A 142,703-nucleotide genomic window follows, 5' to 3' on the forward strand; every position below is an offset into this window, starting at 1 on the left:
GCTCACTTCGATAACCTCCCTATTTAAGGCCAGCTGGTTAGCAAACTTAATTTCATCTATAAAGAAGTCCCTTTTTTCCAAGTCACATAACATATTTACAGGTATTAAAACCAGGACACGAAGATCACGGAGGCCAAAGTTCTGCTTACCATAGAAGACCTCAGGTTTACAACAAAATTTTACACTGAAGGCTGCTGAGAATAGAGAACAAGCAATGTAGATGTGGTCCTATGTGCTTATGATGGTCACCTCCCATATTTATATATCTAAAAGCAACTTTTTGAAAAATATTATATGCTAGCTCTCATTAAAAACACATCAAAGTCAAGCTATATAAGATTTCAATTTGCTTTATCCAAAAACTTTTAGAAGAACAGATTTGTTTTTATTAGCGAATACTTTTTTCCTTTAGTTCCTAAATTGTATGGGTAATAGATGCTTATTGTAGCAAATCTGAGTACAGGAAGTTTGAAGCAGCTGAAAAAAATTATCCGAACCCTGTTACCCAGAAACAACCACTTCTTAGGAATTTGTCATTATATATTGACTTTTTGCTCTTCCTCTTCTTCCCCTCAGAATCTATGTTTTAAAAGTTCTGAACATGTGCGGGAGAGGCCCTGCTCAAGAGAATGCTATGTCGACTTGGAAGACCAAGTGTGTCAGAGGTACTCAAAAGGAGGAAGGGACAGCTTTGGTGGTGCATGTTAACAGGTTGCTGGTGGCCCGGCCTATAAATGAATGAGAGGCCCAGTGGTAGCCTCTGTTAGGGTCAAGTCCCTTTGTAAGCTGTCTTTTATCCAACAGACTGTTGTCATCTTTAATGATTTATTTTTATGCAAAATTAAACAGTAAAATAGAAACTGTTTTTCCATTGAAATGTTCTGCTAGATTAGGGTTTCTAGGAGACAGATGACATTTGCTTGAGACATTACTGAAACTTTAGTTATGATGTTTACATTAAAGGACCTTGTAGATTAATAGTGTATGAAGTTGTTTAGTTTCAGTGCCGTGATTTAAAGAATGGAAGAAATGTGGCTGATTGATTGATTGATAGCGAAATAGAAACAACTACTTTGATGTGGATGGAATGTTCTTCCTAAAAATGTATTCCATATCAATAAATAGTAATTAGGTACTAGTTTATATTAGACCAAATGGTTTATACTTCAAAAAGCATAGAAAAGTGTTCAGTTTCAAAAGCCTGTTAGGTATATCTATGTAAAATTATTACATCCTAGCCATTCTTTCAAGTCTTAACCTTTGAATTTCAAAAACCTGTTTTTGTGTTCAGCATCTTCCAACTTCAGAAAAGGCCAGGTACTAAAAATAACGACACTTAGACAGTATTTTGTATTAAGGATTTTAGGACACTTTTATTTATATTATTACATTACAGCCTGACAACAACCCTGAGAAGGAGACAAGGTGAGTGTTATTAGCCCTGCTTTACTGATGAGGAAATGGAGACTCAGAGCTGAGTCATGGAATTAATTAGAATAAGAGGCCATGCGATGAGATGGAATGTGCGTGGGACAAACCTGTGTCAGGTAAAATGTAGTCCCACGGCCATCTCAGGATTTAAGATACTTCATGTTTTGGTGCAGTGGCAAGTGTGATATGTGGGTTTTGATCCTCTTTTGTACAGGATTATTGCAGGAATGGTGTCTGCTCAACATAGCCCTGCACTCCCTCTGGCTTACCACCTTGCCCATGGGCCATACCTGTCCCATGTCCTCCCTTCTACCGTGCCCATTGTGGGAGAGGGCTGCTGTTGCCTGGTCGCCCTGCCTCTCACTGAGAAGTAAGTTCAATCCAGGGGGGTCCAAGCAGAAATAATATATTCCCAGTCTTTCTTTGGTGCCAGCCTTAATCTCATCTCCCAGAAAAGAAATCTCAGTGTCACTTCCTAATTAATTCCTTTTCTCTCTCACTTCTACCTCTAATGGGGCTCCTGAAACTATATATTTCTATTGCTGCCGTCTTAAGGTCTAGTGGTCTGTCTTTCTTACGCCTCGAATATTGCAAAAATAACTAGTCTCTCCTCGTTCTAATCTGCCATCCATAATCTGTCAGTCACCCATATTGCCATGATTTTTTTTTTCCTTTTTTCTCCAGACACCTGGCATTGTCTTCCTGCTTAAGACCTTTGAATGGTTCCTACTCTCTAAAGGAAAAAAAGTCCATGTGAACTCTGTCACATTCTAGCCCTGACTTACCCCATTCCAGCACTTGTCATTTCCTACCAGATACACTATACTCCTTTTACCTTGAATTTCTTCCTGGTCACCAGGCAGAGCATGAATTTTTCCATCTCTGTGTCTTGTCTAGCAAATACATGTGTTTAGAGACCAAGCTTCAGTGTCACCTATATGTTGTGTGTTATAATTGTTATTTGTAATAATCTCTGTACCTATCTTCCTCTCTAAACTTTATGAATATTTTTGATCCTTGTCTTCTAGAATAAGCTTGGCCTTTATTGGCACATGCCATTTGGAACAAGAAAAAGAAGATAAAAGAACATAGAAGCTTAAAAAATAGTCTCACAGTATAAAGGATGAGGCCATGGATCACACCCTTGAAGGGCAGAATCACCCTAACAGGCAGTGTACATCATCTGAAAAATAGAATGTTATTTACAGCTCAGCTTATTTATGTTTCTTTACTTTCTGTAAGTAAAAATACCTATGAATTATTTTAATAGATATTTGGGCATAAACAAAATAATATCCTGCTGTTTAAAATAAGTAAAATGGTTATTTTAAACTGATACAGCATATATATTATTTAAATTTTATTAAATATATTTAGGCAATTCTCAAAATGTTGGGCAAATTTAGGAAAAAAACTACTTTCCAGCATACTATTCCCAAAGAAACCAATTTTGGGCAGCATTTGTCTGATTTTAGTTTTGTGATAAAATTGGTATATAAATGTCCTTCTGCTTTGAGATTATACCTTAAATTGGAGTATTTAAAAGATGTTAGTTATACTATTTACTTTTCAGAATTCAATTACACCCAATTTAAATGCACAACATCTTCTAGAAATTATAAACACTCGTGTACTAATATTAGAAGCATTAGAAGCAAACTAACCATCTGCACAACTGACTAGGTGCCATAAGGCGTGATTTCTAACTTTGGACATGGCTCATTAAACAAGTGCTGGAATGCCAACACACACTGTTTCACAGTCTCTTGAGCCAGCACTGAAATAGATACTGAAATAGACATTGAAAGATAACTGCTTAGGAGCAAAATCAACATCTAAATGTGGAGGATTTGTTTTTCTCCTCTAAATTCCTCATGAAAGTTTCCACAGATTCCACCATCTCATGCTGACACGTAAACTGATTGATGTAGGGCAGGACTGAGACGTTAGAACTAGTTCTCACTTGTGCAGACTGTACCATTTGATCTTGATCTTCCTAAGGTGACCAAACTTCATGCCTGAGAAAAAAGAAAAATAGACAAACATTTTGAAATACAGGCCCATGGAATAGTGAGTAGGAGACTTCAGGGGAATTTTTTATCCAGTTTAATATTTTTATGCTCCTTTAAAATGTTTATAAATATGCTCTGTAGAGAAGTTTGATAACCTCAGGAGCGGCAGACACAAAAATAGTCTCTTCCAAGTAATCCTTATAGAATAGGGCATTGCATATTGAAAAACTTTTCCTGAATTTAAATATATGAAATAGTCTTTCCTTGAGACTTATAGACATAATAATGTATTATGTATTTAGAATTTATTATTTAAAGTATAAAATCAAACCACTTACTTGAAATCTAGATGTTCAATTAGCACATATCCATCTATAGAAATAAAAATCACTATTACTAATCTGAAAGTTATAATGCTTTGAGATTTTTTTAAAAAACAGTGATTGAAATCTTATGGGCAATAAGCCAGTAACTTACATTTGCCTTTAGAATTGCGACATATCAGTAGATTTTCTTCAGTGATATCAATGACTTCCAGTTCTTCTCCAGGGGTTATTGGCAAGTCGAATATTCCATTTCTTGAATTATTGGAACATGCCACTGCTGTGTTCATGACAGTAATTTCTTTGTCATACTGAAAGGAGAAATTACTAATCGGAATGTGCTTGCACAGTTTTCATTTTTCATTGTAACAAAATTAATGGAGGACATACTATAGTAACCTCAAAATAAACTCAAGATGCTAGATATTAATTAGTTAACTAATGACTAAGGGAAAAGAAAATAATAGCAAGATAGTCAGGGAAAGAAAAGTTATTTAAGGAAATAATAGTACATTTATTATTATCACAATCTTACATTTGTTTGTTACGATCATATTTTCAAAGTGTTTTCACACCCATTATCTAATTGTACTAGAATGAATTCTGGTGGGTGAGAAGGCATTAACATTGGTATAAATTAAGTACCGTGAATGGTATGTTTGTTAACTGTTGCAGTAATAAAGTCACCACCAAACCTGGGAAAGGACAAGTTAAAAAAGAAAAAAAAAAGAGGGAAAGAGAAAAACCTCTTTCTTTGTGTAGTGCTTTAGAGTTTATAATTCTTTCTTACACACAGCATTTCTAGCTGTTCTTTCTACCCTTCCTCTCTGGTGGGCTCATGTATTCTTACATACATACAGCTGTAGCACACACATTTTAAAGAGGTAGGAATGATGTGTGGGGCAATTCCCACTCTCCCTTGGTGGCTAACGACGAGCATTTGTGAAAAAAACTGAGGAATTTGATTTCTGACCTCAGGGGAGTTTTTTTCTATGTGGTAAACTAGCCAACCCATACAGCAACAGGTACACCACCTTCTAATGTACTGAAATCCATTGACTGGAAAAAAATAGTTCCAGAATATGTAGCTTATATTTACAGATGTCCGCTTCACCAAATTAGGGTGGCCAAACATCTTCCTTTGCTTGGGATAGTCTCTACTTATAGTTAATGTCTCTATTTATAAGTACTTACTGTGATTAAGTGTGCCTCCTTCCACTCTCAGAAATGTCCTGAATTTGGATGATAAGTTATGATTAACCTATACCAAATGGGATCTAATCCACAAGATTTTTCTTTTGCCCAACAGAGTGATCTTACCCTTTCCAGGCCATTGTTCACTGTGAATGCACAGTGATTTCTTAAAATGTAAATCTGATTAGGTGGTCACCTTCTTTTTTTATAAAGTCCTAAAAACTCTTCATTCAGGGTAAGATCCACATTTCTTAGTTTGACATTCGGAGTCCTTTGCCTACCATCATTCCCCGTCCCCCCATTTCTGTCCCCTTTATTGAAGCCACATCAAGCTATATGATAATCCTGAATGTGCTGTGTACCTTACATATTTCCATGCCATTGCTCCTACTGTTTTCTCTGCCTGAAATACTCTTTTTTCTTAAGTACCTTTTGTGAAGACTTTCATGACTGCCATGTATAATTTACTGTTTTAACTGCACTTTGTATATACCCCTATTATGGTATCTGATTAACATACCATCTCACAAAAGGAAAATGGAAAACAGTTTTATCCATCCTTGTACCCTCAATGCCTGGTACAAATGGGGCACCCAATATTTTGTGATTTGAGCTGAATAAAAATTATTGAAACGGTATAGCTTTTCTAAAGATATATCAAGGAAACTCACCATAGGTGATTAGGAAGAATAGACTCATGTACATATGAGAATGGGGATTTCTGTCCCATATGAGAGTGTCACAGCTACAGTGGGGGGCACTAGATGGAACGTAGGGTCCTTTCAACAGGTAATTGTTACACACTTGTTTTTCAGCTAATCAAATAACGTCACAGATTGCAGTAAATAATTTCATATCACAATTCCTAGATATAGTAACCCTAAATCAGCTTTGGTCCAAGCAGAATTTATTAATGATTATGAGGGATTTGTGTATGTTCCTATGTTAGTTCAGTCCAAAAACGTTTTTGGATATTTACACAGTGTTAGGTACTCCTATTCTGCTCTGTGTATGGATATAAAGATAGATCATATACCCTTGTCCTCCAGGAGCTCATAGTTTAATTGATGTACATGTAATTGCAATAATGCTAACATTTTGTGATAAGCTAGAGGTTTGCTCAGGTATATACGTATGTATAGGTATGTAATTTCTTTAATCAAGAAGTGTGGGTTCCTAGAGGAGATGCCTCGATTAGGTCATCATAAATGAATAGGCGCTAGTCAGATGGAGAAAAGTAGCACGGGTACACCAGACAGTTGGAAAAGACCAGATAAATGCCTAGAGGAAGGAAATAGCAGGACAAGGATAAAGGTAGACGTTCATTCAAGAAACAGAACTATTGGGCTTCCCTGGTGGCGCCGTGGTTGAGAATCTGCCTGCCAATGCAGGGGACACAGGTTCGAGCCCTGGTCTGGGAAGATCCCACATGCCGCAGAGCAACTAGGCCCGTGAGCCACAACTACTGAGCCTGCGCGTCTGGAGCCTGTGCTCCGCAACGAGAGGCCGTCATAGTGAGAGGCCCGCGCACCGCGATGAAGAGTGGCCCCCGCTTGCCACAACTAGAGAAAGCCCTCGCACAGAAACGAAGACCCAACACAGCCAAATCAATCAATCAATCAATCAATCAATCAATCAATCAAACATACTCATCTGATTCAAGATCCTCATGTTAAAAAGAAAAAAAAAAAAAGAAACAGAACTATGAACAATTTGTGGCCAAGGCACAAAGTGCAAGGTGAAGAATGGCAGGAAATAAAACCAGAAAGACAAGCAAAGGTCATGACATGAAGAGCTTTATATCTCATGTTAAGAAACCTAATCTTTATCTATTTGGCCATGGGGAACTTTTGAAAGATTTTAGGCAAAGTAGTAATTTGGACAGATTCCATGAGCAGGGTGCATACTTGCTCTCAATCCAATGTCTGGTACATGGAAGGTGTTCAATGTATGTTTCTTAAAATTAATAAATTCTTACTGTGACAGTATATGAAATCAAAAGGGAGGAGTGTTTGAACCTTGCAATTATAGAAAAATGCTCTATGGACTCTAAATGAAAGAAGTTTTTAATCATTTAGTGTGACCATTTTTATGTTGGGAGCTGGAGGGAAAACTTGAACAAGACAAAAATCTCTTCTTCAGAAGGGACTCAAGACTTTAGTTCAGAATACACACACACACACAGTAATATACCTGATCAGTGTTATAACGGATACTGTGTAATAGATGTATGAAATGTGCTGAGGGAGTAACTTTGCCTGGTTGAGTTAGGGAAGCGTGGGTGACATTTGAACAGAGCCTTAAAGAATGACTTAGCAGTTTTTCCAGGCAGAGGAAATAGCATGTACAAAGGCATGATAATACAGAAATGTATCAGGAAAAAATTAACATATCAGATGTTTAATCAAAGATCATGTCAAGGGGCTTCCCTGGTGGTGCAGTGGTTGAGAATCTGCCTGCCAATGCAGGGGACACGGGTTCGAGCCCTGGTCTGGGAGGATCCCACATGCCGCGGAGCAACTAGGCCCGTGAGCCACAACTACTGAGCCTGCGTGTCTGGAGCCTGTGCTCCGCAACAAGAGAGGCCGTCATAGTGAGAGGCCCGCGCGCCGCGATGAAGAGTGGCCCCCTCTTGCCACAACTAGAGGAAGCCCTCGCATAGAAACGAAGACCCAACACAGCCAAATAAATAAATAAATAAATAAGTCAGGAGCTCTTTAAAAAAAAAAAAAAAAAAGATCATGTCAATCCCAGTGAGGCAGACGTGCAACACACTTATAGAATCTTTAAAAAAAGAAATTCCTCTTATTGTTAATTTTTACTTTCAGAGGAGAACGTACCTTGAATCTTTCTCTAAAAAGTTTTTCTTCTCTTTCCATTCTGTTCTTTTCCAAGTTTTGCTTCTTGGTTTTGAAGAAATTCCTGGGAGATAAGCAGGCAGAAATATGCAGGTAGAGTGACGTGTATTATAATAAAACTCTAAGCTTCCAAAGCCATAAACTCATTCTATTTCAGGATAAATTCAGATATAATTTTATGTGTTTAATTTTATACCATCTTCCTGTTGCCTCTCCTTCCTCAAATCTATCTGCATACCTTCCTCCAGAGTCATCTTTCTAAAATTTAATTGATCATGTCACTCTCTTGCTTAAAACCTTTCAATCTGTCTCTACTGCCTATAAGATAAAGTCAAATTCCTTAGTGTGGTACACAGGGCATTTTATAATCTGGCCCCAACCTACCTTTCCAGCTGCCCTTTTCCATATACATTCAAAGTCTACATGGAACATCTTAGAAGGTGGGCTATCATTTCTCTGCCTTTATACCAGGGATACCCTCCCCCAGACTTCTCTGAAAACTGGTCATCATCTTTGATAAAGGGATAATAAAAGGGTTGCACTAATATAGAAAGTAATTCTTATTGGTAGAGTAAGTTGGTAGAAACCATTTAAAAAGGAACAAAGAACACATAGAAAATTGATACATCAATTTACAGGAATAATAATAGACTCAATATTGCATTTTCAAATTTACACAGTTGAGAAAAAAAGTAAACCATTATATCAGTTTGTTGTAAGAAATAAAAAAGCACAAGATTGTTTCCTAAAAAGACTTATGTATAGACATTAAAATACTAGAAAGCTTTCTTTGGGGTGGGGAAGGTAAACAATTTCACTGTTATTTCATCTCTTGGAATTCTGTTTTGTTATGCTACGCAAAAGTAAAAGTGTGAAGTTTAAGGTAGAAAGATGCTCTTCTCATCTAATGAATACATCTTTCCAACTTGGGAAAAATAAATTACATCAAGTCTAAACTTAAAACAAACTTAAGGAAAGGGCCATCCTATGCCATCCTCTGAGTTTAAATTTGGTATAGACTGATGTCTGATTTCTTTTGGGGTGCCCGTGTAGGACTTTTCTAGACAGATTTCCCAAAGCAGACAGACCATGCAGTGTTCTCAGCTCAGTGACCGTTTAGACAAGGATTTCCCCAAGACACTTATTAAACAAAGTGCCTCAGCTCCTGCCCCATATCCCAGCAACTGAGAAGACTGAAGCACAGAGAGCACTAAGTGACCATCAGAGATAGTAAAAAGCATCACCACCCCACCAAGCCAACTGGGAATTTGAATCACATGAATAAAGGTGAGATCTTGAGTCAATAAAACATTTTTTTAAATTTCTAACTCTAATGTAGTGATAACTAGAATTATATTGTATTTTAGGGAAATCAGTCTTACTATATGACACCTAGTTTCTCTTCTCAAAGCAGCATTTAAGTTCCAATTGGTGTATTATTTAAGTTCTGTCTTACTGGGGAAAAGTTCCTACAGCGCAAAGGAAGACTGGAAATTTTTCATCGTTTGATAAGGACTGGCTAGAATTCTTCTCTTGCTCCCTATCCACCAAAAGCAGCAATGATAAAGATAAATGTGTGTGACACTTTACATTTTCATATTCTTTTTCTCTTTTAATCCTCTCAGTTGTACTATAATGTAGGTGTTAATATTCTCATTCTGTAGATGAGGAACCTGAAAATCAAATTTAATGACCTGCCCAAGGTCACACAGCTAGTAAGAGGTATAAATCGCAGCAGATAAGCTGTAATTTAAGTGTACTTTTGTGCTTACCTTTCTGATTCTTTAGCACCATTTTTGTCTTTTTTTTCCTTTGATATCAAAAACTTGGGCTTCCAAGTTTTTAGTTTATCTTCATCACTGAGAAGAAAAATATTTTGAGCAAGTAAATTAAGATTGAACTAAAACCCTTACAGAACAATCAGTACTTTCTGGGCAACTTTCTGGGCAATTTTTTTACCAAAACATTAAAAATTAAAAAGTCATCTAGAAGTATATTTTGATAATCTATGGCAAGGCCAGAGCGTAAATATTTTAGGCTTTGCAAGCCCTGCCATCTCTATGGTAACTACTCAACTCTGCTATTGCGACTGCATTTACAATAACAAGTGGCCGGCCATATTTGGCCCCCAGGCCATAGCTTGCCAACGCCTGATCTGTGGCAATCCAAATTTGAAGCTAGAATCTGAAAAAGAATGGATATATGTATATGTATAACTGAATCACTTTGCTGTACACCTGAAACTAATACAACATTGTAAATCAACTATACTCCAATATAAGATAAAACTTAAAAAAAAAATTGAAGCCAGAAGCAAGAGATCAACCTGCTTATAATCACACTTCCTCTCCTTTCTGAGCCTCAGTTTCTTCACCTCTAAAACGTGAATGATAAAATGGACCTTCACTGTGGGACAAGACTAATCCAACTAGTATTTAGCATTAGCAGAAAAGGATGCAGAGAGGAGAGAGGGTATTATAGAAGGAACTAATATTTTTGAGCACCTATGTGTCAAGTCTTATGCATTTTACATATGTTAACTAATGTGGTTTTTACAGGAAGTATTACAACAGTCCTTTAAAGTAGTCTTTCATAAAGTTTTACAAAGGGGGAAAGAGATGATCTAGGTAACTTATTATGGTCACAGAAATAGTGGCTTTGAACCCAGTGGCTTTGAATCCAAGTGTGTTTGACTCCAAAGTCTATGGTCTTTCATCATGCCTGCTGCTTTAAAACGTTACCTTGCTGGTATGACAAAGTAACCAATATGTTCATCATTGATGTGAGCAAAACTGGCCCCTCCTCTATCAACCATCTGTATGTCTATGGTGTCTGCACATCAGAACACAGCTTTTCACTGGGTAAGTTATAACCACAAGAATATTACATCAGAGGAATTTAAAATTTTTTCAGTGACATTGTGTCACAATTCCCTTCAGAGTATGGTCACAAGGTCCAACAGAATATCAGGGACTCAGCATCTGACCAGCATTAAAGATGAAGCCTAGGAATATGGGTTTAACAGATACAAACTACTATACATAAAATAGATAAGCAGCAAGGATTTACTGTATAGCACAAGAAATTATATTCAATATCGTAATAACCTATAATGGAAAATAATCAGAAAAAATAACTGGATCAGTGTGCTGTATACCTGAAACTAACACAATATTGTAAATCAACTGTACTTCAATAAAAAGGAAAGATGCAGCTTAGGGAAAGCTTTTAAGAAGACTTCCAGGACTCATCTAGGGATCGCCGATCACTCTCTTTTCTCAATGTCTGTTGCCTTTGGAGTCTATAACAAGGAGCTCAGCAGTTACTTCTTTTCTAATTGTCCGATGTTCACTCATTTTATCTCTTCACTTTAGGTTCCCAAAAGATGGGATCCAGACACACATTCCAGATATATCTACCACAAGCTCAGCACAGTGCTAGGCACAGAGCAAGTGTTTAATGAGAACTTGTGCATGGACTTGTTAGGCAGGAGCTATAGCTGTGAGGGGAGGGAATAGGCAAAGCAAATGCCTGCTTAACAGTTTATTTTCTTTAATGATTATAAAACAATATATTATTTTCAGAAAAGTCATACCAATTTTTACCCATGCCAGCCATGTGACCATTATGGTCAACTCTTTGTCAACTTATTTTAGCTTTTATAGGGATCTAGTTAGAGAGCTTAATTAATTTGGCAGGATGAGGATTGTTTTTTTGCCGTATCACAGGTTAAGAAACTAAGATTCAGAGAAGTAACGTGACATGCCATAGGGCCCACTGGGACCAGGTTGTAGAAGCTGTTCCAGTGTCTTTTTCAAGATCCCCCTCTTCTTCCTTCCCTTGCTGACTCTCTAGGGGAAATTCTAATGAACAAAAGGAAATGAAAATCAGAGGTCCGGAATGTCTAGCAGCAATTTAATCCAGAGTTGTTTAGGCATCTCTTCAACCTAATACGTACCAGGACATGACATGCAAACTAGCCAAGCTGACAAGAACTCAGATATCATCTTCCATCTCCCTTCCTATCCCAAATTCTGCTATTTTCCATCAGTGTTCCATCTGCTACAAATGTCTTTAATAATTGATTTCTCTGAGGCCAAACTACAGAAGATTTACTCTATCACATGAAAAAGAAATTGGTCAGATTTTGATAGGGTTAAGTGACTTGGTAAATATCATTTAATCTTAAAATATCTTCTTCATTTTTTTCACCACCCCAAAACACATTTTGATCATCTTTCACCTGAGCACCTTTAACAGTATTCTAACAAATGTTCTACTTCTGACCTTCCCTCCAAAGCATTCTGCAGAAGGGTCTAGGTCTAGTTACTCTTCCTGAAGCGTGGCTCTGATTATATTGTCCTCTTGCCCATAGTTCTGGACTTCCTTATTTGGCAGTAGCGCAAAAGAATTTTCTGATAGGGCCCTCCCAGTACAAAACTGCTAGATCCTGGATAAAGGTTTTTTTGTTTTGTTTTAACAAATTGCCACACTTTACACTTAGATTAAGTCCTGTACGTTATACCTTAATAGCCCCCAGCAAGTAAACTGAAACCAGACAGAGAGCAGTAAGCAGTATGAGAGCACAGAAGACAAGTCTGTCCTGAGGAAAATGCTATCAGCACCACAATATTTCAGAAGATTAAACTTTACATTAGGGCAAGGTAGGAGTTAAGACGTATTGTCATGTTAGATATTTTTAAAAGCCAGTTCAGCTGTATGCTATTTATATAAGACACATTCAACAAGAATATGGAAATCAGAAAAAGGATCAAAAATGTATCCTAGGGAAATACTAACTAAAAGAAAGGTCAGGTAGGTATAAGATTGGGCAAATTAGACTTTAAGACAAAGCATCACTAGGAAATTAGCTTAGTGTTGTAGTAAAGAGAATGGATTGGGAGTCTAGTTGCTGGGTTTTAATCCTGGTTCTACCACTTACTGGCGCTATGAGCTTGGGCAAATAACTTCACCTCTGTGTCTCAACCTCTCTTCTACAAAATTGGTATAATAATAGTATCTACTTCACAATTGTTGTGAAGATTGAATGAGTTAATACATGTTAAATCTAAAAACAGTGACTGACTCACAGTAAGACCTACATAAGTATTATTTTTGTTATTAATAGTATTGATATTAGGGGGGATGGAGATGGCTACGACCTAAAAAGAAACATTTAATTCAGCAGAAGATATTTAAAATTTTGTATGCAACTAATAAAAGAGCCTTAGAATATATAAAGAAAAAAATGATAGAACTTTTGGAAGAAACTGACATATCTACCATCTTTCTGTGAGATTTCAAGCCACTTCTTTCATATATTAATGAATCAAGCATCTAAAAATCCATAAATCTATAAACGATTTTATTAAGAGAATTAACACATATTGTGTTGGCAAAAAAATTCGTTTGGGTTTTTCCGTAACAGTAGAAAAACCTGAACGAACTTTTTGACCAAGCCAAATATTTGATTTAAAGGACATAAGTTGATCCTTGTATCAAACAGAGAAGTCATATTTTTCTAAAGTACACATGGAACATTTATAAAAATTGACCATACTAGGCATGAATCATGTCACAGAATATGTCAAAGTACTGATATCAGCTACTTCCTCAGTGTACTAATACTGTATCAACTACTTTTCCAGATCACAATTCAATTAAGATAGAAATGACACATGGGGAGGGGGAAGGGTAAGCTGGGATGAAGTGAGAGAGTGGCATTGACATATATACACTACCAAATGTAAAATAGTTAGCTAGTGGGAAGCAGCTGCACTGCACAGGGAGATCAGCTGGGTGTTTGTGACCACCTAGAGGGGTGGGATAGGGAGGGTGGGAGGGAGACGCAAGAGGGAGGGGATATGGGGATATATGTATACGTATAGCTGACTCACTTTGTTATACAGCAGAAACTAACAACATTGTAAAGCAATTATACTCCAATTACGATGTTAAAAAAAAATGACAAATAGAATACAGGGCATGGAAACAGATCTTCAGATTTTTGGAAACTTAGTATGACAAAGATGGCATTGTAGAAATGGGGAAAATAGGGGCTATGCAATTAATCATGCTAGAACATTTACCCACATGGAAGAAAATTTAATTGGATCTCTACTTCACTAAAAATGCCAAAATCAGTTCCAGGTAGATCTAAGGCTTATGTGTAAAAGCCAAAAAGTTAACAGTTTTAGAAGAAAATATGGGAGAATATCATATGATCTTGGGATAAAGATTTCTTTAAAGATATAGAAAGCAACAATCATAAATCACATGTATACTTAGAAGGGAAAATACAATAAATGCAAATTTTATAGGGAATGCAAATTCATAAGAAAATGCCAGCTTATTTTCCAAAGTGGTTGTACCAATTTACACTCTTCCCAGCAGTATTTAAAGGGAATACTGATCCACATTCTCACCAACAACACAGAAAGAATTCTTAATTTTTACCAATTTATTGGGTATAAGATACTATCTCATTGTGGTATTAATTTGCATTACCTTCATTACTAACAATGTTGAACCTCTTTTAATATGTTTATTCACCCCTCATGTCTTTCTTTCTATAGAAGACCTGTTCATATCTTTTGCCTATTTTTCTGTGGAAAACAAGTTGGCATTTTCTTATGAATTTTCATTCCCTGTAAAATTTGCATTATTTTCCCTTCTAAGTATACATATAAATAAGAATATTTGTAGCAGTATTGTTCAAAAGTGCAAAAAATATGGAACTACCCCAATACTCACAAGAAAATGGATAAATTGTGATATGTACATAAAATAGAATATTGTAGAACAGTAAAAATGAATAAATTAATAGTGGCTTAAAAAGGATGGATTTTGAGTAAAAAAAAAGTTGCAGAATTCTATCTACAACATACCATTTTTACAATGTTAAAATCCCTAATGAAACAATATATTTTTATCACCTGTGTTTGATAACAGTATTTTGGTTTTCAACAGGAAGTGAAAGATGTGAAATGTAGGAGAGTGTTTACCTTGGGGGAAGGCAATGGGATAGACCAAGGGATGTGCACAAGGTAGAGAAACCAAGGCACTGGATATGTTCTGGTTCTGAAGTTGAGTTATGGGTTGAGGGAAATTTGTTTTATCTTGCTTTAAACTTACATGTTTCTTATTTTCATTTTTACAAATATCATATAATTTATTTTTAAGAAAGAATTCATTCTTAACTCTAATTTTATATTCCAGGGCTCTCCTCTCCATCTCCTGCCAAATTGCATTTCCTGCTCGTAACACCCACTTTCTTGATCACATGTCTTATGGTCCAGTGAAACTTCCCAAACACACTTGTTTTCCATTTACACAGCTGTCCACCCCTCTCCCCCCAGCAAACCTTCCCCGCTTCTCTCTCTCTCTCTCTCTCTCTCTCAACCCCAATCTCCAGCTGTCAAAATGTTTCCTATCCTTGCTTCTTTAACTTGGCACAGAGACTTTTCTGATCCCCTAAATAATGGAAATGTCTACCAATTCTGAGCTTCCAAATTATTTTGCACATTTTTTGGAGGCGGGTCCTTCTTTGTCATCTGATTTAACAAACTATGCTTTGGTATGAGGCCACATGATAGAGATCAGAAAGCCACAGCCCCTACCTCAGGGAGTTCCCATCTAGAGGAGGAGACAGGCAAGAAATAAGATGAATACAACTATGAAAAGAATATTCTGATAAAAAGGGGGACCTAACCCAAATAGATAAGCTCAGAGAGGACTTCCTGGGGAAAGCAAAATCTGAATTCAGTTTTAAATAATGAAGGATAAAATAGTCAACCAAGCAAAAAGCATGGCAAAGTGTGTTACAGACAGAACAATTCTTTTGCTCTTAAATTCTCACCTCCTTGGAAAGGCCTTCCCCAGATACCTACTTTAAAATGACTATCAATCTCCTTCCAACACACACACCATATGTCCACTCTCTTTCAAAATATCCAAAGCAATCAAATTCCTATGTTTAATTATAGATTTTTAAATTAATTTATTTATCTGTCTCTCCAATCAGATAGGAATAGGAATTACATCTGTTTCATTCACTGCTTTATACCAACACTTAGCATAGTGTCTGGCATATAGTACATGCTCAGTAAATATTTGTTGAATGAATTGAAGAAGCTGGAACAAATGTGAAGGTTTAGAAATGCTGGAAAGCTTGAAGAGCTCAAGGAACACCCAAATGTAGAGTATGGATGGAACATAGGAATGGTGAGTGAGTGGGAAGCACAGCTGAGGCTGAGAGTTTGCCAGGAGCTGGATCAATAATGAATTTTATGCCTTCTTAAGCAGTTTGGATTTCATTTTGAGAGCAATGGACAACCACTAACCATTTTTAAGCTGGTGAATGGTGGGTTTTGTGACATGATCCTATTTGTACTTTAGAAAGTTTGGAAAATAAACTGAAGTGGAGGCGAGGTGGCCATTCAGGAGGTCATTGCAACGATCCAGCTGAGAAGCGATGAGTGCCTTCATGTGGCTGTGCAGTGGGGATGGGGAAGCAGGAACATTCTGAGAGTTATTTCAACAGAAGAGGGTGCAGGGCATGAGAGGAGGAGGAGTCAAGGACAGTGAATGCCTAGGGTCTTGGTTTGAGCAACTGTGTGTTTATTGAAACAATCACCAACATAGAGATTAGAAGAAAGGGATCATATTTGGATGGTGACAGTTGAGATTATGAGTTATTATGGAATTCTGAGTTTCAAACAGAGTTATCTAGCAGGCTTATTAAAGTGGAAGAGAGAAATCTGATCTCAAAATTGTAAATTTTGATGTCTTTACTATAGTGATTGTAATTAAAGCCCTAGATGTAGATGAGACCATTCAAGAACATATAAAGGAAAAAGGGAAGAGAACTGATACAGGAAATCTGAGAAACACATAATTTTTAAAGAAATGAATGGCAGAATTAGAACACATACATGCACACAAAACCAAAACTAACCAACCAAACAGGAGGAGCAACAGCCAAAGATGAAGAATAGAAATAATGATAACATAGAAACCTGGGGAAAAGTTAATATTTTTTTCCTTTGAAGGATGGCATGATCAACAATTTAAGATATTACAAAGAAGCCAAGTATAATAAGGACTTACATGTATCCACTGGATTTAACAAAGATGTTATTAGTGACCTTACCAAAAACAAGTCTGCTGTCATGGTGGAACAGAACCCCAGTCGCAGTGAGCTTGGAAAGATGTATCCAAGATGAGCAGAGGAGACCTTTATTTGCAACCATTTAGTTGAGAGGGAAAGGACAGATAATAAGTAGCTAGAGAAAGGGTATAGAGTTTCAGGATGGTTTCTCTTTTTTGATAGATTTTAGTTATTTAGGCCTTGAGAACAGAGGTTCTGTCAGGTGGTGCTTGCCATCTTCCACAGGAGGCATTTAAATAAGTATTTGTTATGTTGAAATGAGTTTCAAGTCTATAGATTCAAAGGTAAGAAACAAAGCTCCAGTGAGTTTTGAATCACCTACCACTGTTAGGTCATCTGCATTACTCATTATTTTCCTTTCCTAGTGGGGGCAATATATCACAACTTGACTTTTCACCCAGTAACCAAGGATCTGAAGGGATGGCCCTCTGACCGTATTTAACAAAGCATCAGGAAATGGGTTAAATATCAGCAGGGATGACCAATGCGGTAAATTGACTTACTTTGACTTTTTTTCATTTATGTCCACATCATCATAGATAATAACTTCCTGAGACCTAAGTTCTAGGGTCAAGATAGGATCAAAATAGTCTATTATTAGGTATGGTTTATACAATCCCCAGCTTTCCAAATTATACACAATTACTTAATTATCTAGGTGCATCCCCATGCCTGTTTTATCAAAATCTGATCATAGGATATAGAAAGGATCAAAGAACAAAACAAGTATCCATTTGGGAAAAAGTTCAACTGAGGATTAAAAAATAGTGAGATGTCCTAGTATCTCAAACACATGCATAAATATTTATATCAATTTGATTTCATGTGGATTTCCAGAAAATATGAGTTGCTGAAAGGATCATGTTTAGACTAGGTTCCCATCATCCTGGAACTGGACAAAGATGTTATAATGCTAGAGCAGTGAGAGGGCTTAATTCCTAGGGCAAAAAAAAACAACTTAATAGAACATTAATGTTGATTTTTCTTCCATGATTTTTATTTCAAAACACTGACAACTGCTTCTTTATAATAATCTTGCATAAAATTGAATCTGACTTAGTACATAATCATAATTAGACGTTTTCAGTTTAGGATATTCACATTCCTTGGTGCTCTACATAGAATTCCATAATATTCAATTGACTCACCACTTGAACTAGTTAGAAACCTTTTGGCATAATTATTCACAATTCATAATTCAGTTATTCATATACTTGGATGGGGGTGCAATGCGTGCCTATTCTAAGTTGACCTTTTTTTTTTTTACAGAGACCGAGGATATTTTGGGAAAGCTGTTATTTTTAAATTTTATTTATTTATTTTTATTTTTGGCTGCGTTGGGACTTCGTTGCTGCACACAGGCTTTCTCTAGTTGAGGCGAGGGGGGGGCTACTCTTCATTGTGGTGTGCAGGTTTCTCATTGCGGTAGCTCCTCTTGTTGCAGAGCACGGGCTCTAGGCGCACGGGCTTCAGTAGTTGTGGCACGCAGGCTCAGTAGTTGTGGCTCACGGGCTTAGTTGCTCCGTGGCATGTGGGATCTTCCCCGACCAGGGCTCGAACCCATGTCCCCTGCATTGGCAGGCGGATTCTTAAGCACTGCGCCACCAGGGAAGCCTGGGAGAGCTGTTATTATACCAGGTTTATGTAACTATTTGTTATTTAGTGCAGCAAACTTATATTTGTGGAATATAATATACATTTGAATTGTCAAGTCAGAGTAAAATCAAAGTAGCCACCATCGCTAGAGCCCATAAACTAAACCTGACAAACAACAAAACACATGGCCCTCTCTCATCGATAGATTCAACTTACTGAACGTGATTGAGAGCGAGCACACTAGATGTCAGGCACTGTACTAATTTGTGCACTGTTGTTTTTATAGCAAAGCAGAAAGTATTCCAATGACGCATCCTTGATTCAGTTAGTATGTGTACTGCAAAGTGGTCATGTTCAAATTACTATGTCTTAATTCGGGTGAGCTGGCTGTTAAATCCTTCAGAAGGTTATGTGGTATAATGTAAAATGCACGAGCTTCGTATTCAGAGACTTGAGTACTAAATCCTAGGTCACTAAAATATGGATGTGAGTCCTAGAGCCTTCCTAAAAAGGGATAATGCATCTATTTCTCAGATTTTAAGAGGCCTGGCGTATAGGAGGCACTTGAGAAATGTTACTCATCTTCCCCAATGTAAGTACTACTATTGTGTAAAATGTCTTTGATTTTGATGTATCAATTTTTCATTAAACGTGAAATGCAGGAAGAATTACTACTTCTCTTTCTCAGACTGTGAATATGTCAGTGCTGAATAATTTTGTTCCAGCAAATAAGCGAACGTCACTTACCTAAATCAGGCAGCGAAATGGAAAGTGCACTGTTAATTAACAAAAGACACAAAGGGTTAAGGGAAAAAGCCATGTTCAGAGATATTAGCTGATACATCTCAAATAACATATTAATGACTAGGTTTCTTGATATAGATGCTTTGGGGGAAAGAAACGAAGCACACCTTTCCTGCAGCTTTGTTCTGATCACCTCCCCTCTCTTGTAAATGAGCTTATTTATCCCCAGTGACCACCCACACGACCTTTCCTAACGAGACAATCTCAGGCTGTCCCTTAGCCCTGCCCTTCTTTGTCCACAGGATTCTGTTTCTGCCTTCTACCTTCCACGATGCCAATTCAATGTGGGGTAAGTATGGTGAGAGAGAACCATCTGGAGACACTGGACCCTGACTATGTATATGTTTAACCAAAGAGGTGACTTGAGGGGAGAATTCCAGGCCAGGTGGAAATGGAAGATGGTAAATGTGCTAAGTAGGAGAGGACATTGGCTAGGTAGATCATCTGGTTTTCTTCAAATCTCACAGTTAAGATTACATGAAAGGAAGCATGATGTGGTAGGAAAATATCCATGTATTTTAAGCAATTAATTTAAGTTCAGTCCTACAGGTATTCTGGGGACACTCATCACGGGCCAGGCCCATGTGCTGGGTATACAAAATGATCAGACACAGTTTCTGTCCTGAAGTAGCTCACGGTTTAGTGAGGGACACCAAAAGTAAGTTAATATAACACTCTGTGATAAGAACATAATAAAGGACTGACCAAAGGAACAGCACTAACCTTTATGGAAGCTTTAGTTCTCCATTTCCAAAATGAATACCAGCACCTATCTTGTAGAGTTCCCTTTGTACGGGATGAGCTTTCCTAAGTGAATGTGCCTGGGACAGGGCTGATACTCAGTGATCCCTTCCGTTGGTGTCTATGAGACCAGAACTGTGATGTGTAGGACACGGTAGGAGAAACACATGGTCACTAGAGTCAGAGCTGATTTGACTCTCAGTTCCGCCACTTAGCCACTTACCCTGGGCAAGTCACATAACTTTTCAAAGCCTTAGTTTTTCATCTGTAAAACGGAGGAACAAGTTTCTAACTCATGGGTTATTGTGAGGATTAGAGAGAACACATGTGAAGCCTTAGTGCACTTCCTGCCCTCAACATCTAGTGAGCACATATCCTTGGGGCCTCGGCTTAAGCAAGCGGTCCCTTGCTTAAGGGAGCCTTTCTTAACACCCATTCCCTTCCTCCATTTTAATTAGGTCAGGGTGCTGGTAGCTCCTATTTAAACATAGAAACCAAGGCCACAAAAAAAAATCTATAATGATATTTCCTTCCTTTAGGTCATCTATTCATTCAACAGATATTTATTGAGAGCCTATTATATCCTAGGCACTGTTCTTTTTTTTTTTTTTTTTCTTCCAGGCACTGTACTTTATGTTGGAGATACTGCAGTGGACAAAACAGTCATAATCCCTGCCCTCATGGAGTCTAGTAGAGTGAGACAGACAGAAAACAAACAAGGAAATTTATGATCTGTCATGTAAGGAAATTTCTGGAGATAAGTGCAATTAAGAAAAATAGAGCAGGGTAAGGGGGGAGGGGGACGAGGTGAGGGCTGGTTTGCCATTTTTCAGAGGACATTCAGGGAAGGCTTCACTGATAAGTTGATTTTGAAGCAGAGGCCTGAAGATAGTGAGAGAATAGGCCAACTAAATATCTGGGGTAAGAGCATTCCTAGGGGAGGAAACAGCAGACACAAAGACCCTCAAGCTGAGGAGTCCTTGGCCTGTTGAAAGAAGAAGTCAGAACATTTGGAACAGAGGGAGTGAGAAGAGGCTTAACGTTTAATTCCCATGTAAAACTCATAGCATAGCTAAGACCCGTGGCATTTAATTCTTGGTTTATTTATGCCTAAATCAAGCCATTTAATAATGACTATCCTAACAGGCAGTGTGTGCGTGTGTGTGTGCGTGTGTTTGTGCGTATGTGTATGTGTGTATGTGTATGTGTGTGTGTGTGTGAGAGAGAGAGAGAAGATTGAGAGTCCCAACTCTTTTTAAAGGTCACATTTTCATGGTTGCAACCTCCTTCTGAAGATAACGCAACAAACTAGGAGTTGATATTCCAGAGAGGAGCCCTCAATCAAAAGGCTCAACAAAAAGTAAACAAAGAAACAAATAAATAAACAAAGTTCTGTTGTTACCTTGGTATGTCTCCATGCTATTAATTGAAAAATTAAGGTAGAGAGGCAGATTTTGGCAAAATTTAAGGGGAAAAAGGCTTTTTAGACCTTCCTACAAATGGCAGATTTCCCCCTGCACATAGTGAATTTCTCTTTATAGAGGTGTGCAGGCACAGAGATTTGGCTTCTTAGGAAATCTGCAGAGAAGCTTGTGTAGTGGGTTGGACTAGGTATATGGATTTCTCTTCTTACCCTGAGATTCTCTGACTCTAAGAAAAAGGGTTTCTCAGTAGTATTAATAGATGTTACAAGATGTGCACAGGATGTTACGGAAACATAGAAGAGAAACCAGTAATACAGGTTTGGGTAGAAAGGTTCATGGAATGCGTCCCAGAAAGGATAATATTTGACCAAACTTTAAAGGAAGGCTAGAACTTTGATAATCAAAGGAAGTTGGAGAAGGGCAGGTACATTCCAGACCAATGGAATGTCATGGTCAAAAGCAAGGAGGCATGAAACACCAGGGTACTCATATACAAAGAGGGAATGTGTTAATGGGCTGGTGATGAGAGTAAATCTGAGCGAGAGATGGAGCTGGACAAGTAGGAAGGGGAGGCCATAAAAGTATTGACTTGCAATGAAAAGGGATTGGCTATTTGTTCTAAAAATCATAAGCAGTCATTTACAGTTCTAAGAATAGCTCTAAGAAAAAGGAAATAACATTTGCATTTTAAAAACATCAGCATTGGGACTTCCCTGGTGGTCCAGTGGGTAAGACTCCACGCTCCCAATGCAGTGGGCCCGGGTTCAATCCCTGGTCGGGGGAACTAGATCCCACATGCCTACTGCAACTAAGATCCTGCATGCTGCAACTAAAACCCTGTGCAGCCAAAATAAATAAATAAATATTATTAAAAAAAAAAACAAACACGTATCAGCATTCTCACCTGGATCAAATTTTTATGGGACTGCAGGTATCACACTAATAATTTTTGTCAGAAACATCTAACCTGCTAAAGTCGGGGTCTGCCTTTAGGTCTCATTGGCCACTGGAGCTAGACTCCCTCTTCTTCCATGGTCAGGACTACAATTTGTAAACCCCATATTCTATATAAATCTCTTGGTAGATCTACATCCAACAGACAATTAGACTTAAAGTCATGTTACTCTGAGGTTTTATAATTGAAAAGAACTTCAAGGTAGAATAACATAATTCCATGTCAATGTATGTAATAACCTGGGTCAAATTATTTTCCCATCCTCTGCCCTCATAAAATACAGATCTATGTCTATGTTTTTGTGTGTGTGTCTCTCTCTCATATACACACACACACACACACACATATATATGAGAGAAGTGCCTCCAGAGACCACCCAGTCTCCCTCCTCCCTCCTATTATACGCAAGAAGAAACTTGATCCCTATGAATGCAAAATGGAAGTGATTTGCCCATGGTTGCACACTGAATAAACAGAAAAGCTGAAACTAGAATCCAGAACCTAGGCCTCTTGTTTCTCTCTCCTACTCATGAATTTCTAACCTTCCCAATTCCCACTGGTAATTAACTAGGGTGACCTTGGAGGGTCCCTTCCAGGTCTAAGACTTTGAGGTACATGGACCATTCAGCTGAAAAATTCATCTTCCCTTTCCACACACTGCCTCTCTCAAGAGAGGCAAATTAGAATATGGAAGTGTAGACAAATAAAACCACTGGAACTTGTAGGGCTGAGAGAGCATAAAAGGATGTAATTAATAACATAATGCTCAGTAACAACAACAGGAATCTATGCCAAGTATGATGAGGAAAGTTTCTTTCCTGGACTTTGTTTGATTAAGACTTTCCCTCTACCCTTGTTCACAACCTTTTCTCATCAATTTTTTCAAAAGGGACATTGTCACTTTCCCATTAGCATCTGTGGGCGTAGTTCACTCAAATATTGGCAAGGAGGAGGTAGGTGATAACCAGGGCCTTTGGTTTTAGTTTCTGGTACCACTTCACTAGAAGAACAGGATAGAGAACATCAGCTGTGTAACTAACCAGGCCAGCACTGCTAATCCTCTCCTGGAAAGAGAAGTAAAAAGGGACCTTTTACCTTATATTTTCTTTTGACTTGGTTTTCTTCATTTTAAATCTATCCTTTTCTTTCTTGAAGAACCTCTGCAGTCTTTTAAGTGCTTCTTTTCCATCTAAACTAAGAGGAATCAGAGGATATAAATAACATGGTGTTTGAGAGAGTACTGGGGATGGAAGCCTGCTGTAGTCAAAAGGATCAGAGATTTCAGTCTCATTTCTTCAACACACCCCACTCAAGGAAGAGCAGGAAAATGCCTTGTCAGCTTCTATGCTCTTCTTCTTTGTTTAGATGCTGATAGGAAGTAGCACACATCAGCTATGGATGGAATTACTATATTTCAATACAAACTTTCATCTACTCCAAATGGTTTCTATTTTAAAGAGTTTGTGGAGCAAAGTCTTCCTTTTAGAGATGATGACTCAGGGACCCATAGTTTACAAACTATACTAGAAATACATTATAGAAATTCCTAGCTTCTGAAAGTCATGTCACTTATCTTTAATTTATGGAATGATAATATAATGATGATGGTACACTGACTGGTTGATGATTAAAATTTTTCCAAATATGCTCTTTATTGGGGGCGGGTGGGAAGGGAGAGGGAATGATACACTCACATCATCCCACCCAGCACGAATGCCCTCTTTTCCCTTCAACCCTCAAACTTCTTGCTTTTGACTACTGCTGTTTTCCCTTCCACAATGTGTGCCTAATAACTGAATTTGATTAATAATGCCCATTTGAACAAATACTGTCCTTGATAACACTGAATTATTAGATAATAAATTAAGCCCCAATCCCAGAGATAGCCTCATTAACTTTCAAAGATACAGGTAAATCATAACCGTTGATTTCTTCCTGGAAAAGCAACTACAGAATTGAAGCATTTTATTGATATTTACTTCTCTTTTCTCACTTATTCCCTAACACAGTATCAAAGTCCTCTACTCTGGGAGATGGACATTTTCTCAAAAGATAAAACAATGTGATCAAAATTATTAGATATGATTGTACACAATTACAAGTACCCTATTGATCACAATGTTTTATTACAATAGCTTATCTCCATTCTCTATGCATGTGTTCCCTAACGATGGGGTGGGTAGGGATGGAGGTCATTTCTTAAACTTTGGTTTTCCTAGACTAACAGGAAATACCCTTAGCTATGAAGCCAAGAAAAAGAGAAACTCACTCTATCTTTGGGTAGTTGCTCTTTGTTTTGTAGACATCTTCATACATTTCTTCACTATTTTCTTTTGAAATTAAAAGAAAGTATTCATTATAATGGCAATAATTCAGATTCATATTTGACACAAAATTATTGGATACCTACCAGGTGCTAGGTACTCTAATCTTTTGTTTGTGAAGTAGTTTTTATTGAAACATATGCACATGTTTTTACAAGCATGTGGTAAAAATAAATAACCTCTATAAAAGTATGTACAAACAAAAATTAATATTTGCTTCTACCCTGTTTTCAAGTCTGTCTGATTTAAGAAAGTTAATTTATTAACAGATTCCCGCCTTCAACCCTTTGCATATTTTACATATAACAATCAGTCTACTAAACACCAGACATTGTGCTGAATGCTGGGGAAATAATGGAGACAACCAGACACATCTTGAACAGTCTTCCCCCATCATAGCATGGCTTTCACCTAGTCCAACACATAAGCTTAAAATACACAGATATACTTTGAATCTACCCTGGCAATGGAGGATTTTCAAGTTCAGAACTTGATTCACAATGAGTTTAGGACAGTCACTTAACTTCTCTGTGCCTCAGTTTCCTTTTTTTAAAATGAGGGTACCGTGTTTAATAATCTCTAAGATTGTTTCTCCATCTAAAATTCTAATATTCTAAGAAGGACAAAACCAACCAGAGTAGCATTTCATTATCCCTCCTCCGTTAACCTTTCATTCATTCAACAAATATTTTTTGAATGTGTAACATGTGCCTGGCATTATGATAGGGGCTAGGGAAAATGGTTAGCATAGAGAAGGAAATCATCTAGGAGGGAAGAGGATTATTAATCAAAGAATCACATAAATATAGAATTACAACTGTTACAAGTGCTATGAAAAAGAGGGTCAAGGTACTATAAGACTGTATACCTAAGAGAATATTCCCTGGGGAATAATGATTGAGCTGAGATCAGAAGAAAGATTAAGAGTCACTTAGACAAAGGGGCACAGAGGAGTAAAGAACATTCCAGGAAGAGGGAGTAGAATATGCAAACACCCTGCAGTGGGAGCTTAGCAAGTCAGAGAAGCTAACAGGTCAAGCATGACTGGATCTCAAAGATGACGCCTGAGTATGTATGAAAAGAGGATGGAGGGGTAGGTAGGGGCATTCAAGTCCTCTATACCATGTTAACGTCAATCTTAAAAGTATTGGGAATATACTACAAAGTTATAGTAGTCAAAACAGTATGGTACTGGCACAAAAACAGACATAGATCAATGGAACAGAATAAAAAGCCTAGAAACAAACACACACACTTATGGTTAATTAATCTATGACAAAGGAGGCAAGAATATACATGGAGAAAAGACAGTCTCTTCAATAAGTTGTGCTGGGAAAACTCCTAGAAGAAAACATAGGCAGAACACGCTTTGACATAAGTCTTAGCAATATTTTTTTTTGGATCTGTCTCCTCAGGCAAGGAAAGAAAAGCAAAAATAAACAAATGGGACCTAATCAAACTTAGAAGCTTTTGCACAGCAAAGGAAAACATTAACAAAACAAAAAGACAACTTACTGAATGGGAGAAGATATTTGCAAATGATATGTCTGAAAAGGGGTTAATATCCAAAATATATAACAAGCTCATACAACTCAATATCAAAAAAACAAGCAACCTGATTTAAAAAATGGGCAAAGGCCTGAATAGACATCTTTTCAAAAAAGACCTGCAGATGGCAAACAGGCACAAGAAAAGATGCTCAGCAACACTAATCATCAGGGAAATGCAAATCAAAAGCGCAATGACATATCAACTCACATCTGTCAGAATGGTTATCATCAAAAAGATCACAAAAGGGGCACCTTCAAGTTGGTGGAGGAGTACGACGTGTAGATCACCTTCCTCCCCACAAATACATCAAAACTACATCTAAATGTGGAACAACTCCTACAGAACATCTACTGAATGTTGGCAGAAGACCTCAGACTTCCCAAAAGGCAAGAAACTTCCCACGTACCGGGCCATGTGGCTGACAGGGTCTTGGTGCTCTAGCCAGGTGTCAGGCTGGAGCCTCTGAGGTGGGAGAGCCAAGTTCAGGTCATTGGTCCACCAGAGACCTCCCAGCCCCATGTAATATCAAACGGTGAAAGCTCTCCCAGAGATCTCCATCTCAATGCTAAGACCCAGTTCCACTCAACGACCAGCAATCTACTGTGCTGGACACCCTATGCCAAACAACTAGCAAGACAGGAATACAACACCACCCATTAGCACAGAGGCTGCCTAAAATAATAATAAATTCACAGACACTCCAAAACACACCACTGGACGTGGTCCTGCCCACCAGAAAGACAAGATCCAGCCTCATCCAGCAGAACACAGGCACCATTCCCCTCCACCAGGAAGCTTACACAACCTACTGAACCAACCTTACCCACTGGGAGTAGACACCAAAAATGAACCTGCAGCCTGTGAACAGGAGACACCAAACACACTAAGTTAAGCAAAATGAGAAGACAGAGAAACAAACAGCAGATGAAGGAGCAAGGTAAAAACCCACTAGACCAAACAAATGAAGAGGAAATAGGCGGCCTACCAGAAAAAGAATTCAGAGTAATGATAGTAAAGATGACCCAAAATATTGGAAATAGAATGGAGAAAATACAAGAAACGTTTAACAAGGACCTAGAAGAACTAAAGAGCAAACAAACAATAATGAACACAATAAATGAAATAAAAACTTCTCTACAAGGAATCAATAGCAGAATAACTGAGGCAGAAGAATGGATAAATGACCTGGAAGATAAAAGAGTGGAAATAACTACCACAGAACAGAATAAACAAACAAAAAAAAAAGAAATAAAAGAATTGAGGACAATCTCAGAGACCTCTGGGACAACATTAAACACATGAACATTCAAAATATAGGGGTCCCAGAAGAAGAAGAGGCAAAAAAGGGGGCTGAGAAAATATTTGAAGAGATCATAGTTGAAAATTTCCCTAACATGAGAATGGAAATAGTCAATCAAGCCCAGGAAGCACAGAGAGCCCTACACAGGATAAATCCAAGGAGAAACATGCCAAGACACAAATTAATCAAACTATCAAAAATTAAATACAAAGAAAAAATATTAAAAGCAGCAAGGGAAGCAAGAATTAACATACAAGGGAATCCCCATAAGGCTAACAGCTGATCTTTCAGCAGAAACTCTGCAAGCCAGAAGGAAGTGGCAGGACATATTTAAGGTGATGAAAGGGAAAAACCTACAACCAAGATTACTCTACCCAGCAAGGATCTCATTCAGATCCGATGGAGAAATTAAAACCTTTACAGACAAGCAAAAGCTAAGAGAATTCAGCACCACAAAACCAGCTCTACAACAAATGCTAAAGGAACTTCTCTAGGCAGGAAACACAAGAGAAGGAAAAGACTTACAATAACAAACCCAAAACAATTAAGAAAATAGTAATAGGAACATACATATTGATAAATACCTTAAATGTAAATGGATTAAATGCTCCAACCAAAAGACATAGACTGGCTGAATGGATAAAAAACAAGACCCATATATATGCTATCGACAAGAGACCCAATTCAGGCCTAGGGACACATACAGACTGAAAGTGAGGGGATGGAAAAAGATATTCCACGCAAATGGAAATCAAGAGAAAGCTGGAGTAGCAATTCTCATATCAGACAAAATAGACTTTAAAATAAAGACTATTACAAGAGACAAAGAAGGACACTACATAATGACCAAGGGATCAATCCAAGAAGAAGATACAATTATAAATATTTATGCACCCAACATAGGAGCACCTCAATACATAAGGCAAATGCTAACAGCCATAAAAGGGGAAATCGACAGTAACACAATCATAGTACGGGATTTTAACACCCCACTTTCACCAATGGACAGATCATCTGAAATGAAAATAAATACGGAAACACAAGCTTTAAATGATACACTGAACAAGATGAACTTAATTGATATTTTTAGGACATTCCATCCAAAAACAGCAGATGACAATTTCTTCTCAAGTGCTCATGGAACATTCTCCAGGATAGATCATATCATGGGACACAAATCAAGCTTTGGTAAATTTAAGAAAATTGAAATTGTATCAAGTATCTTTTCCGACCACAATGCTATGAGACTAGATATCAATTACAGGAAAAAATCTAAAAATACAAACACATGGAGGCTAAAGAATACACTACTAAATAACCAAGAGATCACTGAAGAAATCAGAGAGAAAATCAAAAAATACCTAGAGACAAATGACAATGAAAACACGACGACCCAAAACCTATGGGATGCAGCAAAAGCAGTTCTATGAGGGAAGTTTATAGCAATAAAATCCTCCCTCAAGAAACAAGAAACATCTCAAATAAACAACCTAACCTTACACCTAAAGCAATTAGAGAAAGAAGAAAAAAAAAACCCAAAGTTAGCAGAAGTAAAGAAATCATAAAGATCAGATCAGAAATAAATGAAAAAGAAATGAAGGAAACGATAGCAAAGATCAATAAAACTAAAAGCCGGTTCTTGAGAAAATAAACAAAATTGATAAACCATTAGCCAGACTCATCAAGAAAAAAAGGGAGAAGACTCAAATCAATAGAATTAGAAATGAAAAAGAAGAAGTAACAACTGACACTGCAGAAATACAAAGGATCAGGAGAGATTACTACAGGCAACTATATGCCAATAAAATGGACAACCTGGAAGAAATGGACAAATTCTTAGAAAAGCACAACCTTCCGAGACTGAACCAGGAAGAAATAGAAAATATAAACAGACCAATCACAAGCACTGAAATTGAAACTGTGATTAAAAATATTCTAACAAACAAAAGCCCAGGACCAGATAGCTTCACAGGCGAATTCTAACAAACACTGAGAGAAGAGCTAACACCTACCCTTCTCAAACTCTTCCAAAATATAGCAGAAAGAGGAACACTCCCAAACTCATTCTATGAGGCCACCTTCAGCCTGATACCAAAATCAGACAAAGATGCCACAAAAAAAGAAAACTACAGGCCAATATCACTGATGAATATAGATGCAAAAATCCTCAACAAAATACTAGCAAACAGAATCCAACAGCACATTAAAAGGATCATACAACATGATCAAGTGGGGTTTATTCCAGGAATGCAAGGATATTTCAAATATGCAAATAAATCAATGTGGTAAACCATATTAACAAACTGAAGGAGAAAAACCATATGATCATCTCAATAGATGCAGAAAAAGCTTCTGACAAAATTCAACACCCATTTATGATAAAAACCCTACAGAAACTAGGCATAGAGGGACCCTACCTCAACATAATAAAGGCCATATATGACAAACCCACAGCCAACATCGTCCTCAATGGTGAAAAACTGAAAACATTTCCTCTAAGATCAGGAACAAGACAAGGTTGTCCACTCTCACCACTATAATTCAGCATAGTCTTGGAAGTTTTAGCCACAGCAATCAGAGAAGAAAAAGAAATAAAAGGAATCCAAATCGGAAAAGAAGTAAAACTGTCACTGTTTGCAGATGACATGATACTATACATGGAGAATCCTAAAGACACTACCAGAAAACTACAAGAGCTAATCAATGAATTTGTTAAAGTAGCAGGATACAAAATTAATGCACTTGCATTAATGCTCTTGCATTCCTATACACTAATGATGAAAAATCTGAAAGAGAAATTAAGGAAACACTCCCATTAACCATTGCAACAAAAAGAATAAAATACCTAGGAATAAACCTACCTGAAGTGACAAAAGACCTGTATGCAGAAAACTATAAGACACTGATGAAAGAAATTAAAGATGATACAAACAGATGGAGAGATATACCATGTTCTTGGACTGGAACAATCAACATTGTGAAAATGACTCTACTACTCAAAGCAAACTACAGATTCAATGCAATCCCTATCAAACTACCAATGGCATTTTTCACAGAACCAGAAAAAAAAATTTCACAATTTGTATGGAAACACAGAAGACCCCAAATAGCCAAAGCAATCTTGAGAAAGAAAAACGGAGCTGGAGGAATCAGGCTCCCTGACTTCAGACTATACTACAAAGCTATAGTAATCAAGACAGTATGGTACTTGCACAAAAACAGAAATATAGATCAGTGGAACAGGATAGAAAGCCCAGAGATAAACTCACACACATATGGTCACCTTACCTTCGATAAAGGAGGCAAGAATATACAATGGAGAAAAGACAGCCTCTTCAATAACTGGTGCTGGGAAAACTAGACAGCTACATATAAAAGAATGAAATTAGAACACTCCCTAACACCATACACAAAAATAAACTCAAAATGGATTAAAGACCTAAATGTAAGGCCAGACACTATAAAACTCTTAGAGGAAAACATAGGCAAAACACTCTATGACATAAACCACAGCGAGATCCTTTTTGACACCCCTCCTAGAGAAATGGAAATAAAAACAAAAATAAACAAACAGGACCTAATGAAACTTAAAAGCTTTTGCACAGCAAAGGAAACCATAAACAAGACAAAAAGACAACCCTCACAATGGGAGAAAATATTTGCAAGTGAAGCAACTGACACAGGATTAACCTGCCAAATATACAAGCAGCTCATGCAGCTCAATATCAAAAAAACAAACAACCCAATCCAAAAATGGGTAGAAGACCTAAACAGACATTTCTTCAAAGAAGATATACAGATTGCCAACAAACACATGAAAGGATGCTCAACATCACTAATCATTAGAGAAATGCAAATCAAAACTACAGTGTGGTACCACCTCACACCGGTCAGAATGGCCATCATCAAAAAATCTACAAACAATAAATGCTGGAGAGGGTGTGGAGAAAAGGGAAACTTCCTGCACTGCTGGTGGGAATGTAAATTGATACAACCACTATGGAGAACAGTATGGAGGTTCCTCAAAAGTCTAAAATTAGAACTACCATACGACCCAGCAATCCCACTACTGAGCATATACCCTGAGAAAACCATAATTCAAAAAGAGTCATGTACCAAAATGTTCACTGAAGCTCTATTTACAGTAGGCAGGACATGGAAGCAACCTAAGTGTCCATCGACAGATGAATGGATAAAGAAGATGTGGCGCATATATACAATGGAATATTACTCAGACATAAAAGAAATGAAATTGAGTTATTTGTAGTGAGATGGATAGACCTAGAGACTATCATACAGAGTGAAGTAAGTGAGAAAGAGAAAAACCAATACCGTATGCTAACACATATATATGGAATCTAAAAAAAAAAAAATGGTTCTGAAGAACCTAGGGGCAGGACAGGAATAAAGACACAGACGTAGAGTATGGAGTTGAGGACACAGGAAGTGGGAAGTGTAAGCTGGGACGAAGTGAGAGAATGGCATGGACATATATACACTACCAAATGTAAAATAGATAGCTAGTGGGAAGCAGCTGCATAGCACAGGGAGATCAGCTCAGTTCTTTGTGTCCACCTAGAGGGGTGGGATAGGGAGGGTGGGAGGGAGATGCAAGAGGGAGGAGATATGGGGATATATTTATATGTATAGCTGATTCACTTTGTTATAAAGCAGAAACTAACACACCATTTTAAAGCAATTATACTCCAATAAAGATGGTAAAAAAAAAAAAGATGACAAAAGATGTTGGTGAGGATGTGGAGGAAAGGGAACCCTCCTACACTGTTGGTGGGAATGTAAATTGGTGCAGCCACTATGGGAAACAGTATGGAGGTTCCTCAAATAATTAAAAATAGAACTGCCATATGATCCAGCAATTCCACTCCTGGGTGTCTATCTGAAGAAAATGAAAACATTAATTCAAAAAAGATGCACCCTAATGTTCATATTAGCATGATTTACAATGGCCAAGATATCGTAGCAACCTCAGTGCCCATTAACAGATGAATGGATAAAGAAGATGTAGTGTATCCACACACACACACAGGAATACTACTCAGCCATAAAAAAGAATGAAATTTTGCCATTTGCAACAACATGGATGGACTTGGAGAGTGTTATGCTTAGTAAATAAGCCAGACATAGAAAGACAAAAACTGTACGTTTTCACTTACATGTGGAATCTAAAAGAGAAAAAGAAAAGAAAAATAAATGAATATAACAAAACAGACTCACAGATATAGAGAACCAATTGTTACCAGTGGGAACAAGTGTGGAGGAAGGGGCAAGGTGGGGTATGGGCAAGATGTGGAAGGGGATTAAGAGATACAGACTACTAGCTATAAAATAAATAAGATACAAAGATACGATGTACAGCACAGGGATTATGACCAATATTTTATAATAACTTTAAGTGGACTATAATCTATAAAAATATAAAATCACTATGTTGTACATCTGAAACTAATGTTGTAAATAAACTATACTTCAATGTTTAAAAAAACTATTGAGAATCCATACAAGTGTTTTAAGTAAAACACATTCCTATCTTCAGACTTGGAATGTGAAGAGACCAGGAAGAAAGCAATTTCACATCAAAGATCCTTTCTTGCCACAAAAGACCCATTACCAGCATCTTCACCTTCATGATTCTAAATGCATTTATTCACACATACCTTGAACCACTTCTATTAGCTTATCATCACCCCACCCAAATGGCATTAATAAAAATATGTAAATAAAAGATACCTTACTAGTAATCTGCCACAGAAACTCTTAGCAATTCCTATTGACAGTTTCAAATGTTTTCTTAAACTTACCATTATCTGAAACAAATGAGTTAGAGAAATCTGACTTTGCTCTGTGGGGAGAAAAGATACAAAGACCGTTGACCTGTTGTATTGTACTTTTAAAGTCTCATCACATTCATCTCCCTGAAGGGCTGGCACGTATTTACCTCTCTTTCCGGGGGTACTCAACATCATCATACGTCTCGGAAATGGAATTTGGCTTAAAGGCTCCTTGGCCTGGGGTTTCTTTAGTCATCTCCAAGGCCTTCACATATCCCCCTGTAAGGAAAACAGAGAACACCCTGAGAACATCTCACCAACTGCTCTCATAAATGCATTCACACAGGTCACTGGCCATGGAGACAATAATAGGAAAAGGCAGATTAAATATGGTAACACTGGATTATAACCTGGATATGTATGATCCTTTGGCAAACCACTTCACCCTGCTGAGCCTCAGTTATGATTCTCTCAAGTTGGGATAATGATAGTAAGCCCTACTCTTGGATGATTATGGCAAGGATTAATGCATATTTATGAAGGGTGCTAATTACCCAGTAAACCAGTGATTCCTCTCCCTTCTTGGATGTTTCTTCCTCTAAGCCCTGACCTCAAATGTTGAAGTCTACCAGGGCGCAGCCCTGGGGCATCACTCCCTACATTTAGATGACTTTATCCAATTTGTGGCATTTTTTCTTAAAGTAAAATTTCTTAGACAAGTTGATTAAGCACATGCCAACATTTATTATGCATTAGTGATGGAATCAGCCAAATAGTGTGCCAGGTTAAAAAATGCCTAGGGATTGTTTGCACAAGTAGCTACCCTGTTACATGCAAGAGCTGGTTTATTTCACAGAGCTGTAAACTTGTCATAACCTTAAAACTGTCACCTTTTTATCAGTTGGCATAGGTTAATATTTACAGTATGGGTGATTCAGAACGATTCGCAGACATGAACTATTAATCAGAAATAAGTAATATATCTGAGAAATAACAAGCACATTGACTTTTTTTTATAATAAGCTTTTAATTTATTTATTTATTTATTTATTTATTTATTTATTTATATTTATTTATTTTTGGCTGTGTTGGGTCTTCGTTTCTGTGCGAGGGCTTTCTCTAGTTGCGGCAAGCGGGGGCCACTCTTCATCGCGGTGCGCGGGCCTCTCACTGTCGCGGCCTCTCTTGTTGCGGAGCACAGGCTCCAGATGCGCAGGCTCAGTAGTTGTGGCTCACGGGCCTAGTTGCTCTGTGGCATGTAGGATCTTCCCAGACCAGGGCTCGAACCTGTGTCCCCTGCATTGGCAGGCAGATTCTCAACCGCTGCGCCACCATGGAAGCCCAGCACATTGACTTTTATCTATTTTTTTTTTTACATCTTTATTGGAGTATAATTGTTTTAAAATGGTGTGTTAGTTTCTGCTTGATAACAAAGTGAATCAGCTATACATATGCATATATCCCCATATCTCCTCCCTCTTGCGTCTCCCTCCCACCCTCCCTATCCCACCCCTCTAGGTGGACACAAAGCACCGAGCTGATCTCCCTGTGCTATGCAGCTGCTTCCCACTAGCTATCTATTTTACATTTGGTAGTGTATATATGTCCATGCCACTCTCTCACTTCGTCCCAGCTTACTCTTCCTCCTCCCCATGTCCTCAAGTCCATTCTCTAGGTCTGTGTCTTTATTCCTGTCCTGCCCCTAGGTTCTTCAGAACCTTTTTTTTTTTTTTAAGATTCCATGTATATGTGTTAGCATATGTTACTTGTTTTTATCTTTCTGACTTACTTCACTCTGTATGACAGTCTCTAGGTCCATCCACCTCACTACAAATAACTCCATTTCGTTTCTTTTTATGGCTGAGTAATATTCCATTGTATATATGTGCCACATCTTCTTTATCCATTCATCCGATGATGGACACTTAGGTTGCTTCCATGTCCTGGCTATTGTAAATAGAGCTGCAATGAACACTGTGATACATGACTCTTTTTGAATTATGGTTTTCTCAGGGTATATGCCCAGTAGTGGGATTGCTGGGTCATATGGTAGTTCTAATTTTAGACTTTTGAGGAACCTCCATACTGTTCTCCATAGTGGTTGTATCAATTTACATTCCCACCAGCAGTGCAGGAAGTTTCCCTTTTCTCCACACCCTCTCCAGCATTTATTGTTTGTAGATTTTTTGATGATGGCCATTCTGACCGGTGTGAGGTGGTACCACACTGTAGTTTTGATTTGCATTTCTCTAATGATTAGTGATGTTGAGCATCCTTTCATGTGTTTGTTGGCAATCTGTATATCTTCTTTGGAGAAATGTCTGTTTAGGTCTTCTACCCATTTTTGGATTGGGTTGTTTGTTTTTTTGATATTGAGCTGCATGAGCTGCTTGTATATTTGGCAGGTTAATCCTGTGTCAGTTGCTTCACTTGCAAATATTTTCTCCCATTGTGAGGGTTGTCTTTTTGTCTTGTTTATGGTTTCCTTTGCTGTGCAAAAGCTTTTAAGTTTCATTAGGTCTTGTTTGTTTATTTTTGCTTTTATTTCCATTTCTCTAGGAGGGGTGTCAAAAAGGATCTTGCTGTGATTTACATCACAGAGTGTTCTGCCTATGTTTTCCTCTAAGAGTTTTATAGTGTCTGGCCTTACATTTAGGTCTTTAATCCATTTTGAGTTTATTTTTGTGTATGGTGTTAGGGAGTGTTCTAATTTCATTCTTTTACATGTAGCTCTCCAGTTTTCCCAGCACAACTTATGAAGAGATTGTTTTTTCTCCATTGTATATCCTTGCCTCCTTATTCATAGATTAGTTGACCATAGGTGCATGGGTTTATCTCTGGGCTTTGTATCCTGTTTCATTGATCTATATTTCTGTTTTTGTGCCAGTACCATACTATCTTGTTACTGTAGCTTTGCAGTATAGTCTGAAATCAGGGAGCCTGATTCCTCCAGCTCCGTTTTACTTTTTCAAGATTGCTTTGGCAATCTTTGGGGTCTTTTTTGTTTCCATACAAATTGTGAAATTTTTTGTTCTGGTTCTGTGAAAAATGCCATTGGTAGTTTGATAGGGATTGCATTGAATCTGTAGTTTGCTTTGGGTAGTAGAGTCATTTTTACAATGTTGATTCTTCCAGTCCAAGAACATGGTATATCTCTCTATCTGTTTGTTTGCATCATCTTTAATTTCTTTCATCAGTGTCTTATAGTTTTCTGCATACAGGTCTTTTGTCTCTTCAGGTAGGTTTATTCCTAGGTATTTTATTCTTTTTGTTGCAATGTTAATGGGAGTGTTTCCTTAATTTCTCTTTCAGATTTTTCATCATTAGTGTATAGGAATGCAAGAGCATTAATGCAAGTGCATTAATTTTGTATCCTGCTACTTTAACAAATTCATTGATTAGCTCTTGTAGTTTTCTGGTAGTGTCTTTAGGATTCTCCATGTATAGTATCATGTCATCTGCAAACAGTGACAGTTTTACTTCTTTTCCGATTTGGATTCCTTTTATTTCTTTTTCTTCTCTGATTGCTGTGGCTAAAACTTCCAAGACTATGCTGAATTATAGTGGTGAGAGTGGACAACCTTGTCTTGTTCCTGATCTTAGAGGAAATGTTTTCAGTTTTTCACCATTGAGGACGATGTTGGCTGTGGGTTTGTCATATATGGCCTTTATTATGTTGAGGTAGGGTCCCTCTATGCCTAGTTTCTGTAGGGTTTTTATCATAAATGGGTGTTGAATTTTGTCAGAAGCTTTTTCTGCATCTATTGAAATGATCATACGGTTTTTCTCCTTCAATTTGTTAATATGGCTTATCACATTGATTGATTTGCATATTTTGAGGAATCTTTGCATTCCTGGGATAAACACCACTTGATCATGGTGTATGATCCTTTTAATGTGCTGTTGGATTCTTTTTGCTAGTATTTTGTTGAGAATTTTTGCATATATGTTCATCAGTGATATTGGCCTGTAGTTTTCTTAGTGACATCTTTATCTGGTTTTGGTATCAGGGTGATGGTGGCCTCGTAGAATGAGTTTGGGAGTGTTCCTCCCTGTGCTATATAGTGGAAGAGTTTGAGAAGGATAGGTGTTAGCTCTTCTCTAAATGTTTGATGGAATTCGCCTGTGAAGCCACCTGGTCCTGGGCTTCTGTTTGTTAGAAGATTTTTAATCACAGTTTCAATTTCAGTGCTTGTGATTGGTCTGATTATATTTTCTATTTCTTCCTGGTTCTGTCTCGGAAGGTTGTGCTTTTCTAAGAATTTGTCCATTTCTTCCAGGTTGTCCATTTTATTGGCATAGAGTTGCTTGTAGTAATCTCATGATCCTTTGTATTTCTTCAGTGTCAGTTGTTACTTCTCCTTTTCCATTTCTAATTCTATTGATTTGAGTCTTCTCCTCTTTTTTCTTGATGACTCTGGCTAATGGTTTATCAATATTGTTTATCTTCTCAAAGAACCAGCTTTTAGTTTTATTGATCTTTGCTATTCTTTCTTTTATTTCTTTTTCATTTATTTCTGATCTGATCTTTATGATTTCTTTACTTCTGCTAATTTTGGGGTTTTTTTTTCTTCTTCTTTCTCTAATTGGTTTAGGTGTAAGGTTAGGTTGTTTGAGACGTTTCTTGTTTCTTGAGAGCGGATTGTATTGCTGTAAACTTTCCTCTTAAACTGCTTTTGCTGCATCCCATAGGTTTTGGGTCGTCGTGTTTTCATTGTCATTTGTCGCTAGGTATTTTTTGATTTCCTCTTTGATTTCTTCAGTGATCTTGGTTATTTAGTAGTGTATTGTTTAGCCTCCATGTGTTTGTATTTTTTACAGATTTTTCCCTGTAATTGATTTCTAGTCTCATAGTGTTGTGGTCAGAGAAGTTACTTGATACGATTTCAATTTTCTTAAATTTACCAAGGCTTGATTTGTGACCCAAGATATGATCTATCCTGGAGAATATTCCATGGGCACTTGAGAAGAAAGCATAATCTGCTGTTTGTGGATGGAATGTGCTATAAATATCAATTAAGTCCATCTTGTTTAATGTATCATTTAAAGCTTGTATTTCCTTATTTGTTTTCACTTTGGATGATCTGTCCATTGGTGAAAGTGGGGTGATAAAGTCCCCTACTATGTCTGTGTTTCGTCGATTTCTCCTTTTATGGCTGTTAGCATTTGCCTTATGTATTGAGGTGCCCCTATGTTGGGTGCATAAGTATTTACAATTGTTATATCTTCTTCTTGGATTGATCCCTTGATCATTATGTAGTGTCCTTCTTTGTCTCTTGTAATAGTCTTTATTTTAAAGTCTATTTTGTCTGATATGAGACTTGCTACTCCAGCTTTCTTTTGATTTCCATTTGCATGGAATATCTTTCTCCATCCCCTCACTTTCAGTCTGTATGTGTCCCTAGGCCTGAATTGGGTCTCTTGTAGAGAGCATATATACGGGTCTTGTTTTTGTATCCATTCAGCTAGTCTATGTCTTTTGGTTGGAGCATTTAATCCATTTACATTTAAGATAATTATCAATATGTGTGTTCCTATTACCATTTTCTTAATTGTTTTGCATTTGTTATTGTAGGTCTTTTCCTTCTCTTGTGTTTCCTGCCTAGAGAAGTTCCTTTAGCATTTGTTGTAAAGCTGGTTTGGTAGTGCTGAATTCTCTTAGCTTTTGCTTGTCTGTAAAGATTTTAATTTCTCCGTCAAATCTGAATGAGATCCTTGCTGGTAGAGTAATCTTGGTTGTAGGTTTTTCCCTTTCATCACATTAAATATGTCCTGCCACTTCCTTCTGGCTTGCAGAGTTTCTGCTGAAAGATCAGCTGTTAACCTTATGTTATGTTAATATAACATAAGGTTATATTATTTGTTGTTTTTCCCTTGCTGCTGTTAATATTTTTTCTTTGTATTTGATTTTTGATAGTTTGATTAACATGTGTCTTGGCGTGTTTCTCCTTGGATTTATCCTGTATGGGACTCTGACTTTTGTCTATTAATTAAAGGCACCAAGGAACAAGATTTTATCTTCTGACAAGAAGTCAGTTAGCATGTAGGCCCCAAACCGTCTCAATGAATGTCAGCTCCCAGAGGCATAAAGGACCTACTTTTCCTTACGGAGTTATCGGTATGTTTCTCCAGCACAAAGCAAAGATGCTGAACACACAGTTTCTTAATTCTTACCTCAGGACACTTTTTTTCTTTCTTACTCCTTCCTTTTTGAGGCAGATGTATTGAAAAATGTTTATGGCTTCATTTTAAAAACACAGACAACTGCCAAATTACATCCCTAACTAAGACAGCTCTCATGAGTTCAGCCTTCACACCGTTTCCATTTGGTTGTCTCAACATATTACATTCCAAACCAAACTCTTGCTTTCTCTCTGCGAATGTGCTCTTCCTGAAGTCTGCCCCATCTCAACAAAGAGTAGCAACCCCAACCTTTCAGTTGCTCAGGTCCAAAACCTTGAAGACATCCTTGACTCCTTTCTCTCTCATGTCCCACCTCCAATCCATAGCCATCTGTCAGCTTGATTTTCGATCTATTTCCAGAATCCAAGCATACCTCAACAACTTGACCACGGTACCCTCTTCCAAGCTACCATAATCTCTCAGTTAAATTCTTGCAACAAACTCCTAACAGGTCCCAGGTTCTTCTACATTCTTCTTTCAAGACAGCAGCCAAGATATGATTCTTTAAAATACAAGTCAGATCATTCTGTTCTTGTGCTCAAAACCTTTCAATGTTATTTAAAAAAAATACATCTCTTAGAATAAATGCCAAAGTTCTTGCAATGGTCTACAAAAGCCCCTATATTATCTGGCCCCTTGTTATCTCTCTGACCTTATCTCCTACTACAGTCTCCTTCAGTCACTGCTCCAGCCACACTGGCCTCCTTACTATTCTACCAACACATCTAGTAGACTCCTGCCCTGCGATATTTGCACTCCTTCCCCTCTCTCCCTAGAACATTCTGGATAGCCATGGCTCTACTGCTCACCTACTTTACATCTTTGAGGTCATCTATGTGCACTTTAAAATTGCAACTTCCACTCCCTCCCCCTGCCTCCCTAATTCTCTTTTTCTTTTTTATTTTAAATTTATTTATTTTGTTTTTGGCTGCGTTGGGTCTTCGTTGCTGTGCACAGGCTTTCTCTAGTTGTGGCGAGCAGGGGCTACTCTTTGCTGCGGTGCGTGGGCTTCTCATTGTGGTGGCTTCTCTTGTTGCAGAGTATGGGCTCTAGGCTTCAGTAGTTGTGGCACTCAGGCTCAGTAGTTGTGGCTCACAGGTTCTAGAGCACAGGCTCAGTAGTTGTGGCGCATGGGCTTGGTTTCTCTGCGGCATGTGGGATCTTCCAGTACCAGGGCTCAAACCTGTGTCCCCTGCATTGGCAGGTGGATTCTTAACCACTGCACCACCAGGGAAGCCCCCCCTAATTCTCTTTCTTTGCTTTACTATTTTTTTCTATAATATTTACTACCATTCCACATAGTGAATATTTTATTGTTTATATATTTATCATCTGTCTCCTCAGATCAGAATGTAACCTCCATGAGGACAGGAATTTTTGTCTGGTTTATTTACTGCTATACCCCCAGCACTTAGAACAATGCTGGGGATATAAAAGCTACTCAAATATTTTTTAATATTGAATGATTTGAATGCATATGTCTTCTAAGTAGAGAGTTTCATGTTTATAGGGTTTACTGATATTTTGAAATTTATATCTAGTATTTTATTACATACTTTTTATTTGTTCTGTTTTTCCCTCATTTTCCTTGTGCTTGACTGACTGAGGTTTCCTCTCTTTTCTTCATTCTGTTTTTATTTTTTATTTGTTTGGAGAGTATACATGCTGTGTCTATCTTTTGACAGTTACCTTAGTAAAATTAAAATTAAAATTTTAATTACAGTATAACATACAGGAAAGGGCACAAATCATAAGAGTACAGATCAATGAATTTTCCCAAAGTGTGCATGAGGATCAGCTATGGTAACAGATTTTTTTTCCTTTACCCAGAACCAGGGGCAAAATGGGCAAATTTCCTTCTGCTCCCTGGGGTTTGTCTTATTAATTCTTCTTTTTTTTTAATGGAAAGAAGTAGTTCTTTTTATTTTGTTCATTTTTTTCAAAAGAGGCCCATTTGTGTAGAAGGAGTATAGAAAGACACTCAATTGTATTTTTTTTCCTCAAAACTTTCCTCTCTGTTTTCACGCCCACTTTCCTTGACTAAGCATTTTGTGCTTCTCATCACAAGAGAGTAGGGAACTATTGCAGAGAACTATTAAATGGGTTTAGCACAAATTCCCTTTGTGCTTTAGCAGTATGTGCAGAATACGTAGAAGAATCTTCTTCAGACTGTTTTCAACATAGTGTAATTCCCAAACTTACAGTGACTTTTCATGGACAGTACTTAATTGCTTGAAAATGGCTTTCAGCCCCATATTTAGGCCTCTCCTTTAACTCTTTTATTCACTTCAGCTTGTTTTCCTCCCTTCCATTTTTTTCTACACTACAAATTAGTCTATCCACTTCTCATCTTAAGGCATGGTTTTAGATTCAACAGGACCTCTGTGCTTTTCATGTGTCATTTATCTCATTAGAAATGTCTTTTTTTATTTGTCCCATTTCTTTACTTTTTAAAAATTTTATTGTGTTAAGAACACTTGAGGTCTACTTTTATAATAAATTTATAAGTACACCATATAGTATTGTTAAGAATAGGCACAGTCCTATTCATTCTGTGTGGACATAATTCTTTGAGGTCCCTGTTATAAACTCACTTTGGGCAGGCCCTGGGTTATAGCTCCTGTCCTCTGTACACCATGCAGTCAAAACCAGAGCTCAAGGGGTTCAGAGCTAGTGAAAACCCTCAGGGCCAGAGTAGCTTTGGCACTCACTCATTGCCCAGGGTTCCTGGTTACTGCAGGTATGTGGATGCTTCCTTTTAAATCAGTTCTGTTATACTTTTATGAATTTTCCAAAAAAAAAATATTCTTTACTTGTTTTAGTCAGGAGAATCATTCAGATTGTCAAATCTACCATACTCTCTCACTGAAGTTTGATTTATTCTTTCATTCCTCCCTTTAACGAAGTTTTGTTGGGTATGTCCACTGTGCCAGGTTGCAGAGATACAGAGAAAAATATCAAATGGTCTCTGACCCCATGGTGCTCACTGTGTACCGTGGGAAACAAACATGTACGCCGTGAATTATAATGTAAGGCATGCTGTAATTTTTTTTTTAAAAAGGAAATAAAGAGAACTGACAGTTATGTAGCAATGAACCAGATACTTTATATGCATTGACAAAGAGCCCTGGGAAATAAATAGTACTACCCCCATGTGTACATAAAAGTAAGTAAATTTCCCAAGGTTGTAGGATTAATGCATAGTAATCCTGGGTCCCAGAAATGCTTGACTCTAAAACCTAATATGGAAAAGTGGTTATTTGGTTGCTGTTTAAGTGTCCTGGAAACAGAGAAGAGTGAGCAATTATGGTCTCTGGAGAGTGGGAAAGAGGAGGATGGAGGTAAGGAAGGCCTCAGAAGAAGTGACTTCTGAGATAGATCTTGAAGGATGACTAGGACATCAGCAGGTAAAGAATGGGCATAAGGCCATCTCAGACAGAGGAAAGAAGTCAAGCAAAGTTATAGGGGCACTAAAGCACATGACATAGTCAGTTAACTTAGAATAAAGAGTATATTGGGAAGGAGGTGGGTGGCAGGGATGCAGCCATCTAGCCTGGAGGCAGACTTTATAGGGCCTGAGTCCATCTTATGATTGCAATGTATTCTCATCATTCTGATTATAGCACATTATGAAATGTTTGCCATGGCTTATTGGGCTGGAGTAGACATCTGTTTTGCCTACCCAGTGTCTACTGTTTTTTCATGATAACAGCTTTTTAATTTTCCTTGAGAAATCCTTCAATCTGAAATGATACCGTTTGGGTAGAACTAATTCTACCTTCGGCTCCAGATGTGAATTTATGACACTGGCTGGGTCAATCAGAGCATCCTATCCCACATTCATGATAACTGGATAGGGGTTGGCATGTGACACAGTCAAGCCAACAAGACTCAAATCTGGGCCTTTTCTTGAAACTGTTGAGAGGATAACCACTTCTAGTTTTCTTCTGGGGTTCCTAAGAGAAAAGATAGTGCGTAAGCCTGTCACTGCTAGATGCCATCTTGCCTCCACAAGGGTAGAGTCTGCTTGAAAATGGAGACAAGAAGGAGGGGAGCAAAGCCAGGAGTAGAAAAAGTAATACTGAGTCCTTGTGATACTGTTTGTGTCCCTGGGTGCAGCCATGCCCAAACCTTCTGCTAGGTGAGCCTCCTTTTCCTCTTTTGCTTAACACACTATGATTTGATAACTTGCAATCAAGAGTCTTGACTCACATGAAAGTAAAATGCAACTTGAATAAAGTCAAAGAATAATATCATACTATGTCATCAGTGTGTCAATGTCTTGGGTCTACAAAGAACAATAGGAGCCGGTACATATAAAAAGAAATCAGCAACATTTGCTGAGTACCTATTACATAACATATGTCAGATTTGGTCCTCACCAAACCCCAGTTTGATCTATATTATGATCCCCCCTTTTTCTATGACCCCTTTTTATAAATGAGGAAACTGAGGAATACAAAGGAATATGGAGTTACTATGTTACATAGCTAATAAGTATGAGAGCCTAGATTTGAACTCAGGCCTTCTACTTCTAAATCCAGTGCTTTTTTCACTCTTGCACAGCTGTCTCACTCAGGCAAGTGACTTTGTATATAATAGATGCTCAGTAAATATTTATAAAAGAAATTAAAATCTTGGTCACACACAGCTTTAAAATAATTCGATAACGGTGAAGAGAACCAGGAAGAAACACAACTCACAGTGGCCATCAGAGTGTCTGGCCAGCTTGGGGTCCTCGGGGCAGGCCTCTGTCTGGATGACGTCAATCTCAGCGTCCTGCTTCCCGGCCAGTGTGCTCCTCCTACCCCTGTGGACTTTCACCATCTGGGTTCTTCCAGGCGTCTCTTCATAGGTACCCACCTAAACACATGCAACAGGGACAGTCTGGCGGGGCTTTGGCTTATCTATTTGTTTTTTGCTTACTCGTGCTGTTCTGTATTCATTCATTCCTCCCAGGTAGCCACTGTTTATTCCTTTATTTAACAGAGACTTATCTCTCTAAGGGGCACATATAATGTCTTTTGTTGCCCTCTGAACAGCCAATGAATGCCTGGCACAGAGGCAGGCCCATAGGACACAGTCAGGATATAATGGAGCTCTGACTGCAGGATAGGCTCTTGATATATTTTATCTCACTTACTCTTCATGACACCCTATTCAAAAAATATCATGATTCCTCTTGATAAAGAATTTAGAAAGGTTAAATAACTGACTTCTGGTCTCATAGCTAGTCATCTGCCCAGGCAGGACTGGACCCCAGAGCCCTGTGCTCTTGCCTACCAAAGGATGCTGTGTTCCTTTTGCCTGACATTTCATCTTCCCACCCTCCATTCTTCTGTTTCCCCCCACTTCTTTCCACACTTCCTCTCTCTAGCATCTGTCACGCACTTACTGAAGGAAACAACATGCTAAGCCCTGGAGAAAGAGAGAGATGCGATGGGCATAGTGGCTTCCACGCCGGTCATGGAGCAATACATGCAAACAATTAAGGTATATTGTGGTGAATATCATTTACAGCAGGATTGCTCACTGAGGTGGAAATAGGAGGGGCAGGTCAGTTCTTGTGGCTAGGAGACAGGGTGGGGAAGACTTCAGAAGCACACTTTATGAAACTATTTTAAAATGTAAGTAAGAGATTGGTTGAAGGGATAAGGAATACCTGGTAGATAAATCAACACAGGCAAAGGGACAGAAGTGTTAGTGTCCTCATAAGGGTGGGACAGAGGCTATTGATGAAGGAAGAGTGAAGGGGATAGAGGAGGAAAGTCTGGAGGTGAGGCTAAAAAGATCAGCTAGAATGGAGCTGAGTTATGAAGGGTCTTGCACACGAGGCAAAAAGTGTGGGCTTTAGCTCCTAGTCTTAGGGAGCTAGGCAGGGGAGAAACCTGATCAGATTTGCATTTCAGAAAGATCTGGATAGATTGGCAGGAAGAGACGCTGGAGGCAGAGGCGAATTGGGACACTTCTGGCCATCCAAGTGTTTCATAATTACGAGATGACGATGGGAGAGGAGATTACTGTCCTTTCGACTACAAGTGGACACAGGGTTGACTGTGACAATCATCTGAAAGTACTTGCAAAAAGGAAAAATAATGAATAGATACAAGGCATGGAATTTCCTGAGTTCTTGGTGGGATCTGGGCAAGCGAAGAGGAAAAGAAGAGTAGGGGCATTCTTTTAAGTCACACAGCCAAGAATGAAATTTTTAAATGGGGAAAAAATGACAGGAAAGTAATGATATTATTCCACAAATGACACAAATATAGTGTTTCACGCAAAAATAGTGACCACCGTCCATCAGCAGAGCCCCTGCTGCAGCAGTGTACGGATTCTCTGAGGGCCGTCCTGGGGAATGGTTCCTATAGGGTCAGTTTGAATCACAATGGATTGTATTCCTACTGACGTACCATCTATATTTGACCCCAAAGAGCACTGCCCAGCTAGACCACCCACCACATTTACCTAACACATTCCAAATAACTTAACAATTTCCCAAACTCAAATCCACTCCATGAAAGTAGGACTATGTCCCTTTGGTGGTAACCTGACCCCATCTCTGGCTCTTGGCCAGCACTTGGTCGACACTGAAAAAGGGCACATCCCTGCTTTTGCCCTTTCATGGTCAGTATCCCTTTTTCTTTCTTTTTTTTTTTTTGGATGTGGACCATTTTTAAAGTCTTTATTGAATTTGTTACAATATTGCTTCTGTTATGTTTTATGTTTTGGTTTTTTGGCTGCGAGGCATGTGGAATCTTAGCTCCCCAACCAGGGATCGAACCCGCACCCCCTGCATTGGAAGGTGAAGTCTTAACCACTGGACTGCCAGGGAAGTCCCTCATGGCCAGTATCTTTAATCATGTTCCTCTGCTGCCTTTCTCATACGCTCCTGATGAACCCCTTCCTGATCTCTGGCCTCATCACCCATTATGGCCTTGTTCCTGCCCTCTGTCCTTGACACACCATGCTGCTGCACTGGCTCTGGTCCCTGTCTTTTGTTATTAGTGACTTACTTCTTTGAATTATGCCGTTTTGTGACACTCTGTAAACACCCAACCTGGTCCAGCCCAACCTCTGGGCCTACACCCCAGTTCAGGCCCACACCACCACCAAGATGCTTGATTTACCCAAGCCCTAGGTGGAACTGGAACAATTTGATATGTTGAGATAGGCACATCTCAAACAGGCATCTCAAATGTTTTGAGCCCTGGTAGTAGCCCCAGTGCTATCTATTGTTTAAGCCTCTGACCACACAGTTTTGAAGGGGATAGTGTCCATTGGATATGGATACACACATATACAGTGTTTACTATTAATAAACAATATTAATTAATCAATTAATTAACAATATATTTCATTTTAATGGTAGCTTGTGGCTTACAAAACACCTTCATCTACATTATTTCATTTTCCCATCACAAATGAGATAGAATCAGGATGGGAGTGGGGATGGTAATCAGGTGTGGATGATTTATTCTCACTTTACACATGAGACGCCTGAGCTCAGAGACTAACTTCCTGTTCTCAGCAGGGCCCCAGAGCACAGAACTTAAGGAGCCCTCCTTCCAGGTTCTGCAAGAGCAGAGTGGGCACCTGAGTGACTGTCTCTTTGTATTTTGCCCTCTGGGTACCTTGCTGAACTCATACCCATCTCAGCCCTGCTTATGAGACCTGCTTCCTGCCTAATAAGTGGAAAATCCAAGGCTAGAGTTCAGTGTTATTGTCCTATCGATTTCTTTGATAAAACACCCAACACCCACTGCATCTTCTGACTGTCTCTCTGTCTCTCTGGAGAGCTACATGGCTCAGCCTCTAAAAAGTCACCCCATGAACTGATCTTATTACATGGCTGACCTGGACTGCTTGGTCACAGATACCTTGGAAAGATAGATACCTAGAACACAGATACCTTGGAAAGATAGTCTGAATATAGATCCTTTTCTGTTTTTCGTGGTTCCAATTTGCATGGCTCTTTTTCCTCCATTTTTTTATCTTCGTCTTCATGTTTCAGGCTGAAATGTGAAGAGAAAAAGTGAAGAAAAAGTGAAGGTGAGAGTATTTCGATGATAGTGTGCCCCTAACCCTTTTATTTTTTAAAGATGAGGGGACCAGGATCAAGTCAAACATAGGAAATTTCCCTGAGTTTCTGCCTGCTCCAATCAATGCCAGAGTGAATTCCTGCTTAAAATCTCTTAATAACTTCCATTGCCTGATGGATAAAATATCAGTCCCACTGTGATCTGGCCCCCACCTTTCTTTCCAACCCCGTCTCCCTCTGCTCCTTCTATCCACATTTATTCTAGTCTACACTCTCCTAACTCCCCAATCCTTCCATCCCATTTTGAGCAACTCTCCCTTCGTATTTGCTATTTCCCTTGTCAGTCATGCCTTCCACATCTTACACTGCTGAGAAACACGGTACCCTTTCCAATCTGTCTAAATCAGCTTACCTCTGAGAATCTTTGCTTGATTCTCCCAAGCAGCCATACCCTTTAGTCTGTTCCCCTAACACTCTGTCCCTCTATCTTGTGTTAAACTGTAGTGTCTATGGATCTGTTTCCAGTTCCTCCACTTTCCCTTGTCAACTAACTAAAAATCAGAGCTCTGTTATTTATCTGTATCCCCAGCACTAATGCTGTGTAACCTGTGGTAGCAAAGTGATCCCCAGCCAGTATTCCTTCATAAGAGGCATGCCTGCCATGCACCAGTAATATGGACACCGGCCACAGTGGAAGAGCAGAGGAGGGGGTCAAGGTGGAGAGTTTAGTGAAAAAGCTGAAAGCCGGGACAGAGCACTGAAGAGCATCAGTGTGCGTGTGAGAACTTCTGTTTCTGGCATCATAGTGAAGTGGATAGTTCTACAACCACATTTACATGGAAAGCAGAGACAGAAGAGCCCTCAGAGAAAACCAGAAGAGGTGGCCGTGAAGGAAGGAGAAACACCAGGAGAGAGTGCTGTTCTGAAAGACCACGGGAAGAATTTTAAGGAGTTTCACTCATCCATTCATCCAATAACTGATGACTCTTATCCACCATTAAGGCCACTAGTTCTAGAACATATATTAGAACAGGGGCTGTGAAGGCAAGGCTGGGTTCCAGTCCCCACTCTGTCTCTTTCCAAAAGCCTAAGATGAACTTTTCTAAAAATCAAATTCTTCCAGAATGGAGATATATATATGTACATATAACTGTCAAATTACATTTAATATTGTGACTCCTAGGAATGCTAGGGGAGAGGAGTACATTACTTCTGTTTTAAAACTCTTTTGTGGTTTCCACCGACCTATAGGATAAGGTCTAAATCTGTGCCATCAAGACAGTGGCCACTGTCCACATGTGGCTATTGAACACTTGAAATGTGTCTGGTCCACACTGAGCTGTAAGCGGGACTTCCCTGGTAGTGCAGTGGTTAAGAATCTGCCTGCCAATGCCGGGGACACAGGTTTGAGCCCTGGTCCAGGAAGATCCCACATGCTGTGGAGCAACTCAGCCCATGGGCCACAACTACTGAGCCTGAGCTCTAGAGCCCACGAGCCACAACTACTGAGCCTGTGTGCCACAAATACTGAAGTATGCACGCCTAGAGCCCGTGCTCCGCAACAAGAGAAGCCACCGCAATGAGAAGCCCGCGCACCCCGACAAAGAGTAGTCCCCGCTCGCCGCAACTAGAGAAAGCCCACACGCAGCAACGAAGACCCAACGCAGCCAAAAATAAATAAATAAATTTGTTTTTTAAAATACTGAGCTGTAAGTATAAAACACATCTGGATCCTGAAGACTTGGTATGAAAAAAAGGATCTAAAATATTTCATTAGTAACTTTTGTGTTGATTACATGTTGAAATGATAATGTTTGGGATCTATCAGGATAAATAAAATACATTATTAAAATTCATTTCACTTTTTTTTTTTTGCTTTTTAAAAGATGGCTACTAGGAACAAATTAAGTGACATATGTGGTTTGCATTACGTTTCTATTGGACAGGGTTGCTCTGAATTTAATTAGGGAGCGCAGGCCCTCCTGGATCCAGCTCTGCATACGACCCCGGCCTCGTTCCTGCTGTTCCCACACCACACTTTGTGCTCAAGCATCATCCAGCTCTTTGTGGATCCCTGTACTGGCCTCACGGTTCAACACTATGTCTTTGCTCCCACTTGTCCTTTGCCTGGGACATGCCTTCTGCCATTTTCCCCTGGCCAGTTCCTACATGTTTTCATGATTCAGCTCAGTTGTCACTCTTGAAGGAAGCATGCCTGGTGCCTCACCTCTGTGTTTTCACAACTGCCTTAGCAGTGATGATATGATATTGTAATTTCCTACTTATGTGGTCTTCTTCCCTCCAAGGGACCCCCCTCATCCCAACCACTCTGGTCTCCACTCTCATTTTGCACTACACATTAGAGATATATTCTATTCATTTTCGAACCTCAGAGTCTAGCAGTGTCTGAACAGAGAAAAAGCTCAGTAAATGTTGAACTAAATAGGTAATCATCTGACACGTGCCTCCTATGTGCCCAGCACCGTGCTAGGTGCTAGAAGGTAATTGCAGGGGTCATGAATTTAGGGTCAGGCAAGAACCCAAGGAGAGAGATAAAGCAGGGTTTGCCCCCATGATTCAGCTCGTGTGTTTTTAGCCTCAGCCAGGAAATGTTGATACTTGCTCCTCCAGAGCTCATGGACCATGTTTATTTTAATGCATTAAAAAGATGCAGACATAGAGAATGGACTTGAGGTCACAGGGAGGGGGAAGGGCAGGCTGGGACGAAGTGAGAGAGTGGCATGGACATATATACACTATCAAATGTAAAATAGATAGCTAGTGGGAAGCAGCTGCATCACACAGGGAGATCAGCTCGGTGCTTTGTGACCACCTAGAGGGGTGGGATAGGGAGGGTGGGAGGGAGACGCAAGAGGGAGGGGATATGGGGATATATGTATACGTATAGCTGATTCACTTTGTCATAAAGCAGAAACTAACACAACATTTTAGAGTAATTATACTCCAATAAAGATGCTAAAATAAATTTAAAAAAAAAAAAAACTCCAGGGGGAGAGAGAGAGAGAGAGAGGCGGACTCTGAAGAGTCAGGTAAAAGCACTGTTATGTGCCAAGGCCCTGATCTGGACCAAGAATGAGAAAAATGGGCCCTGCCCACAAGGAGCACACAGACAAGGAGGGGAGGGGAGAGTGAGGATGAACTGGCATCTTAGCAAACGAACGATATACGTGACATTAGTGCAAACGTGTGTGTGCCTTACAGCAGTACTGCAGGGAAGGGACTGGTTACTTCTCTCTGAGGAGGGGAATTAGGAAGGCTTCTTACAGGAGGGGACATTTGATGGTTAGTAGAAGTTTGCCAGATCATTAAGTTGGGGTGAATGAATTAAATGAGCAAAGGCAAAGGGGCCTGAAACAGCATGGTGCATTTTGGAAACTGTAAATTCTTTGGGATCCATGTGATTGTTACATGCCTGTTTGACTGTGTCTCTCCCACTGGGGAACCCCTGAGGGTAGTGGTTAGGTCTCTGTCACTGCTCCAGCCCTAGTGGGTAGCAAATGGCCAGCATACTGGGGACTTGGCAAGCCTCTTCTGAGTGAGTGCAGTGCTCTAGAACGAGATGAACCTGAAAGGCCGGCAGGACCCCTGAGCACCTTTTCTGCACCAGGCACCTTGAAAGGTGCTAGGGGTGTTGAACCAGGTCAGGCACTGGAAACAGTTGGCCCATTAAGGAAAACCAGTGCAGTGCAGAGTGCCAGCAGCTGATGAATGCTTTTCCTTTTGACGATAAAACTCACCGAAGTTCTTGATGGAGAAAACTCTTCCAAGGCTGAAAGTAAAGAGGAAAACGGTCATTTTCAGAAACCTACCCAAGTCAAACCCCAGCCAGGCCTCTGTTGTTTGGTTACAGATCATTAGAGACCTGAGCGGCCAGTGAGGTCTCAGTACAGAGCAAAGGTAGACGCTGACAACAGAACATTCCATGAACTGCTGCCAGTGTAACTGAAGATCAATCGAAAAGAAAACAGGCGTTTCTGAAGTTACGGTGCGTGCCAGCGGGAACGTGTAACTTGACTTAGAAAAATAAATTGTTCTCTGCACACCTTTCCAGGAATGCATCTGTAGAATAAAGAACTTTTAAATCTTATGAGCAAACAGGAATGTGCGATATTTGAGCAATGTTCCAGTGGGCAAAATTAGTGCAGGCAAGTGTGCAAGCCATGCCGGGAATTCCCCGTTCCTGATCACGCACTGCCTGATCAAAACTCAGCTCTCACGTGATCTAGACTTGGTGCCATTAAAATTGTGTCCCAGTGACCATAACATAGCTCCTCATTTAGTCAGTGGTCACATATCTGATGCCATTCCCTATCTGGATTCTAGCCAAGAACCTGAAGAGAACAGAAAATATCTAAGCATCCAAAATGCTGCCACAAAGTCCAGGCCCAAGAGCTCATATACCCTCCTTTGAGGAGAGCCTCACAGCTTTCATTCAGGGATGACTGGCTCTCATTTTCCATATAATCCTAGCAGATTGGATGGCACTGGTAGAAAGACAAGTCAGACAGACCTTGCTTTGTATCTTTGCTGTATTATTTATAGGTTATTTAACCTCTCTGAGCCTTGAGTTCTCATCTGTGAAATGGAGGCAGGAATACCAGCTCACAGGGTGACCGTGAGGGTTATGAGCTGCCTTGTATGCACAAGTGCCTGTCCCCAAACAGGGACTTGGTGTGTGCTCGACTACATGAAAGACTCACTGCTGTATGCAAGAGGCTGACAGGAGAAGGAAATAATAATTGATAGAAATAAGAAAACAACTACAGCAAACAGACCGTGGTGGTTCGGTGTGAGGGCAACTGGCTCTGAACACCTACGAGGGCCCAAGAGCATCTCATAAGAAAATCATGAACAGTGCCCACTCAGCCCCTTATGTTCCACGGGACTCCAAGTCATCAAGAAAGGGTGAAATCAGATTCCAGCCACCGAGCTCAAAAACACTGAGATGAACGTAATGCATATCTGAAGGTTGAAAGATTAAAAAAAAAAAATACTTTCATGCTTTTTTATTTTGAATGGGATAAAATTTGGTCATTTGGAAAGTTCTCTTGTACAGAGAAGTTTATTATTTGCTGATGTTGCCAGCTAAGTGAAGCATCTTAATGAACTGTTTCTGCTTTTGTTAATAGGAATAATAATCATTTATAGTTTTCTATCTATAAAGTGTATCACAAATGAACAATCCTTTCCAGTAAGCATTAGAACCATGAAGCAGAAAGATGAAGGACCTCAACTAAATGTACCCAGTGATAAAGGAGTAGTACCTTAACTGTCCCAGTTAAAACATTAGGTAAGTGCCTACTGTGTGCCGTGTGCTGTATTAGGTGCTCACCTACTTTGTCTGGCTTAGTTCTCTCAGCAATTCAGTGAAACAAGTATTGGCCCCTTATTTATTGAGCCTCTACTACTGCAGATTAGGTAACCACAAGGCATATGCTTCCTGCCCTCATGGGGAACACACTATTTTACAGAAGACACAGCTGTAGCTCAGAGAGGAAAAATGCCTGGGATAGATTCCAGCACTTCCTATTAAACTGTTTACCTGAATTTACCTCTTTTCATTCTCACAATGACTTCTGATGGGGATGCTTCTATGACCACTATTTTACACGTGAGGAAAGGGAGGTTCAGGGTCACACAGACAGGAGCCGGGTTCAAAGCCTGTGATTCTGCTTGGGCCCTAAATCAAGTTGCTAGCACTGTGCCCACCAGAAGCCCAGAAAATATGCCTTCAGGAGTCTGGTCATTCTCGTGAAAGCACAGGAGCTCTTCTCTCTGAAGGGACAGTTATTAAAGGCCAGTTGGTGCTGGCCACCCTAGATAAGGGGCCAGGAATGGATTAGGACCACCTTCTCCCATCCTAACACATTTTCTGTCTCTGATCTTATAGGGCCTCAGGCTTCAGAATCTTAGCAGCTAGAGTCTGGAAAAGCCCCCCAAATCAGGGGAAAACCCAAAACAAAGACCATTCCTCCCTCATGAAAGAAACTACTTCAGAATCAACTCTGCACACTTGCTTTAGTTATGAAGCTGATAAGAAGAGAAGAAACAATACCTTTCGGAGTTCTTCAATTCTGACTTCATAAGTTGCTAAAATAAACATGAAAAAATTATTTCAAGGCAGTTTCTTATAGTACCCATTTCTTATACAGTATGCAGGATTAAAGCAATTATAGAAGGTGGCAGAGTTCAGTTTTCTCAACCTTCAGAACAATCGGTCTATGGGAGACCTGTCCACGTGGTTTGGGAAATTCTCAGGTCATTGATCACGGTATCATTTCTGGGGGGATTTCTAGGATGGAATGTACAGTCAATTTGTTTCAAAAACATTTGAAACAATTTTCAGTTTCCTTTTTGTTAAGTAGATTCATACTCTACGATGAAGAGAAAGTGCTGCAATATAGTGGTAGCAATCAGAAGGCAAACTTGAAAGGAAAGGGAAAGGAAAAAGGCCAACAAAAGTCCAAATCCCACTTCAACAAGTCAAACTCCACAGCACGCCTAAAAGTGTTTGGCTCCAGGAGCGTTTTGTTTCCTTAGTACAGCTTGGAAAGAGGAGACTGACCGCCAACTAAGGCTCGAATATCTTTTGATTTTTTCCAAAAGTTTCGTGGATTTTATTTAATGACGATGCCAAATTTAACCATTAACAAATACAAGTAGTAGCAAGAATTTGGGTTCACAGCCTAGTCCTGCCACTTCCTACCTGTGGAACTGCAGACAAATTACTTCATTTCTTCGAACCTCAGATTGCCCATCTGTGAAATGGGGACAACTGGAACCTGCCTTCCAGAGTTCATGGGGAGACTAAAGGAGATGATGTAAGTCACGTATACCTAGCAGAACACCAGACGTTGTATAGAAAGTGACATGTTTTTTGATAAAATTGCTAATTTAATTTTGCTTTGCTTATAAGTTATCTATAAAAGTTTTCCCCCTACTGTTAATGAATATGTATGCATAATAAACAGGACTTCCCCAGTTCCTTTTCTCTTTCTTTCTGCTAGAGTCCTAAAGCTTTAGTTTATAGAACTGACCAAACAATAACATGCATTGCTTAGCCATTATTAGTCTACACATAAAATCCATTAATAAAGTAAATGAAATCACAGTTTTTCTTTAGGGACTATGTGCATGTGATTGTTGACACAGGGACCTAAAATTCTGTGTGGAGGATTGATAACATGTACTTCAGCTTCGGTAACTGTACACTTATTTTCACCAATTTTTGAATCAACACATTTTATTCTGCTATTACGTGCTTTAAAAACATTTAAGAATACCTGCTTATAATGCAGTCTGCCTCATCCTTTTTAAGCATAAATTATTTTCCAGTTTTAAAAATGATAATCTCCTTCTCTCTCCCTCCCCCTACTTATTTACTGTTCTGTGTTTTTGAAAGAATTAACAAATCATGATCTCTTTGCTTCTACCTGCCACCTGGTGGGGAGGGAGATACTATTCTATCCTAGAAATGGGAAAACCAAGGCTCCGAAGGACTTATTCAATACTTGCTAAGGCTAGTAGACAAAGATAATCCACACACAATTAATAATGCATTCATAATTTGATACTGTTTTTTAGCAAAGTGGAGGTTCTCCCAATAGTAAGTATTGCCATCAAAACCTGCTCCCAACGTAGGAATATAAAGGTCAAATATCACATCCCAGGGGGTCAGGAAAGGACTAGGAATTAAAATATAACAGGAGGATGTAACCCAAAGCGTTAGAGCCCTCACTTACTTTCCACAGGGAGTTATATAACTCTTTCCACTGAATAGCTTTGTCCCAGCTGGGAGAAAAAGGACAAATATCAGAAGATGGTCCTCAGCAACCCTCCAACGGCAGTATCATATCATGGTCATGTCTTCCAGCCCTCAGCTCTTTTTCCATTTACTAACTCCCTGTGTGACTTTGGAAAAGTCCCTTCACCTGTTTTATACCAGGAGGTGAGACAATTATTACTAATATTATAAAGACAATAATAAAAAATAGCTAACTTTTTTTATGATAATCACGACTAAGACTCTGATTTACTGATGAGGAATAGACACCGGAGAAATGAATCAACTTGCCCAGGTTCGCTCAATAGGAAATGGCTTTCAAACTTTCTTCTAGCCATGGAATCATTCATTTAAACGCAATATTACAGGAGCATAAACAGAACTTCTCTGGAAGTTATCCCCGAGGGTCTCCAGGACCCCTTAGGACAGCCCTTGGTCCTAGGAAGCACAGTCTGAAAGGCACTGGTCTAGATGAGCTCTGAGGACAATTCTGCAGAGCTTCCAGAGAAGCCTAAATCCTGCTTACACATCACCAAGTTCTGTACGAAAAGGTGAAGCTTCAGAAAGGCACCTATGCCGAGCTATGCACCCCTGAGGTGATGGCCTTCTGTTTTCTGGGCATTGTTTAAGGGACAGACTCACCCAAAGTGATGGCAAAAGCCTCTTTCTCCTTCCCTTCCTTTCCCCCTCAGTCTCTTCTTCCCAGAAAGGTAGCATTTAGATTCCTCACCATTGGCAGGCAGAGGAAGGAAGAAACCCATTTTAAGCTAATTTTTTAATAAGATGTGAGACTTACATTGAGGTTTATTTATTTTTTTTACCTATGGATATCCAATTGCTCCAACACCGTCTGTTAAAAGGCTATCTTTCCTCCATTGAATTGCTTTACAATTTTGTAAAAAAACAAAATCAGTTGGGCATATTTGTGTAGGTCTTAATTCTGGGTTCTCAATTTTGTTCTATGGTTCTATGTGTTTCTCTCTGCCAATACCACACAGTTTTGGTTACAGAAGCTATAATTCTTAAAATTAGGTAGTCTGATACCTCCCACTTTTTCTTCTCCAAAACTGTTTTAAGCTATTCTAGTTTCTTTGCCTTTCCATGCACATTTTAGGATAATATTGTCTATATCTATAAAAGAATCTTGCTGGGATTTTACTAGAAATTGCATTAGACCTGTATATCAACTTGGGGAGAATTAATATTTTTACTATATTCAGTCTGCCAATCCATAAATGTAGCATGAATGTTTCTCCATTTATTTAGATTTTCTTTGATTTCATCAGCATTTTGTAGTTTTTAACATTTAACTCTTATACACGTTTTGTTAGATTTTAGTCTAAGCAGTTATCTTTTGAGTGATTGTAAATGGTATTATATTTTTTTCATTTTTAGTGTTCAAGTGTTCATTGGTAGTATATAGAAACACAATTTTTTTATGTTTATTTTGTATACTGTGACCTTGCTGAACTCATTTATCAGTTCTAGAAGGTTTTCTTTTTTTTTTTTTGTAAATTCCTTGAGATACCCTACTTAGACAATCATGTCATCTGCAAATAATGACTGTTTCTTTCTTTTTGATCTGTATTCCTTTATTTCCTTTTCTTGCCTTATTGCACCCACTAGAACTTCCAGCACTACATTGAATAGGAGTGGTGAGAGTGGACATCCTTGCCTGGTTCCCAATCTTAGGGGGAAAGTATTCAGAGTTGCATCATTAAGTATCATGCAGACTTTTTGTAAATGTTCTTATCTAGTTTAGGAAGTTCCCCTCTACTCTTATTTTTCTGAGAGTTTTTATCATGAATTGGTGTTGAATTTGTCAAACATTTTTCCTGCATTGATTGATATGGTTGTGTGATTTTTTTCTTCTTTAGCTTGTCAATATGGCGGATTTAATTGATTGATTTTTGAGTATTGAACCAACTTTACAATGAATATATAAATATATAAACCACACTTAGTCGTGGTATATAATTATTTTTCTATCTTGATGAAATCTATTTGCTAATATTTTGTTAAGGATTTTTATGACTATACTCATGAAGGATATTGATCTGCAGTTTTCTTCTTTTGTAATGTCATCTGGGTTTGGTATCAGGTTAATGCTAGCTTCCAGTTCTATTTTTTGGAAGAGATTGTGTAGAATTGGTATTAATTTTTCTTTAAACATTTGGTAGAATTCTCTACCGAAATTACCTAGACTTAGAGATCACTTTTTTATAAGTTTTTAAATTATGCATTCAATTTTCTTAATAATTACAGGGCAATTCAAATGACTTATATTGGGTGAGTTGTGTTTTTTGGGGAATTGTTCAATATTTATCTAAGTTGTCAAAATTTACATGTATACAGTTGTGCATAATATTCACTTAGCCTTTTGACATCTGCAGGGTTTGTAATGATATCTCTGTTTTGCTCTTAATACTGTTAATTTGTGTCTTTGTTTCTTTGTCAGTCTTACTAGAGGTTTGTTAATTGTATTGCTCTTTTCAAAGAACACGCTTTTGATTTCATTGATTTTCTCTATTGTTTTTCTGTTTTCAAGTTTATTTAAGTTTCTTTATTGCTTCTTCCTTTATTCTTGCTTTGGATTTATTTTGCTCTTCTTTTACTATGTTCTTGAAGTAGGATTTTAGATTTGAGGTTTTTCCTATTTTTCATATAAGAATTTAGGGCTACAAATTTCCCTCTCAGCATTGCTTTAGCTGTGTTCCACAATTTTGGGTATGTTGTATTTTCATTTTCATTTAGTTCAAATGTATGCTTTGATTTCCCTTGAGACTTGCTTTTTGATCCACATTTAGAGGTGTTGTTTTGTTTCTGAATGTTTGGAGAATTTACTGTTACCTTTCGGTTCTTGATTTCTAGTTTGATTATATTGTGGTCTGAAAACATAGTCTGCATAATTTCAATTCTTTTAAATCTTTTAAGGTTTGTTTTATGGCCCAGAATATGGTCTATCTTGGAATATGTTTATGGGCTCTTGAAAAGTATGTGTATTCTGCTCTTGTGTGTTCTATTGATGTCAATTAGATCCTACTGGTTGAAAGTGTTGTTGAATTCTACTGTATTCTTACTGATTTTTTGTCTAGGTGTTTTGTCAGTTGTTGAGAGAGGAATATTAAGGTCTCAAACTATAATAGTCTATTTGTCTATTTCTTTTTTCAGTTTTTGCTTCACATAGTTTGCAGCTCTGGAATTTCATGCGTATACATTTAGGATTGCTAAGTCTTGTTATTGCTCCCAATGCAGCCTTTGCTGATACCACAGGGAGAGGGTGGCTGCCTTTACTACTGGGTGTTTGTGAAAGTCCTGACTCTCCACAAAGTCTGCTCTGACACCAACCCAACAGGGAGGGGAAGGGATGCCTTGTTATTTCTGGGTGGAGGGCTGGAGTCCATGCTCCCCATATGGTCTTCACCGGCTGTCACTGTAAGTGGAGTTTTGTTACCCTGGCAGGGATGAAAGTCCCAGCTCTCTACTTGGCCTTCTCTGAAAACACCTCAGCGGAGGGGTTGGGGTGCATCATTGTAGCTTGATGAGGGTGGATGTCCAGGCTCCCCACTCAGCATTGGCTGGTGGTGGTGGGGCCAGTTTTGTTTTGTTTTGTTTTCTGTTACATTTAGCTGGGGGAGAACAGTTGTTGTCTAGAGGCCTTCTGTCTTCCTAGGCTCCCCTTTTCCTGGTCCTTTGGTCAGAAAGAGCAGGCTTCTGTTGGAGCTGTTTTGTCTGTGCCCATTGGTGTTTCTGGGTTGGCAGCTACTTCAGCTCCAAGTCTGGGATATATGAAGCAAGAAGAAAACCCAAGGAACTCATCACTTATCCTTGTTGGGTCCAGAGGTCCCTAGCTGGTCTACCTTCTTCTTTCTACCTTTTCAGAGTGTTCTAGTTTTCTTATGTTTGAATATAAAAAATAATATATATATATATATACACACACACACATACACACATATACATATAGTGTGTATATATAGAGAGTGTAAATATATGTATACACTATACATACATATATATATATATTACTTTTATATAGAATATCCAGGGGTTTTACCTGTACTTAGCAGGGGGACCAGGGAAAAGTACATCTGCTCCATCGTCTCAGAGCAGAGTTCACTTGACGTTAAATGTATTACCTTCTCAAACACACAGAACAATTACACAAAGGAGACATTATACCAATTTTGTAGATGAAGAAGCTGAGGTTCATATATCATTCAACCAGTAAGTGTAAAGAGGATGAAATACATGGGAACAGTCAAACGAACAGGGACAAGTGGGGGTCAAATAGTCCACTTCCTTCTCTTTTTTTCCTGTAGGGTAATTGTATCTTGGCTCTTTAGAGAGGGACAGAGAAAGGAGTGGGGGATATAACAGAATCTTTTTGATCCCAGGCTGCAGTTCCCCAGCTTCTTCAGCCCTGGCAGCCCTCTTCCTAACTCCCACAGGATGCCATTCTGGCCTGGGAAGCTCTCACCACCCTCACCCTTCTCTCACCCTACCACCTTCCTATTGCCCTCTGCTCGGTTACCTCTCAGTTGCATCAGTGGGTTATTTTCTGAGCCCTTTCTCTTTGCAGTCATAAACACTTGCTTCCTTAGCAGCACGGAGGGACACAAAGAATTCCTCAGTGGAAGACTGAAGAGAGGCCTGGGTTAGTGGTTCCTTCTTTGGGTATCTCAAATGATGTCCCCCACAGGCCCACCTTGGACATCTGTAGCCTGGAGAGAACAAATGCAGGCCTCTGGTCCAGCTTCCTTCCTTCTTTCTTTTCAATCCTCAGCTTCACCCTACACATGAGGGGCCTTGCATATGTCAACCCCACCCTCTCCTGCCCCCCATGAACAGATCTCTCTGCAGCCCAATGTGTCCTGAGGAGGAAGGACCTAGGGAAGAGATCCAAGCAGAATCTTAGAAAGCCACTTGTGGGAGGGCATTCTGGGGGTCTCCTGTAGTCCAGAGAGAAGGGGCAGGCTCTGACTGGAGAATTCCCTTGGCCCTGTGAGCTCTTAGCTTTGTAGAAAAACGCAGTTGGAATGTAGTCCAGACAGGGCCCACAGCCCTTCTATTCAAAGTGTGGTCTGTGGACCAGCAGCATCAGGATCCCTAGGGCACTTGTTAGAAATGCAGAATCTCAGGCCCGACCCAGAGCTACGGAACCAGAATCGATGCTTTAACAAGGTCCCCAGGTGATTCATGCAAACATTATACTTTGAGGAGCCGTGCCCTTAACGGAAGGGCCTGGACACCCCAAGTGTGGAGCGGCACTGCCTTCTGGGTTGATGGGGACAGGAGTTCTGCTTCTTATGGCTAGTACTTTACAAGCCAAATGGGAGAATCTAGAGTTTGCCCAGTCTAGGAGAGAATTTTTTCCAGGAGTTCTTCAACCCCTTATTTCCCAGGGGAGGGGAGGGACATTTCAATGGGTTCTAACTGTTACCCGTGAACTTCCTAATCCTGTGATCCCAGGCAAACGACTTCCTCTCCCAGAGCCCTGGGCTTCTTGTCTATGCAATAAAGAGGTTGTAGCAGAGGATCTCTCTCCAACTCTCCTTTCAGGGAAGTCAACATTCTTGACTGAGAAGCAGCATAAATTGTGGAAAGAGCATGGATCTTAGAGGCAGTCTGAACCGTTGCACATTACAGCCCTACCGTGTATTACTTGTGTGACCTTATGCAACTCAATCTCTCTGATCTTCAGGTCTCTGTCTCGAAAAGTGGGTTAATACAACCTCTATCTCAAAAGGGATGTACACGGAGGTCGTAACACAGAACTGTGGCCCATAGTACAGGCTCCATAAATACTAGTGTTTATTCCAGCACTAATATTTATGCCTTCTGTAGAAAATTGGCTGGTCCTATAGGCAGAGCAAAGACATAGAAACCTGTAGAAATGCTGTGAGTCCCTGCTTCTTCATCATCTTGCCTGAGGGGGTCTCTTTTTTCACTGAAAGTTCTGACCTTTGTTGGAAGACTTAACTCTGAACGAGTGGTCAGATCCTTTTAATGAATCCTCTGCTCCTATTCAGGCTAAACACAGGGACCTCATTCCCACAGTCTCTTATCTCCCTCTCCACACACTGAGTTACCAGGGGACTTCAAGACAGACACCACGAGAAAAGAGATGACGTTTCCATGGGAGGAGAAGGAAGAAAAATGAATCGCCATACCTTGATTTTCCCTCCCACGTATCTACAAAAGGCAAAGCATCTAAGCAGATTGGTGAAGGAGAGAATAGAAGAGGGTAGAGAGAAGCCAGCACTAGGGCTGGGAGATAGCGCTGATGCCCAACTGGGTTTATTTATATTTTTAAGAGACTAGACAAGGAAAAAATAAAGGGAAATGTGATAGTAAAGCAACATGGCTGTGAATTTTTAAACTTAGGGTTAGCTGGGGGGAAAAATACCATTTTGGACACATTTTCATTCCATACAGGGTTACAATATTAATTGGCTTAGCAGACTTACAATCAGCAATCTCTTTTGTGGTGCACAGGTTAATGGAGTTGCTGGAGTGTCTCAGACAGGAAATTGTTGCCTCATAATTATGTGGTTCTTCAAATTCAGCACTGAGAAGTGTGGAGGAAAAAAGTTACTTAAAGCAAAACATTTTTTAAACATATTTTCAAATTTTGGGTATTTTTTTCCTCATTAGAGAAGTAATATAAGTAAGTCTGGTCCATATGGTGACCTAAACAGACATGGAAGGCATTCCACCCCCACTTTAAATACAGAGGAATTCTGGATGAAGTGTAACGATGCAAAGAATTATAACAAGAACCCATAACTAACTTAGAAATCAATAAGGTAAAAATCCCCAGGTGCCAGACATAAAGAGGAAACTTACAATTAAAGATATTAGTGAGAATTGCAGCCAAGGTACTCCATAGGAAATTGGGATCAAAGAAAGATCTCACTGATTGAGTGGCTGGGGATTTGATGGCTGGGGATTTAACTTCAGTCTGAGCCACAGGCCTCATCTGAAAGGGAAGCTGGAACTGAGCTAACAGAATAAGGTCCAGGGTCACAAAATGCCATCCCATCTCTAAAATTAATTCTAAAAAATAACTGTGCACTCTCCCAGGGAGAAAACAGGGAAGTTTGCTATCTGACCAGGGCCACTGGAGCTCAAAGAGTCACCCACGAGAAGGCAGAAACTCTACAACCCAGCACCAAGTAGGGGTTCTAGATGCGTATGATCTGTGTATTTCTGAGACACAAAGCCAAAACTGCTACTTGAAATCCACCCCCAACCTGCCTTGTAAAGGAAGTCTGAAATCATTCTGTAAACATGCTCCCACACCCATGGCACCTATGGTTTCCAAAGGAAACAATTCCCACTCAAAACAAGTGTATAATGAAAAACTGCAAATCACACAAGGAGATGAACCACCATAGGTAGTCAGAAGATGTAACAAATGGTAGAATTAAATATTAGAATGATATGAAAGTGACATTAAAATAAGTATGTTTTAAGTGTTCAAAGAAATAACGTGAGGAATAAAAGCCATTAGGAAAAACAATAGAGTGTGAAAAAAATATAGATTTGGGGACAGGATAGGAGTTATGGAAATCACAAATATAGTTTTTTAAAATTAATTTTTAAATTGAGGTATAATTGATGTACAATATTACATAAGTTTCAGGTGTACAGCACAGTGATTCACAATTTTTAAAGGTTATATTCCATTTATAGTTATGATAAAATATTGGCTATATTCCCTGTGTTGTACTATATATCCTCATAGCTTATTTATTTTATACACAGTAGTTTGTATCTCTTAATCCCCTAACCCTATCTTGCCCCTTTCCTCTTCTCTCTCTCCACTGGTGACCACTATTTTGTTCTCTATATCTGTGAATTTACTTCTTTTTTGTTATATTCACTAGTTTTATTTTTTAGATTCCACATTGAAGTGATTACATACAATATTTGTCTTTCTCTGCCTGACTTATTTCACTTAGCATCATACCCTCCAAGTCCATCCATGTTATTGCAAATGGCAATATTTCATTAAATATAGTTTTTGAAATAAAAATGTAGAAGTTGAAAAGTAGACTAGACACAGCAGAAGAGAGAACTGGTGAATTAGTTAGACCTGAGGAAGTCACCTAGCATGTAGCACAGAGAGATTAAGAGATGGAAAGTATTAAAAGAGAGCTCACAGTAGGGAGGATAGAATGAGAAAGTCCGATCTATATATACGAGGGATTCTAAAAGGAAAAAAGAAAGAGGATGATGAAAAGGAGCCAATATTCAAATGATAATAGCTAGGACTTTAATATTGAAAAGGGAAATAAATCTATCTATTGAAGCAGCTTTAATAATAAATCCACAGGTATACAGTTTTTAATAAATCAGAATAAGTGAAAGAAAAAAATGTAAAAGTTGTGTGAGAGAAAAGACAGATTATCTACAAAGGAATAGCAGTCAGACTGGCAATGGTATTCTCATTAGCAACAACAGATGCTGGGGATTGTGGATATCTTAAGGCAATGAGCTAAGATAGCTGTCAATGTAAAATCCTCTCCAGATGTACTATCATTCAAGGGCAAGAGAGAAACAGAGATGTTTTCAGAGTACAGATACGTGTACTTACTGCTCCCACATCCTTGCTGAAAACATCAAATGAAACTGAATTAGTAATGAAATATCATATAAGAAACAATGGTGATCAAAGAAATTAATAAAGCTATTGGTAAATCTAAATAAATACTGACTGTAAAAAATAACTAATTTGTAGAAGTTTAAGAATAAAATAGACTTAAAATACTAAATAATAATATGGAAGGTTGTGAAAGAGGGCTATGGGAGTTATTCTCAGGTATCATTTAGGAGCAGGATAGAGATTTTGATTATCATTAGACTTGGTTAATTGTGGATGCCTTTAATTGCAATCACTAAAAAGAATAGAAATAGAATATTTAACTTCTCAACTGGTAGAAGGAAAATATTCAATGAGAAAGCTTAAATATTAAACAAGAAGGCAGAAAAGGAAAAAAATGCATGTAAGGGAATTGCATAGTAAATTTAAAATATAAAATATAATGGGAAAAAGTCCAAATCGATCAAGAATCACAATAAATGTACATAGATTAGTCTACTCCAATAAAAATGGAGAGATCTGACAGGACGTTGTAAAAATCTCGCTAATGCAGCTCAAAACCACCAGACAAACCAAAGCTCCCATATCAATGTATGGAGAAAGAGATACAAAACAAACTATTCAAAAGAAAGCTTAGGTAGGTATATTAATATTAGACCATACTTTAGCATGACTGATCAAGAAAATGAGAGAAGTTACACACACATGCATGCATACACACACATATACGCAAATCACAGATACGAAAGGGGACAAAACTGAAGTTAGTTTTAGATTTTCAGAAATCTAAGAAATGTTAAGATCAGCTCTCTGCCAATAAATTTGAAAATTTAGGGAAATTCGGCAAATTAATAGGGAAATATAAAATTACCACAGTGACTGAAGAAGAACTAGAAAGACTGATAGGCCAATAAACCATCAAAGGGCTTGAATCAATAGTACACACACCCGCCTCCACACTCAGGTCACCTCTCTCCTTTTCGTCTGCTAAGTAGTTTTATGATCAAGTTTTAGCAAAGTTTCAGGGGATAGAAAAACAGAAAAGCTACCCTACTCATTTTCAGATGATAGTGTAATTTTGATATGAAAACCACAAAATGACCAAACAATAAAATAAAAATAAAGCCCAATTTCACTTAAGAAATTTTAGCCCAAACTCACTAAATACTAAATAAATGAATTAGTCAGTATTAAAATTAACTCAAGAATAACCAAAATTTATTCCAAGACTTCAATGATGGCTCAACATCAGAAAATCTATCTGATGCAAATTATTGCAATTAATCACATTGAAACAGTAAGAGAGGAAAAAAACCCAAATTATTTTAATAGATGCAAAAAAGCATTTCACATAGATAACTCTCTTAACTAGATTAAATACTAACAAATATCACACTTAATGGCGAAGTGTAATAAACTTCAGCCGATATCTAAACTCTGTTGGGAACTCCTGAAATAGGAAAAAAAAAACAAATCCATAGAAAATTGGACAAAAGGATATGATAGACATCACAGAAGAGAAAAACGGAACAGTTTATAGAAGTAAATACGCAACCTTATAGTCAACAGGGAAATGGAGTGAAGACAATGAGGATTTGGTTCATAGCCAACAACTCAGCAAGAATCCCCAAATTGGAAAATAACATCACATTTGACAAGAACATGGAGAAACAGAAACTCTTTACACTGGTTTGAGAGTACGAATTGACACAGCCATTTTGGGAGACAATTTTTCAATATCTAGTAAAACTGAAGTTCCTTATTTACTATGGTTTAGCAATTCTACTTTAAGTAAATAACCTAGTGAAACTTGCTTATATTCACCTGGAAATACATGAGGATTACCACTGCAGTATCATTTGAAAAGGTGAAAATATAAAACAATCTAAATGTCCCTCAGTAAGAAAATACACAAATTGTGATACATTCATATGATGAGAACATATACAATATGCAATTATAATGAATAAACTAGACGTACATGCATCATCATAGATAGAATATGAAAACAGCTCTGAAAAAATTCAAGTTTCGGAAGGATAAAGTGAGATGCTCTTTATACAAAACTATAAAATACCGTATCTTTAACAGATACCTGAGTTTGTAGCTGAAGAATAAGAAATACCCTAAATGGATTCACTCCAACATTCACAGTTGGAGTTGCCTCTGGGAAGAAAGAAGGAGAAATGGGACTAGGGAATGAAACAAAGGGGACTTCAACTGTATCCACAGCAAATGAAAAATCACTTCTTCACCCCAACTGTGGATAGGAGAGAGAGAAAAAAAAATCACCCATAATTCTCCCACCTTCACACTAGTGAGCTCTTTGCATTTTGGTATTCTTCCTGATTTTCCCCATATTCTTATAGTTGTTATAGACAATGAAAAGGTTGGAGTTCTCTCTTTACTTTTTTCCCCTCTTTTTATTTTATAAGCATATTCCACCAATTGTTTTCCCATCTATGTTTGACCACTTTGAATATTTCAGGGTTTTTTTTCACAATCTCTGTAATATTTTAAAAGATGTATATATAGTAGTTCATTTTGCTGAAGAGGAAAAATATGAACTCTGATGCACCAGTAATTTCTCCCCTCATCATTTTGTTCCCCTCCCCCTCCATGAAATAATCCAGAGAAACGTTCTTAAATTATAGACTATGCCATATATCTTATGCTCCAATGGCCTAACAATCTCAATGTGTCTATGGTAAATTAACTTTATTAATAAGAAACAATTTGCAGAAATATTGAAAGAAGATGCGTAATCAATTTCTTGGACTATTTTTGTCAGAAATGGATAAATATCTGACTTCAGATGATCTGAAAGAATTTCAAGAGAATGTAAAAAAAAGAGTCATCTTTCAGATCAATTGTCTTTGTAGAGAGGCAGTCCCAGGATTAATGCTGAAAGGGAAAAAAGATATTGTACATGTATTTAAACTTCCCTTTTTGTTACCTGAGGATGTCTTTTATCTTTTTCCTGGTCCATTAAAACCAGATCTGAGATCTACCTTGATTTAATACAACATGGGTCAATATAATGAACTTGGATTGCTGGGAAGAAATAACTCTATAATTTAAATACACCTATGCTTCAATTTCATTGTTTCCACATTTATTAAAACATTCATGTCTCCAGGACTTCAGACGTTATTGGGAGGCAACACAGAATTACAGACAAACTTGGAGCTTGGGGTCAGACATTTGAATTTGAGTCCTATCTCTTCCATTTTCTAGTTTTAAAGTATTGAATAAATACCTTAAATCCCCAGTTTCCTACTCTATAAAACAGTAATAATAAAATCTACTTTAAAGGTATATTATAGATATTGAATGAAATATTTGCCCTCTGCATATAGGCACCCCACCAAAATTGGGCTAGTAATTTTATTATATTATAAAAATTACAATATTTTCAAAAAGAAGTGTTGAGGTTTGCATTCTGGAAAGTTCCTTTTATTACTGGCATAGCATCAGTTTCTATCTTTTCTGACTTTCTCATAGAAAACCTCTAGTAATTTAAATATTACATAATAAAACACGAATGTTTCTTAATGATATCTTCAACAATATCCATGTTCCTGGAGAAACAAGAGCTCCATAAATGCAATGGAAATGTTAAAGATGATTTACAAAAGCAGGCATTTTCTAATTGTGTTTGGACGCTTGGAAACCTATCTTCGAAATAGATTTTTGAACAACTAGGGGTCTCTCTGGTTAAAACACAGACCTGTGACCTCCCCTTGTGGTTGCTTCCACTTGCCATGTCCACCCCTGGGCTACCGCCTTCCTTTGGAGAGAATAATTCGTCAACCTCTGTATGAGACTGTACATGCTAGGGAAGCAGCTCACGCAGCTCATTCAAACATCTGTTCATTTGGTCAAACAGAGAAATTGTTCATGACAGGATTAGGTGCTATTTGTTGAGGGTTTACCACGTGTTGGGCACTGTACCTAGATTCATCCCATCCACCTCTCACTGGTCGTGTGGTCTCAAAGTTAGCTCCTCAGAGCCTTCATTTCTTCATAGGGTCACTGGCGGTTTGATGGGGGAATAACTGAGTTAACATGTGGGAAATGCCTGACGGGTACGTTTCCTTTCTCATCTTCTCCTGTGCTACACTGCATGAGGGTGAGTTGAAAAGTTTCACTGTGAGACAGTTCTGGAAAATCTAAAGAGCTTGCATTAAAGTAGAACGATTGAGACTTGAACAGCAAAACCAGTGAGGCTTTTGCATCTGTTTTATTAGGGGTGTGGACCTAAGTTGAAAAATCCAGCTTCTTCCACTTATGTCAATGGTCCACATGTTCTGGAAACAGGAAGAACACTTGTAGCTTAGCCAGCAGCTGCTCTCTGTGACATTCCACAGGTTCCTGGTGACAAGGAAGGATGAGACTATCCGATTTCTCAATTACTCAAAGTCCCAAACTGGAAAAGTTCCTGTTTCCAACAAATACTTCTTGTAAGACTACTCTCCCCATAGGCTTTTCACTTAAGAAATTCTTGAATGAAAGAATTAACTCTTGGATCAAATAACTGATAATTAGACTTTAAAAAATGGCATCCATTCTATCTAAAATTGATCTCAAAATGCATTCATGCCAAGTTCACAAAAATGCACGAGAAATTTTAAAGGATTTTTTTTTTCTCATAAGCTATTCCAACCTCTGTCTTCTACATATAAGATAGTGGTTAAAGATGAAGCAGCTGAGCAGAATGCTTATAAGGAGACACAGGCTATGGAAAGAGAGGTGTGGGGTTGAATCTCAGCTTTACCTGGCTGTGATCCTGGGTGGGTAATTGGACCCAAGTCACTTCTTCCTTTAACCCTCTTTTTTATGAGGATGAGGTGATGTATATTATGCTGTGCTTAGTGCAGTGCTTGGCACAAAGAGTTCACTACTTCCACTTCCACTCTTATGTTTACTACCACTTCCACCTCTACACACATCGACCACTTGGACTTCAACTTCTACCACCTCTACCACCAGTTCTCCCACTTCTACCATTTTTACAGAACACACACACACCTCTGCATACACATCTTTGCATATCATTCCTATATTTTATGAATCATATATATGTTTATGCATATACACATGTATACACGTGTTTGTATGCAGGCCTAATTCTACTATTGCATGTTTCATAACCTTACGGATTCTACTATGACGTCTACAACCAACAGCAACAACAAACAACATATACAAGGCCTCCAATGTCATTCAGTCCCGGGCAGTAGGTATTTCTTTGTTTCTAATTCATGAATGGATAGCCCAATTCTTTCTATAAAGGGCCATAAAAGTACGACGACTGGGATGGTTAATTTTACGTGGCCACAGAGTGTCCTGATAAATATTATTTCTGATGTGTCTGGAGGGTGTTTCTGGAGGAAGTTAGCATTTGCATCAGTGGGCTCAGCAGAGCAGGTTGCCCTCCCTAATGTGAGTAGGCATCATGCAGTCCACTGACGGTCTGAATAGAACAAAAGCAGAAGGGAAGAATTCGCTCAATTTTTCCTGCCTCACTTATTGAGCTGGGACATGTCAACTCATCTTCTCCTGCCTTGGACTAGGATTTATACCATTGGCTCCCCTGGTTCTCAGGATGTTGGACTTGGAATTACACCACTGGCTTTCCTGCTTACAAATGGCAGATCATGGGACTTCTTAGCCTCAATAATTGTGTAAGCCATTTCCTCATCCTTTTTTTTTTTTTTTTAATTTATTTATTTATTTATTTATTTTTGGCTGTGTTGGGTCTTCATTGCTGCGCACGGGCTTTCTCTAGTTGTGGCGAGTGGGGGCTACTCTTCGCTTCAGTGCACGGGCTTCTCATTGTGGTGGCTTCTCTTGTTGCGGAGCACAGGCTCTAGGCATGCGGGCTTCAGTAGTTGTGGCGCACGGGCTTAGTTGCTGCACAGCATGTGGGAACTTCCCGGACCAGGGCTCGAACCCATGTCCCCTGCATTGGCAGGCAGATTCTTAACCACTGCGCCACCAGGGAAGTCCCTAATTCCTCATACTTAATGATTAAATAAATATTATATATGTAATATATACAAACTAATATGCAATATATAAAAATATAAAATATGTGCTACTGGTTCTGTTTCTCTGGAGAACCCTGACTAATACAATGACCAAGTAAATGTTATTAAAGTGATCCCAGTTTCGGGAGTATTAGTAACTCTGAAGCTACTTTGTCAAACCATTGATCTCATTCAAAAGGAGGGCATGTCAACAATAATGATAGCTAATAATTATTACACACTTACTAGTGCCAGGCACTGTTTCAAGTATATGCATCAATTTATTTGATTCTCATTTGAATCTATGAAGATACTGTCATTCTTTCCATGTTCAGATGAGAAAACTGAGGCACAATCCATGGTCACAGAGTAGTAAGAGGCAGAGCAGAGATTAGAAGCCAGATATTTGAGTCCAGAATCTGGGGTCCTAACCACTCTGCTGGAGACCGCCTCGGAAAAAGGGAAGTGCCAGCTGAAGTCAAACAGAGCGTGAGCAGCTCCACAGCAGTGGAAGTCATCACAGGAGGAGGTCGTTGGCACACACAGCAGAGAGGCCCCCAGAGGACAAAACAAACTATGAAGCAAAGCCATGATGAGACACAATCACATGTGCTGAAGATGGGAAAGTACAGAAGATCTGAGATTTCGCATTCATTAACTCACACGCCCTCATTCCCTCTTTGACCAAACTCTATTCATGCTAATGTTATGTATGTTCTCTCCTTGAATCCTCTCAGTAGCACTATGAGGCATTTTACACATGTGGAAACTAAGGCTTGGAGACATTCAGTAACTTGCCCAAGATAGCACCATTGTGGGTCCAGAAACCAGGCCTTCTAATTCCTAGTCCGTGCTCTTTTCCTCCAAACTACTAGTCACTCTAGAACCAAGGAGAAACTAAAATGAAAATGATGAAGCCCAGGTTGATGGTGAAAGTCAAGGAGCTAACAAGTGGGTTTTGGATGATATTTTTCAAAACATCATTAGGCTGATCCAATGGTTTCACAGATCAATTCCTCTATACAATAGTCACTTACATTGGGAACATGTGACAGGGAAGTTACTATACTTCTCTATGCCTGACATTATCATCTATAAGAGAACAGTATTACTTAACCTGTATTTTGAGGTTAAGGCAGAATCTATGAAATCACTGTTGAACTTAGGAATGACTCTTTAAAAGCACCCTGACTTCTACTAATGCAACCATGAAAGCAATTTCTCAATAATCCAGCGGCAACTTCCACAGCATGGACAAAAGGTGACCTCAAGCCCTCATTTTCATTATTAAGGTCAAGCTTTAAAATATCTGAATTTCAAATTTCAGGGTGTCTGCTTTGAAGTGCGCCATCATGTCTGAGAGCATTTGTTTTAAGAAGTAGAAGGCAAGGTCACCCTCTGAGCTGCTGTCAGACTTTCCTAGGAGACCGGCCTCCTGACTCCCAGCTGCTTCCTGTAGCCCTAGACCTCGTTACAGACAAACCCTGCTACTCCAAACACACGACAAATTGCTACCATTTATCAAGTGTTTACAACATTGCCGGGTACTTTGTGGAATTATAGATATTTATCTCAATCCTCACAGCAACCCTAAAAGGTAGGATTTATTGATTTCTCCATTTTCCCTTGTGAAGAAATAGGAGGCCCAGAGATATTAAATAACTCTTCTAAGATCACACAGAAAGTGTGGCGCTCAAAATATAAACCCAAGGCTATCTGACCTGACCCCAAAGTCTATGCTCTTAACCCCTTATAACACACTCCCTGCGTCTTCTCGTTTTCAAGTATTGCTATGTCATTCGATTTAAACAAATTTCATTGTAGCTGGTAAGAAAGAAGTATTTGATTCTCCCTCTGCTTGTAAAGAATTTATAATTTAGACAGGGAGGTGAACTACACCCAAAACAGACTGAATATAATAGTGTCGTAAGCTAAGAACCATCTAAGTCCATTCTATTATTCAGCCAGCATTTGTTGAACTGTTATTACATGCTACACTGCCCTGTATACACGCTACCACTATACATTCCAATTATGTCAAATTACCTGTGATTCCTGGACACACCAGGAGTTTTCCTGCCTCTGTGCTTTTGTATGTGTGGTTCCCCTGCTTGTAATGTCCTAACCTCCAGTGTCCTTTTCACAAACTCCCACTTATTCTTTAAAGCACTAAGTGTTATTTTCTCTGGTCCATCTACAGTCTATTCTCCACACAGCAGCCAGGATGATCTTTTAGAAAGATAACTTACATAGACACACGAATGGATAAAGAAGATGTGGCACATATATACAATGGAATATTACACAGCCATAAAAAGGAACGAAATTGAGTTACTTGTAGTGAGGTGGATGGACCTAGAGTCTGTCATACAGAGTGAAGTAAGTCAGAAAGAGAAAAACAAATACCGTATGCTAACACATATATATGGAATCTAAAAAAAATAAAAGGTTCTGATGAACCTAGGGGCAGGACAGGAATAAAGACGCAGACATAGAGAATAGACTTGAGGACATGGGGAGGGGGAAGGGTAAGCTGGGACGAAGTGAGAGAGTGGCATGGACATATATACACTACCAAATGTAAAATAGATAGCTAGTGGGAAGCAGCCGCATAGCACAGGGAGATCAGCTCGGTGCTTTGTGACCACCTAGAGGGGTGGGATAGGGAGGGTGGGAGGGAGACGCAAGAGGGAGGAGATATGGGGATATATGTATACATATAGCTGATTCACTTTGTTATACAACAGAAACTAACACACCATTGTAAAGCAATTATACTCCAATAAAGATGTTAAAAAAAAACTTTTTTTAAAAGATAACTTAGACCTTGTCACAATCCTGCTTACGATTCTTAATTAAAAACAACAACAAAACCATCAAACGCTTCACCTTTACTATCTCATTCCTAGCAACCTCTCCAAACCCCTGTCCTGCCACCCTCTCCCTCCCTCATTACACTCTAACCACACTGGCCTCCTTTCTGTTTTGCAAGGATACTATCCTCTCTCCTACCTCAAGGACTTTGCAAATGCTGTTCCTGCTTCCCGGAATGCTCCTGTACGGCCAGCTACCTCTCAGCCACGAGGTCTCACCTTAGATGTGTGGACGAAGAAAGTCACCTGCCGTATCAGTAAAAAAAGGATGTTGCGGCCATGAGGCCACTGCCCCCCGCCCCCCCCCCCCACTTCCTGACTGTGCACCCTGAGGGGATTAAAGATGGAGAAAACAGGATTTTGGCCTTAGGTAAGTTAAGGTGCATATCAAAGGAATGATTTCAATGAACCCAGGCTCTCTCACCTTCCCATACAGAAAAGCGCTAAATTCATTCACTTGAGATTTTTGTTTTTCCTTTAATTAGCAGAAATCTTTTGATGTTCAACTACCTGATGTTTGCAAAGCTCCTCTATACCCTGGCTCTTCCCTTACCTCTTGGGAACAGTCTCTCAGAGCTATCTGAGAGGCTGTCACCCCGGTTTCAGTCCTCAACAAGTCCGCCAAATAAAACACAATTCTCAACTTCTAGGTTGTGCTTTTTTTTTTCAGTCGACAGACATCACCTTCAAGAAAGTCCTTCTCCTACTACCTTTTCCCGAGAGCCCTCTTCCCCACCTGTTTCTATCTACCATAATTCTTTGCTTTATACCATTCTTAATAGTTGTCATAAATCTTTAAATTATTTCATTACTTTTATTAGTTTAATTCTGTCTCTTTTACTCTGGGGTCTTATATTGCATCACTCACCGCTGGGTCCCCAGTGACTAACACTACAGGCTCCCAGTGATCTGGGTCCTCCTCTGATGCTCACAGAAATACCGAAAACTCCTACTAGATGGACAGGTGGATGATGTCATATCATTAATTTTTTATTGAGCTCCTCCCCTGTCTAGGCACTGTTCTAGAATATAAAGGCAAATGAGAGACAAGGTCCTTGAACTCAAGACTCTCATGGTCTCAAGTAACACAGAAAATAAATAACTAGAATAAACATTATCATTGGAAGCATTAATAAATACTAACAAGAATAAAGCAGCATTATATATGGAATAGATAGTATCGGGAGAGAAAACATGAGCTATAGTCAGGGAGGCTGACATTTCAGCATTTATCATTACCTTACATTATACCATCATTTGCTTATTTATTTTTCTTCCCAGCTAAAATGTATGTGTCATGAGGGCAGAGACTTTTTGTTTTCTGTTGGATTACCAGCATCTAAATGATGTCTGGCACATACTTGGGGTGCAAAAAAGATTCATTGAATGAATGAACAAACGAACAAATCCTGCACGATGAGAAGGAGTCATCAGGTGAAGATCTGGGAAAAGACCACTCTATACAAAGGAAAAAGCAAGTATTTCTGCCTGGTAAGAACATGCTTGTTGTATCTGCAGAGAAGCCAAAAGGCCAGTGGGCTGAAGACAGTGAACAAGGGAAAGAGGGGGTTAGGAGAGGAGCAAAGAGCAGCCAGAATGACAGGACCTTCTTGGTCCTTGTAAAGAGTCTGGGATTTTTAAATTTTATTCTAAATGTAAAATGGAGGTGAAGTTCTCAATGATTAGTTTGATTAAATAAATATCAATATTTAATTCAGAGTGTAATGGGTCCACAGAAGAGGGGGAAGAGAGGAGACTGCCTTGAGGGCTAAAATAATAAGGACAAGCTTGTTGGCAGAGTGTCACTTGCTGGATGCTAGACTAAAAAGGAGAAGAGAAAAGAGAGGATTTCATGTAAATCCACATCTTCATAAGGCAGGAACCCTTACATGATACACAAGGGCAAATGAAGAGGTCAGATCATCCTCATTATTCGGCTTTGTTTAAATTAGAAGGATATGATATTGCATGTACAATCAATGCAAAATATACAGATAGAGTCTTGGAATGTTTAGTTATATCAAAGTCCATAGAGGGAAATTCATTCTATCTGTCCATCCTTCTCCCCATCAGTCTGTTTATCTGTCATTCCATTGGTCCATCACCTACTTAGTTAGTACATAATTATTACTTGCATGTCTACTTCCTAGGGAAACAAAGGTGAAAAAGACAGATGGTCCATTCCCTCACTGAGTTTACAGTCTAACAGAAATGTCCCCAAATCCCTCATGTTGAAAAACTTTTGACACAGGACACTGTGGTTGAAAATATTTATAAACACACAGTTCTGAGTTAACAACCTGGATAAGCCCTGTATTATCTTATACTTTAGGTCAAGTCATGAAATGTCTCTGAGCCCGTGGTTTCTCCTCTACAAAATGGGAATATTAGTTTTGCCCTCTTAAAATGGTTAGGGGGTTCAAATGAGTCTAATAGATATGAAGGGCTGAGCAATGCCCAGGATGTGCCCAGTAACCAAAGATTAGTTTTCACTCAACTTTTCTGAATATACCTATGTACAAAAAAAGGCTCCAAGTCTACAACTTGTGACTGTCTGATTTCTTCCTAAATCATGACCTTTTCCTTATCAACTGAATGCTACCAAAGAGAGAAGGCACTGCTTGACTCTAAACACTTTCCACTGTAGCCAGCCTCTCTCACACAGATCTTTCTGCAAAGAGAAAATGAAATCCTAAGGCCACAAGTCTCTTTCTTTTATATATAATTTTATTTCCATTTTTTTCACAAACTCATTTTTAATTAGAAAGAACTGGACAATAGGCAATGAGGACAGCGTAAGGGGTGAATCCACAGCTATGCCACACATGAGATGCTGTAAATATTTGTCAATTACCAAACAAAAAACAAGGAGGCCAGGAGTCTCTTAAACCTTGCCCTCTTTTGTCACAGGTAAGAGTCCCATGCGTCCACAGTAAGGCGCCTGGGAGACTGTGCTCTGGAGTTGGGCTGACCAGGTCAGACCCCGGCACTGCTGATGCAGTTACATCTTCCTGGATTACTTAACCTGACTCTATGGTTAGAGAGTCCACCAACCACTTACTTCATGGGGTTTTAAAATGAAAGTGGGGACATAAACATAAGGCACAAGGCTTTGACTATAAAAAGTGCTCCATAAGTAGAATCTTTAGGTGATTTTTTTTTAAAAGGAGGAAAACTTAAAAACATGAAAGAAGAGAAAGAGCCTAAATAAATCCACTGTTCCCACCACCCTTGCCCTTGTGAAAGGCAGACGGAACAGCGGCCTTGGTATGTCCCTAAAGTCCAATTAAAAAGGGATAATAAGAAGTTATTGAAGTGGCTTGAGCTGAAGCCACCTGAATGTTCTGGATCTAACAATTAATAAAGGCACAGTCTTAAAAAAAAAAAAAAAGTCCTTCTCTTTATTTTTGCCCCAAAGTGATTCAGTTTAACACACTGGGATCTTGGGGCCAACTTTCACGTTCCAGATATCATTATGAGAAGCCTACTTTGTTGTTGGTCATTGGGAGCAGATCTATACTAGTATTAACTACCTAAAATGCAGCCATTCATGAAACAGCACTGTAGTTGCAAACAATTTAAAAACTAGCCTTTAGAAGTTCTAGCGTTACATGCATACGGCACAACGACATGCTTGTTTTGTTAAATAGAAACCAATCCCCAATAGCTTTTAGGAAAGTTCCATCTTATGCTGAGCACTGATGATGTGCCAGGCACATTGTTAAATATCAACAGTGATGGAAACAGCAAATCACCTACAAGTTCTAGATTCCTCTCTTTCCCTCCCATCTCACTCCCCACAGCTGATCCAGCAACTGCTGGCTTTCCTTTAAAACATAACTTGAATCCATTCATTTCTTTATCTCCATTTCTACCCCCTTGTCCATGTCAAGTTATTTAACCTCTCTGTGACTCAGTTTTCTCATCTATAAAATATATAATAGCTTCATCTACTCCTTAAAGATTGTCACAAATGGAATCATTTATATACTTAGAACAGACACCATATCAGTGTTGATTGCTATTTTTAATGTTATTGTCATTGTTTCATTGTCACAATGGCTTCCTGGGCTGTCTGCCTATTTCCACCTGCTTCTCCACTAAATTTAGTATTTATACAGCATCCAGATAGATCTTTACAAAATACATGTCAGCTCATGTCACTGCCAGGCTTAAAAACTCTCCTCTGGCTTCCCAATGCATTTAGAGCAGAATCCAAACTCATTCCACGGCTCCTAAGAATCACCACCTCCATTCCCCTAGAGCACTGTGCTTTAGCTGTGCTCCCCGCCTTTCCGATTCTTGAAACGTGTAGAGGGTGGTTCTTGAGAATTCGCCCCAGCTGTTCCGTCTCCTGGAACATCTTCTAGACCTTCCATAACTGGGTTCTCATCATTCAGGTCTCAGCCCAAATGTCACCACCTCAGGGAGGCTTTTCTTGATCATCCTACCCCTCCTTTATTTCACTCCCAACCCCCTGTTATTATCCTAATATGCTTTAAATTTTTTTCTTTATACAAGCAGACTCACAGAGATAGAAAACAAACTAGTGGTTACCATTTGGGGGGGGCAATATATGGGTGGGGAAGTGGGAGATACAAACTATCGGGTGTAAGATAAGCTACAAGAATGTACAAAAAAGGGAATATAGTCAATATTTTGTAATAACTGTAAGTGGAGTGTAACCTTTAAAACTTGTATAAAATTTTTTTTTCTTTATAGCACTTACCACTATTCAAATAAGGACTACAGCTTCATCTTATTTGGCCACCATGTCATTTCTCTGTTATCATCATTATTTTACTTGAATGCTTTAGGAAAGGCATTTATTCCCCAGGTTCTATTCTTCCCGGTTGTCTAACACAGGTCCTAGACATAGTCACATAGTCTGCTCAGCCCTAGAAGATGCTTGTGTTTCCCACTCTGCATGGGGAAGAAATAGCAAAAACCAAACACAAAAGTATGTCCCAAAGTATTAGGTTGAAGGAGACCATCCAGAAGATTGAAAATAGGCTTATATTATCTTTTAAAGACGATCATCAAAATGAAAATACAAAGTTAAAAGTCCGGAAGAGAATATGATGGAATCCTGAGATCCACGCACAAACCCTCGCACGAGAAACAGTGTACTGTCTGAATCTTTTCTACTCCTGAAATAAATAGCCTCTCCCTGCCTTAGTGCCTAAGTCAGAGATTCCCTGACTCAGGACTACCCTCTGACTCTTCTTAATAGGAGAAAACCCATATTGATAGCTAATGAATAAAATATTAGCCAACTCTGCTAAGTGCTGACATAGACCCAGGGCTGATTGCTGCCCTGGGACTACCCTGCTTTGCACACAAACACAAATAGGAGCTGCTTATTCAAGAGGCATGCCAACCAGCTTGGTTTGCACGAAAGAGTGATGACAAAGGATAAACTCCAAAGAGTCATTTCATTAATGTGATATTAATATTCCAGAGATAAGAAGAAATGGAGAGGCCAAGGGTTGAAGAAACAAAGACTCATTGATCATCTTCTGTGTACTCCATGCTTTATATACTTTATCTCATTTAGCCTTTGTGACAATCAATGAAGTAAATATTACTATGTTCACTTTACAGACACACATATTAAAACTCTGAGCTGTTGAATGACTTGTGTAAAATAGAGGAGTGGTTGAACCCATGCTAATCTGACTCCAGACCTGTACTTGCTCCATTACACAATGCTGCTTATATTTAATACACAATATAGAGAGGCTCAGAAGTAAAAATGGCTATTCTAAATGCACTGAGTTCCTAACAAGAGGATTACAAAATATATCCACAGAAATACAGTGAAAACACAAAGACTCCCGTTTTATGAATAATGGTTGAAAACAATGACAGTTTGAGATTAGAGAAGAAAGTAGTCCTTAGATGTTTTAAAAACTGTCATGTAAAGAAGGAGTAAAGACAACATCCATTGTACCAATGAATAGATCTTGGAGGGTTGGTTGGGAATCTAGAGTAAGGAAGTCATTTCTTTTTCCAGCCCAACTTGAAGGACTTTTGAATAAACAAACGAACAAATGTGTGTGTGGGTACATGTAAGATATTTTATACACTGCTGTATTCTCAATGTATATAAGAAGGCTTGGCATATAGTAGATGCTCAATAAATATACGTTCAGTGGATAAAATTTGGCCCAACAAAGAAAAACACTGGACTCTCCAGGCAATGAGCTCCCCATCAAAGGATTTTTGAAGAGACTAAGGTTCTGAGCATGAATTCTTGCCTTTGGTGGGAGGTTGTATAACAGCCAAGCAAACGTTATTGAGCACTCTCTAGATGCTAGGTAATGCGCTAAACACTTTACAATCATTACTTCATTTAACCAACACCACAATTGCATGAGTTAGGAACTATCAATATCCCATTTTACATAAGTAAAACTGAGGTTTGCAGAGGTTAAGGCATTTGTCCAGCACTACATAGGTGTTAAATGGTAAGGCTTAGATGAAAAGCCCAGATTTTTGTTAACATTATGCTGTAATGGCCTGGCTGCGTTAGATAATTGCCAGGTCTCCTTCCAGTAATAAGATCCGACATATTCTATTTCTAATCTAATATCTTTATTGAAAATTAATACCATGAACATGGAAGATGTTCTTCCCAAACAAGCACCAGTTTCCACGGAAGTTGTATCTAAGGCTGCTTAGCATCATGGCATTTACTTGTTCAAACTAATTTCTCATCATTGACAAGATAAAATTCAAAATCCTTAGCATGGCATTTAATGTATTTCAGGATCTAATGTCATCTCTTACTTTTCCACATCAGCATACTTCTTTTGTCTGTTTATATCCTTTTTATTACTACCACCTTGCTTTCAATCATGTTCTAGCTCTATACTGAACATCCATTGCTCTGTCCTTTAGTCCATCCATCCGTCCATCCATCCATCCATCTACCAACTACCAGTCAAGAATGTGGTTATTTCTGGGGACAAAACCCTGCCCTCACCTATCTTACAGTCACACAAAAGGGAACAAATAAGTAAGCCTACCTAATCCTGACCTATCATACAGGATACATCTCAAGGTTTTTTCCTTCTATGAAGCCACGCCTAAGTATTCTGGTGCCTCTTCATCTCTTGTCTTTCACTCTTATAGCAGTATGGCTCATATCATAACCGAAGTATAGTGAGTCTCATTTTAGATGAGGTTAGGTTCTAAAGTCAGTGTGAAAGGACAGAATAGTGAAACTGTCCTTGTAAATCCCTTAGGAAGAAGGTGTCACATTAGAGGCTGACTACAGTTTCCCAATACTTGCCTATCACAGCAAGTTTGCCCCCCATGTTGAAATGGATGATTAAAGTGCCAGAGAAGGAGTCAGCTTAGTTTAGAGCCAAGCTGTAGGGAAAATGCATATCTAGCTGAACACTAGATTATGAGTGTGCTGAATCACACTCATAATCATACTGAGATGTTCACAGTATTTGAGGCAAGAGGGAATTAAGACTGACTCAGAGCACAGCAGAATTACATTGTCCCCTCAAACTGTGGTACTGAGGCCCATGTTCACTGAGTAAATAGTACAAATCATCTCCCAAGCCTTCTAAATGTTTTTCTCTCTTTCATATAAGTGCACATAGAAGGCGGCTCCACTGACCTACCTCATGCCATCCCTGAACTCTTTCAAATAGACAACTGAACCAGGAGTTCCTAGAGCACATGAATATTTTCTAGCATCATTCAGTCTGTTCCTTGCTGAACAAGAGCGTCGTATCAAGTCCTTGGCGTACAAGATCCTGTCTCCCTCCCATTTCTTTCCATTCCTTACTATACTTTCTATACTCTAACTCAAGTAGTTCTAGTTTCCAAAAGAAGACTTGTTACTCCACACTTCCTGCCTCTGCCTATAGTGTACCTTCCCGTGTTTTCCAACAGATGTTTATCCTCAATACTTATTTCAAATGTTTCCTCTTCACTGTTAGGTTGATTGAATTAATGCCCCTATTCTTCACCCCTTCATGGATCCCTGCCCAGTGCCATGTAAAACTTCAATGCCCTCTCACTCTGACTCAGTATCAGCAAAACTGTCTAGATAGTCTTCAACACATGAGCCACACCAGCTGAGCCCAGCCCAGATCAGCCGAACCCACAGTTACTTTGTATACTGTTGATGTTCTGTTGGTATTATGCAGTATTACTGCAGCAACAGACAACTCATATGTTTTCTATAAAGACTTGCCTGACCCTCCCAAGGAAAAATGATCCCTCTGCATTTTTGCAACCTCTCAAACTTATACCTTTCTCTATTACAAAATGTAACGCATTCTACTATTATAAACATTTAATGAATGAATAAGTAGTATGATTATTTATTTTTATGTTTAGTTCTCCTTCTAAGACTGACCTTCTTGAGAACAGGAGCATCTTTGTGAAGGAGTTTGTATAGTCAAAATAGTTTGGGCATACCTGTTAGTACAGCCACTATGGAAAACAGTATGGTGCTTCCTTGAAAACTTAAAAATTGAACTGCCATATGATCCAGAAATCCTATACCTTGGTATACACCTGAAGGAAGCAAAAACAGGATCTCAAAGAAATACCTGCGCTCCCATGTTCACTGCAGCATTAGTCACAATAGCCGAGATATGGATGGACACCTAAGTGTCCACAGATGAATGGGTAGAGAAGATATGAGATATATACATATATATATATATAATCCACATATTATATATATATAAATGTGTAAATGTGATAATGTTATAGGTATATGAATGTAATATATTATAAATGTGATATATATATATATGCACACATTTATATACGGAATATTATTAAGCCTTGAAAAAGAAGGCCATCTTGCCATCTGCAAAGACATGGATGAACCCTGAGGGCATTATGCTAAGTAAGATAAATCAGACAGAGAAAGACAAATACTGCATGATATCACTTATATGTGGAATCTTAAAAAAAAAAAACAGAACTTGTAAAAGCAGAAAATAGAATGGTGGTTACCAAGGGCTGGGGAAAGGAGAAATCGGAGATGTTGTTTAAGAGTACAAACTTGCAACCTGTAGATAAATAAGTTCTGGAGATTCAATGCACAACATAGGGATTACAGTAAAAAAATAATGCTATATTATAAACTCAAAGCTGCTGAGAGACTAGATTTTTAACTGTTTGCAGCACAAAAAAAATAATTATGCAAGGTGATAAAGGTGTTAGCTAATACTACTGTAGTAATAATATTGTAATATATAAGTGTCTTGAACCAATACACTGTGCACCTCAAACTTATACAATGTTATATATCAATTATATCTCAGTTAAAAAAATAGTTTGGGCACACCTGGGTTGGAATCATGCCTCTGCAAGTGACAAACTTTCTGAGGCCAACTATCTTTAGCTGTAAAATGAGGACAGGGGCAGCAACTTTGCAGCGTTCTTGAGAAGAGGAAGTGAGAACATCTATATACAGTAGCCAGCTTGATGCATGACACATCAGAGTGATTAATGGACTGACCTTCATGGCCAAAGTCTTACAATGAGCGCACCAAAACCAGAAGGTCCTTTGTCCCATTACCGATTCCTAACATCACACTGGCTGCCCACAGCACTCTGTGGCCTCTCATCTGATTTATTACTACAGAGGCCGATGTTTCAATTTACTGAACCCAACTGTATCATAAGTAAAAGGACCTCAGATGACCATCTTTGCAGCTTAACGCCAGCCTGGTTTTTAAATGCAGTTTATTTAATCTCTCATTTAATCAAAAGTTGCAGTTTGGTGCTTATAAATCTGCTCTTCCTGCAACTCTTCTGAGAAATACAGATACCTGGCGTGTGCTTATTGCCTGCTTTTGGGCAGGCTAAGCAGCCTCCTTGATGGGCTACGCTCCTACACAATTGAAAAACGGGTACTCACCTCTCTGGAGGCAGGTCGCCTTCCTCCCCAGCTGCTGCAAGATCAAGAGACAGGGTGAAAAAGAGGGGTTTCAGTGGCAGCCTGTTTAAGTGAATTGTTTGTGCAATGACCACACCCCCCAACCTCCTCCCCCCACCCCGAGACAAAACATAGAAGGGCAGCTTACCTGTGCCCCAAGCCTCCCCTCCCCCCTGGCATCCGGGGACCTTCGGTCCTGCATGCAGTGTTCACCTACACTTTATGGTGCTTATTTATGAGTGCAATCTCCTGTATTAGACTTTGACCCCCTTGAGCCCTGGAACTCCTGTGGGCTTTACCTCTTAATTTCTTGTTTCTATCACAGAGCCTGGCAAAGAGAGTATAGCTGCTCAGTGTGTGCTTGAGTTAATGATAACAGTGCCTTTATCGAGCATTTACTGGCGTGCCGAGCACTGTTCAAAGTCTTCCCAGGCCTCATCTCATTTCTCCTCACAATCATCGAGTGTTATTATCATCCCCATTTTACAGATAAGGAAAATGAGGCTCAGTGAGTACCATGCCCAGACTTCTATAGCTAGTGAGGGGGGAGCTGGGATTTACAAAGCCCATTTTATTCCCAAAAACTTAGTCCTATGTTCTCTGTTCTCTGACAACCTTCTTCTCTTTCAGAGAGATGGTTTGAGGCCTGAATTATTTAATGTTTATAAAAGCCATACTGAGCCTTCTTTGACATGGAGGTGGCCATATTATCAAAGTATACTCAGAAGAGCTCGATTTCTCGCTATAGGATTTTCTTTGGGGATGAGACTTAAGATGACTTCCAGCAGTGGTTCTCAAAGTGTGGTCCCTGGGCCAGCAACATCAGCATCTCGCCGTGAACTTGCTAAAAAGGTAAACTCTCAGGCCCCAAACCAAGACCAACTGAATCAGAACTCTGGGGTTAAGCTGTGTTTTAACAGGTCCTCTAGCTGACTCTGATGCATGCTGAAGTTTGAGAATCACTGAGTTAAAGAAATTTCACCCTAAGTTTGCCCAAAGCAGTCTAATGAACAGTCAACAAACTAAGAATACATGAACGAAGAATTAGCTCTTTTAGCGTACCATCCACAGGCACTCGTGGCCACAGTAAGACAAAGGCTAGCACAGCACTACGCATCACCCCAAAGTGTATGTTCACCTTGTGTTTCACTAGAGCAAATGTAAGCGAAGGTGTTTACAGTGTCAACAGGATCGGGCTGCAGTGGGGGGAAAAGGTGGGTGAGAAGGTTCCCTTTGCAAAGCAGAGGAAAACACACAAGAGCACAGAAGGATGGCTGCCAAGGATGCTGCAGGTCCCGGAAAGGACTAATGGTGGCAGGGGTGCGGGGCCCTTCAATTCATTCCTGAAGGCAGATCAAGGGACTCCCAGCATGATCCCAGGTCAAGTGCACACTGACTTTCCTCTCTTCACTCCCTCCCCCTCTCCTACTGCCCTTGGTTGTGTTGACAACATGGGCTTTGTAGGAAAACAAAGACTCCCTGCCTCCCTCCTCAGCTACTTTTTGTTTTCTTCCTCTTGGACAGATTCCCAGTGATCAAATGCAGTGCTCTCAGGGGAAGCAGGCTGGCCCAGGAGCGATAAGGGGCCAATTCCCACAGATGTGTCATTTCACAGGCGAGCTGCCACAGCCTCTACGTGAGAATAAGCAGTGATGGATGTCCAGCCCCACAGAGAAGCAGTCCGGCACTGTCCCCTGGGAGCCGATGCAGAGGGGGAGGTGACGGGGATCCGGCCACGGGAGCCATGACTTCTGTTGGCTGCCTGTGCACGGGGCCCTGTGCATTTCCTTACCTTCCCTGTGGGTCTTGGGAAGAGCAGGTGCCTGCCTCTGGAAGGCCTGGAGGTTCACGACCGGGGGCCTCGGTGGCTTTGCGGGAGGAGGACCCAGGGACTTGACGGAAGGCAGTGGCTTGGTATTGGGAAGTTGTGGATGACTGACATCCGGCTGGTTCTCTGAGCATAAATAGTCCAAAATGTAGGTTAGTATTTCCATTTCATGGCTGGCCTCAGCCTCACTCCCCTCCCATCTATTCTCCACCCAGCAGCCAGAGTGTCCTGATCAAAATGCAAACCTGATCTTTTTTTGTTTTTTGTTTTTGTTTTTTAAATTTTTATTGAAGGGACTTCCCTGGTGGTCCAGTGGTGAAGAGTCCGCCTTACAATGCGGGGGACGCAGGTTCAATCCCTGGTCAGGGAACTAAGATCCCACACGCTGTGGGGCAGCTAGGCCCACGCGTCACAACTACTGAGCTTGCGCGCCCCAACGAGAGAGAGAAAAAACCTGCACACCACGACTAGAGAGAAGCCCATGCACTGCAACTAGGGAGAAGCCCTTGCACTGCAATGAAGACCTGATACAGCCCCCAAAATAAAGAAAATAAATAAATATTTTTTTTATTGAAGTATAGTTGATTTACAATCGATGTTGTGTTAGTTTCAAGTGTACAGCAAAGTGAATCAGTTATACATACACATATAGTCACTTTTTTTTTAGATTCTTTTTCCATATAGGCCATTACAGAGCACTGAGTAGGGTTCCCTGTTCAAACCCGATCTTGCCACCATCCAGCTGCCCAGAGGATGAAGCCCTGTTTCCTCAGCTGCCGTCCACTCACTCCATACTCTGGCATTTAAACACCACACAGCCTCAATCTACATTTCTTTTCTTACCACACTTTACCACCCTCCTACCCCAACCTTAAGCCCTAACATCTTTCGCTCACAACCACTGGCTTCTCAGTTTTCCAGATTTGATTTTTTTTGTAGTTTCTATTTTTTTTTAATTTACTTTTTAAATTGAAGTACAGTTGATTTACAAAGTTGTGTTTGTACAGCAAAATGAGCCAGATATATATATATATATATAGCTTAAATAGCTTAAATAGCTTATTTTGAGATAGCTTATGAGAGCCTTAAATAGCTCTCATGTATCCAAGATTTTGTTCATGCCATTCCTCCTGGTTCTGGAATGCTGTTCCCTCACTTCTCCCTTGGCGAACTTTGACTCATTCTTTAAGGCCCTGCTCCAATGACACCTCCTCTAGGAGGCCTTTCTTGATTTCTACCAGAAAACAAGCTCAGAATCAACCACTCTTTGTTCTGTATCCCCTAGCACATTGTTACCACTTCTGCATCAGTGTTGTGGCATATTAAAAGAGCTGGTCTATCTTCCCACTGAATGTAGGCTCCTCGAGGGCAGGGACTAGGCCCTAGTGACCTCCCCGCAGCACCAAGCACAGGGCCTGCATCAGGGGAAAGGAATAATGACTATTCCCTGAAAGGATTCTTCAAGCACTGATGACGGGCAACTAACATGGGAGCCACGAAGAGGAGTAACAATTCATCTCTGATTTCCAGGGCTCAATGCCTAGAACAGGCTTCAAGGCTGGCTTTGTGGTACCTGGGCACCTGTGGATTTTGCGTCCTAGAATTTTCCAGGACAGTCCCAATTTCACGTATTTTGTCTTTCTGCACTGATAAGCCAACCAACAGAAATTTCAACATTATATATAAAAATTGTATCTGCCCCTTACACTGAAAATAGCACAAAATCTTATATTATTCAAGTGCCTTGATTTTTTGGTTTACATAATACAGTGGTTGACCACATGACAAAACTAGAGAAGTTGGCTAGTGTTTCACAAGTACCTCAGTGCAACCTCCTGAAAGCCCTGCTATCTTTTGCAGGCGGGAAGTGGGGCTTCCTTCTAGCCCTACCAGCAGGGGTTACATAGTAAGGGCCAGAGTTCCATTCTTCTAAGGCTTGAATTATAAGCCGCAATGTCAGAGATTTTAGTCTTTATCAACTTAGGGAGAAGACAGTGAAAGTGAATGATCACTTACTAACTGAGCTCCTAATTTTTACCAGGCACTGTGCTAAGCAGTTTATGTAGGTTATCTCACTTAGTCCTCCCAACAGCTCTATCAGGTAGGTTATCTAGCCCTTTCTTGCCTCCCATCTCTCCTTCCTCCCATTCATCCTCTCTTCATTTCCATCCCTTCATCAATAACTATTTACTATATTCCAAGCATTGTTCTAGGGGCTGGGGCTAGAGTTAAGAGCAAGAACATATAGAGTTCTGCCCTCAGGAATTTTCATTCTAATAGGAGGAGGCTGATGAGAAACATGCAAACAAATAAACAGATAAGAAAATCACAGACAGGCGGTGGGAAGCGGGGGACAAATCAGGAGTTTGGGATTCATATATACACACCACTATACATAAAATAGATAACCAACAAGGACCTACTGTATAACACAGGGAACTATACTCAATAGTTTGTAATAACCTATAAGGGAAAAGAATCTAGAAAAGAATAGAAACACGTATATATGTATAACTGAATCACTCTACTGTACACCTGAAACTAATACAACATTGTAAATCAACTATACTTCAATTAAAAAAAAAACCCAAAAAGGAAAATCACAGCAATCTATTAGTTCTATAAAGGAAATAATGGTGATATGAAAGAATGTGAACTCTTGGTGGTGAGGTAGTGGTCTTTAGATGGAGATCTCTGGCTAGAGAAGGCTTATCTGGGAAAGTGTCATTTGAACTTAGATCTAAAGGCAATTATGCAAAGATCAAAGAAAAGAGTTGTCTAGGAAGAGGGAACAGCAATTGCAAAGGTCCTGAGTCATAACAAAGTCTGTTCAAGGAACAGCAAGAAATCCAGGGTGTTATCTATGGGCTAGTGAACCAGGGAAGAGAGCAGGAGGTAAGTCAGAGACATAAGCAGGGACCCAAAGAAGCAGAGCTATGAAGTTAGTAAGTAGTTTAGATGCTATTCTGAGTGCAAAGAGAAACCATATAAGATTATAAGCAGGAGATCCATCCATCCATCCATCCATTCAATCATTCAAAAAATACTTTCTTGAGGACCCACTGAAACTGGCCTTGTTTTTCTAGGTTCTGGGGATACAGTGGTAAAGAAGACAGTTTTTATCCTCATTTAACTTATATTTTACTCAGATAAACAAACAAATACATAATAATATACCAGATAGGGATAAGTGATATGAAGAAAACCAAAGCAGTGTAGGAAGATAAAGAATGCTGGCGGTGGGGTGGCTATTTTAGATAGAGCGATTTACAAGGTCCACTCACAGCAGGTGACACTGAGCTGAGACGCTGATGAAGTGAGGGAGTGAGACATCAAAGTCCTAGGGGAAACATGTTCCAGAAGAGGGATCTGCAGGTGCAAAGGTCCTGGGGTGGAAATAGTTTGGTGTATCTAAGGAATAGCAAGAAGGCCAATGTGGTGAGAGAGGTAGTCAAGGAGCAAATCGTATGAGCCACTGTAATATGGCTGTGGTTGAAATGAGCTGGGGAGTGACATGACTGGATTTATGCTTTAGAGGATCATTGCACCTGCAAGGAGGAGAGTACAATATAAGAGGGCAAGAGTGTGAAAGCAGGTCCAGGCAAGAGATGGTCCATGGTGGTGTGGACATGGGCAGAAGGCAGACATGGAAGCAAGTAGAGGGATTCAGAACATATTCTGATGATAGAACCAAGAGCTTGCTGATGGATTAGTTGCAAAGAATGAGGGGGAGACAGGAATAGATCATGACTCCTAGATTTTTGGCCTGAGCAACCAAGAGGATGGTTGAGCTATTTACCAAGACAAGGAAGATTGGTGATGGATCGATTGACAGGAGAGCAGACCAGGCTTTATGAAGTTAAGCAGATTGTCCAATTTCATGCATCTTGTAAGAAGTAGAGCTAAGATTCAAATCCAAGTTTGCCCCAACTGTGTCTCCGTATAATTCCAGGAGATTAATCACTTTACCCAAACCTGGGTAAATTATAACCTAGCAAATGGGCCTAGAATACCTCTGCTGGAGTTTGAAGCAAACATTGCCCAGCTCACATATGTGACCAATCCCAAGCCAGCAAGCTCTAAATTAGAAACACAGTGCCCCTTCCCCCCAGGCCTGTGGGGATTCGATTTCTCACCTGGGGCCTGGCTGGTGAGCTCACCCTCATAGATAGGGTGGCAGGTGCTCCCTGCCGGGCTCCTCTCAGGACTGGGGTTTGCTCGGCTCCTCCTGCCATGTTGAGAAAGTCGAACAGTGGGATCTTCAGAGGTGGCACACAATCCTCTTTGGGCCATCATGCGCCTCTGGGAAGGAAGGGTCTGGGCTCCTTTTCTTTCCAGCTTTTTCCTGGGCTCCTCTGGAGTAAGCTCCATGCTTTCCTGCTCTTCCAGATGGAAGGCCCTGCTTCCACAACTGGCAGGGATAAAGACTGATGACATCTCACTTTTCTGAGATAAAACCTCCCAGTTCCAGAGCTTGTTTCTGAAGCTGTTGTTCACCATTACTTTCTTCTTATTGGTTATCTCAGCATTTGACTGATTCACATCTAACAGCAGAGAAGCCTTCTGTGAATTTACTGAAGAAGCAGAAGAACTCCCAGGAGGTTCCAGGGAATTAGAACATTTCTGAGTCTCGCTCTTCTGAGCCAACTTCACTTTCTGGGGTTTAAGAGGCTGGGAGTCACCACTGGCACAATCGGGTAGGGGCTCATTGTGGTTGGAAGAGGGGTGTTTCCCACTGGCCAAAGTCTTTGTGGACTGTCTGCTTCCAGGGTCACCCTTTTGAGAAACACCTTCTGGGAATTTAACAGGTCCTGGAAGAGATGGCGCATCAAGCTTTTGAAATTTGGCTCGAAGTTCCTTGAAGTTTCTTAACACTTCCTAGAGCATAAAAGAAAACAGTAATGTCTCGTTATTCTAGGAAGAAAGCAGCATGATTAGCTGACTTCACTGTGCCTGCTAAGAAGCTGTAGGTGCTGATGTAATGCCATCACTTATCTGTTGAGTGAGGCAGAGTGAAAACAATTGTGTGCTCTTTGAAACACTTCGGGTATGTTTAATTTCTTCACAACATATAAAGAACGCTTGTAAAAGAGATAGTACTAACAATTACCGATAAATCCCTTGATATAAACTTTTGGTGGCTCTCTGCTGCCTATGCAAATAAACCCCTTCGCATGACATTCAAGAACATTGGCAGAAGTTGTGGAATTATGATCTGAAAGAGGGCAGAATTATGATCTCCAGCCATAGGTCAACATAACCACACTTAAACCAAACAGGATAACTTACAGTTTTCCTAGAAACTTTATACTCTCCACCACCCTGACTTCGCTCATGTGTTCTTGCTTCCCCCAAGTGCATTCCCCGTATACTTGTCAACTGCTTTCTTCCAACAGTAACGCCCACCTTCTCCATCAACATTCCCCCTGTGGCTGACATGTAGAGCTAACTCCTCCCTGACTCCACATTGCTTCCACAGCTCCTCATAACTTGGCTGTTGAACTTAACACCACAGGGTGGAGAAAAGAGCAATCTTTGGAACCTTTGGACAGGTCTGTGTTCAAATTCAGACTCTGCTCTTTATCATCTAGAAAAATACTTTGGGAAACTTGGTATCATCCGTGCAGTCTCGTCATAGAAATAACTTGCAAGTGGCAGAAGGATGAGGGGTGCCATATGTAAAGTGTCCATCACAGTGCCTGACACATAGTAAATAAAATCTACTCATAAGAGACGAGATGACGCTCTTGTATTTTTGACTCCCCTTGGGAGACTGTGTTCCACTTTCTAAATTCAGCTCAAATTCAGTATATGAAGACGGGGGTAGTAATAGCAGCGCAATGCTTTGGGCAGAGGAAGGGACATGCCTGGGATTATACAGTGAGTTGGTGGTCTACTACATAGGTAGGATTAGGCTTGACTCCTGCTCCGTGCTCTTCCCAGTTTCCCCCTTTCTCTCACGAGATTTAATTTACTTTTGTAAGTGCGTTTTGTCATTTTCTGTCTTCAGAGGAGGTTGGAGGGGGAGGACATAGAGCATGGGAGGACATCTAATAGAGCCATTTCCAAAGTAAGAGCCACCATCTTCTCTTGATCATCTTAAAGGTTTTAATTTCATGTATACAGACAACCTCCATGCTACTGACTTCTGATTTTGCCTGCTGAAGGAATGACTGTTGGGGGACGTTTTCTCACTGTGTTTACAGTTGACTCACACTGTAGATTAGTTGACTCACACTGTCCTCTGAAGATTTAGGAAGGGAGAAAAGTTGAACAGGAAATATGAAGCAGGTGTCTGGGAGTTTGCTTGCATGCTCTTCCCTCTTTCCTCCTCTCTCTCTCACATATACACACACACACACACACACACACACACCCCATACACACATTTATAGCTTTCCTCACAAATTGCCCAGGGTTAATTTCTTACATTTCAACCAGCAGTCAAGTTGATTCCATTGACCTTCCTTTCCCCTGATGTGGTAGAAGCCAGCACTGGGCATGGAACTAGGAGATCTAAGTATGAGGCTCAGCTTTGCCATTTTCTAGTCATGTATCTTCGACAGTTCACTTTGCTTCTCTGAGCCTTATGTTCCTCACTATAAAATGCGATGATTCTACTAACAGTTCAGGGTTATTGCAAGGGTCACATGAGATGACAGATGTACATACCTCAGTGGTTAATATTTTTTAAATTGTGGTAAAATAGACCTAACTTTAAATTTACCACCATAGCCATTTTTAAGTGTACAGTACAGTAGTGCTAAGTACACTCACATTATTGTGAATGTCCAGGACTCTTTCATCTTGCAAAACTGAAGCACTATATTCATTAAACAACAGCTTCCCATTCCCCCTCCCTCCAAACCCTGGCAACCATCATTCTACTTTCTGTATCTACGAACTTGACTACACCAGGTACCTCATATAAATGGAATCATATGTACTTGTCTTGTTGTGACTGATTTATTTCATTTAGCATATTGTCCTTAAGGTTCACCCATACTATAGCATACTGCAACATTTTCTCCAGATGCGCAGGCTCACTAGTTGTGGCTCATGGGACCAGTGGCTCCACGGCATGTGGGATCTTCCCAGACCAGGGCTCGAACTCGTGTCCCCTGCATTGGTAGGCAGATTCTCAACCACTGCGCCACCAGGGAAGCCCCTGATCTTAATTCTTAAAAGCCCATGAGCCTGCCCCTTCTTCATGCCATTGCCACTGCCTTTGAGTCTTCCTTACTTATTGCTTAAAATGACTTCTTTCTGGCCTCCCTGCCTCCACTCTAGGCCCCTCTAATCTACCATTTACCCAGCTGTTAGACAAATCTGACTGAAAACATGAATCTGATCATGTACATCCCAGTTTAAAATCCTTCAATTTGGCTTCTTCAAAGCTTTCCAATACAGCTTAAACTCTTGCTTAGTACCTAAGGCCCCCCCGAATCCCAACTCTGTTAATTCTCTGACATCTTTTGGGCCCCTCCCTGACATGCTTTCTTCCTTCTGACTTCACTGAATTACTTACATTTTCCTAAACTTATTTTGCTCTTTCATGTCTCTATACCTTTGAATATGCTATTTTCTCTGCCTGGAATGCCCACCTTTCACCCAATTTCTTGAATTAGCAAATTCCTACTTGTTCAAAATTCAACTTGTGACACCTCAAAATATTCATTGGTTTCCTATTATGTGCTAGACAATAGGGTTACAAAGATGAATAAGACATTTCCTGAATGCTGATGTCAAATACAGACAAGGATGACACAAGAAAAGAAAATTGTAGGTCAATACTGATGAACATAGATGCAAAAATCCTCAACAAACTATTAGCAAACCAACTTTAACAGTCCATTAAAAGTATCATACACCAGGATCAAAGTGGGATTTATTCCAGAGGTGCAAGGATGGTCAAACATCAGCAAATCCATCAATATGATACACCACATTAACAAAAGGAAGACAACAAAACATATTATCTCAATAGATGCAGGAAAAGCATTTGACAAAATTCATCATCTATTTATGATAAAAAAAAAATTCTCAACGAAGTGGGTATAGAGGTTACATGCCTCAACATAATAAAGGCCATATATGGTAAGCCCACAGTTAACATCAAGCTGAATGATGAAAAGCTAAAAGCTTTTCCTCTAAGATCAGGAATCAGATAAGGATGCTCACTCTCACCACTTTCACACAACATAGAACTAGAAGTCCTAGCCAGAGCAATTAGGCAAGAAAAAGAAATAAAAGTAATCCAAATTGGCAAGGAAGAAGTAAAACTATCACTATTTGCAGATGACATGATACTATATATACAAACCCCTAAAGACTTCACCAAAAACTGATGAAATAAAATTTATATTTTAAGGCAAGACAAGAGAAAAAACCAAACATAAAATTCTCTCTGTGTGTTTGTTTGGGCCTTCTCCCTCCCTAATATGCAGTGTGCATCTGCATTACACATTAACCAAAGCTCCTCAGAGATGGGAGTGCCTGCTCAACCATAAAGATCATTTCTTCTTTCTCCTGATGCAAGCAGTGTAACTTCTTAAAAGAACAGTGTTCTTAGCCAGCTCTGTAGGGGGTCATGGTGACTTGCTGCTTACTTTGTACATGCTTACCTGGACTATGTATCCTTGGTGACCTTTCTGTAAAATATCAGTATGTCATTTTGATGTATGATCCTTTATCTCAAAAATGTATATGACTAAGCCTTTGACTTCTAAAAGGTGGAACAGTTTTCAGAGCTTTCTGAGAATCTGCTTTCTGGGTTATAATCTGCAGTTTGGCCCAAATAAAATTCCCTTCTTTCTTCTTAACTTGATAGTAATTAAATTTTTGTCAACAGAACTAATAAATTCAGTAAAGTTGCAGGATACAAAATAAATATACAAAATTCTGTCACATATCTATGCACTAATAAGGAACTATCAGAAAGGGAAATTAAGAAACCATCCCCATTTCCAATTATATCAAAAAGAATAAAATACCGAGAAATAAATTTAACCAAGGAGGTGAAAGACTTGTACACTGAAACTATAAAACATTAATGAGATGAGGAGTCAAGATGGAGGAATAGAAAGACGTGGAGTTTGCCTCTTCCCACAAGTACATCAAGAATACATTTAAAAATGGAACAATTCTCACAAAGCACCTGCTGAACACTAGCAGAGGACCTTGGACACTAAAAGGACAAGAAAAATCCCTGCCAAACCAGGTAGGACAAAAGAAAGAAAAAAAGAGAAAAGAGGAAACGGGATGGAACCTGCACCTCTGCAGGGGCAGCTGAAGGAGAGGAGAGGTTCCTGCACTCAGAGAAGCCCCCTAACAGGTGGGGAGATCAGCTGGGACAGAGAGGGAGCTTCGGAAGCTTGGAGGAGAGCACAGTAGCCAGTCTGTGGCAGGCAGGACAGAGTAAGACCTACATGGATGGTCCATGCTGCAGCCATGCATGGCCCAGCCTGAGTCACGTCTGCTGGCACGGAGTGGGGTTGGGTGCTGCAACATGGGGTTTGGGGAGCAGACCCAGGGAGAGGACAGCTGTTGGCTGCGAAAAGACAGCCTAAGGGGCAGGTGTAAGGAGCTCCACAACCGGGAATGTTTGTGGAAGAAGCCTGGGCCACCATAGAAGCCGGGCGCCACTGTTGAGTGGTGCACAAGGAGCTGGGCTGCCATTGCAGCCCCCTTTCCCTTGTGCCAGCCCCTGCCTCCATGGGCACTAGGAGGGGCGCCTGCCTGAGCAGGCTTGCTCACCCTCCCACCAATGCCTCCTCCAGCTCTGCTGGCCCCAGTGGGCTCACGTGCCCCGCCTGCCTCTGTCTCCACCCCTGCCTGCCTGGGCAGGTGCATGTGCTCTGGGGCAGCCTGGGGAGCAGACACTGGTGGGAGGAACACATGCAGAGGTCGGGCTGAAACCACAGCTGAGCCCCAGGGGCCACGCAGCTAAGAAAGAAGAGCTGAATTCTCACCTCACGGCTGCAGGAACCATGGATTTACACTGCCGCTGCTGGCTTTGTAAACCCAGCACCTGAGGAACATCTGAATGGATGAGTGATCACACAGCTGAGGTTGGTCTAGCTTTAGTAGGCACGTACATGCAGGGATTGGACCAGGCCAGAATCTGAGCTGCCTCCATAGCTCCCACAGGGGGTCCATGTACATGATTACTACAGTCTTGGGACCTGACTTTGGTGGATCCGTGTTGGTGGCCTGGTGAAAACAACTCCTGAGAGACACTAGGGCCAATTGCTGGCATACCCACAGTTAAGGTGGGGCTGAGAGTAGTTCCAACAATAGTGTAATTTGTGAGCCAGCACAATGGGTGAAAAGTGACACAACAGAGTACACTCACAGGTGAACAGCTCCAGAGAAGGAAAACTCAGTGGCTTCTCTCCCAGTGGGAGTGCTCCAATCCCACCTACCTCACACTGCAGATCAGAAACACAGCCCAGAAACAGATCTGGGGGCCTCTACTTCAGCAACCAGGGAGCAGACCCTGCCTCTGATAGGGCAGTAACAACCACAGAGCAGAGGGGAGGCCCTGCTGAATATCCGGTGCAGGCTCAGTTCACCACAACATCAGTCACACCGCCTATCAAGGGGATAATGGCCAGCATACACTGAGGAAAGAGGGGGCAGTCATCCATACTAAAAACAGCCCTTGCACCAAAAAATATTAAACACACACAGACTACATTGGGACGTTCTCACATAAAAATAGCCCTCCAAGACAGTCTGAGGGTCAGGCATCAGGAGGAAGAATCCTCCAGCGCATTTGGCTTTGAAGGCCAGTGGGGCCTGAATGCAAGAGCTCCAGAGGGCTGGGAGAAACAGAGACTCCACTCTTGGAGGGTGCACACAAGACCTCACATGTGCTGGGACCCAGCACAAAGCCATACTTACATAGGAACTGGGGTTAGATCTAACTAGGGGTCTGGGAGGGTCTCCTGGGGAGGCAGGGTTGGCTGTAGTTTACTGTGTGGGCAAGGATACTGGTGGCAGAGGCCCCAAAGAATATTATTCAGTGTGAGCTCTCCCAGAGGTCCCCAACTGGGCACCAAGACCTGGCCCCACCCAACAGCCTACAGTCTCCAAAGCTGGAACTCCTCAGGCCAAACAACCAGAAAGGTAGGAACACAGCCCCACCCATCAGCAGACAGGCTGCCTAAGTCATAATGAGCTCACAGATACCTGAAAACATACTCCTTGACACAGCCCTGCCCATCAGAGGGACAAGACCCAGCTCCACCCATCAGAGAGCAGGCACCAGTCCCTCCCACCAGGAAGCCTGCACAAGCTCCTAGACTAACCTCATCCATGACAGGGCAGACACCAGAAGCAAGGGGAACTACAATCCTGCAGCCTGTGGAATGGAGACCACAAACACAGAAAGTTAGAAAAAATGAGATGAAAAAGAAATATGTTGCAAACAAAGGAACATGATAAAAACTGACCAGAACAACTAAATGAAGAGGAGATAGGCAATCTACCTAAAAAAGAATTCAGAGTAGTGATAGTAAAGATGATCCAAAAACTCAGGAAGAGAATGGAGGCATGGATTGAGAAGATACAAGAAATGTTTAACAAGGAGCTAGAAGATTTAAAGGACAAACAGAGATGAATAATAAAATAACTGAAATGAAAAATATACTAGAAGGAATGAACAGCAGAATAACTGAGGCAGAAGAACAAATAAGTGACCTGGAAGACAGAGTGGTGGAAATCACTGCCACAGAACAGAATAAAGAAAAAAGAAAGAAAAGAAATGAGGACAGTCTCAGAGACATCTGGGACAACATTAAATGCACCAACATTTACATTATAGGGGTCCCAGAAGGAGAAGAGAAAGAAAAAGGGCCTGAGAAAATATTTGAAGATATTATAGCTGATAACTTCCCTAATATGAGAAAGGAAACACTCACTCAAGTCCAGGAAGTGCAGAGAGTCCCATATAGGATGAACCCAAGGAGGAACCCGGCAAGACACATATTACTCAAATTGACGAAAATTAAAGACAAAGAAAAAATATTAAAAGCAACAAGGGAAAAGCAACTAATAACATACAACAGAATCCTCATAAGGTTATCAGCTGCTTTTTCAGCAGAAACTCTGCAGGCCAGAGGGGAATGGCACAGTATATTTACAGTGATGAAAGGGCAAACCTACAACCAAGAATAGTCTACCCAGCAAGGCTCTCATTCAGATTCAACGGAGAAATCAAAAGCTTTACAGACAAGCAAAAGCTAAGAGAATTCAGCACCACCAAACCAGCCTTACAAGAAATGCTAAAGGAACTTCTTTAGGGAGGAAAGAGAGCAGCAACTTAAAACAACCTTTTACATACATAGACTGCTATGTCAAAATTTCATGGGAACAGCAAACCAAAAAACTACAATAGATACAAACACAAAAAAGAAAAAGCAACCCAAACACAATACCAAAGATAGTCATCAAATCACGAGAGAAGAGAATGAAAGAGGAAGGGAAGAAAAAAGACCTACGAAAATAAATCCAGAACAGTTAAGAAGATGGCAATATAATTACCTTAAATATAAACGGTTTAAATGCTCCAACTAAAAGACACAGACTGGCTGAATGGATACAAAAACAAAACCCTTATATGTGCTGTCTACAAGAGACCCACTTCAGATCTAGGGACACATACAGACTGAAAGTGAGGGGATTGAAAAAAAGATATTCCATGCAAATGGAAACCAAAAGAAACCTAGAGTAGCAATACTCATATCAGACAAAATAGACTTTAAACTAAAGACTGTTACAAGAGACAAGGAAGGACACTACATAATGATAAGGGATCAATCCAAGGAGAAGATAAAACAGTTGTAAACATATACGCACCCAACATGGGAGCACCTCAATATATAAGCCAAATGCGAATAGCCATAAAAGGGGAAATCGGCAGTAGCACAACAACAGTGGGGGACTTTAACACCCCACTTAACACCAACGGACAGATCATCCAAACTGAAAGCCAATAAGGAAACACAGGCCTTAAATGACACATTAGATACAGATGGACGTAATTGATATTTGTAGAACATACTATCCAAAGGCAGAAGAATACACTTTCTTCTCTAGTGCACATGGAACATTCTCCAGGATAAATCACATACTGGGCCACAAATCAAGCCTTGGTAATTTAAGAAAACTGAAATCATATCAAGCATCTTTTCCAACCACAACACTATAAGATTAGAAATCAACTAAAAGAAAAAAAAACACGTAAAAAACACAAACATGTGGAGACCAAACAATATATTACTAAACAACCAAGAGATCACCAAGGAAATCAAAGAGGAAATAAAAAAACACCTAGAGACAAATGACAATGAAAACACAATGACCCAACTGCTATGGGATGCAGCAAAAGCAGTTCTAAGAGGAAAGTTTAGAGCAATACAATCTTACCTCAGCAAATAAGAAAAATCTCAAACAAACAACCTAAACTTACAACTAAAGCAACTAGAGAAAGGAGAACAAACAGAATCCAAAGTCAGTAGATGGAAAGAAACTATAAAAATCAGAGCAGAAATAAATGAAATAGAGATGAAGAAAACAATAGAAAAGATCAATAAAACAAAAAGCTGGTTCCTTGACAAGATAAACAAAATTGATAAACCATTAGCCGGACTCATCAAGAAAAAAGGGAGAGGGCTCAAATCAATAAACTTAGAAATGAAAAAAGAGAAGTTACAACTGACACCACAGAAATACAAAGGGTCAAAAGAGCCTACTACAAGCAACTATATACCAATAAAATGGACAGCCTAGAAGAAATGGACAAATTCTTAGAAAGGTATAACCTTCCAAGACTGAACCAGGAATAGAAACTATGAACAGACAAATCTCAAGTAATGAAATTGAAACTGTGATTTAAAAACTTCCAACAAACAAAATTCTAGGACCAGATGGCTTCACAGGTGAATTCTATCAAAAATTTAGAGAAGAGCTAACACCCATCCTTCTCAAACTCTTCCAAAAAATTGCAGAGGGAGGAACACTCCCCAACTCATTCTAAGAGGCTACCATCACCCTGATACCAAAACCAGACAAAGATGTCACAAAGAAAAAAAAAAAGAAAGAAAATTACAGGTCAGTATCACTGATGAACATAAATGCAGAAGTCCTCAACAAATTTCTAGCAAACTGAATCCAACAATATATTAAAAGGATTATACACCATGATCAAGTGGGATTTATCCCAGGGATGCAAGGATTCTTCAATATACACAAATCTATGTGATACACCATATTAACAAATTGAAGAATAAAAACCATATGATCATCTCAATAGATGCAGAAAAAGCTTTCGACAAACTCAACACCCATTAAAAAATCTCCAGAAAGTGGGCAAAGAGGGAACCTATCTCAACATAATAAAGGCCATATATGAGAAGCCCACAGTAAACATCATTCTCAATGGTGAAAACTGAAAGCATTTCCTCTAAGATCAGGAACAAGATCAGGATGTCCACTCTTGCCACTTTTATTCAACATAGTTTTGGAAGTGCTAGCCATGACAATCAGAGAAGAAAAAGAAATAAAAGGAATCTAAATTGGAGAAGAAGAAGTAAAACTGTCACTGTTTGCAGATGACATGATACTATACATAGAAAATCCTAGAAATGCTACCAGAAAACTACTAGAGCTCATCAATGAATCTGGTAAACTTGCAGGATACAAAATTAATACACAGAAATCTCTTGCATTCATACGCACTAACAACAAATGATAAGAGAAATTAAGGAAACAATCCCATTCACCATTGCAAAAAAAGGAATAAAATACCTAGGAATAAACCTACCTAAGGAGACAAAAGACCTGTACTCAGAAAACTATGACACTGATGAAAGAAATCAAAGGTGACACAAACAGATGGAGAGATATACCATGTTCTTGAATTGGAAGAATCAATATTTTCAAAATGACTATACTACTCAAAGAAATCTACAGAGTCAATGCAATCCCTATCAAATTACCATGGCATTTTTTACAGAATTAGAACGAAAACATTCACAATTTGTATGGAAACACAAAAGACCTCAAATAGCCAAAGCAATCTCAAGAAAGAAAAACGGAACTGGAAGAATCAGGCTCCCTGACTTCAGACTATACTACAAAGCTACAGTAATCAAAACAGTATGGTACTGGCACAAAAAACAGAAATATAGATCAACGGAAGAGAAAGTCCAGAGATAAACCCATGCACCTATGGTCAACCAATCTATGATAAAGGAGGCAAGAATATGCAATGGAGAAAAGACATCCTGTTCAATAAGTGGTGCTGGGAAAACTGGACAGTTACATGTAAACTAATGAAATTAGTACACTTCCTAACACCATACACAAAAATAAACTCAAAATGGATTAAAGACCTAAATGTAAGGCCATATACTATAAAACTCTTAGAGGAAAACCTAGGCAGAACTCTCTCTGACATAAATCAAAGCAAGATCTTTTTTGATCCACCTCCTAAAGTAATGAAAATTTTAAAAATATAAACAAATGGAACCTAATGCAACTTAAAAACTTTTGCACAGCAAAGGAAAGCATAAACAAAATGAAAAAACAACCCACAGAATGGGAGAAAATATTTGCAAACAAAGCAACGGACAAAGGAGTAATCTCCAAAATATACAAACAGTTCATGCAGCTCAATAAAAAAACAAACAACCCAATCAAAAAATGGGCAGAAGATCTAAATAGACATTTCTCCAAAGAAGACATACAGATGGCGAAAAAGCACATGAAAACACACTCAACATCATTTCTCCAATTATTAGAGAAATGCAAATCAAAACTATAACGAGGTATCACTTCACACTGGTCAGAATGGCCATCGTCAAAAAATCTACAAACAGTAAATGCTGGAGAGGGTGTGGAGAAAAGGGAACCCTTCCACACTGTTGGTGGAAATGTAAATTGGTACAGCCACTATGAAGAACAATATAGAGGTTCCTTAAAAAACTAAAAACAGAACTACCATATGATCCAGCAATCCCACTCCTGGGCATATACCTAGAGAAAACCATAATTTGAAAATATACATGCACCCCAATGTTCATTGCAGCACTATTTACAATAGCCAGGACATGGAAGCAACATAAATGTCCATTGACAGAGGAATGGAAAAACAAGATGTGGCACATATATACAATGGAATATTACTCAGCCATAAAAAGAAACGAAATGGAGTTATTTGTAGTGAGGTGGATGGACCTAGAGTCCGTCATACAGAGTGAAGTAAGTCAGAAAGAGAAAAACAAATACCGTATGCTAACACATATATATGGAATCTAAAAAAAAAAAAAGTCATGAAGAACCTAGGGGCGAGACGGGAATAAAGACACAGACCTACTAGAGAATGGACTTGAGGATATGGGGAGGGGGAAGGGTAAGCTGTGACAAAGTGAGAGAGTGGCATGGACATATATACATTACCAAACATAAAATAGATAGCTAGTGGGAAGCAGCCGCATAGCACAGGGAGATCAGCTGGGTGCTTTGTGACCACCTAGAGGGGTGGGATAGGGAGGGTGGGAGGGAGGGAGATGCAAGAGGGAAGAGATATGGGGACATATGAATATGTATAACTGATTCACTTTGTTATAAAGCAGAAACTAACACACCATTGTAAAGCAATTATACTCCAATAAAGATGTTAAAAAAAAAAAAGATGTGGCACATATATACAATGGAATATTACTCAGCCATCAAAAAGAATGAAATAATGTCATTTACAGCAACACGGATGGACCTAGAGATTGTCATACTGAGTGAAGTAAGTCAGACAGAGAAGGACAAATATTGTATGATATCACTTCTATGTCAAATCTAAAAAAATGGTACAAATGAACTTATTTACAAAACAGAAATAGAGTCACAGATGTAGAAAAAAATCTTATGGTTACCAGCAGGGAAAAGGAGGGGAGGGGTGGGATAAATTGGGAGTTTGGGATTGACTTATACACACTACTATATATAACACACATAACTAATAAGGACCTACTCTATAGCACAGGGAACTCTACTGAATACTCTGTAATGACCTATATAGGAAAGGAATCTTAAGAAGCGTGTATATATGTATATGTATAACTGATTCACTTTGCTGTACAGCAGAAAGTAACAACATTGTAAATCAACTATACTCCAATAAAAATTTTTTATAAAAGAATCAAGTAAGAAAAAAAGACATTAGTGAAAGTAATTGAAGAAGACACAAATAAATGGAAAGATATCCCACAGAAATCTATGAATTCAATGCAATCCCTATCTAAATTCCAAAATTCCAACAAACAATTCTGAAAATTTTATGGAACCACAAAAAATATCTCAAATAGCTAAAGCAATCTTGAGAAATAACAACAAAGCTGGAGTATCATATGTCCTGATTTTAGACTTTATTACAAAGTTATATTAATCAAAGCAGTATGGTATTGGTATGAGAACATACACATAGATGAACAGAATAGAACAGAGAGCCCAGAAATAAATCCACAAATATATGGTCAATTATTTTACAACAAAGGAGCCAAGAATATACAATGGGGATAACAGTCTCTTCAATAAATGGTGTTCGGAAGACTGGACAGCCACATGCAAAAGAATGAAATCAGACCACTATCTTACACCATACACAAAAATTAACTCAAAATGGATTAAAGACTTGAACATAAGACCTGAAACCATAAAACTCCTATAAGAAAACAGGTAGTAGGCTCCTTGACATCAGTCTTGGTGATGACTTTTTGGACCTGACTCCAAAAGCCAAGGCAACAAAAGTAAAAATAAACAAGTGGGGCTACATCAAACTAAAAAGTTTCTGCACATCAAAGGAAACCAACAACAACATGAAAAGGCAATGTACTGGATGGGGGAAAATATTTGCAAATCATATATTTGATAAGGGGTTAAAGTATATTAAAAAACTCATACAACTCAATAGTAATAAAACAAAGAATCCAATTTTAAAATGGGCAGAAGATCTGAATAGATCTTTTTCCAAAGAAGACATACAGATGGCCAACAGGTACATGAAAGTTTCTCAACATAATATATTAATAACCAGGGAAATGCAAATCAAAACCACAATGATATATTACCTCACAGCTGTTAGAACAGCTATTATGAGAAAGACAAGAACTAAGAAGTGGTGGCATGGATGTAGAGAAAAGGAAACTCTTGTGCACTGTTTGTGGGAATGTAAATTGGTGCAGCCACTGTGGAAAACAGTAAGGAGATTCCTCAAAAAATTAAAAATAGAACTACCATATGATCTCCAGCAATTTCACTTCTGGTTATTTTTCTAAAGAAAAGGAAAACAGTACCTCAAAAACACATAAGCACCCCCATATTCACTGCAGCATTATTTACAATAGCCAATATATGGAGACAACCTAAATGTCCATTGACAGATGAATGGATAAAAGAAAATGATACACACACACACATGATGGAATATTATTCAGCCATAAAAGAAGGAAATCTTGTCATTTTTGACAACATGGAGGGACCTTAAGGGCATTATGCTAAGTGAAATAAGGCAGACAGAGAAAGAAAAATACTGTATGATTTCACTTATATTTGTAATCTAAAAAAACAAAACAAAAACCCCATCAAGCTCATAGATACAGGGAACAGACTGGTAGTTGCCAGAGGTGGGGGGTGGGAGGTAGAAGAAATGGGTGAAGAGGGTCAAAAGGTAGAAACATCCAGTTATAGAATAAGTAAGTCATGAGGATGTAATATACAGCATGGTGACTGTAGTTCATAACACTGTGCTGCATGTTTGAAAGTTGCTATAGGAGAGCAAATCTTAAAAGTTCTCATCCTAAGAAAACAATTGTAACTACGCATATGGTGACGGACGTTTCCAGACTTATTGTAGTGATCATTTTTCAATGTATACAATTATCAGATCATTATGCTATATACCTAAGACTAATATAATGTTTTATGTCAATTGTACATAAAAAAAAAAAAAAAAAAAAGAGGAAAAGCAGTCCCTGACCTGTCTGAGCTTCTGGAATGAGGGCAGCAGATGCAAATTGATCATTCTAGCATAAAACAGAAAGTTATTAGGTACACAGCACAAAGCCTGCTCTGAGAACATAGAGATCAGAAGAGATCATGATGCCAACGCGGGGGAGGGTACAAAGCAGGGTTCCTAGAGATAACTCCTCAGATAAAACAGGCAGTCAAGCAAAGAACAGCAGGAAAGGCAGTTCAGATGAGAGAAGGGCATCAACAAAGGAGGCATGGCATGTGAAATAACAGGTCATATATGGGAAGAATAGGAATTCCATATTATTGGAGCCCCAGTGTTCAGTGTGTAAGGCTGAAGAAGGAAGTACAGATCAAGTCTCCTTAAAGTAGTTGAGCTTAATTTTCAGAGTGGATGGAGAGATGCTGATGAGTTTTACATGGGGATATGACATGGTTCGATTTATATTTCATGCTGATTAGAGACCAGAAACCAATTAAAAGGCCCCTACAATGGTCAAGTAAAAATGATGAGAGGCTGGACTTGGGCAAAGTTGGTGGGAATGGAAGAAGGGGACAGATAAGAGAAATGTGCAGAGAGTGGTATGGACTGGACCTGGAGATTTACTGGGTCTGAAGGAAAGGGGAGGAAGGACTCCAGGACGATGCCCAGGTTTCTAAATTGGGTGAGAGATGAATGTTAGTACCTGAAACTGACACTAAGGACTGGAGATATAGATATTGGAGAAAGATGATGAGCCCAGTTTGGGCAGTGATGGGTTGCATTTTTAGGGAAGCCATCTAACAGGTAGTTATACATGTGAATCCTATAAGGGTTAGAAATTTAGATTTGGCATTACAGTATTAGTTTATTGGTTAGCATGGAGCTTAAGAGCATGGACTCTGAAGTCCAACTAAGTTTAAATGCCAGCTCTGCTATTTATTAGCTTTATGACTCAGAGCAAATTACTTAACTATTCTGTATTTGTTGCCTTATCTGAGATAATAATTGCATTCCTCAAAGGGTGGATGTCATAAGTAAGATAATGGCACCTCAAAGATGTCCACGTCCTAGTCCCTGAAACCTGTGACTGTTACCTTGCATGGGAGAAAGGACTTTGCAGATGTGATTAAGGTAAGGATCTTCAGATGGGAAGCTTATCCTCTATTATCCGAAAGGACCTAATGTAATCACAAGGGTCCTTATAAGAGGGAAGCAGGGGGCTTCCCTGGTGGCGCAGTGGTTAAGAATCTGCCTGCCAATGCAGGGGACACGGGTTCGAGCCCTGGTCTGGGAAGATCCCACATGCCACGGAGCAACTGGGCCCGTGAGCCACAACTACTGAACCTGCGCGTCTGGAGCTTGTGCTCCGCAACAAGACAGGCCGTGACAGTGAGAGGCCCGCGCACCGCGATGAAGAGTGGCCCCCGCTTGCCGCAACTAGAGAAAGCCCTCGCACAGAAACGAAGACCCAACACAGCCAAAAATAAAATTAATTAATTAATTAATTAAAATACTTATAAAAAAAAAACATAAACAAACTCACAGACATAGAAAATACACTTATGATTACCAAAGGGGAGAGAGAGGAGTGAGGGATAAGTTAGGAGTATGGGATTAATAGATACAAACTACTATACTTAAAATATACAAGCAACAAGGATTTACTGTATAGCACAGGGAATTATACCAAACATCTTATAATAACCTATCATGGAATACAGTTTGCATAAAAAAAAGAATCACTACGCTGTATACCTGAAACTAACATAATATTGTAAATCAACTATACTTCAATTTAAAAAAGCCATGTTGTGGACTTCGTGTGTTTAGATCCTGCCCTTTCACTCTCAGCAAGGTGATGTCCAACTTTACCTTTATCACCTCAGTTCTCATGAGTAAAACGGAAACAATAATAGTGTTTACTCTACTGTTGCCTATTAATTTAGACAATCCTTGTTAAGTGTTTAGCATGGGGCCTGGTGCATAGCATGTTTTCTATAAATTCTAGCTATTATTATTATTGTTATTATTATTACTGGTGTTGTCGAAGTTTGCATCATTATTAAGAGGTAAATTTGAATTTAAAAATCAAGTCTGATTCCAAAACTCAAGCTCTTTCATTCTACTGCATTGGGTTAGACCCTTTTCATACATTGTATTGTTTACTCAACGCTGGCATGGAGAAGTGGTTAACTTCCTTTTACAGATGAAGAGACTAAACTGGAGGGACCAAGTTACTTGCCTAAGATCAAAGAGCTAAGAAATGGCCGACCCTAGACCTTGGGACCTCCATCCCTAGCTCTTTCTAAGACACTACTGCAGCCTCAATTTTTGTCTGAAAACAGTCAAGAAATGCAACTGAAGAGTGTCTGCCAGGCCCTTTATCTGGGACAAGATTTCTTCATCCAAAACTGATGCTCAGCAATCTTTGTACTTTCTGAATACGTATCCTGCTAATCCACTCACTGAACCTCGGGATCTTTACTCAAAGAACTAGTGAAGTCAAAGCCTCTTGTGAGAGGTTTGCAGCAGCAATTTTACTTACACACTGATCCCTGACACAGGCTCCCGGCACCAGCTCTCAATTTCCTTCACCTTGGGAGGGTGCCAGCTGTGTGGGACCAGAGACAAACTCTGCAACCCAGCCATTTCCTAGGAAAGAGGCAACCTTGGCCCCTTGGAAGAAACCATGAACTGATGGATTTACGGAGAAACGGCACACTGTAGCAGAAAAGCATTGACTAGAGGAGGCCTGGGTTCCTCTTTTGGCTCTTCTCCCTAGATGTGTGTTTTGAGGGTGGCCCTTTATACCTCTTCCCCATCTGTGAAATAGACATGCTGATTTACAGAATGAGAGTTAACTAATGCCTCTTTCATGACTAAGAGGTTGAATAACACTGATCTCTGTTGAGCATTCCTTCCTGCCTTCTTCATTCGTTAGCTTATTCAATCAACAAATATGAATCCCTTGGAGCAGATGTGAACCCAAGTTTCCAAGCTGCACATCCCCAGGGGCACTTGTCACATTGTGATCACACAGACCGTTCACATAGACTACCCTGTAGACAGTGTCCTCTGGAGACCTGCAACCCAGTGGCTTCCCTGCAGATACAAGTGGTGATCGTGGTGAACAAATGTTCTCTGTCCTCGTGGGACTAATTATAAGCAAATGGATTGTGTTAAAGGTCAAGAGAGATAATTCATTCAGTCGTTCATTAACTAGTCAAATGCCTATTATGTACTAGGTTGTGTTCTAGGCATGTGAAAAGGCACGATAAATCATAATACAGGATATTATCAACAGCTTGTTTTCCTCTCATTTCCCCCTCTAAATTCTTATTGTTCTTGAAGCTTCCAGACTTATCTTCTCTAGGGCATCCATTGCACTGGATATATTTCTCTCTTTCTTACTCACCCTTGGTTTTCCTAACATAGTGCCTGGAGCAGAGAAGACAGTAAATATTTACTGAAGGAATGAATGCCCCCATACTTTCACACACACTTCACCCTCTGCCTAGAATGTTCTTCTCCTTTTTTCTTGTCTGAAATGTGTGCACTGCTTGACTCGGCTCAGTTGTAACTCCCTGAGGAAGCCGTCCATCAAGTATGCAGTGAGAGGTACTGACTCCTCTCTGCTCCCGGAAACCCTGTGCTTCTCTCAGTTGCAGTGTTGATTACATAGTTATTGTCTTTTACATTTCCCCTTCCTTCCTAGACTAAGAGCTACTGTAAGTGCAGCAATAGGATTAAGCATGTGGGCTTTGTTTGGAGTTGAAAGTCTTAGGTTAAAACCCTATTGATACAGCCACTATGGAGAACAGTATGGAGGTTCCTTAAAAAACTACAGATAGAACTACCATACGACACAGCAATCCCAATACTGGGCATATACCCTGAGAAAACCATAATTCAAAAAGAGTCATGTACCAAAATGTTCATTGCAGCTCTATTTACAATAGCCAGAACATGGAAGCAACCTAAGTGTCCATCAACAGATGAATGGATAAAGAAGATGTGGCACATAGATACAATGGAATATTACTCAGCCATAAAAAGAAACGAAATGGAGTTATTTGTAGTGAGGTGGATGGAGTTAGAGTCTGTCATACAGAGTGAAGTAAGTCAGAAAGAGAAAAACAAATACAGTATGCTAACACATATAGATGGAATCTAAGAGAAAAAAAAAAAAGGTCATGAAGAACCTAGGGGTAAGACGGGAATAAAGACACAGACCTACTAGAAAATGGACTTGAGGATATAGGGAGGGGGAAGGGTAAGCTGTGACAAAGTGAGAGAGTGGCATGGACATATATACACTACCAAATGTAAAATAGATAGCTAGTGGGAAGCAGCCGCATAGCACAAGGAGATCAGCTGGGTGGTTTGTGACCACCTAGAGGGGTGGGATAGGGAGGGTGGGAGGGAGGGAGATGCAAGAGGGAAGAGATATGGGAACATATGTATATGTATAACTGATTCACTTTGTTATAAAGCAGAAACTAACACACCATTGTAAAGCAATTATACTCCAATAAAGATATTAAAAAAAAAAAAAAACCCTATCTGTATGAATTCTGGCTCTGTCACCTTGAAAAAACTATTTCTGTTCTCTGTTCCCTATTTCCAGATTAGAAAATTGGAGATTCAACTATTCACATCATAGAACTGCCACGGACATCAACACTGGCCCAGTGCCTGGCACAAAGGAGGCCTCCAGTAATGACATTTTGATGAGAAGAGCTGTAATATGGATAAAAAGAATGATGATTATGAACAGGAGGAGGAAGACGATGATGTTGATGATCATGATTATCGTGGTGATTTTGACAATGATGAAATGATTGTCTGTGTCAAAGAGCACATGCTTAGGAAATATGTACAGAATTAATTGGCCTGATGATTACAGATGGAAAAATTGTATCCATTCTAATTGGTGGCATTTTGGTTTCCAATAACAGAAATGCTTCCATTTTGACCCCCCTCTTCTTCTGCATTCACTGACCTGAAGTATCCATGGATTTTACCCCTTGGTTCTACTCATTTTGTGAAATCTCTGTATCCTTCTCCATTCCCCACCTGTGCCCCAACCCAGCCAACAAAGCTAGTTCAGAATAATGGACGGCAACACGGGACCCACCTTTCAAACATTCAGTTTGGCTTTACTTAGGCTCAATCTACATTTGCACTCCCTCCTGAAGGCTCCTCTTGTTTACTGGCAGCTAAATCTAGAAATACCAAAGGGGCCCCAAGCAAGAAAAGAAAATGACAAGGCAACTAGATGGAGATGGCCTTGTACTGATCTCATGGGTGCTGGGTCAGACTTTGTCACTTAGCTCAGAGATACTAGCTTGAGGTAAACAGGCAGAATAATTGAAGGGCAAAATGAGGAGAATGTATGGCTTAGTGGTACATTAACTGAGATTTTTCTTTGTGTTAAGTGACCAGAGGAAATAATAAGCCTTTAATAACAGATGATGCTGGCAAACAAAAAATAACCATTGGCAATTGCCTGACTTCGAGAGAAGAAATATGAGAATTAGGAGAGAAGTGATCTAGTTGATTTTTAAAGTGTATCTCCTTGGGTCCTTGTGAAGAATGTGTAAGCTTTTGACTCATTGAGGCCAAATTGAATATAGAAATAATACTGGAATCAGCCCGGGGGTGAATATCTATGTCACTCTGTGATCTTTGAGAAGTCATTTAGTTTCTCAGAGCCTCAATTTGTTCATCTATAGAATAGGACACCTTGCTTTTGAAAGTTCGTGGTAAGGATTAGAAATCCCTGAGTCTAACTTGATGCTGATCACACAGTAAACAGTTAATGAATTTATGTTGACTAAAGGAACATGCATACAAGAACTTTATTAACCACAACCTTATTCAACCATATAGAAATTATTTCTCACAGCACTTACCATGGCTTGAGGAAGTTAGCTAAAACACATACTGACCAATTGAAGATATAAAATCTCATTCTTTTTTTGTAATACTTAAAATGTAAATAATTGTATTTGTCCTGTCTACCTCACAAAGTCCTTATAAATATCAAATGCAATGAATTATGAGGACACTTTGAATAAAATAAAAAATATACGGAATGCAACACAGATTTAAGACATTATCTTTAAACATGTATAAATGCCATAGATCTGACACAAAAGGATTTTCCAGATAGAAAGAGCAGTTAACCCTTGGAATTGGCTTACCAAAGGGGAGAAGCAATTAGCTTGGGATTTCAGTGTTCAACAAGGCAGCTACCACGTGGTAGATACTCAAAAATACATACTAAATTAATGAATCGATGAATAAACCTCATGGAGGGCTGGGGTAAAAAGAGGGAGAATGGCTTAAAGCAGGACTCAATATAATGATTCTATGAAGCTCTATCTGAAACTTTGAAACTAAGCAGTTCCCTAACCACATACCTGCTGGCTCATAAGCAACTTGAGGAAGGGGGAAAGGACTTAGGTAATTCAGAATCTGTTCTATCCTTGCTGTCGGCCCACACACACACTCTTCACCCTAGTACTTGTCCATTGCTGTGTAGAGGATGCAGTCCTCAGCAGAGGCACACAAGTGCCCAAGTTTTCCTTATGCCACTGTCCCTTTGTACCCAAACACGCCATGCCATTTTCTGCCTCAGTTCCTGCGTATATGCTATTCCCTATGCCTGGAATGCCTTTCCCTTTCCCATCCCCCATTGCTTGGTGAACGCTTTTCATCTTTTAAAACCCAAATCAGAAATTACCTCCCTTGGGAAAGGCTTTTCTACCTTACCCAGGTCTAGTTAAAAGATTCTCTCTCTCTGCTCCCTCAGTTACTTGAACATAGTGTCATTGTTCACATTGTTATAATTGTCACACTGTATTATAATTGTTATTTATATACATCTTCCCTATTAAACTCTGAGCAATTTGAGGAAGGTATAAATTGTGTTTGATTTTGTGGTCCCTCAGCACCTTGTCTGTTAAATGAAAGATCTCTGGGACAGATTTGCGTTCAACTCCTGGATCAACTTAATAGTTGTGTGGCTTTGGGGTCTAGTTACTTAAACTCACTGAGGCTTATTCTCCCCACCTGAAAACAGGAGCAGTAATGTTACTCTTCCTTGCCAGATCGCTGTGCAGATTAAATTATATTATTCAAAGGAAGAGCTAGACACAGTGCTTAGACTCCAAAATGCTATCTATTGTCATTATTGTTGTTATTTAATCATTTAAACCATCAGGAGAGACAACAGTGAACAAGAAGTAGGCACTGCCTCTTCCTAATGGAATTTACAATCTAGAGTGGGAGAAATTAAATGGATATTTACACTTAAAAAAAAAAAGCTGTCACCCATGCTCTGAAAAAAAAACAAAAAACACAACAACTTTGGGGTGAATATGGTCAGGATAGGCTAGGACTGTGGTAGGCTGAATAATGTCCCCTCCCAAAGATATCCATGCCCTAATCCTCAGAACCTGTGACTATGTCATCTTACATGGTAAAAGAGGACTTAGAAATGTGATTGAGTTAAAGATCTTGAGATGGGGAAATTACCCTGGATTATCCAGGTGGGCTTAATATAATTATAAGGGCCTTTATAAGAGGCAGGGAGGAAAGTCATAGAAGATAGGAAGATGTAAGCAGAGGTCACAGAGAAGATACTCTGCTGCCGGTCTGAAGCGGGAGGAAGGGCCCATAGACCAAGGCATGTGGGTAGTTTCTAGGCTGAAAAAGGCAAGGAAACGGACTCTTCCAGAGATCCTCCAGAAGAAACGCAGCCCCGCAGACCCACTTTAAACCTATGACCTCCAGAACCGTAAGAGAATGAATTTGTGGTACTTTAAGCCACCAAGTTTGTGGTAATTTGTTACAGCAGCAACAGGAAACTAGTATACATGCTCTGAAATAAAACTTAGGGGCATATAGTGGTTAGGATAGGAGAGGTTTTACTGCAACCAAGCAACTGCTCAATCTCAGTGGCTTAACCTAAAGGTCAGCCTCGCTCGCTCTCTCTCCTTTTCTCTCTCTCTCTCTCACACACACACACACACACACACACACACACTACATGTCCGATATGAGTTGGAAATGACTCTGTTCCTCATCCTCACTGAGGGACCTACCATCTAGTGATGTCACCCTCTCAACACATGGCTTGAAAGTCATGGAGCTAGAATTTGAACCAAATGTTTGACTTGAAGCTATTAGATGCTCAGTATTGACTACGATCCTACATTTGGAGATCATTAGCCAGAGAAGCAAAAAGAAATGTGGAGACATTAAGGTGTGAGTTGTTGTTTCATATTCTACGTGGTAAAACAGTGGGTTTACCAATGAATAAAATAACCATCACTAATCCTCTTAACCTCCCCACGAACCAGAAATTTTCCCTTGATGTTAGGTATAAAATCTTTGAATGTCAGCACTCAAAGTGGTAACTGAAGGTTCTGATTCAACCTACTGTGATATAGATGAAGATTCTGAAGACTTGCCCAAAGTCACATAGATTTCCTGCCAAGGCCAAGACTGTTTCTCAAAACAACACTTTTCTTAACATTTTGGGTGGGAGAATTGAAGCAGAGAAAGACATTCCATGTAAATCTTTGCACCATTTTAATAAGATAGATTCAGATATTATTCCAACATTTCAGGTTTTAAACACTGAGGTCCATGGAGTTAATGTCCCAAGGGGTACAGCTTAACCTTCAGCCTCTGGAACCCTGCCCAGGCTCCTAACCTGTACCACGCTGCCTCATGTGGGTGGACGCGGCCCTCTCTCCATCGGTGCTGGTAGCATGGAAAGGCAATAATGGGATTCCTTCTCATCCCTTACCGCCCCCAGGTCCACACTGCACTCCTGGGTTGGAGGAGAAAACAGGAAACATCCCGACAGTAAGTCTGAAAGTTGAGTATTCTCTCCTAAATCAGTCTTGTGAAGCTAAAAGTCAATAGAAATCTCTCTTCAGCACTAGTAAAGATATGGGAGATTTATAGCCTGTGAGGCAAAGATGAACGCCTTTGCCTGTTGAAGGAGTTAATTGGAAAGTACTCAAAACAGTTACAGATATATTTGGAAACAACTTTTCAGATGAAGGGCGTTTACCAGGTTCTGTTTTTCTGCTGGGAGATTTCTTACTGTTTTTCATTGTGAATGCATGCTATGAAGAGATGTCTTCTGAAAGAGAGGCTTGAGGAACGGTAAGAATGTTTTGACTATGCCATTTTCCCTGGGGGTAGTATATGGTCAAAACTGCTTTTGTTTTTCAAAGCAGAGACTGAGGCTATTTGTGTCCCTGGGTTTCATGGCATTGGTGTGCTGGGATACCTCCCCTTTTGCAGCTAGCTCTGTACTTTTGACAGCCTGATACCACTATCCTAGAGTTTCTGGGAGAGAGGAACTCTTACAGAACATGTTCTTTAAAACTGCAGCTTCTGGGTTTGAATCCCAGTGCCACCGCCAACTGGCTGTGTGACCTTCAGCAAACTGTTCAACCTCTCTGGGTCTCTCAAAGGGAGTGCCTACCTCCCTAATGACAGTGCCTATCTTAGAGTGGCTGTGAGTTAATACATATCTAGCACTCAGAGCCATGACTGATGTACAGATGTGCTCGCTGTTAGCTGCTATTGTTAATAATGACAATAACAAAACCATGTAACCTCAAAGAACTTTTGTTTCCTCATCTGTAAAATGCGGATAATATTTCTCTCAGGTGATTTGTGAGCTTGAATGAAATAATGCACTTAGTGCAGGGATTGGCACAGAGTGGGTCCTCCATCAATATTATCTTCCTTTCTTCCTGCAATATAGTTCAACACAGTAGTCACTAAGCAAGGCACATGGGTGGGCGCTAAGGGGAATTAAGAGCACAGAGCTGGTTAGAGCACACCTACTGTTAATTCATTTGTTTCTGAGAATTACAGAGCCAGGCATTAGGGTCCCTTGCCCATGACATGTAGATCAGAATGAGGCAGAAACATCTTACATTCTTCCTAAGGTCTTACCACCCAGCTTAAGAGGACTAGCAGGTTAGACTAAGAGTGCATGGATATATTTGATGCTAGCTGCTTTTTTTCGAAATGTCACCTCATTCCTTTAATCCTTGTTAGTAAGTGAGGAAACTGAGGCCTCCCTGAGGTGAAACATTTGCTCAGCGCACACAGGCAGGAGCGGCAGAGACTAAATTCAGAAAGCGGTCCTCCGACTCCCAATTCAGTGTCCTTTCCTGGGTACCACAGCTTGGGGAAAAGCTCCAGAGCATGTACTCAGAAACAGCGCTGGGTGAAAAACAAAACACAGGAGACTTTGGGGTGATGTTTTTAAGGGCGTGGAAGGTGGCACTTCTGTCCTGATCCTTTAAACGTTTAAATGACAACGCTGCTTTGTTTTTGTATATCAACTTCAAATTGTTAAACACCTTTCCCAAGTGTGATTTCCTTTTTCTTACCTGAGATCACACACTGATCTTTGAGATGAGCTCTTGGCTGGCTCCCAGAAAGTGGAGAGTGCAGGGCTCGGAAAGTGCTTTGAATTCTACTGTCTTCTCTGCTCAAATTTTGGTTGGGGAATTGTAATGATATCAACAATTCTGAATATTTGTATGGAATTTTATTATTTACAACAGTACCTTCACATACATTATCCTGTGTAATCCTCACGGACAAACTATCAAATAGGTATCATTAGACACACAGAGATAAGAACACTGAGTCTCAGAGAAGTTAAGTGGTTCGTTCAAGGCCACATAACAAGTGGTTGGGGTGGCAGATCTAGACTCAGATTCAGGCGTTCTGTTTGAAACATTTCTAAACACCTCTGTCCAATAAACCACTCACTGTGATCATTCTAAAAAGGAACCCAACCAGGGATCAAGAATAGGGACCCTGAGTCAAATATGTCTGAGTTTGAGTCCTGATTCTGCCTTATCTGTAAAATGGGTAAGATGAAAACAGTAATAGAGTGACGGGTAAGGAGTAAAACTTGAACTTTTTCCAGTATTATGATTCAAAACTGTTCATTATTGCTGAAGCATGTTATCTGTAACTTGCCTGTATTTAGTATGTACTAACAAAATATTAGTATTAATTTTTAAAAATCACCCCAAGAGCTTGCTATTTTAGAGTTTCACAGACGAGGAAAACCAAACCCAAGAGCCAGTGATCAGAAAGGAACACTGACCACTGGCCCTGAGAGCATGTCACTCTATTTCCAAAGCGGGGTACTAAGAAATACTTCTCAGATTTCTTCTCTGAGGAGCTAAGCACAGCTGTCTTTTTTTGAGAAGTCAGAACAACAACATGGTACAAAATCCTTCCCAGGTTGATGGAGGAAGGGCACTGCATTGGGTATTCACATAAATTCTCTTAATTTCCCGGTCAGGTCCAAGTAAGAGTTTGCTAGGCCTGCCATAAAAAAGGTACCCCAGACTGTGCGACTCAAACAACGGTTCTGGAGGTTGGAAGTCCAAGATCAAGGTGTCAGCAGGGTTGGTTCCTTCTGAGGGCTGTGAGGGAAGGATCTGTTCCAGGCCTTTCTCCCTGGCCTGTAGATGGCCGTCTTCATGTTCACAAGATGTTCTCCTTTTATCTTCATGTTGTCCTCCCTCTGTGTGTATCTCCATATCCACATCCCTCCTTTTTATGAGGACACCAGTCATATTGGATTAGACCTGCCCTAATGACCTCACTTTAACTTCGTGACCTCTGTAAAGACCCTATTTCCAAATAAGGTCACCTTCTGAGGCAGTGGGGGGTTAAGACCTCAACATATGGATTTGCAGGGAGGGGACACAGTTCAACCCATAATGGTCCATTTATTATGACTGTACCGTATTGCTATTTTAGTTTTTAGAATTACCTGCCCTTTGAGCTCATTGAGCTGTCCTAAGCTCTTTATATAAAACTCAGTTGACTGCTGAGCGGTAGCTATTATGATCCCATTTACAAATGAGAACTGGGCACAGGGAGATTAGGTAACTTGCTCAAAGCTGAACAGCTAGTAAATGGTGGAGCCAGAAACTGAAACCAGATGGGCTGCCCCAGAGTCTGTACTTTGAAGTGCCAGGCTGTGCTGCCTCTGGGATCTCACAGTCCAGACCTGGGGCTGTTCAAAGGGCTGGGGTCTTGCAAGGTGGAGAAAGACCAGTTGTGAGCCAGGGGCTAGGGAAGGCTTCTCAGGGAGGTGATACCTGAGCTGAGTATTAACGAAATGACAATCAGGATTCTGGAGAGAGGAGCGTGCATGGGGTAGAACAGGCTGGAGCACAGGGGGTGCAGGGCCAGGAGGCTGGGGTGGGAGCACCTTGGCCTCGTCAGCCAGGTGAAGGGGCTTGGGCTCTACCTGCACAGGCAACAGGGGGCAACTGAAAGGGATTCAGCAGGGGCGTGACATGATCAGATTAGCCTATTAGAACCACCTCTCCAGTGGAGAAATGTAGGTGCATAGTTTGGGGAAGGGAAAGCTTGACTCAATATCAAGGTAACACTGGGTAAATCCAGGGTGCAAGCTGCTGGTTAAGACCGGACATCAGCCCTGCAGCTGTGCAGGCCACTTAATGTTTCACGGTCAAGGACAAAGCAACACAGTTCAAGAGGCCCCTGCAGCACATTTTCTCTGCAAAGACAGTGGTGAGGTGGCCAGTCTTGAGGAATCGTGAATAATTGGGTGATCTTTCCTTGTCCCCTTCTCAGATATTCTCTTGGAGCTCCCAAGAAGCCTCACCCCAACGATCTGATCTGAATCCCCAGTAAACTCCACTCTTCCAAGAACAAGCTCGTTAACAACAGACCATTTTTACGGCTACATCCTTCTCAGCGGGCCCATCCCCTTTTTCAGATGTTACCCTGTCTCATGACCTATTTATTAAAGATCAGAGAAAGACAAATATCATATGATATCACTTATATGTGGAATCTTAAAAAAGGGTACAAATGAACTTATCTACAAAACAGAAATAGAGTTATAGATGTAGAAAACAAACTTATGATTACCAGGGGATAAGGCATGGGGAGGGATAAACTGGGAGACTGGGACTGACATACACGCACGACTATATATAAAATAGATAACTAATAAGGACCTACTGTATAGCACAGGAAACTCTACTCAATACTCTGTAATGGCCTATATGGGAAAAGAATCTTAAAAAAAGTGGATACATGTACATGTATAACTGAAGCACTTTGCTGTACAGCAGAAACTAACACAACATTATAAATCGACTATACTTCAATAAATTTTTTTTAAAAATCAGAGTACTCAAGAAAAAACCCTGAAATTGTTCTTGAGGGCTTGCTAAGTGGTCTCACAGGCATTTAGAACCCAGGTTCTAGACTAAACGCTGTCAAAAATAAGCCACATATGACCTTGAGAAAGTCCTGCAGTCCCAGGACATCAGAGCATGAGAAGACTGCAGGGGACGTTTAGTCCCATTTGGGAGGTGCAGTCCCTCAGTGGCTCCCTTGGCCTCCAGGATGAAGTACATCTGCATTCAGGGGCTTTCTGGTCCCTATTTACTTCTTGGGATTTGATTCTAGCTCCTTCCTTCCCGGATTCTCACCCCACCATGTTTCTCAGCTCTGCTCCTTTGTCCATGCTCTGCTTTCCTCCCCTCCTTTCCTCCTTCCCTCATGAAGTGCCACCTAGATCTCTGACGTGCAACTCAGATACCAACTCCTCCAATGCACCCAGGATGGTTGCACTTTGGGTTAGGCCCCTATTCTCGGTGCTCCTGTTGAAACCTGAGCCTTTCTTGCTTATTCTACTTTTCATTAATACTGCAGTTGTCTGTTTTCTTGACACTCTCCCCTGCAAAACTGAACAACTAGAGGGCATCTATGATAGGCCCCCTCTCAGAAATTCTAAGCAAGGGCCTGATTCAGAAAAGATGTTTGGTGAATTTCTATCAAATAATGCAAGGGGAGAGTGTAGGCATCTGCTGCCCAGAGTTTACTCTCAGAATTAACAAGAACATTTAAGAGCATCCACTCTGTGTGAGGCACAGTGGGGAAGTAGTTACAAAGTGTGTGCCCACTTTCCCCCATGGGTCCCAAGTTTCCCATCTCTAAAATGGGAGTTGTTAGACTGGTTGGTCTTTGAGAAATCTCCCAACTCCTACATTTTATTTTTCAATGGCTGGCTCAAATCACTTGACTGTTAAGACACAGAAATAAACATAAATATGGATCCTTCAACTCCAACTCCAATGCTCATTCATCAAAAATTCAAGTACCATTTTCTAAGCTTACTAGCATTCCCAGCTCACAAGTGCTAGGATTCTCTCTTGCCAAGACGGTGGGGCTACCCAGCTGAGGGAGTGCACTAGGGTAGAACTTCACTCTCAGATTTAGAAAAACAAAAGCTCATCAATCTCTCTTTGGGTAGCTAAACTACATAATAAACTATATTTTTATAGAAACCCCCTGGAACCTTATGTCTATAGGGGTGAATGATATGTTTTTTTATAACCAAGAAGAATGAAGGATACTTGTACCTATTGATGCAAAACAAACCACCTCAGAACTGAGTGGCCTGAAACAATAACCATTTTTCCATATCTCACAATTTTGTGGGATAGGAATTTGGGCAAGGCTCAGCTGGGTGACTCTTCTGTTCCACATCAACAGGGTGTTGATGAAATTGACCCAGTGGTATCTCACTGGTGGATGGGCTGGTCTGCAGAGCCCTGGTTCTTGTCTTGCAGGAATGCTGGAAGGCTAGGCTTAGGTGCTCAACCAGAGCACCTACCTGAGGTGTCTCCAAAGACCTCTTATGTGGAGGCTGAGGGCTGCAAGAGTGAGGGTTCTCACAAACCAGATGGAAGCTGCATAGCCCTTTATGTCACAGCCTCTGAAGTCACATTATGTCACATGTGTTGCAGTCTATTGGCTAAAGCAGTCATGATTCTGCCCAGATTCAAGGGAAGGGAACACAAACTCCACTTCTTTATGGAGGAATGTCAGAGAATGTGTAGCCAAGTTTGAAAACCACCACGGTAACATATACTAAACACTACTATGCACCCAGTATTTGCTAGTCAATGAAAATTTACTCTCTTAATCATACTTACTGCCTGGGCCTCTACCTTGAACTCTAAACCCAAATATCCAGCTGCCTACTCAGCCCCTCAACCTACAACTTACTATGTCTAAAACTGACCCCTGATCTCCTTGCAAACCTGTTCTACCTTAAATTATCTCATTCAACCTCAACTCCATTCTTCCAGGGGCTCAGGCGTCACACCTTGGAGTCATTTTCTTTCACATTTTTTTGGTCCAATCCTTCAGTTAATCCTGTTGAATCTACCTTTAATATATATCCAGAATCTGACCATTTTCTAGCCGCCTTTACTGCTAAGATTCTGGATTGAGCCACCATGCTCTCTTGCTTGAATTAGGGCAAGAGCCTCCTAACTGGTCAGCCAACTTCTCATCCTGCTCTCTCTGTCATCGAGTTTGTAAACAACAGCCAGGTGATCCTTTTAAAAAGTAAGTTGGATCATTCCCTTCTGCCACTCATGACACTCAGGTGCTCTCCGTCTCACTCGGAGGAAAACCTGGAATTCCTACAATGGCCTCCGGCACCCTACGTGACCTGACCTCTACCTCTGACCACTCTCTCCTTTGATTTCTCTTCGCCAGACATTTTACTGCCCCTTGAACACATCAGACAAGCTTCTGCCCCAGGGCCTTTGCATTCGCTGTTATCCCTCTGCAGAATACTCTTCCCTAAGAGATCCACAGGGCCATCTTCCTCACTTGCTTCAAAATTCTGCTCAAAGGCACCTTACGTTGATGCCTTTCTTGAAACTATCCCATTTAAAACAGCAGCCTCTACTGCTTGGTGCCTCACCATCCTTAAACTCTTCCTTATGCTGTGGTTCTATGTTGAATTCACTGCCATTTGACCTAATATATATATATATATATATATATATACTGTGTGTGTGTGTGTGTGTGTATGCGTGTTTGTCTTTGCCACTAGTAAGTTGTATAAAGGCAGGCATTTTTGACTGGGTCACTGCGGCATCTGTAGCCCCTGAAACAGGCCTGACAACACAATGCAGGTGCTTAGTAATGCATATTGAATGGATATTTTATTGACTTAAGAAAAAAACCAAATCCTCCTTTTAAAATGAGAAATAACCCATATTTCTCTTTTGATCTTTTTTTCCCTCTTTCTCTGAGCAGAAAAAGTTGCATAACCACATCAGCTTATCCCATAACTGCATTATCTTCTCCCATAAAAATGTTATGAGCTAACATGCCCTTTGGTACATTTTTCTCTTCAGTTGCCTAACATTCCACCTGTTTTCTTGTCATCCTTGCTAGTGATACCTGGCTTACAGTTGGCACTCAATATTTGTTATTGACAAATTGCAGCCTGTGCTCCTTAACTGTGTGATATTGAGCAACAGACAACATTCTGTTTTCCCCCTATAAGAGCTGGGGCAATTGGCATTGACCTCACCGTGTTGTCATGTAGGTAAACTGAAATAATGGATGCCAGTGCATATCCTGGCACATCAGAGAAGGCAAAATATAAATCTGTTTCTTTTTCTCACAATCACACTAGATCTATTCAGCCTGCCATTTTTCCATCAAGGAGGAGCTTCTCAGAAGTTGCTAAATTGCAGGGTAGGGGGAGAGAGAATTCAGAGGAGGGGAGACGGAAGCCATACCAGAGTGCCTTTGCTCTCTCTTTTCCAAAACTCAGCTAGTTAGACTGGAGGATCAGCCACAGGGGGACACATGTCCGCTGCCCTGGGACAAAGGGGAGCTCCTCCTGATGGGTGACTGCTGAAGAGGGTCCTCCGTCCCAATGTACCTCTGCGAAGGAAGCCTCCTGATTCACAGGAGAAAACGACTTGACTCCAAATGTATAATAAAGAAGGTATGGAGGTGAAACGCATCCCTGCCCCGCCCCCTTGGAAAGAAACTGACTTATTGAAGGGGGGAAGGGAGGGGATGGAGAATTAGAGAAGGGAAAAGGAAACTATGGTCAGTCAGGCGGAGAAACTCCAGCTAGGCAAACAGCACGTGGCCAGCCAAGGAGAAGGGAAGTCCACCTGCTCTGTGCTGGGCACGTCCCCACAGGTCATCTTTATTTTTTACAAGCAGCTCCAATCATCTCACAAGCGACTTATTCTAGTAGTAATCCTATTCTACCAGCGAGGAACCAGACGCTTAGGAAGATGCACTTAACTGGCCCCAGGCCACACAGTTTATAAGACGCAGAGCCGGCAGGAAAGTCACAAGCCACAGAAGAGCCCCCGCGGCCCTGCCCTCTGACCAGGGAAGCCCACGAATCTCCGGAGGACCGGCACAGTCCCCAAGGGCAAGCAAACAAATAGGCCAAAACTCAGTGACACCCAGGCTGGGGGCGGGGGAGAGGGGGGAGGAGGGGAGGTTGGAAGCCCAGCTCGCAGGGTTAGAGGTAGGGTCCCTCCCGCCACCCCTCCTGAGAGCCTCTGTGCCCTCAGCCTCCAAGGTGGCGCAGGACGGGTACATACCCCTCTTCCGTCCCCCGCAACCTCCCCCCCACCACCACCGCCAGGCCGGTGTGAGCTGGGCGGCACTGACACAACTAACACGTCCTGTTTATTCCTCTCCATGGGGAGGCGGGGCGCACAGGCAGCCTCTCCCCACGCTTTCTCCTGGGAGGAACTGGACCCGGCAAGAAAGGATCCACAGAAAGCCCACAACTGAACCCGCACGACTTACCCCTTCCATGGCTTTCCACCGAGGCAGAGTCTGGGAGACAGAGTCTGGATCCTGGGGCCAAGAGTCCGTTTTGCTCCGCCTGCACCGGCCGGGAAGCAATCGCTTCCCTCGGCCGCCACGGACACACCTGAGCCCAGGCTCCCCACCTGCCCCACCTGGGCGGCAGCTCCTCCCTCTGCGGCGGCTGGAGCGTTCTTGCCCGCGGCGGGGGCGCGCGCCGGCCTCCGTCCGCCAAGTTTGCAGGGCCGGCACCTGCCGGGGTCGAGAGGCATCTCTCCGACCAAAGATCTGCAGACTCTGGCCCTTCTCGGCAAGCGGCTCTCCCCACTGTTCTCCCCCAGGCTGGGCCGACAGTCACCCTGCAGGGAGTTCACACTGTGCCCGAGGCTCGGGGGAGCAGCCGGGGAACAGGGGGCGGCGGGGCTCCGGTTAGGGCAGCAGGCTCAGGCCCGACCATGTAATCTTCCTTAGTAACAGCCTCGGCCCACCCCGGCCGACCCTGCGGGTGGCTACTCACCCTCACAGGAGGACGGGGAAGCCGAAGCCCAACGGGGGCGGGTAGTGCCCAAGCTCATAGAAGGATTTCAGGGAGGCCAGAAAGGGAGCTGCTATAATAGGGCATCTGTTTTGGGTCAGGCACTATCTAAGCATGATACATTATTCTACCCAAATCCTGCAATCGCCCTGGGAAGTGCTATAATCCCATTCAAAAGGGGAGGAATCTGAGGTGCAGAGAGACCCAGTAACCTGCCCCATAGGTAGTAAGTAGAAGGATCAGGGTTTCAACACGGGTCTGGCTGACTCTAAAGGGATTTTATTTTTCTAGGTTTGTGTGGGTTTGCGTGTGTGTGTGCACACTCTTTTCGTTTTTCTGACAGAGCTGGTGCTGGAAACCCAATTCCCAGTTCTTAAGAGCTCACAGCTGTCCTGGAGTTTGGGAGGCCAGCGCAGCAGGCAGTCTGTGTGACTTTTCTTGCTTTGTTAGGGCCAAACTCATGAAGTGAAAAGCCTCTCCTGGCCTGTCCAGGGCAGAGGAGGGGGAGGGCAGGTGAGGAGAGCCCCCCTGCCTGCCCGTTTCCTCTAACAGGTGGCTCCCATACCGCGCTGATCATCACAGCTGCCAGGGAATATGTTACAAATACAGGCTTCAAGGCCCCAGGGCAGACAGGAGCCCACTCTTCTGGTCTAGGGTCTGGGAATCTGGATTTCAATAAGCTTTTGTAGGTCAAGGTGTTTTAATAATAAATGACTCACAGACCTATCTTTTACATCATGAGTCAGCACACACACGAAACTTAAAATTTCTCAAAACAATAATCACTCGTGCTGTGTGTGATCACAGTGATATTTTCTATTCTGAGCCATGATGTGATATTTAATTAAAAAATCAATGGTCAACACACCCACTCCATTGATTTCATGACTCACAGTTTGATCCACACTGTTGTCATGGGAACTCAGCCCACAATCAGATTAGGGTCCCACTCCTCCAAGCTACGTGGGGCACAAGCCCAAGGTTCTCTGTAACTTTCCCTCCCAGCCTGACCTTCACTCAGGTCAAAGGCAAGCGTTTCTTGTATACATGTGTACAGGATACGGTGAGAAATCCAGGGCAGAAGCCCTCAGGAGAACTTGAGCCCTCCTCCCAATCCCAGTTGATAACTAGGCTGTCAAATTTCCTTTGTTCTTAATGCAAGGGCGCCCCCTGGTGGCTTCAGACCAGCCTACAAAGGCAGAGAGGGACGGACTAGGTCAGAAGGGCTCTCACCTCCCTGGACCTGCCAGGGCTGGCAGCTCTGTGCTTTTTGGTTTGGGTCAGGACAAGTTACAGTGGCAGGTCATAGGATGTAGTGGGCACTACTTATTGGTAGCTGTTAGGAGTCTTTTGCAAGTGGGCTTAAGAACCATGACTGTTAGAACCCTGTTATTACGTTATGATCCTCTAGATGCTAAACTCAGTTTTCCCACTAAATGTTGGCCTTGGGAATGTCAACAAACCCCTAGGATGTACGTTTCTCTTGTGTACAACTAGATAAGAGGGCTGGCAGTGTTACCTTGAGGATTACTGTGCCAGGTGAAAATCTCTACAGTGCTTACTGCTTAATAAGCACCAAAAATATTGGTTCCTCTCTTCCTTTATTTTCTCCTTCTCAATTCATGGTGGTTATGTCACTGTCAAAATGCACATGTTGCACTTGGATGTACTAGTGAAGGAGCATTGTTTTATTTCCGTATAATGATCCCATTTTGCTCATGAGCTCCTACGCCATGAGTACGCAGGTCCTTGCATCCAGCTTGATACAAGGAGAACTCACACGGGCTTATGTGGGAGGGTGGAGGCAGGTACAAAGTGCAGACATTGGTGGGGGATGGGTTTTGATCTAAGTTTAGATCTCATTACACTTTAGGAATAAGTAATTCAACTGAATAAAGAACTATGAGATCCTCCTATATCTACAAGGTGCTTTGGTGGCCCACTGTGAGCTTCAGTGATCTGCACTTAATTATGGGCCAGGAAGTGACTGACTGAGGGTCTACTGCCCACTGGGAATGGTCTCCCAGACCTTAGAAACATCACCTTATTTAGTTCTTACTATGATTCTCATTTTCCAGTTGAGGAAACTGAGACACAGACCAGTTAAAGTCACCAATCCAGGACAACATAGTTAACATGTGGGAGAGCAGTCTTTGCAATCCAGGAAGTCCGGTTCCAGAGCCCACACTCACCACCACTCTGGTTGCTTCCATTTAAATCTTAGAGAAATGCAGAATAATAAACTCACAGAATCTGTGAGCTTGAAGGGTTCTTTGAACCCTCCTCTCATTCAGTGAGAAAGCTTAGCAGATACTTCGGCTGAAGTTAGGCTCGATATCTTCTAGACCTTTCTGTCTTTCAAGCCCCTAGCTTCAGTGTGCCCCCCTGGTAATGGGGATAATGGACCACACTCTCCAACAAGGTCCCGTCCATTCCTGGGCATACTGAGCAGTAGTTATCAGTATTTCCAGCACATTCCTCATGCTTCCAAACCTTACTTTCAGTCTCAGATACTGCTTCTAGACTTTTAGTGTTTCCATTCCTGTCTGTCTTTCATTTCTCGGCAAACGTATTGCTACAAATTGCACCATAAGTAATGGTTTGTAGCAGAATACTGTGATGCAGAAAAGGATTTAAACAATATCCAAAAATGGGAAATCATGTGCATTCACCTCTTTCTAGGGTAAACTTTGAGCACCATTTGTTATATGAGGACAAAGGTGGAGCAAGTAGATTGTCAGAATCAGGACGGTGCTGCTAGAGCAACATATGATTAATATTAAAATTATTATTGGTTACATTAATCATTTCTGAGGATTTCCAGTGCAATGCATGATTTATTTATGTATAATTTATATCCTGACTACTTTTGAAATGGAGAGAAGGAAAGAGGAAGGGAACTTAAATTTATTGAGAGTCTATTGTGTAAGAAGCTACACGGTTTGCATATGTTTTCTTCTATTCCTCAGGATGATGGTGAGATAAGAGACGTTATCCCTGGTTGACAAGTGAAGCACATGAGACTCAGGAAGGTCGAGGCAGATATACCCTGGTCTTGAAGAGTCCAAGTCTGACTCTCTGTTTGGATTCTACCCTGCCTCCACACATGGCTCCTTCCTCCCTTCCATGCTGCGACCAGAAGGACTTGAAGGATTGGGCAGTACAAAGCCAAATAAAGTAGGATGGTTGAACAGGAAGATAAATGCCATATAGAGGACAGGGTGCATGGGAAGGCAGAAGGGATGGATAAACAGTGCAGAAATATGGGATGGTTACTACAAGGTATGCAATTATCTAAATGGAAATCATTTAAGGATAAAATACCTCAAATTATCTTAGGAGGTATGTGGGTTCAAAAAAGGGTTTGCTTCCTTTCTACTGGTTTGCAAAAACTGTATAAGCCAGCTGGTTTCTCTTTTGCCTGGAAGGAAGCTCACAGCTGAATTTTGTGCTTGCCTAAGGCATCTACTTAACACTATATCATAATTTAGTAAGAGCTTTTTTGAAGGATGCTAAAGAAACATGACCAAGGCAAGTTGCTTTCCCTTTAACAGCCTTTTACCAAGAATCTAAGCACCTAGTTTATGTCAAGTGTTGTGCTTGGAGCTGGAGACATAGCAGCCCTTTAGGCTCATCTTCCTCCACTAATGCCAGTTACATTATGTATGCATCACTCAGATGAATAATTAAGATATTTTCTGATCTGCTTATCTTGTAGAGATCAAAGGAATACCACTCCTCTGCGGGAAGGAGATGGGGCTTGCCAGGAAGTAGGGAACTGTTCCCAGTATCAGCCATTCCCATATCCCATCATCCAGAAAAAGGGGTCCTCAGATGGACAATTCAAGCAGGAATTCCTCTCTCTCTCTTTGGTCATGTTTCCTTGGGTCTGGACTTCAAGGCACAGGAATACCACATGATTGCAACTTGGAGGTTCGGAGTACTAAGATATAGGAGTGGTACAGGTCAATTGGCATGTGACTCATGAATCATAATTTGGGTAGCTGATTTTATATATATTTGAAAGCTCTATCAAAGGATAAGAATTAGATTTGCTTTCCTTGCAAGGAGTTAGGGAGGCATAACTTCTCTCCTCCACCCATGTACACATCCCCCTCTCTTTCTAGCCACTCTCCTTCAAATGCCATGCTTATGCTTTGTGGACTTAAGACACCTGTGTAGCACTTCTGGATAGGAGGGGTCAAATGGCCCCTGACCTGTGGCTGTGGGACAGGAGTGTGGCAGGCAGGTGGTCCTACGGAAGACTCAGTTGAAGATGCATAAAATCCATTTTAAAAAAGCAAATTAGCAACTGTAGCTTACTCTCTGTTTATTTTTTAAAATTTTTATTGGAGTATAGTTGCTTTACAATGCTGTGTTAGTTTCTACTGTACAGCAAAGTGAATCAGCTATACGTATACATATATCCCCTATTTTTTGGATTTCCTTCCCATTGAGGTCACTGCAGAGCACTAAGTAGTGTTCCCTGTGCTATACAGTAGGTTCTCATTAGTTACCTATTTTATACATAGTATCAATAGCGTATATATGTCAATCCCAATCTAGAGACTGTCATACAGTAAGTCAGAAAGAGGAAAAGAAATATCGTGTATTAACGCATATATGTGGAATCTGAAAAAATTGGTACAGATGATCTTATTTACAAAGCAGAAATAGAGACACAGATGTAGAGAAAAAATGTACGGATACCAAGGGGGGGGTGGGTGGGATGAACTGGGAGATTGGGATTGACATATATACTCTCTGTTTAATTCCTCATATATCATCCCCCAATCTTTGGTAAAATCTAATATTGTTAGATATTTAACTTCAGCTCTGGCATAGTGAAAAAGGAAGCACCTTTGGTCCACCTTTGGATTGGAATGTTAAATAAAGGGAGAGCAGTGTCCACTGAGGTCAGCATGGGTGCAGTACTGATTAATGAGAGACTCAGTGCTGGTGAGCTGGAGGACAGGGGATGGAAGACTCAGGGTTCTGATATACTATCTTACCGTCTTCTCACTTGTTGGGGGCTATGGAGGTTATTTTATTAAGGGAGGTAAGATGAGCAGAGAAAATGCTTTGTATTCACCAAATTCCCATTCCTTCTCCTTTTCTTGGGTATGTGAGGAGGCTGTATTTCCCAACCTCCCTTGCAATTAGATTTAGGTGTGCGACTAGGTTCTCATCAACGGGATGTGGGAAGAATTAGTGAATGTTACCTGTAGGCCTGCCTGCTCAATTGTCCACTTTCTCTCTTCTCCTTTTGCAGCAATCTCAGCAGCCATGTGCTGAAGATGGTGCAATCACAAAACAGAAGGAGCCTGGATCCCAAAGTCCCTTCTTCTAAGAGAGCTACTAAGGAGATCTGTCCAATAGTCATCAGATTATGATATGAATAAATCTTTGCTATATAAAGCTATTAAAATTCGGGGGTTATTTGTTACTGCAGCATAATCTATCTTATTCTGACTAGTGAAATGTATTAGTGAGCTGGTAGGAAAAGCAGAGGAAATAGGAAGAGTTGGGTCAGGGATAGGAAACTAATCCTTGGGTGGGTTTAGTCAACTTCTTGAGGATTGAATTGAAGACCAGATATCTATGCTTAAATGACATTATCTGGGCTGCTGGGAATAACAACAGACTCCTTTATTGATTGAGTGCTTGTGTTTGTATCAGGCACAGTGGTTCATTGCTTTACATATATCAAATTGCCTTATATACATTAAATACATATACCATTTAAATCTTCTCATTAATCTAGGAGGTAGATGTCATTACTCCTATTTTTATGGATGAAGACACTGAGGCACAAAGAGATTGAGAGTTTTTCCCTTAGATACAAGCCTATAAGAGGCAGAATTGGGTTCAAACTCATCTGTTGATTGGGTCAAGTGCCTGTTAATCACAATGCTATAGGTTAAGCCAAGCTGAGCTCACAGGGGTGGCATCATTGTGATTTTAGGGAGGGATGTATTAATTAGTTAGAGATTATTGGCAGAATCTGGGGGATACATTTCAACCCCTAGGAGAAAGAAGCTGCAGCGTCTAGAAAAGTTATTAGTGTCATCAGGCCAGCAACTAGGGTTTAAGGACTCACAGAGAAAAAAAAGAGTAAAAACCAAGAATAGAGGCAATGTTTCATCAGTGGAGCAAGGTACACACAGTAAAGGCTGGGTGACAGCTGAGGCACAATGGCACACCGGTGACAGAAAATTCATCCCAGAGAACAATGGACACCAGACCAGAGTAGCAAGATTAGCACCAGCCCTCCCCTGCTGGTGTGGATGCCTCCTACCATCCTCCTGCTTGGTTAGGAGGTGCTCAGGGTCTGAGCCCTGGTGGTCAAAGGCCTCTAGACCTGCTCAGTGTATAGCTGGGACAGGAGGGAGATGGATAGAGGGGATTCTGCTCTGAGGCACTCATTTGTGAACAGATCAACCAAAAGCCACACAATTAGTGTTCTGTTAAATATGGCGAAAGCAAATAACTGGGTCCTTGATTTCTGACCATTCTGGCTCAGCCACTTACGAGCTTTCCTTCGCCAATGAGTTGTGTCTTTGACCCTCAGCTTCCCGATCTGTAAAGGGGTCTAACAAACTCACCCCTCAGATGGTTCTGAGTATGAAATGGTAAAAGGTAATATAAAGAATCGCGTGCAGTAGTTGACACCTAGTAGGCACTTGGTGAAGGCTGGATCTCTCCTCTCTTCTCTCTCCATAGAGAGGGAGTTATCTATCTCTGCCCAGGAGGTGGAGAAAGGCTTCAGAGAGGAAACAAAGGGCTGGATCTTAGTGCTAGAGTAGTCAAGGGAGGAGACAGTCCAGGGGAGAAAGTGGCTTGTGCAAAGCCCTGCCTTTAACAATCAAGCCTCCCAAGCAGGCCCTTTAGGGGGAGAAAAGTTTAAAAAAGCTTGGTCTCTGCTTTCAGGAGTTGCTACTCCGGACCCTTCGTCATCCTGAAAGCAGCCCTGTGATGGCACATTCTTTTCTGCTCTAATGCTAGTTTCTTGCTCACTAGCTACGTTATCAGAGTGGCCAGCAGCTCAGGTCCCACATTACCAAGATCTGGTGCAACAGCTTGCAGGGAGGTGGGTTGCAGCCAGACCCCCCACCCCAAGCCCTGTGTGAAAGACCTCAGTTAAGTCTGAATGAGGCTGTTGGACGGGACAGGCCATTCGGCCCCTGTTCAGGTTGCAAGACGAGAGCCTTTTGTCGTTGCAATGAAGGGCTTCCTGGGAAGATGGGGTGGCATGTGTCAAAGAGATCTTGTTTCCCACTCTTTCCCAGAGCAGAGGATGCTGCTTCAAGCCGGGTGGAACAGAGCATGGAGGTCAGTGTACTTATTCAAAGGCATTTCTCACCATGGCATTTAATCACCTATATAAGCATCTGGTGAATTGAATTACCTCATTTGATGTTCACAACCAGGGCACATAATAAATCCCCATTATACAGATGAGGGAAAAGCAGCTCAGAGAAGGACTTGAAAGGACTTGATCAGGATTAGATTTGGGGGGAGTAGCATGTGGAGAAAGAGGAGGGAATGGAGGAAGTTGGAAAAAAATATTACAAACAAGTAACTCTGAACCTGGAAGCTCCAGTACACCAAGACCCATCCTTGCCCTTGGCTTGCATCTACATCCTGTCTGTGCCTACATCCATATCTCTAGCCCTTCATTCATTCAACTAGTATTGACCTAATCTTGCCTCTAAGCTAGGTTAGGCCAAGACATCCAGTGAAGAACAAAACACACACTGTGTTCACTGCCATGGAACATGCAGTCTAGTCAGGGAGTCAGGCATCCAACAAACGGGTGAATTGTCATCTGATGACTCACACCCATAATTTCTGTGAAGGAAAACAACAGGGAACAATATAACAAGGAGCCCCACTTTGTAGAAGGTGGTCAAGGAGTCTAGGTCATAACTGAATTCCAGACCCATCCACTCCTTCATTCACCCCCACAAAGATTTATTTATTTGTTGAGCTAGGCATTGTTCTGTATAACAGTGATCCATTTATCCAACTACCTGATGGACTGCTCACCTGGGCGCTCCATAGACACCTCACATTCAACACGGCCATAACTGAGCCAATGACTTGATCCCCTAAACCCACTCAAATGGCATCAAGCTCATCCACTTTCCAAAGCAGAAAACTTGCCATTCCTTTTTTCAAACTTAATTTAATTTTTATTTTATATTGGAGTATAGTTGATTTACAATGTTGTGTTAGTTTCAGGTGTACAGCAAAGTGATTCAGTTTCATATATATATATATATTCTTTTTCAAATTCTTTTCCCATTTGAGTTATTACAGAATATTGAGTAGGGTTCCCTGTGCTATAACAGTAGGTCCTTGTTGATTATCTATTTTATATACAGTAGTGTGTATATGTTAATGCCAACTTCCTAATTTATCCCTCCCCCCACCTTTCCCCTTTGGTAACCATAAGTTTGTTTTTGAAGTCTGTTTCTGATTTGTAAATAAGTTCATTAGTATCATGTTTTTAGATTCCACATATAACTGTTATCATATGATATTTGTCTTTCACTGTCTGGCTTACTTCACTTAGTATGATCATCTCTAGGTCCATCCATGTTGCTGCAAATGGCATTATTTCGTTCTTTTTTATGGCTGAGTAATATTCCATTGTATATATGTACCACATCTTCTTTATCCATTCATTTGTCAATGGACATTTAGGTTGCTTCCATATCTTGGCTATTGTAAACAGTGCTGCAGTGAACATTGGGGTGCAAATACCTTTTCGCAGTATGGTTTTCTCTGGATATATGCCCAGGAGTGGGATTGCTGGGTCACATGGTAGTTCTATTTTTAGTTTTTTAAGGAACCTCCATTCTGTTCTCCATAGTGGCAGTACCAATTTACATTCCCACTAACAGTGTAGGAGGGTTCCCTTTTCTCCACACCCTCTCCAGCATTTATTGTTTGTAGATGTTTTGATGATGGCCATTCTGACTGGTGTGAGGTGATACCTCATTATAGTTTTGATTTGCATTTCTCTAATAATTAGTGATGCTGAGCATCTTTTCATGGGCTTTTTTGGTCATCTGTATGTCTTCTTTGGAGAAATGTCTATTTAGGTCTTCTGCCCATTTTTTGATTGGGTTGTTTGTTTTTTTGATATTGAGCTGCATGGGAGAAAATATTTGCAAACGAAGTGACCAAAAAGGGATTAATCTCCAAAATGTACAAACAGCTCATGAAATCTTGCCATTCCTGACTCCTATCAATCCTCACTTTTCAAGTGTGATTGACTGTGCCTCACTCAACAACATTCACAGATATTTACTCAGTGCCCATTCCTGTGTTAGGCACTTGAGGTTTTCTGGCACGAAAGAGGTACCATCCTTGCCCTCAAGAGGCTTACAGTCTAGTTTCACCTCAGAAAAATGACAAGACTACTCAAAAACATCTCTTCAACCAGTTTGCTTCCCTCCATTCCCTATATGGGAGGGTGTAGGCTTAGGCTGGTGGTCCCCCTGCTGTAAGCAGCTCTTTGCAGGAAACTGCCTTCAGCAGGAAGCCCATTTTCTTGTCACTTTTGCAAAGCTACATTGCAACTAACTTTTAAACCACATGGGGTCAAAGTGATTTGAGAGATGCCTGGGGCAGGAAGGGGCAGGAAGGTGGGCGGCACCTCCTTCTTCATGGAGTAGAAGCACTAACCTCCAGCCACTCCCAGATCCCTTCCTAATGCCTGGTTTGTATTCACTTGGCCTCCAGACCGTGGCAATAAAATGACGCTCTGGGCAGCGCTGAGGAGACCATCCAGCCATGTGCTGGTCTCACGCACAGGGGAGCATTTTAGCAGCCAGGCTAATACTCGAATCTTCCACGGTGGCCACAAATGTGCATCTTCCCTTTATCTGCAAATTGCACTGGGCTCCGGGAATCACTGTAAATTGGCCTGGCTCTGGCTTAAGTCACAGACAGACCTGAAGAGCGGAGAGATTATGAATCCTCCACTGTCATCCTGTGGGTCCCGGCCAACAGCCTGGGTTTGCTGGACTCTGCAGCTGTTCTCATCTTGATGATCTCACTCCACACCCGATGTCTTCACCATCTGTCAGCGATGCAGAGGCCATGCCGGACTTGAGTGTGGGTAAACTTGAACAAGGGGTTTGGGGTTGGGGAATCCAGCTAGGAAAAGTGGATAGAGCTTGAAAACAAATATTAAGGGTAGCAGAAGGAAAAAAAGATTGATAGGAAGAGTCATAAAAGTGTCTTAGGAAATAGAAATATACAAAGTATGTATGACAGGTAAACATGGTCGTCTGTTCATCCATTCACTGATGTCATTCATTTAACCAACCATTCTCGACTGCTGGATGGGGGACATGAGCTGATGTATCAGTCAGGGTCCAGTTAGGAAAAATGAAATCACTCTAAATGTTTGAAAGAGAGGGGATTTAACACAAAGAATTGGTTACACCAGGGATGGAAGAGCTAGGACCAAAATGGGGACCACGAGGAAACCTAGAGATTCCCAAGAGCTGGGAGCCACTAGGCTGAAGTGAAAAAGAAGAGGTGGTGTTATCAGGGCTCAGGAGCTGGAATCACGCAGAGGAGACGAGAGAGAAATGGCCTCTGGCACACATACCTCCTGAGGCTTCTATAGGAAGGATGCAATCAGCCTGGCTTCTCCCTTCCTCCCATCCTGTCTCCTGTCAGTGCCTCCCAATGGCCAAACCCAGGCAGATGCCAGTCAATGCAAGGGCCTGAGTCACGCGGCCTGCAGGGTCAGACACCCTGCCACCCAGGAGACAGCAGGGTCGGGTGAGGATTGGCTCTGTGGACAATCTCACCCAGGTCAAGCACAGGGGATAAATACAAATATCACGAGAGAAAAAGTAAACGCTATAATAGACTTCTTTTCTAAAGTTGCAAGACCAAAAAAGATAGAGTAACAAAGTGCCTTTTTTGTGGAGGGGAAGGGTTAGGAAAACTTCTTGGAGGAGATGACAGATGAGGTGGGTCTTGAGTGAGGCATGAGAGGATGAAGTGAAAGCGGGGAGAGGACATTTCAGGAGAGGCAATGGCATGCAGAGGACCACAGCTTCTGAAGAGGGGCTGGCATCCCCAGGGAGCAGAGAGAGCCTTAAGGAGGGCAGGGCACGTGGGCAGGAAAGCAGCCCAGAGGAGGTAACAGCAGGATGTAGGGGCAGCCCGAGGCCTGAAGGGTCTGCTGAGTTCAGATTTAGCCCGGAGGCCTGGGGAATTCATCTGTACCGTGACTGAAAGAGGGTGGTAAGCAGATCATCTTCATTGTACAGGAAGAGTTTAATACCCCAATATCCTCTCTTCTCCTACTAAACCAGTGGGAAATGCATGTGTCCTCCTGAATGCTCACTTTTAACATTTATTCAAAATAGGTTTGGAATTCTCTGATCTGACAACTGTCTTCAGATCTCAAGATAGGTTATCTGAAAAGGCACATCTTTGCTTTGGAGGACAGATTCACTTTTTTGAAAACCTCACAGGGGATTGGGAATCCAATCAGAGGAAGAGTGTGGTCAGACAAGCCACTGTGCTTTTGTGGCTAAAACTGAGGTGTAATTAATACAATCTGAGCTATGGCTACATCACTGGAATGTGAAGGTCACTTCTCTAGGCGGCTGCTCAGAAGAGCGGTACTCATTCTTATATCTAAGGAGCCTGTTTAAAAGTCAGTCTCATTATTTTATGATTGAGCATCGTTATGATTTAGTTTAGGCATGAAGAGCAGATGAAAAGGACAGCCCCTCCCATTGGTATAGCATCTTACGCTTTCTAAAACACTTGCACAAAATCCAAGGAAAGTACAAAGAAATAAAGATAGGAAAAGGAGGCAGAAGGGCAAGAAACTAAATTATTCTTAAGAGACATTTTTTTAACACTGCACTGTCAAGAGAGACAGGAGGTCAATATCCACGTATATTTCAAGAAGTCACTATCTGAGGATACTTTAGGGAACTCATTGTCAGAGGTTTGGAAGTTGAAAACCACAACGTCCAGTTAACTTTCAGATTTCTGAAAGGTTGGATGATCACTCCGAGTGATCACAAAATAACATTTACTATCTACTCCTACAACTTGTTTTTTTGCTTCAAGGAAAATAAACATACCAATTGCAGCACACACTTTTGGTAGCTAGCATTCATTTCCCTTGGTTCCCTCTTTCTCCTGCTTAAAAATATTCTTTCAAAAAAATGTATGCGCTCATTCTTCCCCCACAAGCCCATGTGATCTTGGGACAGCTGATCCCACCCTTAGTTCCAGGTATGGGTCTTGATTGACAGGTCATCAGCACTTGCCTCCACCCCAACAAAGTGATTGAGTCAGTGGTGATCATGTGATCTACGCCAATCCAATCAGAGGAGTTGGGGGATTCTTTCTTAGAATGAGATTTCTTCTTGTTCTCAAAGTACACTAGGAACATGTAGTAGCGAGGGCTGTTGACAGCCATCTTTGACCATCAGGAGGGTCAGGTTTAGAACATCTGAAACTAACACAACATTGTAAATTAACTATACTTCAATAAAAATTAAAAAAAAAAAAAGAATTAAGCTTACCAGACAGAAGAAAGAACATGGGTCCTCGAGCTGCTGGATAGATTAAACCAGCCCTAAGGCTTAATCTACACATGGAATTTCTAGCTCTGGGAGCCAATAAAGTCCCCATTTGGCTTGCCATTTGGAGTTGGGTCTTCTTTTTCTTGTGATAGAAACCTGTGTGATAACAATACAAAATTCTTTTGTAGAATGAAAATATTGCTTATGTGAGACACAATTGCTTTTTAACCAGCACTTACTGAGCCCTGAGTCTGTGCCAAATGTTTTCGTATACATTTTTTTATTGGATCTTCATACATTATCCCTATTTTTAGTTGAGGAAACTGTGGCTGAAACAGATGACCTGACTTGCTTTCGCAGGATAATTAACACTGGATGCTGTAACAAATACCTCCCAATTAGTGGCTTAGCATATATAAGTTTATTTCTTGCTCACATTACAGTTTGAAGGTAATCAGGTGGTTCTCCTATGTGAGTGTCCTTAAGTGATAACTCACGGTTTTGGCTCACTTCCCTTGTGTGACCCTGACATCCTTGATTATTCTGTTCCCATCGGTGTGGATACAGAGACAGAGAGTGTGTGAAAAATCACTAGGGATGCTTTAGGGATAAGGTCTGAAAGGGCTGCATCACCTTTGCCCGCATCCCATTGGCCAGAACTCAGTCAATGGCTCCCAGTTGCAAGGTGGGCTGGGAAACAGAGTCTTCCTAAGTGCCCCAGGGAAGAGGGAGCATGTCTGTCTGTCTCCCTTGTGGAGGGCCATCTCAGGATGCCGCCTACCACCTTCTGTAAGCGGAGCCAGGATTCTAAGCTCAGCATTGTGTTTCCACAGGCTTCTGTTTCTCCGGTTTCTCCTTTTTCCTCCTCTAAACACCCCCTCCACCCGGCCACCATACACATTCACATTTTTGTTAATTCCCTCAGTAAGCAGTTACATAAAGGTCAATTTGTATTTTTCTTCAGTATCTTCTGAAGCAAAGAAGAAACTCCCAGCTTCCCTGACATTTGGTAGAACCACAGAAGCTGTTACTACCTCAGAGAAGTGCTCACTGCATGATAATGTATATGAGGGATTGATCATTTACTTATCCTCAAAGCAGATGAACTTTATAAGGAGAAGTATTCTGTAATGCAGACATGACTGTGAAGAATAAATCAAATTTCTCTGTGTACTTAGGGGAGAAAGAATTATTCAAATGCCTTGTCGGCAGTTTTCGGTCCATTTACTGGACCCGCAATCCCACGTAACGGCCACCAGGGGGAGCGCTAGGCCCATCCCTGCACAGGCAGCTATTTTAGACGTTGCTCTTAGCCTCAAGGAAGAAGCCAAAGAAATAAAGGAGTATGATATTTTTTCCAAACCGGACCAACTTATAAATTATTTGTGAGTCCAATAAAAGGCAATTATCAACATTTCCTACTATTTCAAGAGTAATATATTCTATGTTAGAAAAAGATTCAATTATTTCCATGGCTATGATTCAGACAATGGAAATCGGAAGCAACCACAACCCAAAAAAAAAAAAAAAAAAAGATTGTAATCCTGTGTAAATCTCTGTCTTTAAAACTCAAATCAGAGGATGTGAATTCTGGCCCCGGTGGACATGAGATATTTGCCCTGAAGGCAGTAGAATTTGATGGGCTTTGGGGAGGTGGCTGGAGAGGGTGTGTGTGTGTGTGTGCAACCATAGTGAATTTGACTCCATCTGACTCCTTATTCTTTCCCAGCACAAGGGAGGTAGGGCAGAATAATCTTGTCCAAACAACTGAATGATGAACATTATAGAATTATTTTAGGAAGTATAGTTTTGTTATTCCCAGCTCTATAGACATACAAAATAATGAGGCTCAGAAGATCTTGCTTGCATAAACCAGGTTGTTGCGTTAAGACAGGCCCTTCTGCCCTGTCCAGCTGATCCTCTGGCAGCACTCTTGCTAAGCAGCAGCCTGGAGGTAATGAGACAAGCGTGGTCCTTGGCTCCAGAGAGACAGAGCCGGAATCTTGCCTCTGTGGGCCACTAAAAATGAGACTTTGAGCAAGGTACTTAACCTTTCTGATCTTCAGTTTCTGCAAAACCCATCTCACAGAATGAGCACAAAGATGAAACGAAGTGGGATACGTGAGTATCCATCACATCATGAGTGGTCAATGAATATCAGCTTTCTTCTTTGATAAGCCCCCTTGTTTTCCTAAAGAGGGCAGCAAGTAAGCTTGAACGGAGTTTGGTTCTGCATTTCCACACATTCTGAGTCTGTGGGCCTGGATTCATGAGGACTTACTTTGAAGGCACAGCGGGAGTTCTCTCCCCGAATCCCTTAGCTCTGGAACAGGCAGCCTGTTTGTTGGGGTGTGCGCTTTCCAGGGGACCCAGGCACTTAACTGAGCTAAGAAGTGCTTTCTCAAGGACAGGGACCCAGGAAGCAGAGAGTGGGAACTAGAACACGTAAACCCCACGTTCTCCATCAGCTGGCATGGTTACTCAGACACCCTTTTCCCCGATTGTGTGAAAAGCAGAACAACAGGAGCTGGTGAAGTTGAGAGCCTCAGTTAGCATCTGGGGAACTCAGACATGCCAGGCCTAGGGCGTGGAAGGAGGGTGGGTTGCAGGCATCCTGTGAGGGCCAGGACTCTGGGGGATCAGGTTAGCACCCCAGAACTGAGAGAAGAGTGATGATCCTAGGAGGAAGGTCCTCTGTGCCACAGGGACTGCCAGCAAGCCGCCTGGCGAGCCCAGAGCCAGCTCTCCATTCCCAGAACTGGTCCTGAACACTCACCTCTGTTCCCTCCCACTCCTCCCGGTCTGATCCCTGTTTGTGACCCCGTGTGCATCACGACTGCCTATTCTCAATTCCCCCTCCCCCACCCTCCGCCACTTCCCTCAGCCTTTCTCTGGGCCCTGGGAGGCTGACCTGCACAGACTTCATCACCTGGCCTTCCTCACTGTTTGGTTCAGGTTGTGAAGTGCCAGCGGGAACTCCTAAGGTGAGATGAGAAGGAGGTCGGGGCATTTGTCTCCTGGCCCCTCTCCCTGCTTGGAGTGGTGTCTCTGGCAGCACCTGTGTCCTCCCATCACTACAGCGCCACTGCCCTCCTCCTGGCCAGGTACCCACTGGGCTCTATTCACCACCTTTCCTCCAGCCATCTGGGTGGTAATGGCTTCCTGCTCTTGCTAATCTCTGGGTGCCTCAGCGCCCCTTGTCAGTTCCCTCAACTTCACCCACACCTCCCTGAGAGGCCCCATCATTCAAATCTCTCCTTCTGAATGACGCAACCTAAACTCTGATTCCCACCAGGGCCTTGATGGGTATAGCATCCCTTTATGAAGATTTATTTATTTGTATATTATCTTGTTTTAGAAAGGAGCTTATCAGGATACGAAAGATATGAAATCACCAACGTTAAAAGTGGAATTAAAAACCGTGGGTAGAAGGGCATGCTTTGGAACCAAAGAGAAAACTAAGAAAACTGCATGCATCGTAACCTCCCCCCTTGATCACTGGCAGGCCACACACGCAGCCCCAAAGTCCACAAAGTCTCGCATCTATTAAGTTCTGAGTCTATAAAATACAAATAAGTCAGTTACCCTGCACAAACACAAGTGTTCGGAGATAGGAGTTTCAGCAGCCTTCCCTTAGCTGTAATGAAAACGTTAGCACAAGTTCGTGTGCCGGATGCACCGTGAGGCCAAACTCACCGAAACGTCATCGGAGTTTGGAGGAGAGAAAGGTTTATTGCAGGGCCATGCAAGGAGATGAGTGGCTCACACTCAAGCTCCCAGAAGGGTTTCGGCAAAGTATTTTTAAAAGCCAGGTGAGGGAGGGAGGTCGAAGGCTATGGGATTAGCTCTTGCACAATTCGCTGATTGGCTGACGGTGAGGTAGCAGGGTGGTGTCACAGGGGTTAACAGTATCAACCCTTCGGCTCCAGGAGGCCTGGGGCTATGTGCTCAAGGTCATCAAGTAGTTAATATCTTCCATTTGGTGGTGAGGGGGGTGGTTCACATCTGTATAAAACAGCTCAGGAAATGTGCATCAAATACTGCTACCTAGGTTCTTCAGGGAGGAGCTAAAGCAGAGGATATGGGGGAAGGGCCTGTCCTGGGAAGGCCCCTTAGGGTCCTGCTGGGTTACAAAAAGAGGGTGGTGCAGACTGCACCAGAAAGGGAAGGAGGCGGGAGGCTGTCACCATAATGATGGCCTCGGCAGTGACAGAGGAGGATACCCTGGGAATCTAAGAGCAGGGCCAGAGCGTGGCTGGGCCCCTCAGTCCTGGCCTGGATCCAGGGTCCCTGCAGAACCTCGAGGAAGGGATGGCTGGATCGCCATGCAATGTTCTGCTGTTAGCACAGCGGAGCTCTGTCAAGGAGTGGCTCCTCTCTGCTTCTTTTTCTGCCAACGGTCCCTCCTTGTCTTTCATCTTCCTTAGAGCTTCTAGTTACTCGGGTTTCCACATCTTCATGACTTTTATTTGCACCTCACATCAGTTTATTCAGGGCCTCTGTTCTACCTGATAGCCTTTCTCTGGGCATCCAACTAGCCTTAGTTTCTGCTACTCATAACTGGATTTTCCTTATATCTTTCAATTCAGCTTCCCTAGAGTGAAAATCTGATTGGCCAGCTCACCTCTCTCTGGGCGGAGGTTTCCATGTTTGGCCACATGAGCGCCGGCCTTTGTCCACCCTTAGTGCAGTCACAGGCTCCCCGGGAGTCACATGCTAAACGTGGCAGCTCAGGGGCTGTGGTGGGGGTGGGGGGAGGGAGGTGGACGTGGGCAACGCTGTCAATCATTTGTGCTCTTCGTAAAGAAATTGTGGATGATTTGTAAACATCTGTTGATTCAGGTCCCTTGCGGCCCCTGGGAGTCTCTATTATGGCTCCATCCTCTGCAAGGAATTCTGCTGATCTACTCCAGCCCCGAGAGCAGAATACAGACAGCAGAGGGAATATAGCATGGGGCCAAAACAGTAGGCCTTGAGGTTTGGTGAGGTCATTGTCCCCAACATACAAGAGAGTGAGCTAGAGGCTGCAAGACGAATCCCAGACACTGTCTGCTGGTAAGGACAGAGCAGGACTCTGGCCTGTTCCCAACTGACTCAGGACATGGAGAAGGTGAGCTATGGATGGAGATCCTGGGGGACTCCAGCTGAGCCTGGGGCTCACTTAGCCAGTCTCGATAGCAAGTTCCTCTTTAGTGTGAACAGCTGTCAGAGGAGAACTTTCCCCAGAGACTTTTGCAGTGTCAGTGATGGCAGAATGGAAATCCCAACTCTGCCATGTATTAGCTGTGTGACCTTAAACAAATTACTTGATTATTGAACCTGTTTCTGCGTATGTAAAATACAGACAGTAAGTTCTACCTTTTGGAGCGGAAGCAAGAAATCCATGATGGGGTGGGTATTAAATCCTTAGAGACCAAGCTCTCAGAAATGGATAGTAATTTTTATGATTATGAGCACTGGTAGAGCCGCTGACCTATCTTCTAATATTTGCTCCCAAATATTAGATTGGACTTGGGCTCCCAAAGACTTAGGAAGGAAATAATCTTTCCAACCAACGTGGGGCGTCTAGCCATGGATGACAAGGCAGACACAGCGTCTTGAATTACACGGGGCTGGCTGTGGGTTGAATAATCTATTGGCGAAGCTGAGCTTTGGAAATACACTTTTAAAAAAGGCAGCAGTACAAGAAAAGATAACAGTTCTCCCTAGAGGCACAGCAGGCTAGAAAGCACCTTCTTGCCCGGAGTCACAACGGTGGCTGGGCCCATCATAGCATCCCCCTGCCTCTGAAATCCAGGAGGTTGTGAGGGAAAGTGCAGGCAACCTTGACCTCGTACTCCAGACACCATCTCTCAAGACAGTCCTCTCCATCAGTATCAGAGATCCTTTGCTCAAGCGAGAAGGTGAGCCACGAGTCACTGAATTCCACCTGTGCTGTTTGGGGAGTACGACAGGAGGCAAGCGGCCTATGGCCTCTCTCCTTCTGCCTGCTGGGGGAAGGGACTGTTCCCTGGCAGCTCAGGGGGCCATTTCTCTAGTGAGAAGGGAGGGAGCCCCTCAATCTTGCTGCTGGGGAGGGAGTGGGGGTCAGGCTGAATTATCTCGCAACAGCAACTGGCGTCTACCTTGGCTGAAGTCAGTGAGCTTGTAAAATCACTTCCCCGAGGCACTCCAGCACCCAATTTGGAGATGAGTGGGGATTTACATGATTCAACGGAATGTTTCTTTCCGGTATTGGGGCTCAGTCAGTCGTGAAGGAGGAATTTGTGAGCAAAGCTCACTGGCTGTGGCTTGTGCTTCCTTCTCGTCCAGAGGGGCTGCAGGAGTGCAGGCATAAAGAGCTCAGTCTTTGAGGTTCAAATAAATGATGCTCAGGGGTGGGATGCATCTGTTTCATTGTGACCCTAGGGAGTCTGTCTCTGGGGTAAGGAGAGATGAACAAAGAAAACCCTTCTGACTTTAAACCCTTAAGGTCAGGGTCACAAGATGTATTGAATGTTTATTTGGGGCCAGGTGCTATGTGAAGTCATTTACCTAATATGCCCTCATTATATCCTGATAATAACTCTTATGAGATTGATGTTTTTGTCCTTATCTTATGGATGAGGAAACTGAGGCTCAGAGAAGTTAAGTGATGAGCCCAAGGTCACACAGAGAGAAAGTTGCTCAACTGACCCCCAACACCAGGGGGCGCTCCCTGGAGGTGTGTCTGGAATTTAATCCCAAATAAGCATCAGGCAATCTAAAAACAGTTGTCTGATAGACTGGGAGTTTGGAATGGACATGTACACATTGTTATATTTAAAATAAAATGCCTTTCCATGCAAAATAAAAATAAAAAATAAAAACAGTTGTCCGGTTCATTTGTTTTGCATTTACAGTCCATGCAGGATCTTGCTAGAAAAAGGTAACCAGTGGTCAGAGAGCTGGAGAGTGGTTGCCTCTGTTTCACTGCTCTGTGGTTTCGTGGATTGCAGGGGATTGGAGACCTTACCCAGACTGAATCCACATCCATGCTGATCCACTTACTAGGTCTGGGATCTCAAGCAAGTCATCTATGCTTACTGAGCCTCAGTTTCTTCATCTGTTTCACTGGGTTTCTCTAAAAATTCAAAATAATCATCACTGTAATGACCCTGTTGTATAGGAGAGGCTCCACAGACGTCAGGTTCACCTCTCTTCCAATTACCTCTTGCTTTGTACTAACCACCCCCAAACATCGTGGCATAAAAGTACAATAATCCTCTATTTTGCTCGTGAATCTACAGTGTGGTTGGGGCTCTGCAGAGACAACTCATCCCTGCCCCATACAACACTGACTGCTCCATACAGCACTGACTGCTCCATACATACAGCACTGACTGCTCCATACAGCACTGACTGCTCCATACATACAGCACTGACTGCTCCATACATACAGCACTCACTGCTCCATACAGCACTGACTGCTCCATACACACAGCACTGACTGCTCCATACAGCACTGACTGTTCCATACAGCACTGACTGCTCCATACATACAGCACTGACTGCTCCATACAGCACTGACTGCTCCATACATACAGCACTGACTGATCCATACATACAGCACTGACTGCTCCATACACACAGCACTGACTGCTCCATACATACAGCACTGACTGCTCCATACATACAGCACTGACTGCTCCATACATACAGCACTGACTGCTCCATACATACAGCACTGACTGCTCCACACATACAGCACTGACTGCTCCATACAGCACTCACTGCTCCATACATACAGCACTGACTGCTCCATACATACAGCACTGACTGCTCCATACAGCACTGACTGCTCCATACATACAGCACTGACTGCTCCATACAGCACTGACTGATCCATACATACAGCACTCACTGCTCCATACATACAGCACTGACTGCTCCACACATACAGCACTGACTGCTCCATACAGCACTGACTGATCCATACATACAGCACTGACTGCTCCATACATACAGCACTGACTGCTCCATACACACAGCACTGACTGCTCCATACATACAGCACTGACTGATCCATACATACAGCACTGACTGCTCCATACAGCACTGACTGCTCCATACATACAGCACTGACTACTCC

At 40.8% G+C, this 142,703-nt stretch overlaps 1 protein-coding gene across 2 annotated transcripts; it reads right to left on the reverse strand.

Annotated features, from left to right (window-relative positions):
* Positions 1–2,091: 2,091 nt before the first annotated feature.
* Positions 2,092–121,636, reverse strand: FYB2 (FYN binding protein 2). Of its 2 annotated transcripts, none has more exons than XM_036842268.1 (20): positions 121,478–121,636; positions 88,896–89,637; positions 84,724–84,885; positions 82,914–82,944; positions 61,967–62,067; positions 53,769–53,803; positions 51,451–51,482; positions 47,564–47,666; positions 44,358–44,517; positions 33,639–33,750; positions 33,502–33,542; positions 24,777–24,837; positions 23,603–23,701; positions 19,331–19,359; positions 17,491–17,551; positions 9,591–9,677; positions 7,801–7,882; positions 3,921–4,077; positions 3,782–3,815; positions 2,092–3,449 (listed from the first exon to the last, which is right to left on the reverse strand). In XM_036842268.1, the coding sequence occupies exons 1-20, from the start codon at positions 121,484–121,486 to the stop codon at positions 3,428–3,430; spliced, it is 2,160 nt and encodes a 719-aa protein (XP_036698163.1). In that variant the 5' UTR covers positions 121,487–121,636; the 3' UTR covers positions 2,092–3,427. The 2 variants fall into 2 exon arrangements, with proteins under 2 accessions (XP_036698163.1, XP_036698153.1); XM_036842258.1 differs by having other exon boundaries at positions 82,914–82,947.
* Positions 121,637–142,703: the final 21,067 nt, after the last annotated feature.

The sequence above is a fragment of the Balaenoptera musculus genome, chromosome 1 (genome assembly GCF_009873245.2).
Source record: "Balaenoptera musculus isolate JJ_BM4_2016_0621 chromosome 1, mBalMus1.pri.v3, whole genome shotgun sequence".
Lineage (NCBI taxonomy): Eukaryota > Metazoa > Chordata > Mammalia > Artiodactyla > Balaenopteridae > Balaenoptera > Balaenoptera musculus.

Coding starts and splice junctions, on each gene's coding strand:
- FYB2 (XM_036842258.1), bottom strand. Junction 44,518..47,563: donor ATTCAGACTATCTTTCCAAG/GTATCTGTGTTC, acceptor GCATGTGTTTAG/GTGGGTACCTATGAAGAGAC. Junction 3,816..3,920: donor TCGCAATTCTAAAGGCAAAT/GTAAGTTACTGG, acceptor TTATTTCTATAG/ATGGATATGTGCTAATTGAA.